The following is a 144,179-nucleotide window of genomic DNA, read 5'->3' as shown; positions in this document are numbered from 1 at the left end:
GCGGCAGCGGCGGTGGTGGTGGTGGTGATGGGGGGGGTCTCATTGGTGAGATGAGAGAGGAGACGTGGCCCTGACAAAGCATGAATACCTTGTTCTCACTAGCTGACAGCCACAATAGAGCAATCATCACCAATCTGCCTTGTCGGCCGATACACATCACAAAGCGCCTCTTGAAAAAGCTCATTTCAGCGACAGGAGTTAAAGTGCTTTATACAGGTGACAGTCAATAGGCCTCGTCATCTGCAATTCAAAGCGCTCCCGTCTCGTCAGCACGAGTACCGACGCTCGGCTCTCAGTGTCTTTGGAGATCGCTGGTGCTGATGAAGCCGGCACAGCTCTCCCCGTCCAAATGTCCTGATTTACATTGTGTTGGTAAATAAATGATTCTCTGCTCTCCACCTTTCCAACCCTGAGGCTTTTTGAGTCACATAAGTTATGAGGTTATGAGCACTAGTATCTGTCAGAGAGTCTGTTTGTCCTTCATTGGGCTCCTCTAGTTTCGATCCACCTGTTTTTTTTTGGGGAGGCTGATTGCAGAGTCTTTTTGAAATGTACTTATTGTCCTCTGCTTTTGTCTAGTTTGTTAAGGGGAGGTGAAGGGGTGACACTTATCACCAACCTGTGGTCCCACGACACACCTGCTGTCAAATGAAAGTATAAAAGACAAGATTAGTGCATTCGCTAACGTTTATTTAATTAGAACTAATTCTATTTATATAATTATTAATTAACTTCAACTTGATCCTACACGAGCAAGTGTTTGCCTCTGTATTGATTTGAAATCAAATATGTCATCTGAAGGGGCTCAACAATTTGCTTTTTTGAAATAAGGACAATTTTATAAATGAAACGAGAGACAGTTCCCCCCAGAAATCTCAGGTAAAATGTTCAAGTAATCAATTATTCATTGATATTGATCAACCCCCCCTTGATATTTTCCGTAATTTGTACAATGAAGCAGTAAAATTCTCCTCTAATCGGCTTTTTCTGGTTGTGTTTTTGGCCGGCTGCCTGCCCCTCTGGTAATAATGCTCAAAGGGAATACCTGCTCAAACAAAGAATTAAAATCTGGCAGTTTTCCCTCTTTCTTGGTGCCGCACATGCTGAGCTGCTCAGATGTGGCACCATAACATAATACAGTGTCTTTCCACAGAGTCTGCTGTGTGATCTGTGTCCCTACTCTGTGAATTCCCTTAAGTTTGACATGTATCCAGACTTATGTAAATATTCATTAAATTTACTTTATTGGGAGCCGTTTTGCTCATGGAATATATTTTTTTGGACAAGCTATCAGCCTGTATAGCCTGTGTTAAATCTAAAGGAGCTTTCTACAGCCAACCCAAACACATTTGGTCATGGCTTTGAAAAACATTACCTCTTACAGATATATAGTATTCCAGACCAGTGGGGAATATGGGTAAATATTAAACTGTGTAGCTCTGAGAAGAGTGCAGCTGTGCCAGCGATGCTCTGGTGGAATTACCCCTGTATCCACGCGACGCTCCTTTGTGGGTCTGGGATGTTGCTCTTGCTCTTTGAAACGCACACAGGTAGTCGTCATGCAGCGTGTGGTGAAATCCAAGCCGCTCGATTGTTAGTATTGCCGTTTAATTCACATGACGTACAGCATGCTGTCATGAAAATTCAAGTTTTATTTCACGTTTTGATTATTTTGGGAGGATTCCACAGGACACAGCGCAGAAAAGTTTAGAAAAAAACTTTGGGTGGAGCCCTATTTTGTTGCCCTCGCTGGAAAACCATGGTGCTTCAAATGTTCAAAATGTATGCATTACTGTTGGCATTCCAGATCATCCCAAAGGTGCTGGATGCAGTTGAGGGCTGGAAACCTACCCTAGCTAGTCACACTGGCCATATAGTGTATCTTATTCTAACAGTAGAAGTTTCAATGAGCAAAATTGCCTGTCTCCATCAATAAAGTGAAAATAAATCAGAAACTTATGAGACATCACCTACACTTTAAATTCCCAAGGAAAAACAAAACATCACATTTTGGCTGACGGCGATGAGCTGGGATTTGTCCAACCGGAAAACACGCCCAACAACCATGTAAACACTCAGTCATACAGCAAACCTGACAGCAATAAAAATAGTGCTTTTGTGAGCCAGCTCACTGCGCGTTGGTTTGAGAGCAAACACGTGTATCAGAAAAAAAAAAAAAGAAAGACAGAAAGAAAGTCATGCTCTTTTTGGTCCCCTGTCCGTTCTCCACCTGGAGCTCACAGCTGTGACATCATGGATTACCTCACCATGAGAGCATGTTCACCAGGGACGTGGCCTACATGCCGACAGCGGACTCCGTCCCGGGTCGCCCTGGATGGATGCAGCTTGTCGCATCTCAATCCCTCCTGCAGGAAGTTTCACTGCGGACATAAATCAGAGGGAGTAAGTGGACTCAGTAACTGACCATCATAAACTGCTTTCACATACTTAAACAAACAGGCAGGATATGCTATCCTCCTGTGCTCTGTTAAGTCACAGCCAGGGGAGCTTTTTACAGCCTCCTTGTAAATGTAGTGAGCTGATGTTTTCAATTAAAGTCGACTCAGAGGTGAGTTTGTACCCTTGATGCGTAAACCAACCTTAATAAGTTTTCATCGAGTCGTATCTCTCGAGCTGTGAAGAAATATGCGCTGTGAGGTGAAGGCACCGAGGTCGGCCACACAAGAACAGGTCCAGCTGTGAGAGGAGGTGAAGGCTTGATGTTAGCTTTGGGAGGATACACTCCTGCACATGTGAACTCCCAAACAGGCTGCTCTTAATCCAATACTCTGCGCTGATCAGGGATTCAGCCGAGGCACATGTACTTTTGTGTTTGTGCAGGATGATCTCTGACAACAGACACAATTTTTACTCAAGTTTGAATTTACTCTGCTGCTTTTTTATGGTGTGATCATTTTCTTTCTTTCTGTCAGTGCACATTTCATGATTATTTATTGTATATCTGTTCCCATGGTGGCAAAATATCAACCTATTAGGTGATATCACCTTTCCTGCAGGTTAGTGCAGTTGCTCTCCAGTCATAAAATATTCTGTATCTGTCTCTAAAAGTTTTAGCTTTAAGTTTACGTTCATGCATTTCACCACTTTCTAACCTCTGGTTCCTTTATGGCTTCCCTGCCTTCCATGTCAGCTCTCAGATAGAGAGCAGGGAGGAGAAACACCCCTGAGTTCCACAGCTCAGGGTTTTCTCTGCAGCTTGTCACTGATTCACATGACCTCAGAGTGGCTGCTACAGCGGGAGTTGTCTTTTGACAGAGCTTGTGTTCGTCTATGAAAAGTTAAACTCACTTCGCAAACACGCAGCTCAACGTTTCATATTTAATGCAGCGGAGGGTAGTGTCCTTAACAGTACAGCACAATACATTCAGAGGGGAATCAATTTGTGATTGTGATCTTTTCTTTTCTCAAGTCGTCCAGCTTCGCTCCACATGCTCAAAATGAATGTTTCCTTTTGCTGAAAGGGATTTAAAATAGTTTTTAAAGTAGTCTTCTGCACAAAAGCTCTCTGAGACGACACACGCTTCATTGTCGTACGACTTTAACACAAAACCTGAACACAAAAGACAGTGAGCATGCAGCACAGGTATATTTACAGGCACATAAGTAAGCATGCACTCAGGTCGATTCAGATTTTAGCAATAAAAGGACGTGAATTTAAATTTCTCAACACGATATTTTTGATAAAACACTAAAAGATGAAACCACATTTGATGTAAATACTAAATTACATTGTTTTTTTATTTAGTCTTTGTCTAAAATATTAAAATATCCATCTTAAACACACACCATGTGTAAGTCATGTGGTATTGAAGGCTGTGACTCCTCCTCAGGTTGCATGAAACTCTAAATTCCCTCAAAGAGCGCTGAGGCCACAACCCTTTGTGCTCAATAGCAGCGACGGCCTGGAATGTGTTTTCATACTTGTCACTCTTTAGCAGTGTGACGCTGACTTGATGCTCCCCAGTGGGTTTAGACATGTTTTAGTCTGTAAAAACTCTATTGGATAAACTCAAATAATGTATGTTACCAACCAGATTTTTAGACTTCTGAAAGCCTGACATTTAATACAAGATTTGTACCTGACAGTGAGGGTGTTTTCACCTTTGATAACCAAACAGGCATCAACACACACAGTCTGCCTGTTTTTGACTGCATTCATCACCCTGAAAGCGTGTCTCCACCATCCTGCAGTCAGCTTTTACCTCTTCAGCCCGAGTCAAGACTGATGTTATTACCTTATCAAAGGTGGAGGTGTCTGCAGCTCCGGGGGAAAACGAAAGGGAGACCAGGAGAGGGGAGGTGGAGGGGTGGACGGTTTCCTTTGACTGGCTGGCAGCCGACGGGACACCAGGCATATTTATCCCTCGCCGCCGGCTTATCAGCGGGGCCTGTAAATCTACCTGACAGGTCTTTACAGGTGCCGTTAATCCCGCTGATTCAATTCATTTTGCTAACTGCTCGGATGCGGCCTCTCTCCACGGGGAAGATCAAACCCTCGCTCCATTCTCGCCGAGTTAGTTTGTGTTGTCCTCGTGATGGAAAGCCAAATCCACTTTCTCTAACGTGGAGATGAAAGGTATAATGCAGCCTCCGTGGCAGCCAGATTATTCCTCCAAACATGTTTGTGGTTCTTTATTTGCTGCACACTGGGTTTCTCTTTCTCTAACTATTATTTACAGAGGAGAGATTTGCTGTGCAGGTATGCAGTTTTTCAGCGAAGCCCTGCTACACTCTCACATTTATTTGGGCCTTGGAGATTTTATTTTAAAGTCCAATCTTTTGCTGCTCAGCTCTACCTGCTGCTGCTGCTGGGAAAAACTTCATTTCTTCTTCTTTCCCTCGACATTTCTGTCATTTTTTAGGGTTGTATTAAGCTGCAAATCACACCAAACAGCCATTCAGTCTTTGTTTGAATGTCCAGTCTATATATTAGCTGTTCTCTGTGTGGGATTGACATGCTGATAGAAGAAAAATACCGAATTAAGAGTTGTTAATTTTATAATTTTGTCCCCGTTGTTGTGGCCATTTCTCTGTCTGTTGTTTTCTGGCTTTGGCACAGGAAAGAAAACATTGAATCCCTCATAGAGTTCTCTGATTAGCTTGGTTGTTGCCAATGAGCTCACAAGATTTTCATATTATAACCTTGAAGCTCAAGATTATTTTAGTTAAAAACTCTGAGATGTGGGTTCCAATTCAGAGACCCAGCCAGGCTCCTGCACCTTCTCTACCCTGAGAAAATGATTGTTCCTACTAAAAGGCTTTTTCCTTTTTTCCTCTTTCACTATCAGTGATCTGTCAGACGGTGCACTGCAGTGTCTCAGTCCGTGGTCACGCTGTGAACGAGTCACTGTCATCAGGAAAACAGGGACTTTTCGCTTTTGCCACCTTTCATCTCTGTCTGTCAAAATGCAAGGTGGATGAGAGGTTAACGCTCGCCGCGAAGCTTGCCAGCTGTCTCTACAGCTTTAATTAGTAGCTACTGTGTCATCAACAGCCAGTCGCAGCTATGAATCCATAAGTCAAACTTTGCAGTCGTTGCAAAAAATCAACTAGAAGACATTTAGTGAGAATCTGAATGATCGCTAGGCAGAGTTTCCCTTCATGTGTCTCCCTCTACGAAAGGACAGAGGTCATGTACAGATGCAGAGCACCAACCTTGCAGCTGTCTTGGTCAAGGACACCACAAAAAGAAAAGAAAAAGAGGGGTTCAAAGGGAAGCTGCACGGACACGTTGCTCCTATGTGTTACCTCGGCTCAGCCTGTGAGGGTTGTTGTGCTGAGCTCAGTCATTTTCCCCAGTCATCCAGTTTTACACTGAAGTAATAACCTTTGTCTGCCCATCGTACTGTACTCTCACTTCCTTCCTAAATGCTTCCAAGCTTCCAGTCAGTGACTCTCCAAGGCCTTTTTTCTGATCTTGAGAAGGCCATTTGTGAGGAAAAACAAGAGTAGATTGAATCTTGGCAGGTTTGCGTGTTTAAACGGAGCGGTCACCTCCGCCTGGCTTCCTGCTGCAAACATTAAGCACCAACCTTATCGTTTCCGCACGGTGATTAGGCCGCTTCCTGGTGACTGCATCACAGGTTCAAGTTCACTTATGGCTGCTGAGCTCTGGACCAGCATTTCTCAACCTTTTGGTGAGTCATGAAGTGATGGCCTCTTTGAGGAGAAAGATCAAAATGATGACTGTTTCAAAGCAAACATGACTTTAATTGGCTCTTTCCCTCGAACAATTAGTAATCTGTTACATCTGTTTGTACAGCAATAAGTAGCAGGACCTATGGATTGGACTTCTTTCTTTTCCATATTTATGTGTTTGATTTTATTATTCTTACATCTAACTTTCTCACTGCTTCGTTCATCTCCTCTGCCTTAAAGAAAACCTGTGCCTGTTATGAGTTGAGGTGTTTTAAAGCTTAAGTTGGACTCATCAGTGCAGGGGCATGTCTGGAATGGCTGACGTTTGGTTTATTGTAGCTGTAATCTAGCCTTTGGGACAGTTGGTAGCATGAATTGGCTGGTTTGTAAAGATGCTTCAGAACTGTCTTTGTAGTTGTTAATAAGGGAGGGAATAGAGTCCAACACGGATTTCAACCAGCAACCTTTCGCTCACAGACCGTTGTGTCTAACTCGCCCGTCGCTGCCCCCTCAGCGAGCTGTTTTTCTGTGCTGTCTCCCCGTCTCTGATGGGACGTCCTCTCGCCGGCTCAGAGCTGCGAGGGGCGTTTATCTCTGACCCGCAGGTTCGGCCCCGCTGTCTCAGCTGCCAAAACAGTCCCATTCAACATTGTGCTGAGTTCATCAATGCTCCGCTGACACACACACACACACACACACACACACACACACACACACACACGGTCACATACACAGGGAAATGTATACACACACATGCACACTGCAAAAAATGTCCAGAAATTGTTTATCTGTGAGATGCTTGTTTTATTTTTTGATAATTTCCTGTTCGCTTCCAAATCAACGTCAGTCACACAGTTCTGAGCAGGATTTGTTGTCTTGCATCTTCGCTTTTCTGCCATCGAAGTTTGAGTTTCTACAGGTGGCGCTCTTTTCTATGTCTGCTCAGTAGTTTGGGCCGACAGTGCTCGTACCAAACAAACCAAAATATTAGACGTGTGATGGACATGTTGCAGGTTCTATCAGCCTTGTACTGTGGAGGAGAGAAAGTGTTTGCATATTTTAATCCCACAGCAATGTTTCACAGAAATTATAAATATAAAATCCTCCATAATGGTTATAACTCCAACTATAATTCAAATGATTCTTAATTTTCTTTATTTACATTATTAGCAAATGTCAAACAATTCAAAGTGTTCAGTGTTCCTTTGTCTGAACTGAATTATCATACAAGTCTTTTTATTTTCTGTTAGTGATCATTAATCCGACATTTCAGGACTAGCTGGGATGTTTTTGTCACTGACTCACTGAGTTTTCAAGGCTTGATATGAAAGATAAAGGACGCGGTAAAGCACATATTTTTTGTAGTGTACCCATAACACACACATACACACCCGTGCATGCAGGAGAGAACCGGACAACCTCAGTCCTTTTGGCTGGATATCTGGGGACCTCCATGACAACTCCCACCCCCTCCATCGCCTCGTGCCTATCAACCTCCGACAGGTCAGGTCCTCACACACATACACAGAGGTCCCCAACCCGCGACCTCTCCCCTGTCACAACTGTCACTTGACTTCAGCGAGCAGAAACCCCTTTTATCAGAAAACCTGAAGCGCTGCTCTGACAAAGCTGAGGAACTGCCAGAGACTGACCCCTGTGTATATTTAGCGGCAGCTTGGCAGTCACCCATCCCAACTGTCGAGGCTGTCAGAGCCCCGCATACACGCCAACCGTCCCTCCTCCCCCCACCTATGTTTGATTATGTAGAAAGGGAGTCACATGGGACGCTTTCAGTGTTCGTTTAATTGGATGCATTCAGGTAAAATCGTGTTTTTGAAACAATTAACACCTCAGCCATGTTTTTCATCAAGATGATGACTGTTTTCAGCTGTAACACCTGACAGCACAGTACTCCTGTCCTCCTGGCTAACACAAATACCCTCACGTGACTAAGTTTGAAAGTCTCAGCTCAAGTTTGAAGCTCCTATATTCTGCTCGTTTTCAGGTTGAAGTTTTCAGGTATATTTGGAGCTCCCACTGAAGCAGGCTAACATGGTTTAGTATTAAAAAAACACATCTTTTCTCCCGTACCAGACGTGGCTGCAGTCGGCCTGCTGAAGGGCAGGAAGAGGTCACAACAGATCCTCTTATGACACCATATGGGGAGAGCGTTTTCAAACTAGCAGCTCTGAGCAGATTCAGGGGTTTTTGTTGCTTTGCCTCGTCTCTCCTCTCCGCGACACCCAGGAAGCAATGATGTTTGATTCCCACAAATATCAAGTGATGGAAATACCTTTTAGAGGAGGACACAGAATGCTTACCATAAAAAGCTTACATCTGAGGGGCATATATCCGTCTATACACACATATTTTAAGTGTATACAGTATTTCTAAGCCCCAAATAAAATTGGTAAATGCTGAAACACAAAGCTCTGTGAATATCTGAGCAGTTCATCTTGTACAACCCCTCATAACCTGATAACCTTTGCAGTGTTTTGATGAAGTATTTTAATCAAATTAGACAATTAGCATCAATGCAAAATGAACACGTATGCACTCTGAAGCATCAACTGACTTGTGGAGATGTGATCTCTGAAAGTTTGCCTGCACTTTGTGCTTCCTGCACTTGTTTCCGGAGCAGAACATGGAGCCATACAATACCGTGGAGGAGTTCTTTGTCTTTTTGATGTTTCAGGCTGCGAGTTACCTCTTTTTCATGTTGATGCGGCCTCATCCACCTGAGGCCTTGAGCTGTTTGAGTCGATGCAAAAATGAGGAAGACCGAAAACTTTCTTAAAGCAAACAGTGAGATTATTTCCACTTCTGAGAAACCTTTGCTTCCCTAAAACCCAAATCACTCCCCTTGTTGCTCAAATTCAGCACCATCCTGCAGCTCTGCGGATGATTCAGGGCCGTGTGTCATCCACCACGCTGGTGAGTCAGAGTGCAGCTTGTTTTGTACAGCAAGGGTGAAAAAGGCCCCGGTGTATTAGCATACGAGCCCACCTTTATTTGCCCTCTTGCATTTTTCTTTGTTAAATCGATGCTATGTGACATGTGATTATTGTAGTGTGAGAAAATGCATGCGGCCTTACCTTCGTCTCTGTAACCTTAATGCAATGAGCAGCAGTGCAGTGGTGCAAACTTTGAGCTTTAGATGATGTTTAAACTCGTAAGCACACTTCCCTCTGCAAGGGGGATGGAGTGAATGATTACACAACCTGAGATGTTGTCGTCTTCTGCTCCCACTTCCTATTTTCTTCTTATTTCTATGCCACCTTTTCCTCTTCTGCATTCTTCATCTTCCTTCTTCTTCCTCCTATTTTTAAATTGTAGCCTAAAATACAATATTAGATCTACGTGAAGTAAAACAAAACATTAATAAGACAGCTGTGTTTTGCTGTGAATTTAGGTTTAGACAATGATGTGTTTAAGGTGCATCAGGTAAATCCTTTTTAGACTGGATCCTCCTTCATTTAATATACTGCACTTACTAATAACTTCTAGGAAATCTTTTTTAATGCATTGGAAGACAGAAGCGTTTCTCATGATTTGGTGCTGTGCTCAGTGTGCTCATGGTCTGGGTGATGAGTTACCTCTCAGGCCTGGGTTAAGTTCACACACACTGAATTTCACTGTATTTCAGCGCTCGCTCTGGCTGAGTGCCATGTCCTGCTTAGCGGGAATCTCAAATTGAACCTAATCGGTTCTCCAGTCACCGTGTTTAAATGGTCTTTTCGCCAGGTTAATGGGATTTCCGCTGAAAGGTCTGCTCTCGACGTCTAAAGTGTTTCAGACAATCGCAATGAGCTCTGAGTCAAGTGTGATTAACCCGCTGACCCGCCTGTAGCCATCGCGCCTCTGCTCCCTCTCAGCTCGACTGGAACTGTGCTCAAGTCCAGTCAGATTTACTTATTAGAATGTAAACAAGGACGAGGTGTAACAAAGAGTCGTGAGGAGGACAATTGAAAGGAAAAGTGCATCCCAGGATTCAGGGAGGAGCATTACAGGTTGGGTTTGTGTGGAAGTCGTTAGACGCTGTTTTTCAGAGACGCTCCACTTCACACGAAGCTGAAATAAAGCAGAATTATCCTTTATCTACCTTGCTCAAAGGCCTGTGGGGGGGGGGGGCATTCTTGCAGGATTTGAACTCCACTGAAGTGAGTTCTTCTTCAGAGACTCTCAGATTTGTATTGAGTTTATTAATGTTTCCGTTTCTTCACTGGCAGCTATGATACCAACTGCTGCAGTCTTGTTACTTAACACAGAGTATGTTGTCTAACTACCCAACCCTGATAATAGAGCGAATCGTTCCGCATCGATCCACACGGCGCTGTCATAGTGGTAATCGTCTGTTTGTGTGGGTCAGTGTCTGTAATGATTTCTCTCGTCTTCTGCCCTCTGACCCTCACGTAGTGTATGAGTCTGTGTGTGTGTAGTGGTGTGTTATTGTTGAGCATTAGCCAATGAACCGTCTTTTCACATGTCATGGAGGCAGAAATGGAGGGTGTTATCACCTCTTGATGGCTTCCTCTGACTGAGTGTTCACTTCTTTGTGATTCAGTGTGTTAGTGAAGCGTTGGTGCCTCTGCGTCTGTGTGTGTGAGCACACTTTTACCTTCATGTGTCGACTGAAGACCCTCAGAACGTGGCAGTGTTGTCTTGTGTTGGCGGCAAAGAGAGGCCTTCAGTACCACTGCTAAAACAGACAAGTCATGTGTCAGGTTTGATGAAGGCCCTTAAAGGGTAACTCAGGTATTTTAGGTTCAGAGCAGGTAGGTAGGGGTTTGTTTGTGCTCAGACTGTTATTCTGAGTGTCTGTCAGCATTATGGAAAGGATCCCCACAGAAATAAACCTATAAGATCCTTTTTGTTTAACCAGAAACAGCCACTGTTTCGCTTGGGGTGTTGTTGGTCTCAATCAGTTTCTATGTGTATGGATCCTTTCCATAATGTTGTGAGACAATTCGAATAACAACCTGAGCCTGTCAGTGGCAGAAACAAGCACTTTTAATGGACTTTGATTGGATGCAAATTGCCCCAAAGGTTTACAAAGCAGCCATTACAGCCTCTTTGCCTCCTGTTCTCAGCTGCTAATTCCAAAAGTTTTTGTACCTGCCAAACATTTTGAACCCAAAATATGTGAAAATAGAGCTGAGTTCATACCTGAGTAACATTGACAGGAGCAAAATACTCATAACAGATGAATATCAGTATCAATCTGACCCCTAAAGAAATTCAGTAATATCAATAATACTATAGAAATGTGCTTCTTGGATGCTTTGCTGTTTTAATCTAACTTTTTTTATGTGTCTGCTTCCACTGAGAATAACTCTGGTTGTTTTATCGACAGTAAGATTACTTTGGTCCATGACTGAGCTCTCACTCACATTTCTTGTCTAATAAGACTTTTAAATAATGACCTGCTTTGCGTACAGCAGGAATTAAAGGTATCAGGTAATATCTCTAATGCCCAAAGGATCTAAAACACGTCAGCCAAAGAGTTAAGACACACCTACTTCCTATGGAAAATTGCCATCATTTGTTTTAATTTAGTACTTTTTGATGTCGCTTCAGTTGTCAGTGGATATCTCGTTTGGGAGGAAATCTTCACATGTTCACTTCAAACGCTCCAGGCAAAGGATTTCTCCTCCCTTTTTGTCAAAAGTAGCTTGCTTTGGAAATTAGGGTTGATTCTGTGACAGCTACAGTACACGTGTGAGAACTAGGTCACATAGTATTTAGAATACTTACTTACCAGTGCTTAAAGAGGTTACTCATGCCCACCTAGTGTGTGAGGAGAGTGTTTTTAATAGCATCTGAGTTATTCCATCAACTACTGTAACTGAAGGGTTTTATTCCGAGTAAGACAGAAAAATAAAACTCACCCTGCTCACACACAATGTGATTTCTACAGTCAAAGTTAATACATTTGTGGGTTTTTTTGGGGGGTAACTGACGCACTTTTCCTTCCAGGAAGAGTAAAAAGTATGTTTTATTCTCAAAAATTGATATTTAATGCAGTTAATCTAACAAGAATTTTTTTGTCTGAGAGCAATTTGACATATTTGGCGAAGAAAATGGATCATGCTTGTGTCTTTTTAGCTCCAGAGCTTCATTGCAGAAGCTGCTGTTAGCTCGTTAGCCGCCTCAATGTCCAAAGCTATAGATTTTGTGTGAAAGAAGTGTTGTTCAAGTGTAAAAAAAAAAAACAACAACACTCTTATCTGAATCCAAAACTGCTTTCCATTATTTGTTTTGAAAGAGGCGATAAGCAAAACTAGCTTTTTCCCAAGGGCAGATGTTGATCGTTGAGAAAAATGAACTACTGAACTATTTCCATGTTTCTAAATGCGAGCATGATACTTCCAAAGGGAAACAGATTTGGCAGAAACGTTGGAGGCACGTGGATCACTGTCTACGTTTTAAGTCTTGGTCCATTTCAACAAATTTCATCAATGGACCTGTAGTTTTCCAGCCACATCATGCTGCGTTCATGTGCCGTTCGGGAAGTCCAGCGTCCAAGACGTCCACGCCGGGGCGTTGGTGGAAGTGTGTGTTGCTGCTGTCTGTAGTTCTGGACTGAATTTGTTTAATTCTCCACAGCTGAAGTCGGTCGAGCAGCTTAAGTATAGAAAAGGATTTCAAATATAACTCCTGAGCCAAGTCTGCTGTATTCAGTTACTAATGTTTGCGTTAACGGTCCAGGCTCGGAGCGGGTGACATAATATTTGACATGAGATGCCAAGTGTGAGAAACTGTGTGTAAGTGTGTGTGTTTTGTTCTCCTCAGGGTGTGAAGGTATTAAACCAACTGGCAAGATCGGTTGAGAGCCCGTCGACTGATGGGCCAGAACAGATGCACAGGTACACACACACACACACACACACACACACACACACTCCCACACACACATTCACAGGAGTGTTCACAGGGATATTATGCCGTATTTTGTTTTATTTTTGTGCTTGATTTCAAAAGGGATTTAGAGGGATTTTGCTTGTTCATTTCACATTATTATGTTGTTTTTCTATTCTAATTTCATGTGGAGATTAGATGTTAAGGATCTGTTGGAAAGACTGACTTGTGCAAGAACTGTTTTTTTTCCTTGTTGTTTCAAAACTAAGTGGTTTTGCTGCCAACTTCGTTATGGATTTTTACATTATTATTACAACCAGGTCGTGTCATGAGGTGAGAATGAGCCAAATTGTCGTCACTTGCAATGACTTTTCTTTAAAATTCCTGTGAGGAAAGTCTGAGGGCACGACAGCAAGGACACACACAGTCTTCCACCCAACACACATTATTTCCCAACAGGTGCAGAAGGAGATCAAGTTGCAACACTTTTCTTCCTCCCCCCCTTCTCTTCTCCTTCCCGCCTCTCTCTTTTCTCAAATTAATGCCAGCGAGAGCAGCTTTAGAGACATTTCTGACGTGTGTGTGTATGTGTGTGAGTGGGTGAGCAGGAAGGGGGAGGGGGGCTCGCTAATAACCAGGCAAGGTACACTAATCTCCGATGGCAACATTTGGTTTACCTTAAGCTGGAGGGACAGCTGTATTAAAAGCAGGAATTATCCTAATCAGTTCAAACTCCATCCTCCTCCCTCCCCTCCTCCCTGCTTCACCTCTTTGCATATAAAACTTCCACATTAGGCTTAAGAGTACAACGGCTTAGCTGCTGTTCGCCCTACATCTGTCTTCTCTCGGCAGCGACCAATCAGAAAGGTGGATGGAGGGATGAAGGGAGGGAGGAGAAAAAAAAAAACAGGAAGGTGCTTCAAGAAGGAAGGGAGATGGGGGAAAAGATGGAAGATGGTGAAAGGGAGAGGAAAGGAAGGAATGGAAATTAAGAGGAAGGAAATAAAAGAACAAAAAAGGTAGGGGAGGCGGGTGAGGTGACAGGAGAGCTGGGAGTGTGGAGAGATGAAAGGAGGAAGGAAGCGAGAGGGGTTAGAGAAGATAAAGAGTGAGGGCTAGTTGAGGAAAGTAACAACCCTGACATGTTATCTGACCGCTATGGTTACGGCACTAGTGATTCAGATGTTACATACCAAACAGTAGGTTGCTGAAGGTTTTGGATCCTGAGATCATTTTAGTTTTGGATTTTAATTCACTTCAAGCAGAGTGTGCATGTGTAATCTATTCACCACATGTAGGTCCAGCATGCTTGTGCACACACTGTATATACAGTGTTAATGCACAGTTCTGGGTGTGATTGATTTCCCAGATCGTAAAAAAAAAAAAAAAGAAAAAGAAAACGTATCTGAAGACTATTTTTTTATGTTTTCATTCACTCATTGCATTTTATTTTTTCAGAAAAACAAGGTTTCCGTGCAAATAAGCTCTCAGACCTGTTTTTCTGTACGTGAGGTATGTGTATTTCAGACCTGTTCCGGCTGCACTGCAAACAGCTTCCATCTAGCTTTTCCTTTTTTTTTTTTCTTTTTTTTTTGCCTCTCTCCGAGGCCCTCGGCACCATAAATCCGACTGATTACTCCGCACCCCTTTTGCTTGACTGAACCTTCACAATCAGCCGTGGCCGCCAACAATGAGGCCCTGATGAATCAAACATCCATGGCATTAGTTTCACCTTGCTGCCCCTTTCCCATGCGCCGCCGCCTCTTTGTCAGGCCCCGGTTTGATGAGAAGGACTACTGACACTGGCTGCACCTATTGATAGACAATTCTGTAAAGACGGACCCCAACAACCCTACCAAACCCCAAACGCTCCTCCCTCTGCTTCCCCCCTTTGCCCCCAAAAATAGGCGAGAAAATTTGATTGGAGCACTGCAATAAAACCCCTGCTGTCTGGCTCGCAGGAGGCTTTGTGTTTAGTTTTTGGATCTAGGGGTGCTTTATAGCAATGCCTCAATATTTGCTAAAGAGACTGTGCTTTTACGAAGTACCCCTTCAACACACACACACACAGGCAGAAAAGTGTCTTTGAGGTACTAAACACATCCAGACAAGAGCTCATAAAATCTTTAACTGAGCACAGTGTTGTAAAATGAAAACATGCATGTGTTCTCATTAGATAGACGACACGTGACAAAAAGCAGGAAGTAGTTTGAGTGTGAAGTTAGGTGGGAGGCACGAGCGTGGATGGACGAAAACATTTACTTTCAGTCCCAGCAGCACAAGTTCCTTTCTGATCAACTCATCTCAGCTGAGACTAAGTTTTCATTTTCAGAAAAAGGCTTCATAATTTAGTTATGAACAAACCATAAGTCTGACTTTGATCTGAACTGAAGTTGTTTTACTTGGCTAATGAGAAGCTGAATATTACTCCACTCAAAGAAAAGGTCCCATGTTCTAAATTTGACCTGAAAGTGTAGAAGAAAATAGAATCAAAGTGTTTTATTATCAAAGGTATAAAGTACTAACAGTGTTTTTTTTCACATTGTTGCATAAGTCACACACATTTGAATGCCCTTTTTAGAACATATTTTATCATCCATCCATCCATCCATCCATATTTTATTGTGTTTTCAAAGTTAAACACATCGTCTGAACATCTTTAAAGACAGAAAGAAACTACATGCACTGCATATTAAATGTACACTTGGACGTACCTTGACGAGTACGTGAACATTGCATTTGATTCAATTCATGCTTTTGTTGCATAATAAACTTTAATAATAGAGGAACACGGTCTCAGTACGATGCTGCTCTCACCTGAGGTTCCTTCTAAGAGAAAATGAGGTCTTGTTTTGGTGTGATTTTGATATCAAAAAGCAGTTCTTTATTGAGCTCTGCAGCCAGCACAGAGGTGAGTTTCTAGGCTGCAGGCAGAAGTGGGCTTCTGTCTGTAACTATGGTTTGCTTATACAGTGTGGAGCAGGCAGCTCGGCCATGCTGCGCCATCGTATCACTAGCAGAAGATCAAACCCTAAATGTAGTGTGAAACTGTTTGGGGCCACTAACAACTAGCACAGAGACTGGCAAACATGAGTGTGTGTGGGGAAGGAGAGAGAGAGAGAGCTGCTATAATGCTCAAGGCTGCTTATAATGAGAGAGAGAGAGAGAGAGAGAGAGAGAGAGAGAGAGAGAGAGACCCAAAACACTGCACACTCTCAGCAGTGAGAGCTCATCCAACGTGCTACCCACAATGTTTTATTCATTGAGATATATTTGATTATATTTGAATTTAATTGACATTTGGAGATAAATGAAGAGTTTCATTCCAAAATGAGACATCCCCTATTTAACAAAATTAACACCTCTTCTTAGAAAGTGATGACTGGCATGAAAGTAAAATTACATTAAAGCTTCTTGTCGGAGGTGGATGTCTTCTTAATATAGTTTATTACCCAAAATGAGCTTTAAGGATAAAATATGTGAGTGTTTGTCGTGGCTGAAGTGATTGTTGGGAGTCGCTCTGTTATTTTCTGTTATTACTTTTGTCCTTTTACGCAAGAATGTTGAAAGCAGGAGTTTTACTTGTGTTTTGACACTGTGGTATTTGTATATTTGGTGAAAACAGAAGAAGAAATGGGAGATGTTTTGTTTACTCGTGTGCAGTGACAGTGTCACCTATAGTAGTGTTCTGCAGGGGTTCCCACTGACAGTGTCAGTCCTGTTTTATGATTGGTCTAATATTTGTGTGGGCTGGCACTAAAGATAGTTTGTTATATCACTTCAGTTCCAACGGACACGCAGGCAGTTAACCAGCTGCCATTACATCGTACCATCTGTGATTTGAGCACTGCCTACGTTACTCTGTGACTCTGAGCACGTTAGCTACTTAATTTGTGATTGGAATCACAGGGTAACATGCAGAGTGAGTTTTTGAGTGTCTGGTTATTTGTCGTCACCGTATCTGGAGACTAGCTGTGTCCACCGTTATGCTAAGCTAGGCTAAACTAGGAGAGTGGTGTCCATCTTCTCGTTCATAAAGAAAACTACTATTTAATACTTGTTTAGCAAAGAATTCTGCTGTCTCTCTTTTAACTTTGCAGGAAATATTTTGTAAAATGTTATTTGTTCCTATATTCTGTCCTTTATAAGAGCATTCAGACTTAAAACTGAAAACAACAAACAGAAAAGTTGGTTAGAAAAATAGGAATTTTGAGTAATTTATCTCTTAGTGAACTTTTAAAACAGGATTCCCATCAGAGTTCTGTTCGTTCTCTGTCAGAAGATTGTTAGAGCACCACCAAGGCTTGGGTGGCAATGAAAGTCTGAACCATCAGTGAAAACTACTACAGCTCCCATGAATCATTTTGGTAAGAAACATCCAATCACAAAGCTTTAAATTCTGCTGTGTGCACTGCTAACAGCGAGAGGAGAACAGTAAAGTTGAGGTATTTTCAAATTAAGGGCATTAAGGGAAGCTTGAGAATTAGAACATGAGAATTAAGACAGAACACACACATCTACGTTAAAGTGCATGTAATTCTTTCTGTGAAAATGACAAACTACTGGATGGTTGCAGTGACAAGGTTCATTATAGCTCCTTAAAGATGTTAACTGGAACTAGCTGATTGTTAGTTGAACCTTTTGCAGAACAAACGTTACCTCCTTCACAAAAACACTTCAACCTTGGTGTTCTGGTGAACCTTTTATTTGTGAAAACACCACAAAATATCCCATGAGGCCTTTTGTCAAATGGTCCTTTGCAGCAGCACATGGATTGTCCAAGCTTACATGCAGTTGAACTGTTTTTGTAGCACATACACAGACATTTGGAGTGTTTCCATGGAATAAAAAATCCCTCTTTGTTCGGGATGATGGCTTCCCTTCAGTCTCAACATGTGTCCAGCCCAGTGAGGTTTAAATCTGCCCACCTGTCCACACACTAATCCTCCCAGCCTTATTACAAAACTGTGCAATTAATTAAGGGCTCAATCGTTGGGATTAGTAACCTACATTCAATTTGATACTCATATCAGTCACTCAAGTATGTACAAAAAGTATGGTTTCCAGGTTTTAGCAAAAGAACACTGGCCCCAAATGCCTCAAATGTCCTAAAACTCTAAAAACACGAGTGTCAACTTTGAATTGTCGCCAGGAAAACGGTGCAAAACAACTAGAGGTGGGTTTTAGTGCAACAGCAGTTTACAGTGGCATTACAGAGATTAAGATTATCTCCGCTGTATGTTTACAGCATAATGAAACAGGCCTGATATAATGACCATCAAATCTGGATTAGGTCATTCACAGCAGAGGAGGGAATTTATTCCGATGATTATTGTGAGCAGGCTGTGCCGCGCCACAATCCCTGTCTTGGCTGACGTATGCCTGAACACCTCTGACACGCACACCTATACACACAACCGCACACGTGGCCGGGCTTGTGTACATTTGTATTGTGTGAAGAGCGAATTTTGTTCCCACCTTCCATCTCTTCCTATTTAATTAGATTCTACACCGTAGAAAACACATGCACACACAGAGAGCAGCAGCACTGCTGTAAAAATAAACTAGCAGGACAAAATGAGTGCTGTCTGAAGATGTGTGTGTTTACGTGTGTGTGTGTATGTGTGTGTGTGTGTGTGTGTGTGTGTGTGTGTGTACAGGGCCGTTACAAAAGCAGGTTACGGCAGCACAGAAATGACACGGTGCAACAGATGATGGGCATTATCCCATCAACCTGCTGTTTCTGTACACACTCTGTCCCCTCTATGTTCTCTTTGAAAGGACAGCAGGAGTGTGTGTGTGAGTGAGATGGGCGAGGGGAGGGGAGGGGAGAGGAGGGGAGAGGGGGGGGTTCCTTTCACACACCCAAACACACACACACACACTTTCATGCACACACACACACACTGCACCTGTCACAAACAGCCTGTCAGGGCAGGAGAAAAGAACCTTCAGCCACGAGGAAGAGCTGAGTGAAGGGGTGTCTGTTGGAGCTGAGCACAGATTTCTGAGGCCATAACTGATTAAACTCAACTGATTTTTTTTTTTTTTTTTTATTATTATTTGATTGTGTGCCAAATGTGTGCTTTTAAAGCTGCGGCAGCCAACTTTCAACACATAATTCTGAGGACTTCACTACCCACAAATCCTGAGCAATGACATCATTGAGTTTCTAATTGCTCATGCGGTGGAGTCGAAGTGCAGACAAAATCTTGTGAGCTCAGTTGTCACTGAGATTTTAGTCTGTTGGAAGTGTAACATGAAGCACACGATGACCTGATTATCACCTCAAATTCAGCAACAAGCGTAAAGTAATAACACAACAAAACAACAAGTAATACTGGCCAAAGATAATAATTCTATCAGTATCCATTTTGACCTGATCATCAGACTAAATTTCCATTTATTTTATTTTTTGTCAGCCATTTTCTGAGGTTATTTTTCCTAATCAATCAGTAGTTATGCACATATCCTTCCTATTAACGCCTTTATTATTTGCTATGAGTTAGTGCTATGAGAGTCACAGTACTCATTCAGCCTCCCAAAGCTGAAGATGAAAATGTGAAGCGTGTTTGATATAAATCAGGACGTCCCACACGAGCAAGCGAGGGCAGTTAAATTCAGGCAGCGTAACACCGTCACAGCAGGAGGGGCGACGAGGCTGCAGAGCGATCCTGCCCCACCTGACTGACAGACATCCAGGTTTGGATCAATATCAGGCCGGAGTATCAGCAAACACAGGCCCACAAATATGCAGGTGTAAGCCTTGTGTGTAATGTACCTCGCCAGAAGGTTAACTTCACTGCCTGTAAATTGCCACCACCACCCCCACCACCACCGGACAATAGGCTCAGCAGTAGCCTGGTGATTGCCTCTTTTCAAATGGAAATGCCGGTTGCCTCTCTTCTGCCAGGTTCCCCTAAGCAGTGTACAAATTACAGTTTACAAGGCATGTAGGAATAAAAAAGAAAGAGCAGATAGACAGAAAAAGGAGACGGTGGGAGGGAGGGCGAGCAAAAGCAGAATATCTTTTCTCTCGCTATTTTTTTTTTTCTTTTTTTAATTCGGCAAAGTGACATGTAAATTAGCCTTTAAGTGCTCCACTCAGGGACAGTGATCGTGCCCTAATTGTCACAGTCAATTGTGGCCAACAGTCTCTTCAATCCAGGCAGCTTTTGACAACAAGCACACCAGGATCAAAAGACGAATCATCGACTCCCCTCCCGGCACACACACACACACACACACACACACACACACACATGTACACTCTCGTGTTCGCTTTCTCCGGCGACTACGAAGAAAAATGGTCGGACGCGAGAGGTGAGAGTGATAGCTTTATTCGGAAAGGATAGAAAGATGGCAGGAAGTGATGAACACAACAGCAATTTGCTTCCTGCACCAGCTTGTATCAACATTCCCCAAAATCTTTTGAGTGTCAAGATAACAAACGCCACGGATGACAATGCAGGAAAGGATGGTACCTCTGAAATGAGCAGTGGAGCTGAGGAGCGCATGCAGCAGACCATGAACTGACTTTCTCCAAGTCCTACAGGGCCATAAACTTTAGCGGAGGATGAAACAGATGTGTTTGTCTGAGGCAGCGCTGAAAAATAATGCAAACATTTGAAACCACAAACAAGCAAACTCTGGAGTCTTATCGAGGAGGTCGAGGGTTCAAAGCTGACTTCTCTGCAAAGTTCTGCCACAGTAGGTAAAAAAACATTAGTTTGCTGCCGTCTAGTTGGATAGTGTGATCTTTTGGTCAGACACACACACACACACACACACACACACACACACTTTCAGCCATGTTTGGAGGCAGTACACTGAGTGATACGAAGTTTGGACAATTGTAGGCAAGGTCCTGGAAGTCAGATTGTTTCACTGTGCTGATCATTTGTATGATTTAATGGGCTTTGTTTTAGATTGTTGAGAGAAGTGGGTGAAAGATTCAAAAGGTCAGGGGCTGAATATGAAGGTAGGACACTACAGAGATCATGTCTGCTTAATTTGTGTTTTCTTATGAACAGCTTTCATTAGAAAAATATGCTATGGAAGGAACATTATGATGCTGCCAGGGTCATTTCTCAAAGGACACATTTATATTAACATCATGTTTTTATGGGTTTATCAACCTTTAGTCTGAGCCTAACAACTGTTGGATCCCAGGTCAACGTCTTGTCACAGTGCAGCTGTTAGATATGCTTTCAAAATGTGTATAACTTATTCTGTTGAATACATAATTCATTTAACTAATAACTTTTTCTGATTTATCTTCAAATTCAAATGATTTTTTCTCGACAACATGGACAGTTAGCGCCCATGCTAACTGTTGTTGCAAACGATGGGTCATTTCTGGCGAGTGAAGTCCTCAAAATTCAGTTTCCTGTTGCTGCCGCCGTTTGTCTGCGACAGTCTGAAGTTGTGAGAATGTCCCTTTAAAGTGAAACACATTAACATGAGTGTAGTTGAAAAGCATAATTGTTCATATATCTCTGTGTGTGGACGCATGTTTTACTGCTACACATGACTGCAGATCTCAAAAAACAGTAAGTTTATAAGCTCTTTTTCTGTCTTCGCAGGGCATCATCACACCAGCTGATGCACGGTTCTCATGTGGAGAGATCAGACTGAGTGGAAAATCTCTGAGAGCCGGACAAGGTTTCTGCAGATGTAAGTTAGATCTTTTAATTCTATCTTTGTGTCCTGAGAGGATGTAAACTCATATACAGTGGCAGATATTAAGAGCACGCCGATATGCAAATGTCTGTCGAGATTAGAGCTACAACAATTATTCAAATTTTTGATTAATTATTCATCGGAGACGCCGTCAATTATTCATTCCAGCGAGCGATAAGTCGTCCTTTTTTCTTCTCAGAGTAAAAAGTTTTCTTGTGGGATCTATCAGAATCCCAATCAAAACCATTTTATTTGTCAAATACAGTAAATGTGCAGGATTTGTTTTGGTGGCGCTGCTACAGAGGCTGCAACTGGATCAGGCAATAGACGGTTAGACTGTGCATATCACATTACGCACACTGTCCCCTCCTGTCTGCTTCCAAGAGCCTTGGACCATTTATACTAGTGATTAGTTGAACCACTGACGATTTTAAAGGCTTTAACTTGTATTGAAGCAGCTGATAAAGAATCTTATCGAGGATCATATAGTGGTTTAACATGCATACCGTGCACTGCAACATCCCGCTAGACTAGACTTGGGATCTTTGTTGAATCAACACAATCTGTGGGATTGACTGCAGGACTTTTGTGTTACGCTGCATGAGCGTCAGCTAGATGCTTAATAAACAGGCAAAACTGCTGAAAATGTATTAGGTAATATTTCAGCCCACAGAATCGGCTCTGTTTTATGGGTAAATGTATTGAAATGACTCCTAACTTTAATAAGAGACATAAGGAGCTTCACTTTCCTGCCAGCAATCAATAAGAGAGAGAGAGAGAGAGAGAGAGAGAGAGAGAGAGAGAGTCCTTTTGTAAACTGATTCCATGCTGAAGTCTTTGATCTGTCATAACTGTGAATACCTAATTGCATCTGCTCAGATGTAATTTACTACACTGCATGTTATACATTCACTTATATGAAGAGCAAGTGATCATAAGAAAGTAGCAACATATTAATGAGCTTTAGTTCATTTTTGCAAAACTGTAGTTTGACCAAAAAAATCTCAACTCGTGGTTAAATTTCTTTTTTTTTTTCTAACTGCATTTTGGCCTCATGAGTGAAGTGGACTTCAGGCCATCAGGTTATCACACACACATATTATTAATCAGCATTTTGGCCATAATAATGACTCTGATGAGTCTTTACGCTGCTTGTTACTGAGAAACACTGATGTCAGGAGGGGATTTACCCCCAAAACATCAAGAAGATCCGAGAATGGAGACAAATGTGCATATAAAGACAGAAATAAAGACGAATAGGAAACTGGAGACCACCCTGTGATATGATCACACCAGCCAGTGTGTGTGGTGCAACAGAGCACATGACATGCTGCAGATGTATTAGACCCTAAGCCTTCATTGTGATCTCAGCTACTCACCTCTAAAGTTTCCTAACAGCGTCTTGTGTGGTTGTGACAGAGGAGATATAAAACACACCCGCAGACTCTCAGGGGTAAAGACAAGATATTAGGTAGAAGAAAAGGTATCGTCTGGGTTTCTGGTGAGACTGAAAACAGGAGAAGTTTGAGTTTTTATCCAGTTGTTTTGTGGAAAGCACAAACTATCTGACCTCTTTCTACAGGAAGAGAAGGAAAAAAGATCCCAGCACATGATGTTTGTCTGTTTCTTCTAAGTGTCTCAGTCGAATAAGTGGTCACTGGTAGAAGCCTCTGCACAGTTTCAGCTAACAAGAACAACATAAAAAATCAATACTTTTTTGGTGTAAGCATTTGTTTCTGCAGCAATCTGCTATGCAGCAATCTTGTTCTCTCTGCTAGCTTCCTTGTCCAACCGAGAGAGATCAGAAATGCTTAGAATAGAGTTTCTTTTTTCCCTCTCTCTCTTGCCCATGGCAAATGTAAACTAAATTCATTTTGCATGTTTGAGGAGTTCTCGCAGATCACACGCTCGAGCCTTCGCCTCTCGGTCTTTAATTGTCCGTCAATCTCTGGAGTTGTTGTGGTGTTGGGGCTCTTGCAGTGGCTATCACAGAGCCAAACCCGTCGAGAGATGTTGAGTTTGATGTTGCAGAGCTGGAAGAGCCACAAACAAGCACAGAGAGGAGCCAGAGACGAGATGTGATCTAGGATGCTACGTCTTCTCTGTCATGCATTCAGAACCTCTGAAAACCAACAACAACCGTTATTTTAATTAAAAAGAGGCAAAACTCGCTTTCAGGGCTAAAGCACAAACTGTATGCTGAGGCTTTAACACTCGAGAGGCCGAGCTGCAGTCACTTGACAGCTGTTTTGAATTGTAGAAGTAAATTTTCAAAATGTCCCTCCTCTTTAGTGAGACCCACTTTCTGGTCAAGCCAGCTTTGTTTGATTTTCTCCATGGCATGAAGTGGTTGTATTCCTATTTACACAAACTCCTTCAGCTGAGGGCTGATCGTAAAAAGCTGTAAAAAGCACCAAAATGTTTTCTCTATACACTTTATACTCATTAGTGAAACATAAGGATGTCATTTTATCAAGTCAATTGGCATCTAGTGCACAAATCCATAGAAAACACTGATAGTATTTTAGTTGGTGATAATTGTGTTTCCACACAATCATCAGTGCTTTGGGCAAATCTGAATCATCATAATGACTCATTTTACTCCAAGAATAAAAAAAAAAAATCCCCTCTTACTTCATGTCTGAGAGATGTCATATGTCAAAAGCATGCATGATGCAACTGCTGAGAAAAGCATCACCACCCAGCACATGAGGACATGAGGACATGGTGCTGGAGCGCTGCTGTGTGTTACTGTCGGGCTCTGTGATGAGCTGAACGTGGAGCGTTTATCTGAGTCTGAATCTCCAACTAACGGGTTGAAACTAAGTAAATGTTGCAGAGTGAGCCTCCCTGTGTCCATGTTTGTCGGAGCACAGATGGGCGGATCTGGAGGGACCGGTGTCTCTTCAGCTCTCCGACCAGGCCTGACATGATACAGTACATTTTACAGCAACGGCATATAGCTGTGACTGAGCCGAGACCACAGCTGCTGGCTATTAGAAAGTCTTAACTGACTTTATATTGATGCGACGTTTTGATCACAATCTATTTAATTCATTACGTTTCTATTATGTTTTAATGAAAACACACTTCCACCTTGAATTACAAGGGATTGTGTTGTTCAGGTTCCCCATGCTGGACAAAAAGCTGATTTTTTTTATCCCATTAAAAAAAACCAAGTCTGGAGGGAAAGCTGAATCACTGTTTTGCTTTGGAAAGTGTCAGATTTGTTTGTGCCAACAATTAAAGTATAAACTGTTGGCACAATATATTAAGCACACTGGCAGTGTTGTTATCATATAAAGTGGAGCTGCATCAGTGTGCTTCTCTGACCTTTGACCCTGAGACACTTCACGAGCCCTTAAACAGTAAAACCTCATCCACAGAGTCCTTGAAAATCCTTGAGGAAAGTGTTTTGTACCACTCTCACACACACTCGTCAGTTTTAGGAAATAGATTCACCTGCACACGTCGGGAGGAAAAAATAAAAAAAGGTTTTAATCACAAGTTGCTGATGAATGTGTTACCCATAAAACAAGTCTGTTTCCTAAAGCGAGGCTTTAAAAGTAATTAAAAGTTACTGTCACGAGTCATTCAGCACAAATTATCGAGATGAGTATTTTCATATTGTAACAGGTTTTCTTCAGCTGCTGGGTGTCTCTTTTTTTTTTTTGAGAGCAAGACTGGGCATAGATTCATCACTGGATGCACCACAATGTCATGTGACTCTCACAGATCTAAATTAGGCCAATAATCAGGGACGCCTGGCGGCTGAGCTGCTGAATGCACAACATATACATGTAACTGTGTTTGAGTCCCGAGGCGTGTTCTGCTGTAGCATCCCTCTCTCTGTGGCTCTCTTGTCTTATGTCACTGTTTACCAGCAAAGGCTGCAAAAACACTTATTATAGATCATTATAGGATGTCTATTATACGGCCTTTCGGTCGGACGGCTGCGTCAGTGGGCCGATGTTCTCTTTATTAGATATCACATATGAGATGGTCAGTGATGTTGACTGCCGACCTGATTTAAGCAGGGATCTTGTTTCACTCTGTAATGAAACCCGCTGCTATTCCAGGTTTCATTTCCAGCTGAGCGTTTAGAGGTCTCATGATGATCTGAGGTCAGTTTTAGTGAAATTTTGCACTTTTACCAGAAAGGAAACACGAAGGTTACAATAAAACTGATTTACTGCATTATTTTTTACGTGTAAATGGTCAAATATGACAAATTCACCCCAAGAATTTGACATGAAACCTGTTCAAACAGATAAAATCATTCTGCAGTGACCTCTGATCTCTTTACTCGTGGCTGCTTGTAGTGAAAATCTTGAATTTAAAGTTTGTACATTACAGAGAATGTGATCAGCCGTGTGGCCGAGGACTTACGTTACTCTGAGGTCCAGTGAGCTAAATGCTGATCTTTGTTGTGGTGTCGCTCCGGCTGCTTGAACTCTGAAGGCTGCTGAGACATTCAGTCGTTTAATGGCAGCTGACAAAGTACATGCAGTTTAGTAGCGAGTGTGTTTGGCTGCTCTGTAACTTGACTACTCTATAGTATGTTCAAACAGAAGTGGTAATTAGACTGACAGATTCTCTAAATACGACGAAACATCGCTACAACCCCACTGCACCACTGTGTTTGTGTTTACGCTGTCAGAAACTAACTCTCTAACTTCTCTCTCTCTCACACACACACACACACACACACACACACACTGAGGCAGACAGGGAGAGAAAATTAGGATTATAATCTTGGTAATCAGCAGTCATGCCTGAGGCAGACAGCTGCAGAACTGCAGAGCTCCAATTTAGGTGTTGGACATTAAAAACCATTAAACCCAAGTGAATTTCCACTTATTGATTTTTCTGGGGCAACATTTCAACTTTCACAAAATAAGCCACAGCAGATAATGTGCTCTGCAAAAGCTTCACATTTTTATTTGGAGAGAAAATACAAACACAGAGGAGAGATCAACATTGAGACATACAGTTAAAAATAACCACAATTCATTAGAAATGATTAGTAAATAATTACAAATCTGTCAGTCTGTTTTAGTTGACAGTTCACCTCATAAATAATAATTTTCCCAAAACACAAACAATCAATTTTTTTCCTCATAATTAATTTAATCACACTGACAACTGTGCATCAACAATTTGCTCTTTTAATTTGAAATTAACAATCAAAAATTATGAATTCATGCATATGTTGTTTTTGGTACCCCTTCCCCCTCATTTAAATAAATATATTCATTAAGCACAAGGTCCCCCTATAGGTCACACACCGACTGTAATCCGTTTTCACGGTGAATATGTGGCCCCACGTAGGAGAGCCTGCGTGCGTAATAAAAGGCGAGAGGTGCCTCTCCAGGCTCGCTTGGATGAATGGGACAGGGCTGAAGACACGGTTCACGCGTGAGTGGGAGAGAGAGAGAGAGAGTGTGTGTGTGTGTGTGTGAGAGAGAGAGAGAGAGAGAGAGAGAGAGAGAGAGAGGGAGCTGGACTGCTTCGTTTACATGCAAACACCGTGGCAGTAAATTACGCATGACAATAATTCACCCAGGACTGGATCCACTTTCGACCCGAGAAAAACGGGAGGCAGAGCCGCTTCACCCCATTGCTGCCCTCCTCCTCTTGTTGTTTGGGAAAGGAGAAGAAAAAAAAGTGATGATGGAAATAATCAAAATAAAACAGAGAATAAGATAAACTTACCAAAAAAAAAAACCCCCACGTGAGTTTGGCTGAATCCTCCGATCCACGCAGACAAGTTGGACTCAAACAAAAGTTGCAGATGTGGATATAATAATAATAGTAATGATAATTCTATTAATGCTAATTATTATAATTGTATTACTGATCATAATTTAACAGAATTAGCTGCAGGACTTCTACTATTAATATAAACAAGTAGTATTCCACAAATACAGCAGAGTAAAAAACTGTTTATATACAAAATTCCGAGCAGAAGCTAAGACCCTGTTGGTCTGTGATTTCTTTTTGCTGCATCTGATTGGTTTTTTGGGATGGGGGTGGAGGGGGTGTGTAAGGGGGGGCATAAACCAGTTCAGCCCCTTGATTGATGATTTAATTAGCCATACAGTGGCGAACTGCAGGAGGACAGGACACAAAATAATACTTTATTTACATAACCAATCACGGCGCTGGAAAGGTGGAGCTTCCTCTCTCCCTCTCTCTCTCCCCCTCTCTCCCTCTCTCTCTCTCCCTCTCTCTGTCAGACATGGCTGAGATGGTTGACTTCTTTAATAAATGCGAGATTCATCCTGTTAAGTGGTGTCCAGAACGAAAAATGGCTGAAATAATCCAGGAACATCCCTCTGATATTCCTCTAATATTCCTGCGGGGACTCGCAGTGTGTCTGCGGCTCTCTGTAGTGACTTTGCACTCACTTTATTGTACTTAGAGGTATTTTTCAGCCCCTTTAGTATCATCAGAATATTTCTACAGAGGCTGCAGTCATCTGTCAGTGCTGGGTTATAGTCTGTTTAACACCCCAAATTTATTTTGGATTCACTTTGGTTCATTTTCGTTAGGGGGTGCAATTGGAAAATGACTTGTGCAAATAAGCAGAAGTAAAAATGCAAATGCATTTGTTCCCCCAGAGTGTAACAGTATGTGGAGTTTACACGGTTTCCTATTGTGCAAACACGGGTAGTGGTGTACCTGCAGCACGCTGCTGCTGCTGCTGCTGCTGCAGGTACCTCACAGGTAATAAAGCAACAATTATTCACGTCTGCTGCAACAACAAATCAATCTCACGCGATTTGCCCAATTTTTAGCCTTTAAATTGTTATTTTTCTCTGGAAATTAAAAGACAAGTTCAAATTAAAAGCGCAGAGGAACTGAACTTGTCTCCAGAACCTTTTTGAATGTGGTCCAATAATTTCCTAAAAACAAGAGAAATCTTACTAAATCAAATGACACCAAGTAAATTACGCTCAACGTTAGAAAACGATAATTTGTGGTGAAAATTAGAGGATCTGTTCGCTCACATTTCGGATTTTTTGGAACAAAAAAACAGTTTTACACCAAGTGACAATGTCCACACGGACATTTTTTGCAGCGTAGATAAAAGCCGAGCATCCCCAAACCTTTTGCAGTCGCAGCCAATTACAATAATGAAGAATATGTGGAATTGCCTCCCCACCCCAACTCCTGCATCCTGCCGTATCAACCCTGCCATTTCTGCAAATTAAACGGAGTGGAAATTGAAATAAAGAAAAAAATCCTTACATGATTGCGGCCGGCGTGGACGCGCTCCAAGTTTCTCCCCCCTGCTACACTAACACACACACACACACACACGCACACACACATTGACACGGAGAAAGGGGAAAAAACACACTGTCGCCTGCTCTTTGCTCCGCGTCGAAGCCCGACATAGTTGGTTTCACTCAAAAAGAGAAGAGATGGAGAAAGAGAGAGGAGAGTGAGGGAAAGAAAAGAGGAGGGAGAGGGGGGAGAAAGGAGAGAGGGAGGAAAAAAAACTTCACGTTCAACCCAGAAGATGCTCACGTTTGGCTCTCCTCAATTATCCCCTCCCGTGAAGATAGGTGGCGTGCGTTTCAGGGGGCTTCTCCTCTGTGTTACACGGCAAAGAAAAGGAGGTGGAAAGAAAAAAAATGTCATTAGAAGAGGCGTAACACGTCAGTCCCTACCCAGGTTTGTTTCCTGGAGTGGGTGTAAGACATCAGTTGTAAACCTGCCCTAGCAGGAATAGCGGTCCCTCCCTCCTCCCAACTATTTCTAAGGCTTTATTTCTAAGGCTTTATTATCACCGGTGGAAAAGGATCCGCTCACCGACGCGCTCCGGTATCATCCTTCCTCGCAACTCTTATCCACAAGACACCTCTTTGCACCCCCTAAAAACAGGTATGTGCCTCCTCACTTCTCATTTCTAGCAGTTTTTCCGAGAAAGGTTGGACAATAAACTTCCTCGCGTCCGCGACAGAGTTGGAGCTCAACTTTGCCGTACCTGCACAGGTGGAAATAGGTGCGTTTGTTTTGATTTTTTTCCTTTTTTCACCTCCGTGGTGTAGAGGCGTCCTGCGGGCTCCTGGCAGCCGGGGAAATGCGCTTTTTTGCGGGGCGTTTGGCGCTGCACAGCACCGCTCTCCTTGGGAGGAAAAGGGCGATATGCATCCCGTGTTCCCTCTGAGTCTCTTCAGCTTGTATTATATTAGTGTCTGTTTGTGTGCCCACAACAAACAGCAGCTCTCGTCATCATTCACTTATCCTAATAACGGTATTTGCGCTGATAAATGAGTTGGCCAGCCGAACACCCCACACAGGCGGCTTGAATCTTATCGCTTTTGTTTATGCGCGATTTGAGCCTTAAAGATTTTTCCTCCAGTCCGGAGTCATTCGGCGCATTTCAACAATTATTCCCCATCTGGTATTTATTATCTGTTGACAAGAGGGGTTGGATTTAGTTTATTAAACCTAGAAGTGCAATTTTCTCAGGCGGACCTAAGTGTTTATTGAAGTTATATGACTTTTAATTAGACCACACAGTGAGGGCTCAGTCCAAGCTGAGGCTCGCTCTCGCTCTCGCCGTCTCGGACGTGTAAGCTCTGGGTCTGACCCTAAAATTAGTCAGAAATTTGATTTATTAACCTGTTTCGCCTTCTGTGCCAAAGCCGGAGTGAACGCGCAAAACGTGGACAAATCCTGCCAGTTTAAATTAAAATAAGTGAGTGTTTTATTTTTCTGCAAAGTGATGAAAAATACAAACGGGATTGTGAAACTTTTCTGAATGAAAAACCAAGTGTAATGTTTTCGCTGCAGTCCTCAGTGGCGCACTGAATTTAGCTTTTTCTATTAAGAGAAATTAGAATTCCCTTCCTCCTGCTGCTGTTTGCTGTTAGTGGCACAAAGCTGAGAGGCGATCAGCTGAAAATCAAAATTAGGTGGACACGGATCCCCTCATCGCTCCTTCTCATACTTTCACCCTCGTCTCTTTTTCTTTTTTACAATCTCTCCCTCCATCCAAGTTACATTTGCAGTTTCTTGCCGCGCGTCCTGCGCAAGTGGATCTCCACGCTAATACCCACATTGTTGGTGCTGCTGTGTGTGTGTGTGTGTGTGTTTCCCGTCAGATATCAGGCTGAAATCAAGGAATCGAGTCCATGCGAGCTGCCATCTGATCCCACACACACTTATCAATGAAGCAAGAGATCATGGCGGATGGCCCGAGGTGTAAGAGGCGAAAACAAGCCAACCCGAGACGGAAAAACGGTAAGAAAATCACGGGGGAGACAAACCAAGCAGTCGGGGGGGATATCTTTGGATGTAAGCCTGGTTTGAAGGTTTCCACTGCGGTTCGGGGGTGTATGAGGGTCCGCGGCTGGTGCGCATTTCTGCCTTCCCCTTTTACGCAGGGATAAAGGGACCGCTATCCGGGAGAGAAACTGTGCGTAAATGCGTCCGTGCTGCAGCCGCTGGGAGCTTCAAAAACAGCGGCTTTAAAATGTGTGTTTTCGGGGGGTTATTGTGGGGAAGGGTGTGAAGAGGGGAGTTGGAAACTTGTGGATGTGGGAAAGTTGGAGGCTAGCGGTGCCGGCTGGTTTCTCGCCGGGACAAAATCCGCCATGGGGGGACTGTGTAACGGTCCCTCAGACCATCGCTGGCTGGGGCAGCCTCATGCTGCTCGGTGTAAAAGTCCAACCTTGTGACTTGAGTTGTGATTTGCTTTAATCCACGCGCTGGCATGCGTTAGCCGGGATGTTTTTGTCGTTCTATGGGCCTTTACATCACCCCCACTAGACACATTTTCAAGTGATTTACCCCCACATTGTCGCTGTTTTCCGGGACAAGAAGAGTGGTGAAATAATTCACAGGAGGTGGCATTTGGCTGGTGCTGTAGTTTTTGAACCTGTGCGTTAATGTTTACCTTTCTCACTAAGTGCAGGAGGTTAAATGTGGGAGAAGGATCTTTTCTAAATAGGATGACATGTCCGATAAATGCTGGACATTAATTGGGTCTGGACTGGAGCGCTGGAGGTGGAGGTTTTGTTGGTTTTCTTTCTCCATTTGACTGCACAGTTTCCCACAAGAGGCAAATCTGCAGTGACATTTCCTGGCCCCGTTATTCCTGATTATTCCATATAGGCTCCAAACACACTGGCGAAGTGAGGCAGCCTGTGTAAAACATCGAGGTTGTGATTCAGCTGCTCAGATGAGGCTTTTATTTGCTGTCTCCACAACAGTTTTTAAATCTCTGCCCCCACAGGTTATTTATCTAGATCAGATTTCATTTATTGATTTCATACAATCGATAGCAGACAAGCATTTTGTTCCCCATTAAATAGCACAAGAGCATAACAGTGGAGCTGGAGATTTCCAATATGTATATGTGCATTTGCAGCATTCATACTTTGAAAGAAAAATAGAATAATAAGACACATTTGGAGATATGACAGCCTGTTTAGCTGTGGCCACCTGTTTTGTAAAGGGGGAGTGAGAGGGAAAAAAACAGTCTTGGCTTTTGTACCAAATGCAGCGTTTGATAAAATAATATTAGCAAAGCAAATATAATTTTCACACCCTTAAACCTGACAAGAGCTGGCATGCTTTGGCAGAGTGTGTAAAGAATATTTTTATCTCCTGTAGAAACGTCTTTCATCGAGGAGAGAGTGCGTTTAAAAAATAGATTTCATATCATTCTAGTTTCAAAATGTGAAATGTGAGTTCCCCCTTTTATTTTTTATTTTTCTTCCATAACAACTAGCTCTGTCTGATGACCCCCCCACCCCACCCCAACACCACCACCACCCCCTCCTCCTCCTTCCCTCCCCTCCTCACCCCCAGTCCTCCCCCCCTGGGAATGCAGAGGCTTATTGAGGCTTGGCCACTCTCCTCTCTGTGTCTCTGTCCTCTTCCTGCCTGGCTCTGTGGAGGGATGGCAGGGCAGGGCGAAGCGTGTGACGGCCGGCAGGACAGACGGACTCCTCCAGCAGTTACTAACAAAACGCCCCGAATGCACCAAAAAAAAAAACCCAGCAGCGTGCACAGACACACACAGAGCGGATTTTTCTAAATTTTTTACCAGATGGAGGACGGATGCTCTCAAATTCCCTCTTTCTTGCCTTAACTAACAAATCAGATGAACGTACACAAATGTGAAATAAGAACAATTACAGCTAATTCCACTGAGAGGCTTGTGGAGGTGCTGACATGTTTAGATGTAAATTATAATTTGTGTGCCACCTGTAAATATTTTAGTTTAAAAAGAAAAAGCTAAATATTTTACATCTGCTTTAGTTTTTCTCTTTTAATTAAGCTTGGCGTTGTTACATTTCATCTGATAGACTTTTTCATCCGAGGCGTCCTCACAGATAGAATAAATGGAATTGTGCGGGTTGTTTTTTTTTTTTTAGCTTTTTCAAAATGGAAGGGGCATTTCAGCATTCTTGCCAATTAGTATTAATGAGGCATTTGCTCACTAAGTTGTCTAACCAATGACATTCTCATCCAGATGACTGTTGGCCTTCAGGGTTGGAGGTGCTACAGTAGCTTTACTCACTCACTGCCCAGCCTGTCATGTGGTATTTAACCACAGTTCATGACTTATCCCCTCCTCATCCAAACCTCCTGCACGCCGCTGTCAAGCCTCTGTCTTACAGCTGATAGACTCTGAAATGGCAGCAATGTTTCGAAGCAACAAAACCTGAGAAATGACATTTTTTTGCCGTCCTGTTCCCCACTGTTACACCGCTCTCCTCTCCTGGTGTGAAACTTGATCTCAGCAGCGTGAAGTGTTTGAGAGTTTGGCCCTCGCCAGGTGTTGCTTGTCACATCCAGCTGTGAGCGCCCAACAGAAAAGCGCTCGCACACCTGTCCTTATTTTCTTATTACTCAACCAGGACAGGCATCAAAAACATGCCTTTCTAGAGAGAAAGAAAAATCCTCTTAGTAATCATGTTGTTTTTGATTTGGATGTTACGCAGATTCTTTGCATCAAACTGTGGCAGAGAAAAAAACATGAAAGAGGAAATACAGATGTTGTGCTATTTTTTTTTCAGGGAGTTTTCGGTAAATGTTTGATTCGGCGTCAGCTAGTTTTTTGATTTTTCTCCGTTCCCCAGATGACATTTCGGTGTCAGGACAAACCCTCGGAAATGCACTGATTACATAATCTGAAGCAGCAGCAGCAAAAGAAGAAGCAGAAAGACGAGGCCGGTCTCCCCCTCTCTCTCTTTCTGCGTCTCTCTCTGGCTGCTGGAGTTTGATATAATAGTCTGAATGTGGTTATTAAGGCTATCACAGATTTACGCTTAAGGTGGAGGAAAATAGGGAAGTGTGTGTGTGTGTGTGTGTGGGAGGGGGGGTAGCCTTGCTTTCAGACCCAGACAATGCCAGATTTCTGCCAGTCTAAACAATTTGTCCATCTCTATTATTCCTCTGCCTTTTTAAAGTTGTGTTCGCAGCTCCCGCTGTAGAAAATAGGAAAGGGGGGGGGGGGTAAGACAAGGTGCTCCCTTTCTTCCTCTTCTTTTTCTCCTTCTTCTCTCACCCCCCTCCTCTGTCCTGCCATGTCCCAAGCACCAACCTCCCCCCTTCACTCCTCCTCCTTCTCCCACATTTTCCCTCCTCAAGGTAGGGGCAGCTTTTTGCCATCGTCACTGAGCGAGGGAGGGGGGGGGTAAGAAGAAGAAGAAAAAAAAAAGAGGGGGAGGAGTGGGGCAGGTTTCGCAGGGTGCTTGCGGACAATTGATTGTCAGTGGTAATGTGTTTCATTTACATGTTTATACCGTCAATAGTGGCGGGGGGTTGTCCACCACGCCATTCACTGCTGCCATTCCCATACGGGTTAGCGATTGTGTGGAGCAGCCAAAGCAGACACCTTCCACTCCTGATGGCTTTTTCCTGTAGGAAGAAGCAGAGAAAAGTGTTTTGCAGTGCATTCATGTTTGGGGAAATACGGGATTATTTTGTTTAAGCAAGTGAAATAATTGCTGTAAGATATTGCAGGGGCCAGCAGGAATCAGTCTGCAGCAAGGGGGGGCCTGTTGTGCTCAGAGTGTCGTGGTGTACAGACCCGCAAATAGCCGGGGATGAATCTCACTGGGGTATTTTTATAACGTCGGCCTTGTGGTTGAATCAAAATAGACACATTCCAATTACCCCATGTAAAACGGCGAGCAGGTTTCCCTCAATGCAGGCTAATAAGGAGGCATATTTGTCCTGTCACAACTACACATTGCACTTTGGCGTCTTGTATGAGGCCTTATTATTTTCCGGAGCGTACGGTAGCTTTTTGCATCACTTGATTTTTTTTTTTTTTCTCCCTCGCTCTCCCTCAGCTGCAGTCGTCACTAGCTAAATATATCCATCTGCTCAAAGTGTGTGAGTCAAGTGTATATAGCCAAGCACATAAAAATGAATGGACTTCCCTTACGAGATCATTGTGATTTGAAGCATAGCGTTGGTATATAGGAGCAAAAGGATGTTCCCTTTGGGTAACAGTGTCACATTTGAAAGGGGAAGGAAACATCTTTTTCACAGGATCAGTTTGTCAAAGTGCCCGCAGTATTTACAGTTAGTGTAAATCACATGATTTTATTTTATTTTATTGTATGTGTGTGTGTGTGTGTGTGTGTGTGTGTCACAGAGATACAGTCGTCGCAGTGTGATATCTTCGGCTTTCAAGCTGATATGTTATTCAACAAATCCTCTAATATGTGCTTTCCACAAGGAATTAAATCAGGAATGTAGCTCAGCAACAGCAGCTCCACACACACACACACACACACACACACACACACACACACACATAACAGCAACACACATGCACAGTTTTTTTTTTTTTTTTTTACGCTTTGATAAGGCAGATAAAAGCAAATAGCATGGCTTGTGGCTGTACACCCCCCCCACCCCCAACACACACACACACACACACACAGATACACACACAAATACACAAAAAAAAAAAAAAAAAGAAAGCTAATGATCATCTCAACTCCATCCTGGACACTGGACAGAAAACTTTCATCCATCCTCCTCCTCTCCCCAAAAAATAGCCAAAAACATTTTTGACACATTTTCTCCTTTTTTTTTTTTTTTTTTATTATTATTATTCCTTTTTCTCATTCTTCCTTCGTCGGCCGCCCTGCTTGTGTGAAGATATTTTTCGCCTGGCGGCCAGAGAACACACACTTGCAGAGGCACCGCGAGCCCAGACCCCTGACACCGCGGGTCTTTGGAATGCCTTAGGTACGATTTCACTTTCGCTCACATCAATGCTGACCTGAATGCCTTTCATATCTGATCCGCCGTGTCTCTCCTGGTAAACATCCCCCGGGGGGAGAACAAAGAAAGGAGCTCCTCTTCTTCTTCTTCTTCTCCCTCTTAATCACAATTCAGCCCCTTTCGCCGCCAGCAGCAGGGCTACACATTTGCATTCAGCATCAGAAAAGGGCCTGAGATGAAAAGGGGGGCGAAAAAAAAAGGAGAGCAAGAGAGGATAGGAGGAAAAAAAGAAGAAGAGGAAAGGAAAAAAATAGGGAGAGAGGCAGAAAAGGGTGGGTGGGTGGTGGAGAGAAATAACTAGGGTGTTTGTGGTTGTTTGTTGGTCGTCCCGTGGTTACAAGCCTTTTATAGCCTCCCTACTCTAGCAGGGACCCAGGCTCCTCCTGACAGACAGATAGTGTTACGAGATGGCATGCCCACACTATTCGTGGCAACTCACACTTAAGAAGAAGAAAAAAAATCCTTGCTGCGACCGATTGGATTGCGCTTAAAGAAGGCGATAAGAGTCGGGAGCAGGTGTCTTTGCGATGCGCTTATTTTTTCTTTTCTTGTCTGTTTGTCAGCAAGATCCCTCCAGAACGCCTCAGTGACTCTGAATGTCAAAAAATAAATTAGCCAGCACACTTTAGTGGTGATCTTCAGGATTTTTTTTAGGGAGGGCCGTTGTTTTTGTGGTCGAAATGAGCCGTTTCTGAATTCCTTAATACGTCGCTATCGTTTTTGAAAATCTATCGAGTGAGAAAAAAAACACATGATGTCTTCTTATGTAAACTCACACAACACAGTCTATCTGTAACTTTACCAGAATGATTAGCAAGATGTCTTTATCGTCCGATTCCCAGGCTGGATATATGCAAATCTTAAGCAAAGATGGGGAGATGGAAGGGAGGGGGGTACCTCAGCTCTTTAAATGGCATCATGTGATATGGATTCCAGTTTTCTTTCTTCCCCCTCTCTTTCTATTCCTTACTCAGAACTTTTTTTTTTCTTTTTGGTTAAGAAGAAGGATTATCGGTACACCTTCCCTCCCTCCTCCTCCTGGCCAAGCTGCGCAGGATTTAGGCAGATTTACTTCAGCAAACACCTTTGGACACTGGGGGAAAGAAGGAGTCTGTTTGCAAAAGGGGCCTTTTGTTCCGAGAGGTTCTGGATAATGCCTTACCAGGCAGCCATGATATTAACCCGTGCTTTGTAGAAATCGGGTGGAGGTTGTGGTGCTGGGGGGGGTTAACTCTTTGTATGACAACTCTCTGCTGTTTGTACATCCCCTATGTGGCCATCCCTCCTTCTCTTCCCTTCATTAAAACAGCTTTAAGCTGCACTGCTTGTGCTTGGTTTGCACTGTTGTTTTGGTAACTCGAAATTCCTGTGATTTTTGTGATGGGACATATTGGTTTGGAAAAGCAAAGCTGCAGAAGTTACAGTGTATTTGGGGTGATGCACACTCACGCACACAAAAACACACACACACACACACACACAGCAGTTGCCACTGCCAAGAACGATGAAAAGCGAGAGCGGTGGCTGGGATCCGTTGCCTGACTAACACCGAGGCATGAATCAGCCAATAGTGAGCCAACTCTGCCCCTGTGACTTCCCTTTATGTTTAAACGGCAATAATGATGTATCGTCCAAAACAATGTGGCGACACAGGCAGCAACGTGGCATTCCCTGCATGCTTGGCCTTAATCTTTTGAATTTTGTTTGTGCATCATAAAAAAGGAGGCAGTGCAGGAGTCAGTTTTTAGTGCATGGCAGCTGAACTGTTGCTGAACTTCTGCTTCTTCCCCAGAAGGAACCGCCTCAGAAAAATCTGGTTCTGCTCGCCTTTTAGCCACTTGAAACTATAGCGAGTGCTCTGCTGTATCCACTTGAGATATTAAAGTTGTGAGTTAGATTATGCTAATTGGGCTGTGCTGTGTAATAGTCACGGCTGAGGGTAGTTTGGGTCTGTTGCTGCGTCATGTGAGCGTGGTGAACACAGGCCGAGAGCTGTCGCTGTGGCACGCCGATTGTCAGAAGTTCGGGTCGCTCGGACATCGACGGCTCAGGATGGTGTGAAAGAAGCAGAGATGGAGAGTGATGGAGCAAAGGTGACAGACTTAAAGGTGTTTGTGGCGGCGGCGTTCTGCCTGTCAAACCCTGACCCACCTCCCTCAATCCTTTCTTTTTCTCTTCCTCGGGATTTGACAGGTCGTATCAACTCCCCCCTTTGCTGTGATGTACGCCTGCTCTGCGACACGCTAGTCTAAGTAAAGTTGCAATGCAGTCAGATGTCTTTTTCCTGCTTCCCTGACTTTATTTCATGCCTTCTTGCTTATTTTCTCTTTTTCTCTCCCTCAGTCTTCCTCCCATCCCTTTGTTTTCTCTGTTTCCTCCTTTCACTTCTTGCGATTTCACAAAAAAGCAAACACAGAAATTGAAACTTCAGTGGTCCAGCAAATAATTGCATGCATTTGGACTTTTCATTTACGTGTGTACACTCTTTACCCTAAGCCGGCATGTTTTATGCATTGCGTAGGAGGAAAATGCATTTTGAAATATCATGCCTCATTTGAGTCTTTCTCAAGTGAAAATGCAAAGTCTTTATTTGGCCCATCCGTTCCGTCTCGTCCTGCTGTTTGCACTTATTCAGTTGTTGCACCGCGTCTCGCCTGTGATTTTTCGACATTTTCCACGCGTCAACTTTTCCCATTTGCGAGGGAGTCTGGGCGCGACAGACGACAGGTTGCTGAGCAGGTGTAAACTAACATTCGGATTTCATAATCAAATGGCAGGGGGGCGAAAAACAACTTTAAAAACACCTTATTTTTCCTAACAATGGTATGTGTGTGCATGTTTATCCCCGTGTGGATGCACAAGGGGAGTTTGAATGGCAACTGTTCCGCCCAATTAAATGTACATTTTAATACAAGCATGCCTCGCTTGTAGATTTGCCTTTTGAAGTTTACAGATTTACTGTGTTTAGTTTCTTCTTAGACATTTATGTCTATCGGATGAATTTCTGTAAAATGATTCACACTTTGTTTTTTGTGTAAATCACATGTTGTTTGTCATGTTCAATAATTCAGTAATATTAGAGCGACCTGTCAAGTCAAATCTGTTTTTTAGTGGTTTAACAGACAGGATTTTGTCTTAATAGAGCAACAAAGGAACAGATATAGATTGAGTGAAAAGAAGAAACACATCACAGCTGGTTCGAGCTTGTGTGTGAATGCAGCTCTGCTCTGTGTGTGTGTGTGTGTGTGTGTGTGACTTATCACTGCTGTCAACCGTAAAACAGGGCACAGCTTCATGACGCTTCTGAGGAAAAGGAGAAAAAAAGTAATCACCTCAATTGCCCATTAAAATGATTTTTCTCCATGTTTTTTTTTTTTTCGGCAGCTGCTTCAGAGATGACACCTTTGTGCAAACAAGTGTTGAAAGCAGCCCCCAGTTTTCTGCTCTGATGTCGGCACCGCTGATCTGCAAGCATCGCTTGCTGCCACATGTGCACACACACACACACATTTAGGGAAAGACACACACACTCTTTGATGTATGTTTGATTGTTGGGTGGAAGAGCTCTTCTGGCAAGGTCACGGCCGCATGGAACAATCAATAACAGATCACCAGATTAAGGCATGGTGACATCTGGAAATCTCGGCCTCTTCCACATACGACTCAACACATTTTGCTGCACACCGTCCCACCTTTAATTCAGTATAATAGAACATGCTATTTGATCAGCGCTCGCTTTCTTACTTTGGTTCATTATTCAGAAGGTGTCCCGCTTCTCTGCCACCTAAGTGCACCCCTCTCGTTACCTTTTTTTTTTTTAACGAGGACTTGTCTGCTTTGGTTTGTGCTCCGGTTTCCCCCCATCTCGCGTGGAAGTAAATTCAGATGCGTTATCTCAATTTAATTGCAGCCGATTGCCGAGCGAGATTAGGACGAAATTAGGTCATTTTGCGGTTGCACAAATTTCACTCACTTCCACGCTTTCATCTCGCCGTTGATCAAGCACCTTCTTAACCGGAGGTTGCAGCGAAAAGAGGAAATGGTCAGAAATTACACTCCGGCCTCCTTGTTATTCAAACATACATTTAACCTTTGGCAAGAGTGAGTCAAGGAGAGCTGAAACATGGAGGTGGCGGTGGGAGGGGGGGGAGCGCATCTTCCCCTTTAAATGTCATCTGTGGTGCAGTCAGTGGACATGTGTAGCAAAGTCGACCCTGTTAAAAACTCTGTGAGGTGAATTCACGTGTTAATGAGTTCTGACTGGAGAGGGAGCCCCCTCTCCTGAGCGCCTCGTGTCCCGTCGCTGTCAAACGCGAATGTCAAACAAACACCTCCTCAGGTAGCGGGGGGATAATCACACCGACAGGCCTGTCCTCAGCCTTTCTGACACGCAGGACAAACAGGGGCTGAGGCTGCAACAGAGACAAGCTCTTCGAGGTTTCTGGCTACAGCTAGCGGCTGGATTTTGGGGCGAGGTGGTCAAGCAGGAGGTCAGAGATTTTTTGTTTAATATGTGACAGTAAATTAAACATTGCGAGGTTGGAGTCTGACAGGGTTGAGCTCTTTGGGGTTGTGGTTGTAGTTTTGGTTTGAGTGACAAAGCAAGAATCCAGGATTTGGTTTTGGTTTGGACAAGGCACTGAATCAGAATTTAAGGGCTAGATGCTGTGTGATTATTATCATTATCTAGTTTTTAAAGTCATGATGAAGTGATAAAACGGAGGTTTGTGTGGTCGTGGCTGTAGCTTGCCATTGACGCCTCATTTTTTTGGCCTAAAGATAACGGATGTGAGTTATGGCTGACTTTGGTTGCACCGTCTTTTCAAGCTGGATTGCTGGAGCAAAAGTGTTGCTGCGGAGGGTTGGATGGGTATTTCCTGACCTAGAAACCTTGTGGGAGATTGGGTCAGATATGGAGACTCAAGCTCAGATTTGGCCTTGTGACTCAGCCTGAGACAGAGCCTGATCTTTGGTTTAGGTCAAGGCTTTATGACTCGTCGGCCTGAGGTTGTTTTTAACATCACTGAGGTTGAAATGTTTAGTATATTCTTAGTGATTTTGGTTGTGGCCTTTTCAGTTCCTGTGGGGATTAGTTTTAAAGTCAAGGATGCAGCTTTTTCTGTCCTCCTTTCTCGTATTTCTGTCTTCTAAAAGTTGCACCATTAAGCTATTAGTTAGATGCCTAAAATGTAAATGTGAATAACCAGAGGGGGATGTTGACACTGACATATTTTAGCAAATCTTGACAAATTTAGCTTATCATAACAGTCAAGTTTTCCTTTCTGCCTTGAAACTTAGCCTTTGGTGTGCCCCTCCAGTCCATTTCCCCTACCTCTTCTTCCATCCATCCCAGTCATCTAACCAGTCAGCCCACTCTAATTACTTCTCCCCCACCCAAGGGAAGCTACTTCCTTATCGCCAGGCCGTCTTGCTCCGGCATTCCTGAGATAAATTCCCCACCACTTCGTTATTCTTACTACTTAGGGGTATTGGAATTAGCATGTCCATCAAAGCAGACCTTGTACTCTGCCTTTTTTCTCACACCCCTCCTTACGACCTTATCAGTGGTCATACATTACAGCCGGGCACGGGACGTGTCCACAGGCTGCAGAGGTGAATAACGGACAAAGGTATCGAGCTATGCGTCTGACATCAAAGACTGAGAGATGATGAAGTGGTGCAGATACGCAGCTTGTGGCGCTTTGCTGTGGCCTTTTGGAAGCACAGGTACTTCAGGGCTGCGTGCTAATGGATTCATCAGACTGCATGTTGTCCAGGTGGCTGGAGCACGTGACCGCTCATATTCTGTAGTCGCCGAAAACTGTGTATTAAAGAGCTCCCGTTGTTGCCGAGAAGCTGTCATTCACACACCGAGCGACTTTCACAACCTCTTTAGTCGCTTCATACCTGTTAAAACCTCCTCTTAGCAATTTGAAACACGCACAAGCATCCCTGGGTAAATAATCAGAGCTCCATTCATGCCTGCGAACCCCACTTTTTTTTGCAGATGTGTGGGTTTGATGGAGACCGAGCCCTCGCCTCCTTCCTTCCTTCCTTCCGCTACTCGCCGTATGTTTCCCAACATGGTTTATACCTCAACAGCAAGCAGACGCCGCCTTATAAACTGGCAATCACAGTATCACTAATGTTATTACTTTTCATAATTAGTTACAGCAACACTCATTCCACGACTGGCGGAAAGGAGTATTCCTTAGTAATTAAGGTAATGAAATATTCATTTATGCTACCTTTTCAGCAGTCTCACAAATGAGCCAGCCATGCTTAATGTCCGCCCTGCCTCTGATTTTATTATGATGGCAGACTGGCACATCTGCAATTAGTACTCGCACTGACAGTTAGTGTTTTGCGCGGGGCGGTAAGCAGAGGGAGGTGAGGTGAAGCAGCGGAGGGTGGGTGCACCCTGGTGCGATTACACTCCCCCCTAGACCCTCCCCTCCTCCTCCAGCACCCTCCACTCCACTAACCTTGACTTTTTTTTGCCGTTTTTTTGTGTTACCTTTATCTCCTCCTCCCCTGCCGTCTCCTCCCCGACGGAGAGGTTACCTTTTCCCAACGGTGCAAAATCGACTTGACATAACTGTTCATCAGTTTCGGTCCCTCTTCTACCCCCCACCCCCCTCTTTTCTCCCTCCGACTCCCCACCTCACCCCGAGGTAGTTTGCATCAAATCAGGCCCAGTCAAGCTTCAAGTGGAAATTGGCAGGCCAGAACCTGACAGTGGAGGAGAGAAAGAGGGAGGGGGAAGTCAACTAAAGCAGGGAAGCCTGAACTACATCCAAGATGGTGATCGTGAGGTCAAGTTCTGGGGTTAAGTGCTGATAAGTCGGTTTAACATCAGGCTTAATTGAACTGGAGAAGACACCAATTTCTTTTTCTTCCCAGGTAGACTGCATCATATTAGTGATAATACACCGCCAACATCTGTGGATTCCTTGACCATGTTTGCAATTTCGAGGGCCAAATCACAAGCTGCCAAACATTCCCACATTTTCTTTCTGCTCATCATAATCACCAGGAGACTGACGTGAGCAGTTTCCCTCAGTAGCAACGTGTGCAGCATTAGTGAGACAAAGATTTTTAAAGATGTTGTAAAGAGATGTTGACCAGTCAAAGTTATTAGAAAATTGCAGTGAATATTGATTAAAGGGAGCTAAAGGACTGTTTTTTTAGAGGGCACTGGGTGGATGCACCATGGGTTTGAAAATGGCTGACACTTGCAAACATTCACACATGTTCACCAGGCAAGTGCACATCTGCACACACACACACACGATGTCACACACAAACACATGCCTTTACGCAAACACACACACACACACTTGCATCCAGATTTACATATTTGGACACAAACACACTCAGTGTCAGTCAGTCATACACACATTTGCACACATGCAGAAACACACACACACACAGAGCCCTATATATATCACACACTGATGTACACACACACACACACACACACACACACACACACATGCTAATTGGCACACAGACAGGTCACAGCAGACGCAGATGTGCCGTTTCTTTCATTTTTCTTTTTCTTTTTTTTTCCACCGAACCTCACTGTGGCCCTTAGAGGGAAGCAGATAAGGACTTTGTGATGAAACTTTTAGTGAATCTCGCTGCTCCAGTTCTGTCGCAGCCACGTCACAAAGCTCAAAACGCTGCGCCCCCCCCCATCTCTCCTCACAGCTGCCATATATTCTTATTAAGGTTGAGTGGGAGAGGTGAGTATTATTGTGTTTTTATTCATTTCTTCTTCCCTCCTGACTGTCCGCAAGCGCATATTTCAATAGTTTTTGGCCTTTTGACTCTCAGGTCTGTTTTCTTCACCTCAGTATCTCTTTTTTTCTCCCTGTCGCACCTTTTCTCTACTTTTCTTTCTGTGTTTCCATCGTCTGCCTTCTCTCCTTTTACCTTTTACTCCTTGGCACTTTCTTTGCCATCCTCTTCTTTTTCCCCTCCTTCTGTCTTAATCTTTCTTCTCCCCCTCCCACCCCTCCCCACCCTCATATTTTCCTCCCTTTCCCCCTGTGTTATTCCTCTTCTTCTCCCTCTCCTCCCTCCCTGCCTGTCCTGAGCTTTGCATGTGCTCTGATGGGCTGATGGCCGTTTCGACAGGGCAGCATTGAGGTAAAACGGTGTGACGGCAGAGTTTTGTTAAGCCGAGAACAAAGGCTCAGAGATGCCGGGCCAAGCCATTGTCCCGCGCCCATATTGGCCTTGCCACAGTTTTGCAGGATTTAATGCTCTGTTTACCTCCAGCCAATCGCCACTAATATTCAAAGAGGAGCTTCTTCCTTTTAGACGCATCTCAGGATGATTTAAGATAGATCCATAAAAAAAAACCTGCAGCTTTGCTGGTAGAGGATTGATTCAGACAGAGTGAGAGTGACATGGCTGCACTTTTTGAAAACACACTCGCTGGTTTTCTTTCTGTGCCATTTATCTATTTTGAGAAAAAAAAATAATTCTCAGCTTCTAGTTCAGTATCTTTTAAATAAAATGTCAAATAAGATTTGCATGTAACCCATGTAGCATACGTATCTGAAGCTCCCATTTATTTACTGATGCCACTTTTAACGTTTTCTTTTCAAACGATGCAGCTCGTCTGGACCAAAATCAATAGATTCAAAACTGCAAAGAGTTTAGCAAAACCTCTCCAGCACACTTGATGACTGGACCAATTTTAGACTGCAGAGCCCCCTCACCAAGTGTCTGTCACTGTGACTGGGAGAGAGATATGAAGCAGAGTGTGTGTGTGTGTGTGTGTGTGTGTGTGTGTGTGTGTGTAACACAGACAGAGAGGGAGAGCGTGGATGTGTGTGAGTGTGTGTGTCTGGTCCGTTGGAGTTCCCCTGCATGGTCTTTGGGCAAACTGAAAGCAGCGCTCAGTGGGATTAGAGAATGAGTGTTGCTGGGGGGGGCTGAGGGCGGTGGACAGAGCACAAGAGGATTCTGGGAGTTTTTCCTGCCCCATAGCAGGCCCTTTGCAGTGATCTCCACACTGTAGGTCCTCTACAGAAGAAGCCCACTCAAAACAACACTGACTGTTTTACTTTGCACGTGTACATGTAGAATCCTCAACACTGAATGATACGGATAGAAAAAAATAATCTTGACGTGAAAAAAATGTGCGAAACTGGAAATTTCACAACATTTTAACCTCAAAGTTTTATAATAATATTGCCCACATGTCCAACGTGTTCACTGCTGAAAATTTCCCTTAAAAAACGAACTTTTATTTGAATGAAATCAGCTTCAGCTTTTTACCCACTGAGTCTGATAAATGAGCGTCAGGATGGATCATTCTGCCAAATTCAGACAGTCCACATTGATAGTCCTGCACTCTGAGTAAAAGTTGCGACTCAAAGCTAACATAAGCTCTTTACGGAGAAACATCCCCTTTTAACAGCTGAAGACGATTTTAAGGAAATGCGCCACAGCGGTGTGTTTTTGTTTTTACTACAACAGTCGCTCTGACATTACCATAAAAGCGAAGTTTCAGAGAACAAGGGGCAATAAACACAGTCGAAAGCACCGTCATCGAACCCAATGATATTTTCACGAGCACATAAAGATTATGAGTCCATTCCAGTAGCACCCATCTGTGCTTTCATTTGCGACTATATGCTCAGTAGTTAAAGGGGAAGCTGAGGAAAGAGTGGGGATGACTTTCATTTGGTTGAATAGTTTGTTAAGGTCAAAAGAACGAGGATGTGTAATCCCCTCCCGACGGCAGGCCCTGAAACCTGAGGATGACTGACAGGCGAGGAGGTTGACGGCAGTTGTTTTGGGGGAAAGAAGGCAAATAAGACGCTTCCTGACAAATCCTCTGCACGCTGCTCTGGCGATTAACGGGTTAACTAAATGAAACAATTTGTCAGCAGACAAACTCCGTCTATCCAAACCCTTTCTGCTGCTTTTTTTTTTTTTTGCAAAACAATTACAAAATTACAGTAGATAAAAATTGAACGGCGCCAGTATTTATGCAATCAACATAACGAAGAAACAAAACAATTTAATGTGGAAAAATCATCATTCATCTGCATTATAATTGCTTCTCTTTCACATCTACGGGAATGGTTAATTAAAATTGTGATTAAATGCGCCTGCACTGCCTAAGATGTCTTCCCCCTAAACAGGTGCTACAGAATTTAAAAGTAAAGAGAAAAAGCTAATTAGCATTGGAAATTGAGAAATTGCCTGCAAGAATCAGTGTTAATTTCAGTCACTGATGAGGTAATTTATAAAGGGGGAGTCTGTGCAACACGAGAGATTGCAACACCGACTCCCCCCTCTCCACCTCCCCCCTCCGCATCCCTGCTTTCCCAGCATGCAGGTGAAGCTGTTTGGAAAATATTGAAGCTATTTGGTATTCTGTCTTCGTTAGTGTCGCTTTCGGAGTTCATCTGAGCCTCCAGAGCAGCTCGGATAAACACCCAAGACTAAATAATGATATATAAGGGCATCACACACACAAACACACACACACACACACACACCTTTCGCTTCGCAGAGATAAAACCAGAGTCAGGAAAAGCACTCGCCAAGATGAGGAACAGGGAAATGCATGTTAGTTATAAGGAAGTGGAGGTTTTTCCAGGTGTAAAAACACACATGATGCATCTTCTGCTGTTCTTGGAGAAAAGCCACAAATGTCTCTTAAAAAAAATAATACAAAAAGGATGAACTTCCTCTCTGACAGCCTTGTAGTTTTGGTTTTAGCAGCTTTCAGGGTCAAGTTGCTCACTGGGCACACAGACGGCAGCTGTAAACTTTTCATTTCAAGTTAGGGAAAACACAACATCAAAATTGCGGTGGCGTGGTTTTTTCCTATTGGACTCAGATCGGAGCAGAACCCGCTGCTCAGGATGTTGGCCGCTGTCCTGCGTCCCGCTCAGAGTTTCCAAAAACTTCACAGATACTGCTGATCTCCAGCTCTCATGTACGCTCTCCATAGTAATTACCTGTCATTGTCCATCATTATAGTTGGCCTTGGAGAAATGTCAGGCGTGGAACACAACAGACCCAAACTGTTCCATCATGTTCTGAACTTGGCCGCAACCGGGTCGCAACTCTCTCAGAATTCCTCCAGCGGTCTATCTATTTATACGTCTTGTTTACCTGCCTATCTTGGAATATGTCAAAGTTTGCATATGTTTACGTGTCAGCGGTTCAGCTGTGGAAGGATAAAGTTAAGTTGTGTGCAGGGACAAGAATGTGTGAAGAAAGGCCCAGACGTTCGACCTGACTGACCTGATTTGCCACCTTGATTTTGCAAAAAGCTTTAGAGGACACGACGCCGACACTCGCAGCCAAAGTAAATCAGTGTTCTTGAACCGCGGGGGGGCTGGACAGGTGGGAGAAGGGCTTGAGCTCCAGGCCGGAGGTCATTAGGCTCCACAGCAGTGGAGCTGAGGCATCAGCCATCACAAGGTTAAAAAAAAAGGAAAGCCAATTTGCTGAGACATACTCTGTCGACCTTTCATCATAACTGGGGCCTTTTTCTTTTAGATTAAGTCCAGTGAGCAGAACTCAGCCGCCTGTCAGCCCCTTAAGCCCACCCCACCCCCCCCCCCCCCCCCCGTCATCTTCACTTTTTAACAATTGCTCTCACTCAGCCTCAAAGCTCCCCCAACTTTCTACGGCTTCTATGTGACAAATTATATACTTTACACCCCTCCTACGTCCTGCTTCTTGACATCCAAGCTGCTTGTTGCGATGCTGCATTTGTTGGAGGTTTTTTGGTTTCTTTTGCAAAGTCAAGCATAGTTTACGTGCACAAGTTTAGCTTTAAAGCGTCTTTGTGGTTTTAGTTTGGTCGGTTTGAGGTTTGGAAGGGACATCACCCCCCACAATCCTACGTGGATTTAGATGAAAAAAAAAACAAAAAACAAGCATCCAAAGAAATCAGGTTGCTTTTGACACTAAGTGTACTAGACTTCACTCAACATGCCATAACTTTATGAGACCCAGTGACCTGCCAATGGGTCAGTCATTATGAACCCGTGCTGCAAAGCCAAACATTGTTCAAACCCACAAAACTGTATTTTAAATTCTAGTGGAGAGTCCAAACTGTCCAAAGATACCAAATGAGTCAGAAGGAATTTGAGGTAAATTTGTAGAAACTGGTGCACAAGACATGTAGAATATTTCAGTTAGATAGCACACACATAAAAAAGTATAATGAATATTTCAGTTCAAACAAGGTGATACAGAATATTTATCATTTCTCTTTACTGGAGCAAATGTGTCTCCTGTTTACAGCAACAAGTAAGAAAAAATAAGAACTTCAAGGAACTCAGCTCCTTCATGATTATTTTATTTTATGATTTCTCCCTTCTCTCCTCTACATCCTTTTTCTCCTCCTTCTCCTCCTCCTCCTCCTCTTCTTCCTCCTCCGAGTCACTCCGCTGAACAGGTCAGGCAGTAAGTGACAAGGTATTTCGTCGTTTTGTGAACCTTTGCCAGACTGATTGTTCGGTGCAAGTGTAGTGTAACTGAGCCGCTTGTAGCTCGCCGGAGTGTGGAAAATAAGATCGAGGACTGATTTTTTTTTCTTTCTCCCACCCCCTCCCCTCCCTTTTCCCTCCCTCTCTGTCTCTCACTTGGTTTTACAACAATGTGAGATAGTAAAATAGATATCTAGTAGCTCAGTGAGGGCTCCCGTGCGCCGGTGTTGCTGTCGCTCTTCATACATTTCCGTTCCACCTGACAGCCCGCTGTATTGCTCCAACATTTACACTCGCACCAGTTTGACCCGTGACCACTTGTATGCTATTACCGCCCAGGCACTAGCCATACTGACTCCTCTGTTTTCACCCAGGTTATGAATGTAAGCCATCCCCCATACTGCCAGCTCCGCTCAGAGACTCCTTAAGTTGTCGACACATTTCTGCATCAGTGAAACCAAGACAAATTCTGGTTCTGTTTCTGGTTATTCCTTCAAACCAACTGGTGATTCTGGCCATTTTATAGACTCCAGTAAATCAAGCGTGCATGCTGAGCAAATCCCTGTAGATAAAGAAGAGCTGTAAGTAAATAAAATAATTTTAAAAAAAAGAATATTTCTGACTTTTTCCAATAATAAAATCTACTTGTTTCAAGTATTTTCTAAAATATATCTTGTTTTGATCCTAGTTCACTCTAACACACACGCTCCTTCTGGGAAATTCATTTTTCCGAGATTTATTTCTGGTTTTAAAGTTCCTGATAAAATGGTGTTTTTCATGCAGTGTGTTTTTTTTACCCAAAGCTGTGCTCCAGTTCTCCAGAAGTGCCTGAGCTTATACCATAGGTGACCTTTAGGAAGTGAAGCCTCACCAATAGCAGAGTAAGGGTCTACTCACAGCCACAATACAGTATTTATCTTGTGTGTAGCACAGCATAGGCTGCATTGTGTATTACTTACAACATAGTTGGGAGATGAGAGTGTATTTATTTATTAAAGAAAATCATCCTGGAGCCTGGAAGTGGCTCTCTTTGTGTTTTAAGAGGTAAAGAGGAACCAACATGTCCTTTTTTTCCGCTGGATGCTTATAAGGCTTTTAACGGGGATGTGATGTGATGTTTATGTTGATGTGGTGCTGGTGCAGTTGTGGTTTAGAAGGCTAAAAGGGATTTCTACAACTTCAAAAACAAGCCAGAGAGAAACAGAGGAAAGACCTCTCTAAAACCCTCCGGGAGAGACTCGTACGACGACACCGGGGGGAGAAAACAATCGCTAATATTAGGAGGAGGGGATGGGAGGGGAGGGGAGGGGAGGGGAGGGGGAGAAGACACACACACGCTCACCCACAAACAAAAAAAAAAATCCTTGAGTTTGTTTATGTGCACATAATGCGAGTCTGTGCGCCCGGTGAAGCGCCGCAAATGGGAGAAGTATGCGTGGGTTTCTCAGGTAACAGGATTACGTGGGCACATAATTGATCCATTTGGGGGAAAAATGACAGGGCTCTAAAGAGGCCTCGGCTTTGGAAATGGAGTTTATGAAACAGGCATTCGTAAATTCAAAGGAATCAATATGTCAATTTTATTACATCTCCGGGCCAGATGGGCATTAAAGGCACAGCTCATCCCTCTGCTTCTCAACCCCTCTCTCTCTGCTCTGTCACCTCGTTCTCAGGGTCTCTCTATCACTGCCTTTCTGTCTCTTCTCCATTTTTTCCTGCATCTTTCTCTTCCTTATTCTCTCTATTGTTCTTTTTCTCTTACAATTTGCTGAATGTTTGATGACAAAGGTATGCTGCCCTCCCTCTCTCTCTCTTTTCCTCTCCTCTCTGGGTGTCTTAGACTCCATCCATTCCTAAGTGCATCCACCCTGTCAAACATGAGAACTGGTCATCAGCCCACATGTGCTCATCAGTGGGACAGGCAGACCGTGGAGTCCTCCATCCTCTAATACATGCTACCTGTAATCCAGGTGAATTCCTAAACTTGCTGCCCTGATCAGATGAGTTAGCAGAGGGTTCTTTACTCGACTGCCACGCCACTGCCTCTCACCAGGCTTACATCACCGTTCTCCAGATGCTCGCTTTTCCCAATCCATACTAAAACAAGAGGTCAGCGTTCAGGGATTAATCGGATCTGCGGGCAGTTTTTTCATTAAGCTCTGGTTTCTGGTGTCGTTAGCGTGGACGCAGGGCCACATCAGAGAGGAAGTAGTCCTGCTTACCTTTCTTCTCTATCTGGTCTTCACTTCTTATGCTCCTCTCTCTCACTTTCCCTTTCTCTCTAATTATCTACAAATGTATTTTTAACATAAGTCCCTCCCCACCCCCACTGTCTTCTTTACTCTGTCCCTCTGTTATTTTTTCCTTCTTTTTATCTTTCTCTCTTCCTCCCTAATTCCTTGTCTCTCCTCCTTCCTCTCTCTTATACTGTCTCTCACTACTCTGTACATTACCATGCTCTCTCTCTCTCTCTCTCTCTCTCTCTCTCTCTCTCAAAGGTCCTCAGTGGCCATTTTGTCTGTGTGATTTAGCTCTGTGTGTCTTTGCATCCACACATGTGCATGTCTGTGCACATTTATGTCTGTGTGTGTGTGTGTGTGTGTGTGTGTGTGTGTGGAAGAGGAAGCTATAAGTGTGTGAGTGTGTGTGTGTGTGTGTGTGGGTCTCAGAGGTATCAAATATCCCTGTCCAGGCAAATGCATCAGCTGAAATATGTTTGTCAATGCAGCTGTTGACTCAACACTATTATTCTTAAGAAGAAGCCGTTTAGAACGAGCAGCGAGCACAATAAAGTGTTTCAAAGCTCGGCCAATAGTCGGGCTTTATAAAAGGCAAAAACAGGGAGAAGGAGTGGGTGGGTGGGTGGGGGGGGGCAGATTAAGCATTCTGCATTTCCCTCACTAAAATATTCACGTTTCATTTAAATACAACGGCATCCCAGGCAAGATTTAATTACCATCCAGTGCTATAATGCAAATGAATAATGCAGCAAGGACTGATGCAAACGGATAGAAATATAAGAATCCAGAGATTCGTCCAGGGGAATAAGAGAGGAGAAAAAAAAGGGGGGAAAAGGGAGGCGAAAAGGTTAAGAAATACCTTTTGATGCTCACTACTTAGTTGGGTTTGTGAAAGAGAGAAAGAGATGGACAGGAAGGAGGAGGGAAGAAGAGGAAGTAAAGGGGTGAGGGAGGGAGGCAGCAGCACAATTACGAGGCCCAGCTTCCCCGGCGTTTGCCAGGATTTTCCGTCTCCCATTCGAGTAGTTCATTTTTGGAGTAAGTAAATAATAAGAAGTTGGTGATGCTTGCATTTTTAATTCCACCCCCTCCCCTCCCTGCACTTTTTTTGTTCAGTTCACTGACTGACATCTGCTATCAATGCTAAGCAGGTGTTCCCGTGCAAACAGACGTGCCCCTGTTTGTGTTTCGCCATCCCCGCCACCGTGCACCCAAATGAGCAACGTGATTAAGAATCCTGTAAATTTTTGAAAGGAAACGGATGGCTGCCCGGCTAGAACGTAATTACACCGCCGCCGACATCCGCAGCTCACCGCTGCAGCAGCCAGAGCCAAAGCAACAGCAGAGAATTAATAATATATAATGGCATCTTTCCTTGTAATTCATAAATGAAATAAAATGAAGGAGGAGTAACAGCCGATAAGTTTTTTTCTTTCTTTCTTTCTTTACCCTCTCTCTCTCTCTTGGGGGGGGAGGGGGTCGAGGGGGGGGGGGGGGGGGGTTGCTGCAGCAGTGGTAATTTTCAGAAATTGAGTCTAGACGATCATCTTCCGCGATGCGTTAACTCAACTCAGGGTGTGTGTCAGGGGAGCAGGGAAGACCGATCTCTTTCTTTCTTTCTTTGACTTTCTTCTGGCTCTTTTTTGTTCCTTTTTAGCTCATTTATTTACTAAATGAGGCCTCAGCGTATGTTCCCTCACTCTTTCACTCTCCCTGTTTTGTCATTATCCGCTTTCACTTTGCTGTATGATCATACATGCCTTCGCAATGGACAATTAGCTGTGATATCTCAAGTGGCAGCAAACTTCCTTCCCTTGAACTTCAAAGGCAGCCGACACATTAAGTTTGCAGTTTCTTCATTTTTTTATTTTTTTTTTTTGCGTTGGAAAACGGGCACAGTGTGTGTCTTTTTCCTTCTCTGGCATTTTCAGAAAGTTGGAAGTCGTGGTACATTTCATCAAAATGTGATTAGAAAATTAGTGAAGAAATGTCAAAACGCAGTGAGTGAACACAGGAAAGTAGAAAATACAAGATGAGGCTGAAATGTGCTGAGGAGGGAGGAGGGGGGGTGCAGATGGTAACCTCTGGGGAGGAGAAATGAGGGGAAGGGAGTGAAGCAGGGGGAGGAAAAGAGGAAGGTAGCGTGACACACAGGCCAACTAAAAACCTCTGACAAGACCAATTTTGACAGAAAGCGTTCTGCTTTCCTCATGTGAGAGAAAGATGATTATTTTCCTGTTACATCCATCTGAAGATTGTAATCACGAGAGCCGCCAGATACAACATAATCTGGCTTTAGACCGTCTGACGCGCTCATACATGATAGAAACCTGGTGTAAGTGCAAACTGACGTTGTCAGACATGTTCTGGGACGGTGGCTGCTACGCTCCACCTCCACACGGGGATTTGTGGAGTTACCAGAGCCTTGTAATGCACTTTTCACCCAATTTATATCCATTTCTCAGCCTGTATCGCGGTCCAGGCACCTTGGCTACTGTTTCCTCCCACGGCAGCTATTGATAGCAGCTGACGGACATTGTTTGGACAGTGAAAGGTGCGCCTCCCTGTAAACGCTGGCTAGCAGAAGGGAGGCGACACTCCTCTCCTGTCCCCTCTAATCAGAGCCAGAGATGGTTGCATCCTCCCTTTCGGATACACGATAATTACCCTTCTCTGTGAACGCTGGGGCTTCACTCTGAGACGGGGAGGGACAGACTCTGACAATTATATTAGGGATGTGTGTGTTTGTTTCTCTGTGTGTAAATCCTGTACGCTGCCTTGTAGCTATCTTTCCCCTTGCCACAGCTGAAAGAGTTAGTCCAGAGCTCATGATATGAAATAATAAGGTGTAGTTATGTGTGCGGCTCCCGACTGTAGCAGGACAAACATTGTTTTTGTCTGTTTGCTATCTCTATAAAGAACTGCTGTGGCAGAGATCAGTGGGTTTACTGTATGTGTTACTCAGTGGGAAGAACAAGGCACTGACACAGCTGGGGTGAGAGAGTTCAGGTCTATTTGGGAGAACAATTCTAAAGATGTGAACATTTTTACATAAATTGTCAATAATAACAACAATATCTGTCCTTTAGAAGTGAATCCCTCTGTCCTCTTATTGTGTAGTAGTTCCATATAATCGTGTATTATCACTTTGACCACGTAGCCAAAGAAAGTTTGTGTGCAGCCTCACCAGTCACACTTACTTTGTACCATATCATGAATAGCACGTTGAATTAGAATTCATTCTGTGGCCATCGTCTTGGCTCGTTTGGCAAAACAATACGCCCACTTATTAGCTTTTTTCCAGAGCTTTCAGTCACATCTCACAATCTTCCTCAGTAGACGTAGTTTGTTCTGCAGACTCTAAGTAAAGCGTTTTTTCTTACAACTACGTCTGAGGTCAAGAATGAACTATTCTGATGAAGTCATAATATGGCATGGTAAATATTACTATAGCACAGTACACTGTAGTGCATTACAGCAGAGCATAGTGTGCCTTTAGTATGATTTATATAAAGGATAGCATGGTATTATAGTGCACGGTGGGTAGCTCACCACAGTATAATACTAGCATAGTATAGTACAGTGTATTATCATATATCAAAGCCTCTACAATATAATTGTAAAGCTTTATCAACCAATTTACTAACATCAATATTAAGCGCTCTGATGTGAGCTCTTAGCAGATCTTGCAGTGACCATTAGTGCAGTAAATTCCCTGTGCTGTAGCCTTTAGTGTTGATATGTAACAGTTGACTGGTGAATGTGGTTAATGTGTGACAGCAGTGTTAATGGGGGAGCAGGACAGCAGTGCTGCTTCACTCCTGCAGTGCCGAGATGATGCCGAGGCACACAGAGCGCTGTTGTAACCTATAGAAAGGCTGCATAATAGTAGTGACAGGCTGAGCTGTGTCAGAGCAATGTTAGTGAGGGAGGAAGACAGCACAACTCTGTCTCAACTATGTCTCTCTGTGCTTGTCATCGTGTGCAGATGATGTTTTCCTCCTCCAGCTGCTGGGAGATGATTCGGGTCACTGCGGGCTGCCGAGGGAGGGGGGGCAAACTGATGAATCAAGGGGGCAATTGTGTCTGGTGCCAGTCAGTCGTAATTAAGAGCAGGATCAGGGGGTGGACGCACACGTACACACCGACACACATTCACACTGACAGACCTCGGGACATAAACACACACATGCACAGAGACGTATACACGGACGCTCACACACATACTTAAGCCGGGCCGTCTATACAGAGCAGCTCACCTGAAAATAATCGCTACGAGGGGCAGCAGGGGATGCAAATGAGGCCGGAGGTTAGCGTGGGAAAAGTAGAGCAGCGTAGCCTGGGACTAGGTGATCCTCCGGGCAGGGGGCCGGCCTCAGGAGGGGCCTTTGTTTCCAGCCTCCGTTTAAAAATGCCCAGCGTGCACCTCCTCCTCCTCCTCCTCCTTTTTCTCCTCATCCCCCACTCCTCTATCACCTCCTCTGCCCTCCCAATCCGGGCCAAGCAGATAGTGAAAAGCAGTGATATATGGTTTGTTTAACAAAGGGAGAGGTGTGTGTGTGTGTGTGGGGGGTGTGTGCGTGTGTGTGTGTGTGTTGGTGTGTGTGCTGGTTTAACTCGACATTCATTCAGGTTACTTTCATCTGAAGTGACAGATTTGTTTTATCAGTCAGATGTGGAATCATGGAGACACACACTCACATGTTCACACTAGATATTTTGTGTGTGTGTGTTTTAATCACTATTTCCCTTCTCTGAAGTGAATTTTGGTTCATTTGGAAGCTCTTTAAAACACAGTCTTGAGGACGATGGACTCGGGCTGAGTACCATCCTCATATATCAGTCAATTGGAGGTTTCCAAACTGGAGTTATGGATCCTCCGAGGGCTGTTATTTGTGGTACATGATGAATATTACATTTATTTTTCAGATTTTTCTCGAATGTTTGCTGTTTTTCTTGTAAAAATGTTTTTTAGTCAGAAAGGCTGACAGCTCATAGATGCCTGAGAGCTTGGAAGATGGGTTGTGAGTAGGTGTTTTGGCTTTAAAGGATGAAAAGTCAAGAAGCTTTTGAGTCTCTGGTCTAAATCAAACTGTTCCAATTATTAATCAGTTTCTCTTTTCTCTTTCTCTTTTCGGTGCCAATCCATCTCCACCTGTTCCGCTTCACTCCAAAGCAGGTAAGCACTTAAACTCCAGCTCCTCATGCATGCCACACTAGATAAACAGCACCTGTATTACCTCCTTACATGCCGCAATCATCGCAAAACCCATCATTTCAGAAAATACTCACACGGATGGCGGCGTACATTCAAAGCTGGCCATGGAGCCTGAGCCCCGATGAATTCCTAAGCTATAACGAAGAGGGAAATATTGCTTTGTGAACAGCACATTCTCATAAATATTCAAAGAGTTGAATACGAGTAGAGCTGTAAAAACGTGTGTATGAGCAAAGAAAAAACTCTCCAAACAAGATGCTCGGTGGCGGCGTAAATGTAAGAGCGCGGCTGCAACCTGTTTGACAGCGCCGCAGTGGCTGCTGTTCACACCGGCCTCCAGACGCCCAGCCGCTGTAATACCCCTCTCTCTTAATTATTATTTATTGGCACTACCTCTGGTTCTCCTCGCCTCTCCTCTCGCCTCCTCTGTCCCCTTTATCGCCTTTCTAAATAATTTCTACAAATGAGGAGGTTTTCTCTGCTGCAAGCATGCACGCCCACACGCATGCATGTACGCAGCGCTCAGCTTTCACTCATCAAAGTTTAATCGAAGCCTGCGTTTTAGTTTTTTCGAATAAAGCACACTTAAAAAATTTAGATGCAAATTATTTTGCATTATTCATGCATTCTCCCAGTCCTTGTAGATTTAAACATTTCCGAGGCCACCTTGATTCAAGTAATTACCTATGCCTCGGCAGGCTCCATCATGAATAAGGTATTTCCTACAAGCAGACTATGCGCCTGATGAGCTTTTAAAGTGGCTGTACACCGAACTTGTGTATTGCTTCTCCTGCATGACTGACTAGAACATGCATCGCAATCGCTCTCAGGTGGGGTGTGGTGGCAGGGAGGGTGGGGGGCAGGGCGGGCAGGGGCAGCAGAGAGTGACAGCGCTCTCACTTTCATGCACTGGGGTCCTTCAAGTCTCTATCTGTCGTCTCCTTTGTCTCTGAGTCCTCCTCAAACCCTCCCATTGGCTTTTCCTCGTGTCACTGCCCTCCTGGTCTCTGGTTGCATGCACACAAAGAAAACAAATCTCCATCTTAGCATTTCTTTCTGCAGATGAGCACTGAAGACCTTTTTTAGCCAGTTTCTAGTAGAAATCTGCTTATTTTAAGAGGAAAATAGTTCATGCACCTTAAAACAAGAACATTTTTCTGCAATGAAATCAAGATGCAATGAAGATAATGACTTAAATCCACTGACAGTTCACTTGTGCTATCAGATCCTAATGACGGGATCAGTTTTTTCTCGCTGCTTGTGGCTCAGATCAGGACCAAACACCTGCACCCTGATGCACCTTGGCGTTATTCACACTGGTTGGAGAACAATCAGATTTGCGACACATGAGCTGCAGCGTGAATGCAGCCTCTCTTTCTGTCTTCGCCTCCATCTCTATCCTTTTCTCTTACTCTCCACCCTTCTCCGCCCCTTCTCCCCTCCCTCCTCTCCCTGCCCTCAGCTCTTTGTATCTTTATCCATTTCAGTCTGAAGGATCCCAAAGTGTTTCAGATCTGAGCAGCTTAATACCCACCTTTAAGCCGGCGGCTTTGAAATCTCTTTTTGACATTACAAGGGAACTTAGCTTTTCCCCAATTTACCTGAGTGCTGGTGAAGATCCTCCTAAATCACACCTGGCTTTGTTGGGCAAACACTCCCCCTGCTCTCTCCTCCGTAACACCCTGTAAGCACTTCATGATGTATGAGGAGAGTCATTTCAGAATGAGATCTCTTTTATTGCAAATTGCTGCATGGAAGTAGAAGTTATCAGCAATCTTGAACCATTTACATAAGACATATTAACATTTTTCTGAATGTTATCTCAAGAGCTAAAAATGTAAAAATGAGCATCAGGTGATAATTAATGTCTGAAATTTACACCTCCTCTTGTCTGCTTTTAGAAATGACAGTCACCTTAACTTAAAAAGCCCCTTTTAGCCTTAATGTTGTGTTTTACTGCATCTCAATGGGAGGCTTTTACATCAAGTGCATGTTATTATACCTTTGACTGTCAACCGCTCACAGCACTTGAAATCTGACCTCACCTTCAGTCAAGACAAAGACGGGGAGTATTGATTCTCAGATCAAAGCTGGTCAGATGACACATTATACCCTGCGGATCCTTCCTGTAATATCACATGCGGCACAACATTTTGTTTAAACATCAAAAATTAACATGTTAAACTGTAACCAGAATCCAACGAGTGACCCTGAGTGCAGAGAAGAAAGTGTGGTTTTTTTTTGCAGGAGTAGAGAACAAAGTGAGGTTTGATGGGAAAAATAATGCAGCTGTGGCCTACAAGCAGGGGGAGGAAAAACAAAGTAGTTGACTCCGCGACTCCATCATCTTTACTACCCGGCAGAAGAATTAATATTTAAACATTCTAATAATGTAGCTCGCCTTGCATGCACTTTTAAGCAAAGCAACAATATTTTTCACCTGGGGTAACACAATGATTTTTCCTCCCGCTGTGCACAATTTCCCTTTCTGATGATCTCCTCCAAGCTTCCCACCTCCACGCTGCAGCCAGGCACACATCCCCCAAACCCGTTTTGTGATTTCCATGTTTTTTTTTCACCCCACAAAAAAGAAAAATATTCATGGAGATAAATATTGAAATGAATTTTCCCTGTATATGAGCAGAGACGGTCGAGGCCGTGGCTCTAGGAATGCACAATGCGTTCCCTTGAGGAGCAAGCAGTGATTCATAAAATCGAACCTGTTTGAAGGAGGAACTCGGCGTGAGGAGAGAATAGAGAAACAGCAGCATAATGGAGGACAAACTTGTGGTTTCCAAATGTTTTGTTTTGTTTTGTTTTACCTCTGCTGTTGAGTTTGCCCTTTCGTACTAGAAACATAAGCTTTTTGTTACGGTAAGCTTCAGTTAATTTAACTCCAAGTATTTATCTGCCATAAATTGCAAATGTGTCCTCCGTCTTTAAGAAGTGTTCAGGCCGTCATCGGGCACCAAACATCACTAAAGCCAAGACACAAGCAGGTCTGCATCTCTGTAAGGCAGCGGTGGTGGAAGTGATTCATTTAGAAAAGCAGATTTTAATGATTCAAGAAACTACAAGACAGTTTTTCTGCAGCTGCATCTGAGGAGCAGAGATCGGAGGCGGATGAGCGACTACCTGATATTTGATATTTAATAAATTAGATAAGATGTCAGTGAGGGCTTAATATATCAGCTTGTGTGCCAGATCAAACAAAAAAAGGTCAAAGTGAGGTCGAAAGGTGAAATGTCAGGATTTGGAAAAGCCATTAAATCTGACACCAACAGAGAAAGACGTTTACTTTTTTTCATCCAGGCTGTTTTGTCATTGATTGTTGGGCTTATTCATTTGTAGGGCTGTTTTTAGTCCAATTGTCATACTGGCTTTCATTATTTCATCACCCGTTGCTGGTTATCAGGCCATTAAAGCTTATTTTTTAGCCCTTTAGCTTAAATCAAAGTTGAAATCTTCTATTTAAAATCACAATTCACTTCCCAAATACAACCAAATGCCCAAAAAGCGATAAGTATGACGTGCTGGCAAACCCTTTGTTCAGCGTGTTTGTTTCTTTGTTGCATCTCCATCTCTTCACCACACAAATTACCTCTTTGCAGCCTGTTTCTCGTCTTGTTTAACATCAGTGCAGTCAGCTGCAGACACACCTCACACAACTGTGCGAGTTCGACACAGCACAAAGCTGCTATTAGCATCAAAGGTGTAGGTAACTGTTGACTCCCGGGGGATAAATACAAACAAATACACGCTGAAAAGGGGAAAATTAGCCAATTCAACGTATTCTCAAAGGCGCCGGGGTTGAATATTTTACAGCAGTGTGTATGAGCGAGCATCTGTGAACACGCACTGTCAAGCCAAATGCATTATACATGCCTTAAGGTTTTGTAATTGATCATGAAAATGAATTGCCAAGCGGCCGGGGCTAAATTGAATGACATAAATAAGAGTTATGCATTAAGCCTCACTCCCTGGATTTATTTATGTGTATCTGAGTGATAACAGCTTGTGATTGGGAGATGAGGAGCATGTTCATCTTTTCATAGATCACAATGGTATTCATTCTATTCCTGCACATCTCACAGTGCACACACCTTGTCTGAAACCTGCACACAAGAGCGAGCTTTCTTAAAAGATCATGTCGTAAGCTGATTTCAACATCTTATGCAAGGTGCCTCGCCAAGGAAAGAATAGTTTGTCTGGCGCCTCGGGGCAGAGATTAAAGTCGATGCTAAGGTGTAGAAGCACCTTTGTGTTGGTAAAGACTCTTTCCTTTTGATACATGGTGTAACCGAGTGAAATCCAACAAGCTTTCCGCTAAACGGTGCAGAACGAGGCTAAAACCCTTCCCACCCTTTCACACAGGTTTGGAAGTTTTGGTGGCGACTGATAGAGTGATATCAGATGCGTGCTTTAATGAACGTAACGCAGTCAGAAGAGGGCCAGAGGGCAATTTGGAAAGCGGGTAGTGGTTTTAAATGGAGGGTGACAGGGTGAACCGGAGTTCATCAGGAATCAGAGTGGAAGAAGTGAGTAGAAAATAGTCGTTTTCGCACCAGAAACAGACGAACCAACTCAACTCGGCTGTTTTGAATCTTAGATCTGAATTACCTCGGCTTTCAAAAAGGGCCCATGTCTTCTCCTAGAGCCACTTTCTGTTCAAAGTAGCGGTGTCAGAAGTTCAGAATCACGCAGGAAAGTCGTCGTCATATTTTTAGGCAGCATGTTTTGCTCACATGTTTGGCCATCGATGCAAAAATCCCCCAAACTGCTGCGGAGAGAGAGCTTCAAAACATCAAGGAAACTGTGTTGAAGGAGGTAGGAGAGGCAAGAGAGAACAGACAGATGAGATGGAGGAGGAGGAGGAGGAGAAGGTGGAGGGAGAGAAATTATACTTTCAACAGGTTTTAAGGGTCCAAGAGTCAATCGACACTAAAACAACCATGTAAACTTTCAAATCAGGCAAGACTGCACTGCCAAATTCGCAGTTATGTGGTTTTCTTACGACAATGGTGCCATTGAGGTGTGTGATTATGTGAGAGTGTGTGTGGTTTCTATTTAACCCCCGTGGGACCCCCTCCCTCCCTCCTTACCTCCCACTCTCCCTCCCTCCACCTCCAGCCTCCCTCTTCTCCTCTTCCCTCCCAGGAATAAAGCCAGACACTGCGTCCAGGAATCACCTTTTTAAACCTTAATTGATTCCCTTAAAAAAAAGGCCTGTGCTGCCACCCCACATTAAAGCCCGAGAGACGGGCCTCATGTCAGATTGGCCTGCCGCTCTGCATTTGTCCCACCGCCACTGCTGCCGCCGCCGGCCCGGGACATTAGCGCAGGACCGTCAAGAATTCAGTCTAGACGTGAGAGCAGGGGGATTTAGCACGGTGAAGGTTGGAGCAGATGACTTTCACCAATTAGATTAAATCTCAGGCTAATTTAAGGTACCTCTCTGGCCATCTCAACTCCCACAGTGTTAAGTAATTTGTTATTTTGGTGCACATGCTCAGTGGAACTTGCTTGGAACAACAGTTAGGTGTTGAGGTTCCCAATCATCGGCGCTTATTTGCCTCTGAAGAGTAACAAAAAAAAAATCACATTTCACAATCAACACTTTTTGAAGAAATGATGCTGTTGTCTGAAATCATCAGAACTTTTCCATTGTTTTTATGGGTTATTTCTAGTGACAATGGGTTATTGTAGTGGTGTTTGTCCACTCATACAGCTGGCATGGCTATAGGCAGGCAATAAATTACCCCTGATGGGTGTTGAATTAAAGATTTTTGATTTATAGACTATCTGGAATTAAACCTCCTCCTCTAATTTATGTTGATCTAAGCGTCTGACTTCTTGTCCAACTGATAAGCCAACAATGTGAATATGAAACGCAGGATTTAAGGTCTTTCTCACGGGGAACTTGTAGATCTTCCGTCTCTGCCATGAAGTGTACAATGTGTTCCTGAGGAATGCAGCGAGATGGCGTGGAGCTATTTCGGTCGCGGTGCAGCAACGTGTTGGGACGCCCATCTGGTCTGAATCAATCAGACTCGTCCCCACGCCTGCGTCTCACCGGGTCTCCCAGCTGTAATAATATGTCCCAGCTTCATCGAGAGCCCGCCTCGGACAAGGGTCAGTCCCGCGCAGATGACCCAACACCTGAAGAGAAGTATGCCGACGAGTTCATCTCTCTTCTGGTGGTCAAAATCTCTCGAATCTCAAAGTCTCTCAAAGATAAAAAATCAAAGTTTAGAGCAACTTTGAACTTAAACTATACCCTTTGGTGAATACCGGACTCATGACTCATGACAGAGTCAGTCAAAATAGCAAACCGTGACGGCGATTTGAGAATGAAATGAGAGCATCCAGTCTCACCCCGTTTACCAACAAGCTAAAAATAAATCCTGTTTGATGTTGAAACTAGATCAATGCATCAGCTGGCCTCACCCAGCCTTAAAGAGCTGCTAACTTCTCTTTAGTCTGGCTTTCAGATGAGGCTCTTAATGGGTTTTTCACCTGGACAAGAATAAAACAGTCCAGAACTTTTGGGGTTCTTTTTTTTTTTTAGAGCATGAAAAGCCAAAATCAGTCAGACTTTTAGTTTTTCTGAGACGGCCTTCACCTCTGTGCGTCTCAATCAACCCGGCCTGCCTCTGTCGAGCTGCACAGACGTGACCAGAGAGCCGACCCGCTCGCTGACCGTCACGCCGCCATCTCCGAGTTTCAGCTGCACAACTTGGGGGCAGTGACTCGGTCGGTGTTTTTCAGAGGTGTTCGAGGCCGAGGCACAGGGGCAGGTTGTTTTTTTTCTCCTCTCTCAGTGGAGGAGGGAGGGAGGGAGAGAGGGAGGGAGGGAAGGAGGGAGGGAGGGAGGGAACACTCTGCATTACAATACCTACATCTGTCTGCCGTTTTGTTCTTTGTCATATCAGGGGCTGTCTTTGTGGCAGAGCGCTGTCGTGGTAACAGGAGGTTAGAGGTACGGGGTGGCGGGGGAAGAGGTGGGTGGCAGAGGAGGGGTTGTCGAAGGGAGACTTGTGACTCAAACGCCCCTGTGACACAGCTTTTGTTGTGCTTCGATATTTGATCCTCTTAGCAGTTTGCTATGCCTCCGCCCCTTTACTACCCTCCACCACTATTACTACTAGCATTAACACACACATACACACACATTCTCCAACACTTTCGTTTGCTGTTTGTCCACCTCTGTCCCTCCACTTTAATCTCTTTTGTTGAGCATTTTTTCACTTTCTCTTGTCAGCTGTTACCAAATAATTCAGGGGGTTTGTTTTGAGCTCTGATAGCTGCCAGATGGGTGGGGTTTCCTACATCAGCGCAACAATGACATCCAAATGTTTTTTCTCAGATTGTCTAAACTTAAAATCTGCTTTTGCAATGCGATAAGCACCTTTCTTCACTATCTTTTATCCCATAAATCTTTCTTTTTCCTTCCTTGGTGGGACTCGTATTGCCATCAATTTGCACAGTCGGTTAAAGAGCAGGAAAACTTTATAACTAGAGCTTTTTTTTCTGCCTTCCTCTCCTCTTCTCACACATTCAGGAGAAACAAAGTTGAGGCAGCAGGCCTCTGGAGAGACCATTACAGGCCTTTTATTGTTTCAAAGCTGAGGTCATCCTTCTGCTCAGTGTAGTCGAAACAAAGGCCAAGGGTTTATTGCAGGCTCAACTGTGTGAAAGGAAACGCACTACAACATTGTTTGATTCTCAGAGATAGTAGACAGGCATCCCTGCTGTTTCCTTTGGATGGTATATAACCATATTATTACCATCAAGCAGGCTGGTTTGCATCTGAATTGAAGGATGGAGGTTTTTTTTTTTTTTTTACATGTTCACATATTTTGCCAGATTCTCGTTCAAACCACTTCATGCCCGCGAGTGTCCCAGCCGAGGTGTTGTGTGTGACAGTTTGCTCATGTTGGGTTGTCATCCTCGTTTTTCCTGACATGTTGACGGGCATTAAAGGCAGCGAGGGGAAAAAAAGGGTGGGTGAAGGGCAGCAGAAGTCAAAATCATACAGCAGTAGGTGTCATATGGTCTTTGTTCGTACTTTTATCCCCTAAATGGAGCCGGGATTTTGAGCTCTGCTGTCATCTTATGTGTATTATTTGATGTGTGACATGGAAATTAGTGACCTCCATCAAATCAGTTAAGGAACATCTGGTTAATTGAATGATTTTTAGGAAATATGCAACATGGCTGATGAGAAATTCATGAGACAAAAGTGACAAAAGGAATTACTAACATGTCAGACACCAAACGCTCTTAAATCATTTAAAGATTGAGCTTTTATCTGCATTTATCACTGTAATATTTAACAGTATGATCAGACTACGACCAGGCTAAATAATAAAGGCTCATCAGACTCCATTGCTGTGGTCACAATGTCAGCCCCTTTGTTTTTGATGCGGTGACCTTGATAATTGTGATGGTAATTACAATAAGTGGCCATTATATTTCAAGGTGCAGCGACCTTCATTATCCAAATCAATTTGAGTCACTATCAATTTGATAATACCCTAAATGCGTGGCTGCATGGAAGATGCACACTCGGCACGGCTGTCGTCTGCCATATAATGGAATGCTGTTATTGAGATTGAGCCGCCCCTCTCTCATCCGCGGTGGCAATCAATATTAACAGCTTGTATAAAGTACGGCAGCGGATTAGCCTCCCCAACAAATGGAAAGAGATACTTAAACAAAGTGCAGCGGATCGGGCCCTCAGATAGAAACTCACGGTTCCAGTCCACAATGTTTGTCTCCTGCGAAGGTTGCCCTGGTGATTTGTGGGTTTCAGGAAGCAATGCTGAAACTGATATGTTTGTATGGAGGCTGCAGATGGATGTTTCTGCATGAAAGGGGGCACTGATATCAACCTTTTGTCCAAAACCACGTTTTGTTTCTTCATTCTATTGTCTTATTCGTTGTTAATTTTCCAAGATAAATGCTCGATTTCTACAAAAACTACAAAAAAAGAGTCAGTTCTAGAGAGGAGCTACTTGCTAAGATGGAGATTCTGGCGAAGGCCCATCCCCTGTCTCTGTAGATCGGAGCCTCAGCACGGCCTGACAGATTAGGACATTTTACAAGCCTCTTTATGCTACAGGAAAATACACCCAACCGAGTACAGGGTTGTTAAATTCTGCACCTGTATTGTGTTGCAGAAAAAAGTGCAAGCCAGGCACTTCTCTTGGCCTTGTCCAGCAGCAATATTCAGAGCTTATTAATAAAAAACAGACAATTGTTTGGCAGTTCTTTTGATGTATGTGCCTATTCGCTGGGTAACCCCCCCTATCTGACAATGCAGGAGAGAGATTGTTTTTCTGAAACGGACCTCCCCCGCCATCTTCCAGCTGAAGCAACTCAGCCGGCCTAAGGCTTGATTTGCGAGGTACCTGACATAATTTACTGTCCGGGCCACTCATATTTCAAAAAATGAGGACAAACAGTATTGAATGAACTGCCAATATAATTAATGGCAATCATGTTCATTGGGAAACTGTTTTCCCCCTTACCCCATTCATACATTTAGCAGATGTAGAGTAGAGATCTGCTTCTGTGTTCAAGGGAGCAAAACATGGTGCATGGCAACCTTGCAAAATCTCATGTGAAAAATCTAAAATGAAGTAATCTGTCAGCGCAGTAGGAAAAAGTTATTTCAACATGTTTCCAATAGAAAGCAACTTAAAATAAGTATTTTAGGGCTCAGTTTGAGACTGAGAGTGTTTGCAGAGCAAAAAGGTCCAACAGGGTGTAAATAGTTCTGCTACTCCTTGAGAAGAGTTGACAAAACTTGAAAAAGAAATGTCAGGATGCAACAGTCAGGAGCAGGGAAAGCATCTTGTTCTTTAACAGTGAAGCTTTGTACATTCAGAGATACTAGATTATTTTGGATAAATGTTCAGATAGACACCGCAGCAGAGCAGCATCCCTAAGCCTGTTTTTCCCACTTCCAGTACAGTGTGGAGTCAAAAAAGAAAAAAGAAAAAAAAAAAAACAGCAATTATTTCAGTGACCTCATTGTCATCTGCTGGAAAATGTGTAATTAGCGCATGTTTACAAGTCTGGCACACCTGCAGCTCATCTTTTGCTGTAATGTTTGCCTTCAAGAAGCCAGGCGGCTGCCAGCCACTGTCACTGGCTGTCACCGAGACGAGAAAAAAACAGAGAGAAAGAGAGAAAAGAAAGACACGAGGCAGAGAGAGGGGTGAAGTAGAAAAAAGAGCGCCACTGTGTGTGCCATTCTTCCAGAAATCTCTGACTGGCTTAATGCCGTCGTTGCTGTGCATGTGAAGAAATGGGCATTTACATGGGTATACAATAGAGACTACATTACTTACACAGTAGCCTCATTATATCCCCGACGCCTACCTTCTGCCCCGCACTGGTTTACTCACTCCTAGCTCTTATTGTTGGGGTATAATGGCGCTTGGGCATTTCTGAAATTCCCTCATTATTCAGCTTATTAAGGCTGCACCAACTCGATAATCGTGCCGCATTTCGTGTCAAAGGGGGCGACTGTGCTGATTTGCCACATTTGAAGGCTAGACAAGGCTCCGAGCTCAATCCTCCACGCATGCAGGCGGGATGAAATTGCTCTGTAAATACAGGCGACGTGTAATGCTTTTTGCCCCGCCTGACACAATGCACGTTCCTCCCGGGAGTCAAACCCAAGGCGAAGTGCACCTGACAGATAACCCTGCCGATTTGGATGTCATTACAACGGGCCGGGAACACACGGTGCAATCCGTCAGTACGAAGAGAAAAAAAAAACAAACCCACCACACAAACACAACAGGCAGCTGTTAGGGAATGCAACAGAAAACTAACAGCATCTGATGAGCGAGAGGGGAAAGTGACACGGCCTTGCCATTTGCGTCCCTTTTCTGACACCAAATGTTCCATAGTTTCCAGGCTCAAACCTGAGGGGTTGAGAGGCAGGCTGACAGAAAACGCTGAATGTCTACAGAAGAGATTTGAGTGGACGTCTGTCGAGCTGTCATTGTAATGTTGCCGCCACACTTGTTTTTTTTTTTTTATGGGAATTTCACTTTGTTGCGATCAGGGACGATTGTCCTACATTTACTTTGAGGTAAAATAGGTGTGTCACTTTTGCTAATGGCACTGACAGTGACTGTGAGCAGCAAACAGGCATGTTGGTGGAAAATACACAGATGACTAGTCACTGTATACATTCAAAGGAGCATACAGTCTCAGAGCTTTGTGGCCTCTGAAACAGAAAATGGGTCACAAAGAAACAATTGCCAGTCATCGCACAAAGACTCTCTCTTCTTTCTGTCTTCACATGTATTGAGTTTAATTATTGTGTGAGGCGCTAAATCTCTCTTTTGGTTGAAGCATCCTGTCTCTTTTTGAAGAATATTCAGCAGCGGTTCAGGATGCCAAGAATATGTGGCTGCCTAGGGCTGACCGAGGCTGCATTTTGCTATGTGACATGTTGTCATATACAGGGGGGAGAAAAATCAATTGGCAATTAAATGATACACCTTGTGAAGATGACAAGAGGCATTTGGTTGCACAGGAAGAAGTGGGTAGTGAGGGGCTTTGTAATGAAGGCCTAATGACTATTCATAAGCGATTTTCAGTCCGCTGATCCACTCGACTGGGAAGCTCTGCCCTGGAGAATCGGCGCTGTCACTTTCCCTCACCTCAAAAAGGCGCCGCAATCGACGGTGTAGAATGTGAGCGAGAAATTACCCAGAATTCTGCCCCGGGCCTGTCTCAGGTCACTTGCAGGAGGATGGGGGGAACACACATCTGGCACACTATAGGTGCCACCGGGGGACAAAAAACTCCAAATCAGGAAGCTGCGAATACACAGGATTGACAGCAGCGGATACCTTTTCACACGAGAGCGAGTTCGGGGCTTTGTTCTTCTTCTCTGCCCGTATCCTGTTCATATTATCGAGCTGACAGAGCTCTGAGGTGGCCATCTGTGGGGGCTAGAGCATGGATTTATGACCTTGCCATGAACTATGGTCAATAGGTGATAAATTTGAGAGGCCCTCTTTGCAATAGAGCAGCGCTTTAAATGTGAGATCTCCAGGGAGGGAGGGATGCAGCCGGCCAGCCGAAGTAAAAAGACTCACCGATGACCTTTTACCCCAAACGTCAGATCATCAGGTCTCTTCCTGCCAAAGTGCCTGATAGCCTCCCTGCCCCCATCCTGCTTGCTGCATCGCCTTCACTGGAAATATCATTTGGCAATTAGTATGTCGAGGCAAACTCTGCCCACTGACCCTTGCTCTGATTACTGACACTTAGTTTTTCCCAGATTTCCATCAGTTTCTCTGATTTGTGGCTGGAACTGTTAGCAGTGCTCCTATCTGATCCTCTGGTATCATATTCCTCCTTCAACCAGCTGCCGTGTTTTGATTCAACTGACAAATACCAAAAGACCCACTGTATGTTTACATCCACTGTTCAAACATGGCATTATCTGGCTTTTATCGCCTCATGCCGCTCACCTTATCTAAGGTAAATACAATAATGTGGTCATTAGGCTCTGCTTCATGGCTACTTGGCAGGCATGTTTGCTCAGTAATAAGAGCTTGTCAGAAGCAGGCCAGGTCAGCGGAGTGGGGGAGTGTGTGTGTAAATGGAGGAGGCTAAAACCCAGAAATTATGCTTCCAGTGCAGCTCTGCGGCGTAGTAATTGAATAAGTCCTGAGTACCTGAGCAAGTCCGCGAGCCTCGTGGCTTTTACCCCCGTCTTCAAGCCAAGAGTCTATAGCCTCTTTTCTTTTTTTCCTCTGCTGTACATGGCGCACCGCCAAAACGACTATTACATAATTAATCTGCATTGATCATCTGGTTTGCACATGAATCAAATGGCGGAATAATTGAGTCATGAAGTTTTGAGGTCCCAGCTCGCTCGTGTGCCACTCTCGGTCGTTAAATGTGGAGCTGCAGCAGCACAAGTTCACCAGACAATGGTGTAACATTTTGAACTCGAGGTGAGAAGTCAGTCTCGGGCTTTAACAAGGTTACAAGCCGACTCTTTAAATTAAGGGAAGCTCAGAAGAATCAGATTGGTCCAAATTAGATTGCTCCCCAGAGCGCCATAAAGATTTACCATTTCTGCGTTTATTTTCTTGCTGTAAATTGTCTCAAGACCCCGTGCAAAAACTAGGCCAGGTTTCCTCTCTTTATTTTGATTGTTAGGAGCTTTCACCATCTACAGTAACAGTCATACAGTTTAAAAATAGTAACATATATTGTCTCATTACCTTTTATCACCCTTTTATTAGAATAACTTACTGGTGGAACATTAGGTCAAAAGTGAGAAATTTCCCCTTTGTGTCACCCGGGTTGAAACAGGGACCTGGGTAGCATGTTACTGAGTGAATCACAGCTCAAATAGTGCTTGGCAAAGCAAGTCCTGCGTGGCGAATGGACCTCATCAGCAGAAAAACTAGAGCTGCGTTCACTGCTGCAAAATTTAGCAGGAAATTTACAAATAGGTGCAGTGGAGTACAGGCGTTAACGGCAGGAAAAGGTAGTTCACTGTTATCGAGGGGAGAGAGGAGGGAGTGAAACTGAGACGTGTAAATCAATGCCTGGTCTATCTCATCCAGATAGGGCCTGTGTGTGTGTGTGTGTGTGTGAGAGAGAGAAACACAGGCAGAAGCAGAAAGTCAGACAGACAGACAGACAGAGAGAGAGAGCTCTGCAAACAATGTCCATCTAATCACATCTATTCTGCCTGTTTTGGGACTTCAACCTGTATTCCAGTGTTGATTCTCTCCTTTTCAAGATACTGATGCTCATTTTCAGAAAAGCGTTTAAACCCTATCCCCAGCTGTAGAACTGCTGGTATCTTGAAAGCAGAAGCTGGTTTTAAGAAAATGAGACTTTTAGGACTCAATAATAGACAAGAATCACCTGATAAAAGGAGGATTTTTACAGTGCGAGAGAGAAACAGAGCAGCAGCTTACCTCTGCGCTCTCGCCGGCTCAGTCAGGGTCAGTGCAGCGGCAGCAGCTGTAGTAGCTAAGTAGTTTTAATTGAAGTAGCAGTGCCATCATTAACATTGCTATCATTATTACAAAGCGAGCGGTTCGGATGATACTTCTGTCCCCAGCCGCCGCCGCCACCGCCGCCGCCGCTCCTGCCTCCCATCCCCACCCCCAGACACTCGCACATCATTATGCAGTGGCATCTATCAGATACTGGCTTAATTAGGGCCTGTACAGCACATTAAGCAAGGGGAGTAGCCAAGCTCAAATATTTATAAGGTTGAGTATATTTATGATCTGTGTCATAATCCCTTATTGGAAGATTTCAGTGGAGGTTTTACAAAGCAGACCCCCACTCTCCTCTTTCCTGACAGCGACTCTCTCCTTCCCTCCTCTTCCTCCTCCAGTCTCCTCTCCCTCTTACAGTCAACGTGATGAACCGATGCTTTTATCCACAGCAGTTTAGGGCACAGGCACGTGCACGATAGGCTTCATTTCCTCAACCAGGTTTCCTCTTGAAGCTGCTGGTTGTAAGGGAAAGCCTCTTTTGTTTAAGAAAGTAATTTTAAGTATTTTAGTGACTTGCGTTCACAAGTCAGAGGCCAATAACTGCAACAAATGTCCCTGAAAACAAGATTAGATTATCAAGCTTATCAGCAAAGATACAGAAAGTACAGAAAGAACTTTTACCTGTTGAGCTCTTATTGTTATTTTGTCTGTCTGCAGGCACACTGTGCTCTTTGCTACGTGTGCAGTTCAGGCGTTTGGCTTATAATCTTAAATACAGGAAAGGTTATGAGCAACCAAACGCATGATAATCTACAGCAAAACAGTCCAGAGTAGAGTAGAGTGGAGGAGAAGGCTTTTATTTTCTTAATTTCTCATCTACAAAGCGTCATGAGATTATCTTCTGTCTATTTTTAGTTCACACAGAGTGCAGGTCTAAGTGAATGGCACTTCTGCCTCGCTGAGAGCCCCCACCATCACCCCTCCAACCTCCTCTGCGATAACTCCTCTTGTCTCTTTTTGTTCAGGCGAAGGTATCGTTGTTGTTAAGAGCCCTTCCCTTTCTCTTTCGCTCAGGCATCTCTTTTTTTATGCCTCGCCTTGGGAGAAACCACAAGGGTCATGTTTATTTAAAATACAAAAACACACGTCTGTCCTTGTCCTCAACAACCCCCCCCCCCTCCTCTCTCCCTCGTCTGTGCAAAGGGGAGGCAGGTAAGAGTGGAGGGAGGCTGCAATTAGGCGCTGTGTAAAAAAAAACAGTCTGTAAAGGGCTTCTCTTCTTCAAAATAAAGCAGGAATTTATGAGAAAAGACTCCACATTTTCAGTTAACATTTCCTGAGAGGATAAAAAAAACAACCAAATTGTTGAAAATACAATTTACACAATGCAAAGGTGGGGTAATGGCTCAACCCAGACCATGAAACCAAACACACCATAATCTCCTCAGTCTTCCTCTCTCCTCACAAGAGCCAGGAAAGTATCACGTAGAGGTCTCCAGCGTAACCTCCACCTACATCCTTCCAACTACCCCCCAATGCCGGGGCGAGGTCGAGGGCAGTAGCTGTGACCCCTATACCAGCCAGTTGTGATGAGTTCTCAGTGTGGGCGGCCCGCTGCTGTAACAGGCCAGCATCCAAGGGATTCTCTCATTGCTGGCATAGCACATCCAGAGCCAAAACCTGTGGGGAGAAAGGAAAGGAAGGGAAAATACTCCCCGGTCACTAAAGCCCTTCCTTTAAGACGCTTTAATACAGATTGCGAGACAGGAATGAACCGCGAGGCTTCAGCCGCAGTTTCTGCTGACCTCACCCGCAATACTCTTTCCTCTCTGCGGGTAAGTGGAGTCGAGGAGTGCAGAATAGCACTGCTCTTAAGGGTTTAGCTCGCCGTTGTTCGCCAATCAGTCAGGTGGGGAAGTGAAACGGTGTTCACCTCTGGGTGTAATTGAGATTAAGTCACCCTCATATTGTGTGGGAGGAAACAAGTGCTCTCTTTACAGGGTGCAGCAGCGTTTTAAGGCGAGCCACAGTTGGAGTGCGTTAGGGGTTTTATGCTGTTTTACCATATGTTGCCAGGACAGTGTGTCAGAGTGTGTGTCATACTTTCATCTGAAAACCTCCTAAACCTCCTAAATGATGTCAGAGAGGAAGACATTGAAATAGCGGGACAGGATTTCCAACTATCCCGCTATGACTGTGCAATACGAGGTGAAGAAATAAGAGCCAGAGGTAGAAGAGTGCAATGAAAAAGGAAAGGAGGAGAAATCTTCCAGTGGGGTGAGCAGAGAAACTTGTGAAATGGTCAGATTTCTAGAAGTTGGCAGGACGGTGCAAGAATTTCTCAATGAAATTCAGTGAAAAAGTTTGTGTTATCTGGTGTTTGACAGACCTCAAAAGGTTTGTTACAGCAGTGCTCCACTTAAAAAGCTTATGTTTGGTTTTGATATTTGAGTAAACTCCCCTAAACTCTCAGTCGCTTCACCCACCTTTCTTTTCACATAGTACCACCCACACAATTAGACTGCCAAGTGATCTCAGGGAAATGTAGAATTGCTGTAAATACCTCAGCGATGATGGAAACAAACAGGATTTAGACTTTACAATGACTACTTTAAATACTTTCACTTGAACAGTGGGAAGTAGCTGTGGTGGTAATAGTGGCCAACTGCTCTGTGGCCTCTGTGCCCTCCTGCCCCAACACCTGAGCAGCACAGCCAGCCCACGGGTAACTGTAGGACGAGCCAAGCTGCTCCTCGGGCCTCCTGCGTGGCCCCCCCAGCCTCCTCCTCCCCGCTCCTCTCCGCTCAGGCTAGCGTAGGAAGGAAAAACCTAGGAGGGAAAGGAGCTGCACTCATAACAGCGTGTATGAAAACGGCGAGCCTTTGGCCAGGTGGTTGGTGGTCGGGTCTTGCTTTTATTGATTTTCGTTACTTTTCTGACAAACATCCTCCTCTTTGTTTGGCCACCGAGGGCAGCGAGAGGAGCGAGCAGCGTGGGGTGTTGGGAGTTTGAGAGAAAGACGAGAAACCGACAGCGTTGCCTGGCCTGGGAAACCTTTGCCTCTTTATCCTCCTCTCTCCGTTTTCTGCGCTCCCACCGGAGAGCAAGCACATTATTATGCATTTTGCTTTATTTTACTACATCGATTTAAAGTAATTTGAAGGTTCTGCAGGGACTAGTACCTGGGTTTTTCTCAGATAGCTCAGTGTGTGCCTGTGTGTTAAAACAGCAGGGCCTCTGCTAGAAACACTGTCTATTTATCCCAGAGGGAAATTTAAGTGTCAGCAAGAAGCAGCAAGAAGGTGGGACACAATAAATACATGTTCTATCTCTGAAATACAGAACATCCAGGCAGTACGAGTGCGACTTTCTACCCTCGTTTTTGCAGTAGTTTAGTATTTCTACAAATTCTGAACCCTGCAATGTTCCTCATATCATACATTCCCCTTTCGTATATGCTCTGGAGCCACCGCTGCACGAAAGCCACCAAGGTGTCCGTTTGCTCACGGTTCCAGCCCTTCAACTTGTCAGACACACTTTTATGACGCCAAATCCCTTTATTCATTTTTCTCCTCTTCGGCACAAATACATTTTCCTTTTTTTCTCCTCTTTTATCAAGGGCAAACCTGAATTCCATGGAAAACACACACACACACACACACACACACACACACACACATCCAGGGCAGGAAGATCTCCAGGGCCTGTCATTTTACATTTACATTTTAGCCATTTAGCTGACGCTCTTATCCAGAGTGACTTGCAAAGAGTGCAACGGCAGACTGAACCTGAATGTTCAGATGTAGGTGAAAACGTGCACGCTGAGGAGAAAAGGTCAGAGTTTGTATGTAGTTATTACGACCGGAGGAGCGTGACCTGTGACCTCTTGATCCCTGACAGATTTTACAAACTTTCAAATTAAAATTTCATCTGGACGTTAGAAAGGATGCATCATTTTGGACAACCCATGCTTTGTTTACGCAGCCCAACATCTCTCTTGGCATTTAGCCCCCTATCTTAACACCTATTTTAATCTTTAATGAAGCCATTTTGAATAAGAACCCAGCTCCTTTACTTTCCGGAAAAAAGATAGCGAGTATTCTGAGACTCTCCACCTGGCCGTCTGAATTATTCAAACATGCAGGAAGTGAAGCCACCCCTGCTCTCGCAGGTTGTAAAGGCCAAAATTGCTTCATCATGCCCAAGTGAAAGTATGCATACATTATTCAGTTAAACCTGAGAAAAATCAGATGTCTCCCTTGGTATTTGCACCGGTGCAGAAAAAAAAAAAAAGCCAGCTCTTGAATTTCAGTGGTGAAGATTTTCTTCCCCCAACCGTCTTCTTCTTCTTCTTCTTCTTCTTCTTCCACAATTGTTACATCCATTTATTGATAAAACATTTTCTGAATACTACCTTGAAAATGAAAAAAAAAGAAGAAGCTTGAAACGATCAATTTTCCACATATCCTCTTCAAAGTCAAAGCTTAAGCAATCATTCGCAGCTCGTCTCTTTGATATAAACTGTAACCTGGTTTTATGGCCTACAGTTTTCCCCTCCCCATTTCTATCACACATGCATACACACCTAAAGCTGCACCTCAGCAGTTTAGACTTAGTCCTGGGTGCTTTTCTCTAATTGTTTCCCTCCTCTATCGACCGTCTTATTCATCCACTGTTCCCCCATAATGAGAGATAAGTCACTTCACAACATCAGGAACCTTTCTCATTTGTCTTGCATGCTAACACACAAGCACTCATATATATCTGTGTACAAACACACATCCTCCCCCCACTCTCTGACACATAATACACATCCACACACACACACACACACACACACACACCATTGGGCCTAGGGCCTACTGTATGGCACTCTTATCTTCAACGCACAGACTTAGCATTATGCCATCAACAAGCTAGTGTCTCCCAGACGTCACCGTCACACTGATCTCCTCTCAGGTTGGACTTCTTTTCCTCTTTCTAAATTGTTGTTAATTTAGCATTGCTAATCTAATAGGATGGTGCCTTTTTTAAATACATCACCAAATTCGTTCAATGTCAGAGGTCCTTTTCCACACTGGCAATATTGTCTCTCTTTCCTTTTAATTCGCTATTCATGTATGTTATGAATATCCCCACGCCGTGCATAATTTAATTAAGTATGGCCAATGCAGTGCGGGCAGCCGTCCCAGAGCCAGTCAGTTCACTAACTCAGAATATGAAACCTTTAACTGCCACTGCTTTGTCGTCATTCAGCTCTTGTGGCAGCAATGCAGCGAGCAACACTGTGCTAAGTTGCTTCTCCTGGAGCGAGCAGCTGCAGCTGTTGCATGCTGCTTCCATCTTTTGATTAGAAAAGACATTTCGTATGAATCTCACTTGTCTTATGTTACTTTTAAGAGGGCATGGGTATGGACTTCAGGATTTTTGACCTGTGTTTGGTCAGTTTTAGTGTAGTTCACACAATAAAAAACCCAGATCTTATATGACATTAGGTAGAAACCTTTGAAAGAAAGGAAAAAGAGAAGTCCTGGATTTTTATTAAAAGCCTCACAAGGTTGAAGGTTCAACTGGCAAGCTGCCATGTTAGCCCAAGTTGGCTAATACATAGAAAACATAGATCAACATTTTTGCTGATGAAATACCTCTTCTTGCTCAAGGACAAAGGAATGGGTACACATTTCAAAACAGAGAACAAAGCTAAAGTTCACTTGCAAACTGTAAGACACTTATTTCTGTCCAGGGAAAACTGAAGTTGAGAAATCTGCAACTGCTTGCTGAAACAAAAAAGAAGGGTTCAGATATATATACGGGTCCACAGCCTCATCTGGAAGCTTCCTGTTCAGTGTTGCCCACAAAGTTTTGTCGTGTATTCCAGCTGAGAAAGCTTTGTTGGTAGAGTATTCCCTAAACGTCTTAAGATGTCACATTTGCAAATTATTTCCAAATTTGTGTTGATGAACATGTTGAGGCCCCTGCAGACGATGTAACTCTGCAGCTTTGGGGTCCGGCTGTTAGACGCTGCTCCATCCAAATGATTGTCTAACTGAGAAAGCAGAGAGTGTCACAGTGTAACAACTCAAGGAATCCCAAAAGGAAACAGCTGCATGGACAGGCTACAGCGTGTGTGTGTGTGTGTGTGTGTGTCTCTGTGTGTGTGTATGTATGCATGCATGTATTTGCCAGCATGTGTTTTCCCAGAGATTTCCAAAGCTCCTATGTGATTATGTATTCTTATATTTCTGGATCACATGTTCTCACAAACATTCCTCTATACAGTTTAGCTGATTTTGCCTTTTTCACGTCCAGATTTGGGGTTAAAAGTGACAGTAGAGTTGTTTTTTGGTTAGAGAGAAGGAACATCCTCACAGGTATAGTACCAGACACATGCATTGTTGTACGTGTACATCTGTGTTTGGGGCTGGAAAGACATTTCCAGTCTTGTCAGCTGTTGTTCTGTTGTTCCAAACGGAGCTCAGGAGAGATTTGGGGGTGGGGAGTTGAGGGGGGAAGCCATGGCCGAATGTAATTTCTTGCCATCCTGACAGCGCCGTGGAATAAAGTGGCGCTCTCTTCCCGGGTGATTGGAGGGAATTGCTTCTCGGGGTGACAAATGATTAGCTGTTATCTCAGACAGGATTTGATACCCACAAGCAGACGGCAAGTCAGCCGACCGACCAGCCAGTCAGCCACCCGGCCAACCGACTGCGCTGAGTCAGGTAACTCCATGGGAGGATACAAGGGCGTATTCACAGGAAATTAAGTCACCACCGCCTCCTTCCTCCTCCTTGGTTCCCCTATGAGGCTCCCACCAGGACAAAGCCTAATCCGCTCTGTCAGGGGCAGATTACGACTTTGTTTAATTGGAGATGGGCTTCGCTGACAATCTGGCCTGTTGTTGTCCAGTGGTGCAGGTGTTTTGATGTGTTTTGTGTTTTTCATCATGATGATGCATCCACTAATATATCAGCGGCTTTTCTGGTTGCTCAGACTCTTTGAATGGTTCACTGAGTGACTGTATTTTCTAACTTTCTAGCTCTATATGTTATGACAGTCTTTATAGCCTGTGAAAACTACATTAAACAGGTAATGTCAAACAAGGGCCATTAAAGCCTCAGTCAACAGCTGCAGTGGTCAGTAGGACTGCTGCTTTGGCAGCACAGTGTGGAAAACACATTATTTACTATAGGTTTCTATTAAAAGCTAGAGAAATATTGATGATCCACATATTTATGGAGAGCCTGCTATAGGCTCACGCTTAACACAAGGATCAGTTAAATTAGAGCCCATAGTAAAAAGGGCTCAATTTATCTTTACAAGAGGAAGAAGAGCAGAGTGCACACTGAGATGAGCTGAGGTTTGCTGTCTGGTTTCTTAGCAAGTCCTAATGAAGAGGGTTGATTCCTGTGTATTACACGAGGATTCTGACACATTAATCCCTGGGTAGACTTCAAGCTTTTGTCCGTCTAATGGCTCTTTGGCACCTTGGATTCATGTTGGAAGCCAATTTATAGTCCTGACATCGAGGCGGGTGAGGCAGCTCAGCAGCGGTGGCCACATTCGGAGAGAAGAGTCAAGGTGTTAAAGCCTGATTGGTTCCTCTCTGCGGTGTAACGGGCAGCTGGTTGTCACCCCACGAACACATGCTTCTCAAATGGGAAAATGTGTAGACATTGGCCCCCTTTGCACCTTACTGTGCCCTGTATAGATAAGAGAATTTGAGAGTTATAGTCACATTAGAGGAAGGTTTGAGAGGAGGGAGAAAAATGTCTGAGCTGAAATACCCCTCTGTCGCAAGAGTAAATAAGTTCTCCCCATGCCAGCGAAACCCCATGGGATCAATTAGCTGCCCATTACCATAGATACAGAGAGTTTCTTACGCAACAGCTTGCTTCGAAATTTGAGTGTAGGGAGGGAGAAGAAGAGGGGGAGAATGTTTAAGGATCTTGTCAGACTTCACCTCTTGCTTGAACAAGCGTTGCGGGAGGCTCTGGCATGTCGTCCGGGTCACGAAAACAACATGAAAACGTCTCTGTCAGCCGCTCTGTTTTCATTACCTGAAACAACAAACAGCCGAGAAAAAAAAGGAGACGAGGAAGGAAAGAGTGAGTCCTCCCCTGGGGCGCCATTTACTTCCTGTGCAGATGAGAAGATAGGTGAAATAGGACTACTTGGCTCCTGAGATTGAGTTAAGATTTTCTTTCTTCTCTCTCTACGCTCTTTCCCTCAGTATACTTGTCACCACTTAAGTGATGTGTTACAATTTGGGAATGTGAGACAGCATGTTTGGTTCCTTAACCCCAATGTTAATGATTAATTTGGACGCACAAACTGTCAGGGTTTGGTGTTTAGTGTTGGCGCTCAAGTGCTCAACTCTGCCTGAGTAAAAGGTTCAATTTCCCATGAGCAAATCGCAAACACTGCCAGGCTGGGAGTTCAAATCCCACTGGGATCACCCGTGCTAAAAATGTAGGCTGCATAGGCAATTCGGATAAAAATGTCCACCAACTGGCTCAAGCTATGTTAACTACACTTGAGGGAATTGTCCTGCAATAACAACCACCCACTGGAGGTTCTGCATGAATCCCTCTCTTCTCCGACCACAGGGAAGAGGCCATTGTTTGGCAGTCCCGCCCTTACTGGCCTGAGGTTGCTGATATTTTAACTAAGGTGATGATAGCCTCGTTGTTTTCCTCTGAGGGGCGTCTCCCCCTCCGTCTGCTACCTCTCTCCCTCCGTGGGAGCTCGACTTTTTCAACTTCTTCTCTGTGATTTATGACCTCTCCATCAGATACATCCCATGGGCCCTCCCCCCGGCGCACACACACAGCCCTGCCACAGCGACTCCTGACTAAAATGGATTAGGTGCAGTTATCCGCAAATGGATCCTCGACTACCTCTGTCCTGTTAACTCGCAAGCTAAGACATCGCCTGGTTTGATTGCAAAGGTGGAGTGGGCCTGAGCAGCTCACTCTGATCCGTGGCGTCTCTGTTTGCCTGCCGTAATTACCTGTTTTGAATGAGTTAATAGCCATAGGAAACCCGCTTGCCAGGGATAAAAGGGACAGTATCTGGCGTTCAAAGCGATGAGAGGGTTTTAACTGCACTGGGATGTGTGTATATGTGTGTGGGAGGGGGATACTTTTCCTTTATGCACTCTCGAAAGGGAAGAAAAAAAGTTTCCTTATCAGGTATGTACTTAAAAGGATCCCACTGCTGGAAGCACACTGTCTTGGGGGAAAGCGGAGAGAAAGATGAAAGGCTTTTGTTAAAAGTGACGCTTGGCCCAGGTTTCCTGTGCCTTGCCTAGACTCCCCTGTCCCTCCCCGCCTGAGTGCTCAGCTCTCTTCCTCCCACTTTTGCCTTCTCCGCCTTGCAAAGCTGTCTTTGAGGGGGAAAAGTAAACCCTTCTTGCCGCCTGCCGGTGTTAGATTAAATACCGAGATGGCGACAGGAAAAAGGCAGGGAGGAAAAACAAAAAAAAGTGCCTGCCTGCCTAGCTGGCTGGCTCGCTGGCTGGACTGGGGTGAGGGATGTTGGAGGAGAGTTATCAGGTTGGCGACGGAAACTGCCAGTTAGTCAGCAAGACTCCCAATCTGGTGTAGTCCAAACATGCCGCCCTGGGTTTTCTATGACACGGTAATCTGTCCCAGGGAGTTCAGGGTTGATCTAAAAAGAGAACTCATCTTTTTTCTCCCTTATCATACCGACATAGCAAAGTCGAGGTGCCTAAGGCCACTAACACAATAACAAGAAAATAAAATGATCTTCTTGAGGGAGGCTGTATTGAGTGCATTTTTCATGGCTGAACTACGTCCTGGTGGGCTTTAATTCATCGGTAAACACAGAGTTAACTGCATTATTGGACATCTTACAGAACACATTTCCTTTCATTTACACACCGCACGCAAATTATTTGCCCCTTACTTGGGAAAACAGCAGTGATATGACTTCTGGCTGCTGTGAAAATTGGAGACCTGTGAAGCTATTTGGGGACTAGTAGAGCCGCTGAGACAAGGTATCTGAGGGATGTGAAGGAAGTATCAAGAAACAATGAGTGTAAGACTTTGTGTCTTGGCTTAGTTCTCCTATCTCTCCCTTTTTCTGCTCTCTCTCTGCCCCGCCTGCCCGACTAATCAGGACTGCTAAGAAAAATGGTAATAGCTTGCATGCAGTGACAGTGGCCCTGGCAGGTTTGCAAGCGCTTCACCAGCAAAGGAAAAAAAAAAAAAGCTCGCAGTGCTATGCATCCTAGAAATGAGACTCAATAAGCACTATAATGTGTTTAACTTGTAAACTAGTGTGGGTGACAGATTACGGGCGGTCCAGCAGTGTGGCAAGGAGCCGACGTCTCAGCCGTTCACCTTTTGCCTCTACATCTGTCCTGCTAATGGGCTCCACTTCCACTTCTCTGCCAGCACGATAGAAACACAGCTCCTAAAATCCTCAGGCGAAGCTCTCATTCCTCCCCTCATTCTATTTCCCAATTAGACGAGAGGGCATGATTAGTTTATTAGCAGTAGCAAAAGCTCCGGCGAATGTGTTTGCGGATTCTTAGCCGTTAATGAGCAAATTCAAACCCTATTGAACGGACGCCGGTGGGAGGGGGAGGTTATTCGCGTGCGCGCTCGGCTAATAATAGCGTCCCAAAGACAAAAGATGGAGGAAATAGCATTATAGGAAGGGGGGGCAGAACAATGGAAGCCTACCGGCGCTCTTAATGGCATGCTCTTTCATTTTTTAAATTGTTTCCCTTTTGGAATTATGTATGCTCGCCATCCTCTCCTTCAGGGTTTGGCAAAGTGTATACACACACACTCTTCTTCCACAGCCAGCCTCGCTAGCACCAGGGAATAGAGGCAGGTCTTGAAGCACAGGAGACAGTAGTTCCACCTGTGGGAAATGAACTCCAGCGCAACCCACTCTTTGTTTTCCCTCTGTCTTGGCAGGCTTAACCACCTCCTTTACAAGCCAGGTAAATTGTTCATTAGGGCTGAGGTAAAAGGGGGGTGGGAGGTGCTGCGGAGAGGGATTTTTTTTTTTTTCCTTGCGCTGAGGCTGAGAAGTGCGAAGAACAAACAAGTCAGAGCATTTGTTCAACGGTGTAATCTACACATCAATTATCCTGCCGAGCTAATTAGCACCTCAGCATACCCCAGGTACCTGAGCACTCACACATGCTCGACTCTTTTAAGCCACTGATCAAAAAAAGAAGAGGATTGACAGAAACATGGGGAGGCAGAACCCAAGGGTAGGTGGGGGGAAAAAGCCTTAGATCAAAATTTCCTTTTTACTTACAGTATATGGAAACTACAGTGTGCGAATCTCTCAGTGTGTGTGTGTGTGTGTGTGTGTGCATGTATTGCAGCCATTCACATCATGCCAATGGAGCTGCTCAATTATGTAAGCCGTATATATACATAGACACATATGACTGAGTATATGCCATCGAGGCTGTTTAAATTTTCATCTAAAGGTAACCTTTCTTTTTACTTTTCTGTGCATGGAGTCATTATCATATTAAAACTAATGTGACGCTGATGTGACAAATCACCCCTTAATATGATAAGGCCAAATAAATATGCACAACAAGGCATCTGAAGATAAATTGTGAGAGTTAGTCACATTAATGCACTCTTAATTCCAATCTTACTGGTTGCTTGCAGTTTTTCGTGATCTAGGACTTTATGGTTTATGTCACTCTGGATAAAAACTGCAGTTTATTGTATAAACATAATTAAAAATTGACCCAAAACAGACACAGTTTTTTTAATTCCTTGATTTAATTTAAGCAAGTTTTTGTTAAACATCATCATTAGATTATTTTATATAATATCTTTTGGGGAATTTAAGACAGTTATCTTATACTGTGAGGTGATTTAAGAGAGTTAATCTTGCAGTTAAGGACAAAACAAATCAGATAAATGGACGTATAAAAGGTTGCACCTGTGAATGTGAAGATGGTTGCTGTTTTGAACTTTCCAGTTAAGGTCTTAGCTTTCTTATTGGGGTGTAGCTCAGTCCGTGAAAGAGCCCTAGGTATCCACAATCCCCACTGTCCTCCTCCCGCTTCCACCCTCAACTCCCACCATGTAATTAAAAGTGTAGTTTTCGCCCTCCTGCGGCTAGATAAGAAAGACAGGTAGAACATGAAAAAATGCATTTGGCAAAAGGGAAAAAAGGAAACAAAATGCCTCGGTCTGCTCCTGTTTACTCCCACCCACGTCATGTATAAGTCATGGGCTCTGGGGCCTCCAACTGTAGGGCTGCCTGTTTGTGCCGTTTACCGAGATCGAGAGAGAGGTTAAGTTGTGTCATCTCGCTGCTGTCTTACACCTGGCGTACCTTGCCGCTAGCAACACACACATCCACACACACACACACACACACACATAGATGTTGTGGTAAATAGGAAGGTGTGCAAATCTCCCGTCCAGTCTGTTTTAGTGTGTATTTACATCCTTAAAATTCGCTGTGTGTGTGTACGGTGACGGTGAACATGCGTATCTGAAAAGGGGTCGAGATCTGACTGGAAAATCATGTCCGCTGTGAAAAAAGAGCTTCCAGGAGACGGTTTTGATCACTTGGTTCGTTGCTGTGACAATAAGCTGTGCCCCCTATCTGTCCAGACTCCACCCCCCCCTCCTCCCCCATATGCCCTCCCCCCTCTGGCTGACTGGTAGCTAATTGGGAAGTTGGTAACAGTGTCAGAGAGAGTCGCCTTTCTCCAGAGGGCTCTCCCTCTCTGCAAGGGCCCAGGCCACCTCTCCAGCATGTGTGTGTGTGTGTGTGTGTGTGTGTGTGTGTGTGTCATTTACTGATTGGAGAGCCCAGTTTGCCGGTTGCCTGCTGGGGACGAGGCACACACACACACACACACTCATGCACACACACACTCCCCATTTCCTGGTGCTTGTTTGATACCTGGTGGGGATGCTATTCAGGTGACAAAGATCTGCTTAGTGTGTGTGTGTGTGTGTGTGTGTGTGTGTGTGTTTATGTGTGTGTGTGTGTGTGTGTGTGTGTGTGTGCTGGTGAGGGTAACAGATGTGATTTTACACTCTCATTACCATGTGAATGAGGCCCCGGGCCCCCAGATTGGCTTGGACCAGAGAGGAAGAAGAGGACTCAACCCTCCTCATCCCCCCTCCTCATCCTCCTGTGGCCCCTCACCTGGACCCCCCACCCCCCGGTTCATCCTGTCTGATCTCTTTAGTCCATCTGAGGTCCCTGCTTGACTCCCCCTCCATCCCCCCTGAACACACACACACACTCACACACACACACACTGATCGACCTTTAAACAGCTGGTGACTGGCAGAGTTTTATGACGGCAAGAGGTCTCACTCTCCCCTGTTTTCTCTTGTCATTGTGACTCAGTTCAAGACGTTTTACTACTCTTATGTTAAAGACGGACAAAAAAAGACAGCCAAACGGTCACCCCCTTATCATAAAGGAACATAATAACCTGACATTTCATTAGGAATATTTCCAAAGTCACACAAACTCTCCTTTGTTGCTTTTGAGGAGCGTTGAGGTCGCAGTGCCGCGGTGAGAAATGGTTGTTTTAGCTCTCAGGTGCTGTTTTGCTGAGATAAACGCGGCCATGGCCCCGTCGCTGTGGACAAGAATGCAAAACAACCTTGGCCAGATCAAACCGGTTGTTTTCGCTGCTATCTGGCGGCCTGCTCGACAGTTTTGGTGTCTGAGGAAGAAAAAAAACGAGAGGCGAAAGAGTCTGGGATACATGTTTGTAACCTCTCTGATGTCTCCGTAACAGCTGCCAGTTTGCTTTGAAAGAAAAGATGATTTCAGCTACTTTTAGAAAAGAGAGATGAACCTGGCATTGATCGTAAATTGTTTTGGGAATCGTGGAGGGGGTGGTGGGGGGTGGGGGGTTGGTCTTGGGCTGCTCAAGTGGGAATTCAACCCCTAACCCTGCAGTGTTGATTGCTTCCTCAACTCACAGACCAAATGAGGATACTTTTTAATTTGTGTCCTCCATTTCCAAAATGAAATCTTCCAGCCTGGATAAAAGATGAACTTCAAGCAGTGATTAATTCTCTTTTTCCAAAATAGATGCATTGCATTTGAGAAAAAGAAGCCTTCATTTGTTTCTTTTTACCGGCTGGATCTCATTCTCCCTCCTCTTGGTGAAGGAAATAAGCATCAAAAGCTTCTCTTAGCCGGTAATTACAGCTCAGGTTCTGCTTAACTGTTATTAACAAAAAAGTACAGTAATCTGGCCTGGCAGTGCAATATGTTACCGTAGCTTTCTAATTAATCTTACAGGGAGCGTAATAAATTTACAATATCAGATTGGCGCAATACTGTATATAGATTTATTAAAGCTTTTAATCAGTTCTGGCAAAATTAATTTTGCAATGATTGCTTACATTTGAATTTGCATATACTTAGTGCAAGTAATTTATTTTTATAGATTCTTTTTTATTAAAACGAGGCACGTGGGGGCCGTCAGGGATGAAGAATTGCTGGATTTTGCCTCTCTGTGTTGCAAGGAACAGAGATTCGTCATAGGTGCAGAGGAAGGTGGCACACCACCTGTCCTGATAAGCTGTGACCTGTTGTTCTCCCTCCTGGCTTTTCTCTCCACCATCCACAAGTGCTCTTACGCCACAGGAAGGGTTTGATACTCTGATACTTTCCTGAGCTCTTCATCGCTCTCCTCCTCTCCGTCTCCCTGTTTTTCCTGTCTTGTAAATACTCACAATGACACAAGCCCACAGAGAAACACACACACTGAGGAACACAGATGTACACTCCCACACACACTCACACTTACACACATAAACACACACGCGAGCACACACGGGAACGGTGTAGCACTTCCAGGGCAGATAAGAGTGATTCATAAACAGATGAACCCAAAGCAGATGTGTTATCATGGTGGCGCTGCGCACAAAGTACTGCAAGGCCACACCGGCTCTCATGGGGCAAACACACACACACACACACACACAAAGCCAGGTTCCAATATAAAACAGTCAGACCTGATAACAAAAGGCTGTGACTATCAATTTGGCGCCTCCACCTCCCTCCACCTCAAAGTCTAACCAGATAGGAGGCCATGTCAGCAAATTCCACCACCTGAGTGTGTGTGAACATGGTGTGTGTTTGTGTTTCTGCTCAGAAGAGAGTGCGTGAAAGCCTGTTCCTATTTATAAAAATGTTCCGCATGCTGTTTCGTCATGTGTGTTTGTGCATCTATTTTTATGAATGCATGTTGCCGCCGCGGCCTACATGTAGGTGTGTGTACGTGTGTGTTGTCGTTTGTGTTTGTAGGCCGGGGCGTGGACGCGTGGCATTGAGCCACGGTGTCCCTTTGAGACTGGGCAAGAGGAGGAGGAGTGGAAACGAAGAGAGAGAAAGAGGGAGAGGGAGACTCTGGGCCGTAGAGAAAGAGGAACGATTTAGATAACAGTCTCAGCTTTTGGCACGCACGCATACACACACACACACACACACACACACACACTCACTGCTATCGGAAACACATTATTATTGGAGAGAGCTGACCACAGGAGAACCTTGGCAAGCACCCTGAGATAGGCGCTTATATTTTTCTCCCTCCCCAGGGAAGAATTCATGAATTAAATCTTTCTATTAAAGGTAACCCTTCCCTCCTCCCACAAGAATACAAACCAGGGGAGAGAAACTCTTCATTTTAGAGCTGCTTATGGTCATTACTGATGAATATCTGTACTTAAATGATCTGCAGTTTGTGTTTAATATGTCAGAAAATAGTCCCAGAGCTCAAAGTGACAGCCTTAATTTCCAAAATAAATTCAAAGATATTCAATTTAGAATCTCACATTTGAGAAACTGGTGAATGTTTGAAGCTTTTGAATATTTGACCCGTTTTCTCAAAAGTCATATATTGTCTGTTGATCAGCTGATGAAGTGAAATAAATTATAAAATAGAATAGTACACATTATGCTAAATAACTAATAACTAAAATGTGTTTTATTTTTATCTTTTTACTAAATTCCCAACATTTTATTTGGGAAATATTTGATTTTCAGTTCAACTATTGCTATTTATTCCCTTTGTCTTAATATATTCATGTTTATGGCATTAGTAGTTCAGCTGCAAACACACGTAAACAAGTGTCCGTCCCTTTATTATGGCGAGACAAGATTCCACACATCTGCGTTATTAGCTGTGTTTTCTCCTCGATATTATCGTGCAGGTGCTCTTGTCACACTAGTCGCCGCTCCTACTGCTGCTGCTTCTTCTTTACAATTTACGTTTACACACTGGCACACACTGAAAGCCCCGCAAATTTCAAATAGTTTAAACTACTCGCTGCATTCATTCAGCTCGGAGCATAAAAAGGGCCTTTATAGTGGAGGGGAAATTAGCGATGGTCTCTCTTATGTATGTGAGAAGCACCGCTTTGCCTGCGACGACTCCAAAACTGGAAGCAGTTCACCCAGCAAACGTTTTCTTTTTTTCCCCTCAGTGTGTGTGTGTGTATTTGGTTAGTTACAGTAATTACGGCCCAATAACTGACAGCCAAAACCAGGCAGGAGAAAGTAGAAGGGGGCTGTTTTTCCTCAGCCGCGCGCAGCCTTGCTGCCGAACATCTGCTGAGAGATTTGCATATTAATTAACCCATATTAACTCTAATTATTCTGGGAAATTATCAAATAAATTAAATTTTCTAATTTTAACCGTTTTTTCCCCCCTCTTCCCGTAGCTTGACGTGTGTCAGGGTAACATCAGGAGGCGAAGGGAAGCTCACCTGAGCCGGAATAAAAAATATATAATCTCTAAACCCCCTCCCCACGCACAGTTCCTCCCCCTCGCCTACCAACATTTCCCTCCTCTGTTCTTCTTCTCTGAATTCTCCCTCCCGTTCCCCTGGCCTGGGAGTCCTGAGGGCAGCCAGGGGAAGCTTTTGTGTGTCTTTTTTATTCTTCTTCTTTGGCTTGTGTGACGAGGAGGAGGAGGGAGGGAGGGAGGGAGGGAGAGAGAGAGAGGGAGGGAGGGGGGAGGTTTACTTCGAACATTTGTTGGAGGCAGGAACATGTGTGAACTGGGGGAGGAGGAGGAGGAGTGTGTGGGTGTGGGGGGGGGGGGGCACAGATGGTGAATCCATGCAGGACCCAGCAAAGGTGGGACCTCTGAGCTGTTGAGCAAACCTTCAAGCTTTCTGTGCCTCCCTCTCCCTCCCCAGCCTGTTGCTCGGGCCTCCTCGGCAAATAAATGGGACTTTAATTGAATTAGAGTCAGTGCGGCTGCGAGGGTCTCCTCACGGACAAAACCCAGCAGCGATTTGACGGATACGTGGCGGCGTGCTGGAAGTTTCCGCATCACAAAATGCTTCTGAATCTGATATTTTTACATTCATCTGCTTTAAACATCTACAGATATTTAGGCCCTGATTTATCTGCATTTGTCTTTAAAGACTAAAAAACACATTTCTCCCAGTTGAATATCACCACAGAATGGTTACGGTGTGTTATTGGGGATTTGTTTAGGCTTAAAATGGGAGTTTTAGTGTCATAACAGGAAATAGAAATTTGCAGTTTTGTTTAATCTGACTGAAACGACATTCTTGTAAAGTTTATTGAGCTTTAAAATAGTTTGGTTTTGATTTACTGTTTTCTTTGTAAATGTTGGTTTTGGTTACAAGACACTTCATGTTAATTATCGGTCTTATCTGGTTAAAGGGATCTCTTTAAAAGCATCTCTTAAACCCCGAAATAGTAAAACAGCGTCGTCCTCTGCAACTCATATCAGTCAAACACACTCTCACTTCACTTGTCAGCGACACCCCTCCCCCTCTCTATAGACACACACACACACACACACACACACCGCCCAGACAGACACACACACATACACTCCCAGGTTGCGTTTACACTTCACTGAGTTTTCACCATTCATCGTCTCTCCCGAGTCGCCCCCTCCCCTCGCTGGCCCTCACCCCTCACTCTCTCTCTGTCTCTTTTCAGAGCTTTTGTTTGCCCTCTGCCACTGTCCTTTCACCGACTTGGCCCTGATTTGCCCCTTGTGCTCGATTGCACCATTATACTGAGACAAGATAGCACAAAATATCCAAACATGTCTGCTATTCTTTTGTCTGGCATGACTTGGGTTTGAATTTAGCCCTAAATGACACTAGTGCACTCTGTTTGAGGGAAAATCATTACTTGAGGATACATTACTTTGAATGTAGAAGTCAATCAAACAAAAGTTTACCTTTAAAAAGAAGCTTTATCTGAATTTTAGCTTAATAGCTTTAAACTAGTTAGATTTTTGTTTGCCAATCACTACTTCCAGTCACCAACCAGCATTTTTAAATGGTTTCATTTCTTGACAGCGATGTTTTGGATGAGCATCTGTTAACTTTCTGTATTTGAGTGCCTTAGTTTGGAGGCAAATACAAGAGCATATCAAGAAAAAGGGCATTTTGATTTGGAGGAAATAGTAACTGAAAGCAAAAGAGGAAAAGAAGCAAATCAAAACTCCCTCCAAACATGTAAAAGAATTAGTTGTTAATGGAAATCTGAGGCAACTGTACTGGAAAACTGTCTTCCTGTAGGTGTGAGGTTTCAGACAGGAGTAAGACTTACCCGGGGAAGTGCTTAAACTGTTGCAGACAGGAACAATGGCAGACAAAAGGTCATCATGAGAATCCGCTACCGCTGGCCATAGCCACAAGGCAGCGACCTCGCTTCCACCTTAATGCCCTCCCACACACACAAACACACACACGGACACACTGACTAACAGTGTACTCCTGCTTCCCCATCTCCCTCGCAGCCATCCAGGTGATCCGCTTGGCTCACATTCATGAGACAAGGAGCGAGCGTGAGCAGTTATCGTCCAATAGGGAGAATGTCCTGGCTCATTATCGGCGTAGGAGGCCGAGCGTGTCACCTGGAGCTAAGCCTCGACACTCGACTAAAAAGTCAGCCGGGGTTAGCATGAGAGCGCGAATGTGGGTGTTAGTCATTCTCCCCGCAGCGATCACCTCTACCGTTGGCCTGCTCAACAGAAAGAGCTCTCTTTCTCTCTGGCTCTGAGACTGGAGCAGGAAGGGCTTTTAGTGCAGCCTCCTCTGGGCACTGGACGACTACTTTGGGATCGTTAAATAAATGTGATTATACTTGTTAGCATTGTGAAATGGTTTTCTTCGGCAGAGTGCAGGTGTAGTATCTCTGTACTTTCACGGCCATAGAGGGTGAGATTTTTTAGTTAAAATATGTTGCAAGAAGCAGAAAAGTTCCCTCAGATTTTGAGAAGTAATTCACCTAACTTGCTCAAATCAATTTTATGTATTAGACAAAAATCTTCTCCTTTACCTAACAACTGGACATTTAGTTTAATGATGCTGCCTCAGCCACCCGTCGCTCAGCTCCGTGCATCCTTGCAAATTGCAGCTTTATTTTACTTGACATAAAGTCAGGATGTTTTTGGCCGGTCACACACGACCACATTTCTGCAATTATGGAGGTTCAAACCAGCCTTGGATGTTTCGAAAAAAGAATCGATGTGGGTTTGCGTAACACTGAACTTCTAACCAGGCACCTCTGGAAGACCCCAAAGTAAAATGTGAGCACAAGCTCATTTTCTGACATTTTATTTTGTGTCACGGACTCTCAGCTTGAAAGAGAATTCCATGCACACATACCATAGAGTTTCTTGACAAACAGATGCATGGGGTCACCATCAAAGGCTCAAGTTGGTGGCCGCATATTCCACCGAGTGACTTTCGGGTGTCTTTGAATGCACCATGTGGTCAGACAGCTGTTGTCAAAAGTGCACACCAAGTGAGTTATCTCGGCGTTTTGCAGGAGTCGATTATGACTCGAACATTAAAGGCGTTTTTGATCACTGGAGCCATTTGTTCACTGTCAAACCTGCCGCTTTGTAAATATAATCATTTTAGATTTGGAGTTTGTTTCCCGGCACTAAATTAATTCCACTGGCTTCTCAGTATCTGCAGAATACAACTGTCACAGCTGAAGTATTGCCTGTGCCATTGTTTTTTTTTTCTTCTTTATTTATCTTCATCAAAGAAATGATGAGATTTTAATAAGACCTACTCCCTTGCTCTCTGGTTCTCTCGGGCTGTCACTGCTGATGCTTCTAGCCATCCTAATCAATATACAATATTCCTCTCCTCTCTGTACTTTTTTGTGAGTGACAGAATAATGCCAGGCCTGTGAAAGGGTTATGTCAGATAGTTTAAAACCCGATATTAAACAAGAATTGCGCTGTTACATGTGTCATTTTAATTATCTGAAAAACTCAAGTCAAAGAGGCTCCCTTTATTTACCTTAAATGGTGGGAGAAATAAAAAAATAAAAAAAAAGAAGGGAGAAGAAAGCAATATCAAACAGGTAGCAGGAGTTTGTAAAACGTCAGCTGTAATTGCTTTTGTCAAGGATGACACTTAAGGTAAGAAAAGGAGAGGAGAGGCTTTTGAGGAGTAAACATTATCTGTTCTTTGTCTTTCTCTCTCCTCAGCAGCACAAAAGGCTGATTAAGAGTGAGGTTCTGGAAAGGGGTGGGGGGGCGAAATAACTGCCTGCAAAATATTAGTAGGTTAGAATTACTTTGTTGCGTGACACAATACCAATACATGCTTCGTGCTCGGAGAGGGAGAGGCTCTTGTCAGCGGTGGCACCTAAACAATGGCGGCTTTCTTGACGTTAATACTACGCGTTTGACTTGACGAGCACCCCACTGTCATTTTGCCTTCTTGGAGGTATACGTTGAATGCGGAGGAGACAGCTGATGTTTGGAGAAGATTGCGTCTACTGTAGCTTTCAGAGACAGTTCGCCGCCCCCGCGCTTGAATTTGTTCAAAAAGTTGAGAACAAGACGTCACGAGAGATAAGAAAAAACAGCAGGAGACAGAAAAGGCTTCAAAAAAAACTGGTGACAAAAATAAAAGGAGGGCTTCACTTGCCTTCTCTTCTCAGCCATGCCTTGCAAAGTTTGTAGCGCAGAAAGTCCACAATGCTGCGTTCCCTATATGGGAGTATTTAAGTCAGAACGGTGTGCGTTGCTGCGGTGGATGTGTTGCTAAACAAAAAGAAGCTCCCTCGCTTCTTTTATTGGGGAAGAATGGGCCCTTTAAAACCTGTCCAGCCTTAGATAATTTCATTCAGCTGGCCCCTGCTCCGCCGTCATTGAATCTGCATCCAGAGATCAGGTTCACAGCGACGGGTTGATAGCTTCCCAAGCCTCTTGGCCTTTTGTTCTACCAGCCCTGTGCGGCTGCCCCCTCCTCTAGAAATTGGGGGACACAGAGCTGATGGGACATTGCTGGGAAAAGTTCAAAACCTCAAGGGGTGACGGGGCACAGAGAGGTGAATTCCAAAATGATCGCTTTGTTGTTTTTAAAGGACATCGAGTTGAGAGATTCCTTTTTTTTTTTTTAGAAGAGATTCGACAAACTCTTAAGTGATTGGATCATCTAGATGTTAAGTTAAACAGGTAAAGGCTTTTCTCTTTTAAAATGAGTGTAAAACTTTTCAAATAAAGACACAATATCAATTGTACCAAGGTAGATGTGGACCACCCAGGAATTCCTAACGTCTTTCTCCACTCTTGGGTCTCCAGCCTCGGTTGCCTTTTTTGTCATCTCCAAGGAGCATTACTGAGTCTGAACTTGCCTAAACCCTTGTGATCACACCTCTTGAAAAGGTTTTGTTTCTTCCGTCGATTGGTATTCGAGGCAGGTCACCGCACTCCCACCCTCCTCCTCCTCCCCCGGCCTGCCTGCCTGCCACCCTCCTCCCACTGCCTCCCCTCCCACGTTTGAAAGCCCTGTTTTCATTTTAATTTGCACCTGTTGTGCAGTTGTTCGCTGAAGGCAAGTGCAGACCAGTCAATCGTACGGAGACGTGTTAAGAGGAGATGTGGGGAGGCTTATCTTTTGATATGTATAACGTCTGCAGAAATGTCATGCGTGAACCTTCATCTGGTTTGTGCTCTTGATTCTGGGAAAGTTCAAGAAGCAGGGACACTGTCAGGCCTCAGCAGGAAAAATATGGCACATAAAATACCGTAATTAAGCTTGTCGACCCTTATACGGCCACAGTGAGAGGCCTTCTGCATGTTTTGTGTTCAAAATTATATGAAGGCATCTCAAAGCGATTTTCACCAGGATCTTTTCAGTTTGCTGCTTTTTTTTTTTATTACTCAAAGACATAAATTCAACTAAAGTGCGTTAAAAAAAGCCTCCACCTCTTCACTATGGTGGCTCAAACTGCGGCCCTCCCATGATTGGCTCTTACCACAGAACATTCTTGTACAAGCTGCCAATGAGGTGTGTCCCCATGTGATGCCATGCTACTGGCTCGCCTAGCGCTCCATCTGCACTCCTCCAACAAGTCTTCTGATGTCCTTTCCTGCCACGGTTTATGCTGCGGTGAGCGTGCGCTGAGAACCTGCCGATGGTGGTGACTAATTTGCACACGAGTCACCTTTGATTGAGTTCACAGCCCTTATTTACAGGCCGTCTATTTTAAGAAAAGCAGGCATATGTCTGGGACCTGGGTGTTGTGGATCCGGGAGGGCCCTGCTGATGCTGTTCAAGAGTATATATGTGTGTCTGAGGGTGTGTGTGTGTGTTAGGGTGTGTGTGTGGAATGTATATTCCCTGAATATGTGCACTCAGTCGGCCTCAAGGCCCTGTCGTGTCTCTATATTTTCATATGTTAGGAAACATTTATATTTATGTTCATGCTTCGCTGGCAATGTAAATGTGAAGACATCCGAAAGGGGTACACGTGATGAATAATCTAAATTACTATAAGTTAAGCCTTTTGTATGCATGGCAACGACATTCGTAATATTGTATGTGCTATGTGGAGCATCTCAAACGTGACAGCTATGCTCCGGAGCTGAGCTGTCCTGAAAGGTGCAGCTCGTTGGCATCCGAGGCATGTGAGCAGGACTGAAAATTAGTGGCTATTTTGGCTCACATCTCCTCGACAGCTGTCTGCCCACCGCTGTGGTTCAGTCACAGATTCCAGTCGCGGATGCTGTAATTGGGGTGTAACCCACAAAAGCAAAAAAATAAAAAATAAAGCGCCTACGCCTTGGACGGAGCAGTGATGTGGGGTGACCTTTTTAATCTGGGAATAAACCTCAATTTCCAAAACAAGTTGAAATCCCTTTTCAGATCCGTCTGTCATTTATGTTTACAGTATTCTCACTTAGCTGACACTTGCATGCAAGTTCCAAAGTAGTGTACGCCTACATTCCTTGATCAATAACGCTGCCAGCTGCCAGTAATGACTGCTATGAACAAAACTTTTAGAAATATGAAAAATGTGAAACTTCTTTCAAGCCGACTCATTCCTCGCTCATATTTAGCCCCAAACTGACCAGACCTCTCCTCCCATTCTCTCTCTGTCTGTCACAGCTCTGAACTACGAGAATGTGGTGGAGACGGGCTCAGAGACGGAGGAGGAGGACAAGCTGCCGGTGTCTGAGGAAGACCCCCTGATCAACGGCACGGGCAGCCCGGCCAGCCTCACCAACCCGGAGGCTTCGCCACGCGCCGAGAGCCACAGCCTGCTGACCAAGGAGGAGGAAGACGACGAGATGCGGGACAGCGGCGTGGAGCACATCTGGCCCGACAATGACATGCTGAGTGCCTCGGTCGACGGTACTGGTGAGTGTCTCGGATCAGAGATGGACTTAATCTCATTGGTCGAGGTGAACCTCAGTGGGAGGAGTTAGCGATGAGCAGCAGTTGGCTCACTAAATGTGGCTTTTCCACTGGGTCTCACTGTACGTTTTTGAGAGTTGTGGCTCTGCCCAATGAGGTTCTCAACCAGTCAGATCATTTTTGCGTCCATCAAATATCTTTGAAACCAAATCGGCATCTGTTGTCCAGATTTGTTCCAAAATGAGATATCTGTTATCTGAGAAACATGACCTGCTTTCTTGGAAAGCAAAGCACAAAATTAAGGGATGAATGGTGAATCATTGCATGATAAGAATAAATATTCTAAATGATAAAGTGTTCCAAATAACCTTATTTTTTAAATATTTCTCACAAATCTGGCTCAAGAAATATGTTAAAAAACGACTTTCCTGTGTCTGCTTCACCAGATGTGTGTGGGTCAGGTGAGCCTGTCAATCAGAAACACTACCACTAAGCTGACTTTCAGATACTTTATAGTGAATGTGTGCACATCCTGCCACTCGTGGTATCTTCTTATGCCATAAACCCCACCCATCTGGTGCCCGAGTAGACTTAAACAAACCCCACGAAGCGTTTTGCAAACACTGCTTGAGCCAGGTCTGACGGTGAAGCCCCAGTGATGCTCCCTCAGCAGACAGACGTGATAAACAGTTTCTTTGTGAGCGACAGAGACCATTTGGTTCATGCTTAGAGAAAAGTCCTGCTCTGAGCCAAACAACAAAAAATATTTACAGTAATGTATAAAACTTACAAAAAAAAAAAGCCTGTGAGCTGCAGAAAATGAAAAGCACTGGGAGGTGAGAATGTGGTTGATATCCTTCAGTGTTTCAGTCTGCAGACTCTGCAGGAGATGATGGAGGAGAAGCAAGGCGTGTGAGGTTACTCTTACTCAAACTGTATCAGTGTTTATGGTATTTCAGCAATGTCCAACAGTGGCTGATGCCACGTAATGCCGCCTCCCTAACACTGTTTAATCCCAGGTAGGTGATACCTCCCCAAACTTGACTGACTTAATCATCTTTTGTTAAGCAACTCAGATTGCAGGGGCCCCAGTCACGGATGCTTGAAAGATAAATACTTTTAATTAGGGGGCATGGTATAATCATTAAAGGAAGCCAGACTGCTGCAAAAAGTCATTAACAATCTTAAATGAAATTTTTATTTTTATGATAGCCATTTACATGTATAATAAGAGTCAATGATTCTTGGAAGCATGTGACAGGAACAGAGTATGGCGAGAAGTCATGTAAGACAGCCAATTTAAATGAGCTGGGCTTCGCTATTCATTTCTGCTAATGAACTAGCTGTGCACACTGCCGAAAAACGGAGGAACATTCAGCAGTCTTAAATTTTAATATGGGGGAAAATTGCACATTTATTAGGGATGAAAAAAACTTAGCGGGTATCAACATTTGCTGCTCCTAAATAACAGTTCATAGTGGCTTCTTGGGGGGGGGGGGAGACAGTTTGGTAAATAAATCAAGATAAAGGATAAACAAGCTGTCGTTGCATACGGTAATTGTTTATTTGATAAAGACCTGCGGTGCCATAATGTCTGTAATTCAACTATGTTGCAATTCCCAGATAATATGCTTCTTGTGTGATAAAGTGTCTGACATATTTCAGAGAGCAAGTCAAGTTCATTAGAGCGTTTGGGAGTCTCTTTCCCAATCTTGCGGGTGCTGTGTTTCCCAGCCTGTTTTTTTTTTTCTCCCTCGGTGCCTAAGTGTCTACAGTGATACCTCAGCACATAACTTAGGCCTGAGATAAGTTAGCACCCCCCCCTCCTTCCTACATGGACTGATTTGGTCGTCACTCCCCTATCAAGAGTTTTTACACAGGTCTTAGAAGTGTGAGTGAATGTAAGCGATTGTAAAAGCTGGAAAAAGAAAATGTGGATGCATGTCGCCCCAAAAGCTCCGACAGTGTAAAGACTCATTTCAAACAGTCTTTAGCTATAGAGCCGCACGGCCTGGACGATTCTCTCGGAGACTTTACTACCGCATGTAAGACAGAAAGAAAAAAAGTTTATCGCAGAGCCTCTTCTGATTCCAGGGCACAATCAGAGTCTTGTGTCTGGCGTTGTCCTTGACATTCCTTCATCCCACAGTGAGGCTGGACGCAATGTGCTGGAAAGCATGACATCATTATCACTGACAGACATTTTCAAATAAATCACCTGCGTTCTCCCTTCGCCCTTTTTAAACTCTTCACTAGGGCGTCAGAAGGATTTCTGACTTAACATTGCAGCAATCGCAGGCTGAAGAAATCCCACTTTTTTCCTCGTCTTTGCTGGATTTTATAGACGCTTTCGCTCCATCCTCCAGACACACGATTTGTAAATATGGCATATTTGCCAGATTTGCCCTTCTGTTTTTGATAAAACAGTGGTTGTTGTCTTTGCACATTTATCAAGTTTTGGAGTTATTAATTTGTCATTTAAACACCTACTGCATCCAGGAGTTCCTCATGTTTTTCAGTAAGTGCAGTGTTTCAGATGCTTTTCCACCCTGCCAAGAATAAAATTCAGGCGAACGCTGTATTCTTTGGCTGTAAAACACTTGAATATGAAGGGATGGAACATCGACACAAAATATCTGCTATTGACAACTTCAGTCTAAAAATATCAGAGATGGCATCAGCTTTCAAAAACCTGTTTTAATATTTCTTTTTGTGTCTGACACGCTGAGGCTATTGTGTGCATACGAGGCAGATTCAGGATAAATGAAAGGCACAAAGGCAGAGCTTTAAAGTGGCTGGGACTGCGGTGACGGGCCATAAAAATAGGAATGTTTTCAAAATAAACAGCATCAGCGCTGCTATGAAAATAGGTGGAATCACGGTCAGGCCAAGGTATTCTGGACTCCTCCTGAGTCCAGCGTTGGCTCTCAAACCTCAGCATTGCCCTTCAAGGAGGTGTGTACCTTACCGCCTCAAGTCTTCTGTGATTTACTACTATCAAAACACACTTTTCCAGCATTTAGTGGACAGTTTCATCCAAAATGCTTTCCACTACCAAAATAGCCACATATTTGTGGCATAGATGACTCCAGAAGAAATCAAATCTCACTTTTCCCCCTTGTGTCTCTACATTGCTTGTGACATTTTATACACGTTATAGAAATGGGAGATGAAGCCTTGAACAGTGTGTGGACGCTGTGCAGCAGCAACAGTAGTGCCCCTTCTTACTACAGAACAATCAGGCACCCAAGTCACCACAATGACACTTTGTCCCATTTAAATGTAGCTCAGGACTGGCATGGATTTATGCATGTATGTGTGCCAGAGGCCGTAGCTGCGAGGTGTTCGTGGTATTAGCCTACCTCCTACTGGAAGCAGCCGTCGCTCCCCTCAGACCACAGATAACAAAAGTTTTCCAAGGTAAATAGGGGCGAGTGGAGGGCCAGTAAATCCCACTGGTCATCCCCTTGCGTCAGACCAAAAGTATGCAGCCAAATTTGATTACCCAAAGCAAACACGGTGCCTACGAGGACACAGAAATGTGAGGGAGTTTTGACCATGTTCAGCGTGAAAGAGGGGGGAGGTTTTCATACGTGCTGATATCTGATACGTGTGGGTATATTTTAATCTGCGGTGGAGTTTTTTTTTTTTTTTTTAATCTGTTTTGTTTTGTCACAGCTTAATTTATGTTGTTTAAAACCCATTTACTTTCTCATACTGCAACTGTGGTTTTGATGCTATTTGGCAGACGTGCAATCAAATGTACAGAAAAAAAAGAAGAGGGAAAAAAAAAGTCCTTGCAAAGGGGAAAGTTAAACTAGGACATACCCATCCAGAGGAGTCTGTCATTACTCTCTGAAGCCATTGACAGGGGTATTTATCATTTCACCGCAGAAGTCAAATCTTTAATTTCAAGAAAACCCTGAGCTGTGAGCCTAGGAAAGAATTCCACAACTATTAAGCCCATTGTTTTAAACTAAAAATAAAAAATCGTTTTGCTTCTGGCTTTTGTGCAGTGTAATGTAAGCAGGATAACATTATTATCAACAACACACCCACCACCTTCCCTGGAATATCTCAGCCAGGTTTTTTTTCTAGCGTTCGTCCTGGTTTGGGGAGAGTCCGATACATCAGATCCTGCTGTGGAATTGTAAATGAAAAAAGATCTTCACAATGCAACACTTGTAACGTCCTTGCAGGAGCAACAGAGCAAGAACAGATGCGTGTAAAGCACACAATGCAGGTTTTTTGTTCCTTTGTTTTTGAAACTAGAAAGCCCCCGTGTTCTCGGAAGCACCTTGATTTAATTTTTACCAACGAGGCAGGAAGGAGGGACCGGGGACTCCTTAAGTTGATTGTCCAGTCAGTGTCCTCCTGCCGACCGTGGAGGAATTAATTTGTCAGAAGAGGGTTTGTTTACGAGCCTGTCAATCCGTCGGTTATTTACTGCCGCCTCACCTGTGCCAGGACAATATCTGCCCGTCTGCACAGACTGGTTGCCATTATCCTGATGGGCAGTAAGAACCTGTTCTGTTTAAACCAGTGCTCCAGGAGGGTTCCTAACTCAAACATGTCTTGAAGCCAGGGCTTCTCTGAGAGGCAGAAATTACTTGATTGGTTGATTGATGTAAATCTCAGTGGGTGGAACCAAAAAGCCAGAGATTTTCAAAGCCCAGAAACCAAAATTAAACAGTTTAGATTTACCCAGCAAGTGTTGATTTGTTCATTTAAAAGACGCCCAGGCATCTAGATTGGTGGTTCCAACTTCCATGTTCAGAACAGTGGTTGGTAAGGAATGCCTAAATGTCTTTTGACCTGCAAATTACCAAATCAGTGCCTACTGCGTAATGGCAATTTTAATATTGGAAGTTCAAACAAGCAATTTCAACTCATTACTGCCCAAATGCTCTCTTCTCGTGCGTGTATTTGAAATAATAGCTGCCTCCTGTTTCATTGTTGTTTCATTGGGCTTCAGTCTAACATACTTTACCAGGAACATTAATTCTTTGTCTCCACCCACCTGAGGTTTACCCCAACCAATGAGGTTATTTCTGCCTCTGAGAAATGTTTGTGCAACTACAACTGTTAATTTGTGGTTAAGGGTTGTATTCTTTTTAGTTAGTAGCGAGGCACTAACTCTCTGCTAGGGGTTGTGGCAAAATCAAAAAAATGTGTGCACTGACAATACTCCAAGCAGCTCTGGATAAAAGCATCCACCAAATGACATATGATAAAACAAGCGTGATCCTGCATGCAGAGGATTGCAGCGGCGTCACAGCCAGGGAGTAATAAGCTCAGCCTGCATGTTGGCTGGAGCTCTATGATTGCTCAGGTGGATGTGCTCCGTGTTGTATTTAATCGCTCTGTTTGGCGATTGAAGCTTTCTTCGCCTCCCCCACCGCTTGTTGTCATGTTAAAGGTAAATAAGTCACTGTCTGGCCCAGATGATAGCATTCATTAAGCATGCCGAACAAAGCCGCGGCGCACTGCGATGCACAGCGGTGCCTTTATTGCTGTCTCTATACCTTCTTCTTTAAAGGCCTCATTGTCAATGTGTTGTTGGTTTGGATGGTACACTGAGGTACTCACCCCCTCCCTTTGCTTTTCTCTTCTTCTCTGTTCCTGTGCAGATGAAATAAAGGATGATTTTGACACCCTGGGGCCTGATGCCACTATGCAGGCGGTTGGAAACGGTACAGGTGAGCTGATTGTGTTGACTTCAGTGTGTTTTCTGTACTTGTGTGTTAATCCGTTCCCTCGCTGTGTGTTTGACCTTCTGTCCCCGTTAACTTTGTTGCCACATGCTCTAAAACAGTCTGTCCCAATCTGTTTATCTTTGGACCCATTGAAATGAAGCAATGTTAACTTGCAGCCTCTCATAACAGGTTGCTTGCTTTATTTCGTGGCGTTCTGACCCTACGTTGGCAACTGCTGCTTCAAAATAACAACAAATCAGTTGCATACACAAACTGTGGGCTGTAATTAAAGGGGGATGTTGTCCTGCTGAATGAATGACCACTAAGACAAATCCCTACATGCTTACAGGCAGCTACAGTGCTTCTAATTTTTAGAGCCTTTGATATGACATGCTGTTTTCCCTGGTTAGCAAAGTGAGTCTTAGTGTGTGTTTGTTTCCCGTTGCCTACTCCTGGTGGAACCGAACCCTACCTGCCATTTTTCATTAAGCCACCAAAGCTGACTTGCAGCCACACACCCCTCCCTTCCATGATATCATCCTGGCCACCCTGACAATTGGCCCTGGACGCTGTTATGGTAAACCAAACTCACCCCACAGAACGCCACGCAGCCCTGCCTCAAAACCTTCCCTTCAGCTTTAATTACTATTACTTTCTGCTTGTCGTGGGGTTTTCTTCTTCACTTTTTTCTCCCTCTCTGTTCTGAAGATTCAAGCGCAGCAAATGTTTTCCATTTTGACTGCTTAAAGAGGTTTTGGAAACAATACTGTGGCACCGCTGTGGAAGCTCCCCGCCACTAGATCACATGTGATTTCATTTAAAGGCATGAGCATTTCGATCACGTCCCGGTGCCAAAGCACACTTTGATCCAGGTGATTTCCTCCCTCGCTGGAAGGAAAGTCAGTCGTTTCTCCTGAAAGAGACATCTTACATTTATATTTTTCATCCAGAATGACTGAAAAACAAGCAAACATGAAGAAAAAGCTCTCATTTTCTTCAGCTGAATGACAGAGAAGCTTGCTAGGTTGCATTGACTGACTGTAAAACATAAAATAAACAACATATCATTACCCAGAGGGCTTTTGGGTTTCAGGTCCAGAAAGTGATTGCACCAAGCCGCACCCTGGTCAATCATCAGTCAGTCTTCAATAACAGCTTAAAAACACTATTATCACAGCACCCGGTCTCTCACAATTAGCTTAGCTGTCTTCAAAAACCACAAAGAATCACCTAATGAGAATGCTGTATATTATGCTATCACGGTTATCAAAAGCGATCCATTGGCATCGATGACATTTCGGTGCCATTTTTGACAACCAAATATCTACTACCTTGACCTTTCGCAAATTGGACTGCAAAGTCATCACAGCCTAACAAATGGCTCTTTAAACCTCACCTTGGCTCTCAGTCTAAAAGCCTAATTAACAGGGGATGAAGTCTGATGAGACGTCACTCATTTTTTTTTTTTGGTTCGACGTAGCCAAACAGCCTCCAGAATTTCTTCAGGTTGTAAACAGTGTGTGTGTGAGTGTGTGTGTGTGTGTGAGTGTGAGGTATGTGCATGCGTTTTTTGAAAGTCGGCCATCCCCTTGACTAATGAAGGCTGCTGATTTCTTTTAGCTCCGGTTTGTTTTTGGAGGCAGCTATCTCCACACTGCAGCTTAAGAGTTTCCCTGAAGAGAAGGGACTGGGAAATAATTTGAGAAAACGCATTGTGTGGCCTCAGCACTTTGGCTGGCTTAAGATACATTCTGCTCAGCTATGGCAAAGCATGTCTCTTTTTTTTCTCTTCTTTTTTGTTGCGCTGGTTTGTGGTTTGGCCCCGGTAATCTGTTCAACACAGAATCAACAAAAGCCACAGTCTCTTGATTGACCTTATATGTGAAAGTCGATACAAAGAAACGTGGCTCTGTTGCTGATTAAGCCCGGCTCGTGTGTGTGTGTGTGTGTGTGTATGTATGTATGTATGTATATGTGAATGGGTGTGTTTTCCTCTTTTATTTTACAGTCCTAAACTCCAAATCTGATTTTCTGACATGAGTAAATTAGGTCAGTGAAGTTTTTTTGCACGTTGTTCCTCAGCAGCTCATGGTAGCGCGTTTATCTGTGACTTTTGGCCGGATTAAGTTACAATTCTTATTTTAGCCAGCATGGCGTGACAAGCAAACCCAGTAATTTAGATGTATTCTCCCCAAAGCACGGCTGTAATGTTTTAGGGTGGCTGTCCTCATCACATTTCCACCAAGATTTTCCCAATATCCTCCTGTAAGACATTTCTCAGGGGATGAAATGAATCCAATTTATTCCTTCCACTCTCTCTCTCTATTGGTCTCCTCCTTCACATTCTCTCTTCCTCTCTCTCTCTCTCTCTCTCTTCCCCCCCTTCAGTCAAGAGCGTGGATTGCACTTCAGAGTTCGAGGACTTCTTCGCCAAGCGGAAGCTGGACGATGGCGACAGTCATGTGGTGAGCATCGCCGAGTACCTGCAGAGAGGCGACACTGCCATCATCTACCCAGAAGCCCCAGAGGAGCTGTCCCGCCTGGGCACGCCTGAGGCCACCGGTCCAGAGGAGAATGGTATGAATCCCGTCAGGGGTCTGTGGGCGGGGTCAGAGGTGAAAGTTATTTTGGCTGGTATCAGAGATACCAAAGATACTCGCCAAACTTTAAGGTGTTAGCAGCATCGGGCTCAGGATGATGGTGGATGGTTGAATGTTGTATTACAGGTGAGTCAGAAAGTTAACAAACTGACTCACCTAAAGTTAGCTAGCATTAGCTAACATTAGCCACCATAAGAAGATACCAGCGTTACACCTCCGCTGAACTGAGGCAGGTCACATTTTATTTCTTATTAATGAAGCTGGTCATTTATAACACGAAAAAAGTGTTATTACCTGTTTACAACTATTTAAACTACAATGCTAAAAACTGTGCTGATGCACGTACTGACAGTTGTAAAGCTACAGGAAGATGTTGTACTATGCCTATAATATTGAATTGTAAAGATCTGGGTCAAAATAAGATTTGGCCTCCTTGCGTAGAGTGACTGTTGCAGCAACAGAGCACGCTTGCTGAGCGAACCTCCCTTGTACCAGCAAAGGTTAAAAAAAAAAGAAACAGAAGGAGTCTGGACGGAGCAGCAGCTCTTCCCGCTGACACGGCCGGGCAGCTGTTGGTCCCACAGATTCACCGGATGCCTTGGTGTTTACCTACAGTCTTAAGCAACAGCTGGGCAGGGGCTTGAAATCAGATAGCGCACCTCTGAAGCCCTCCGGAGGGAAAGAACTGGGTGGGGTGATGGGGGGGGTTGAATTGGAATGGGCTCATGATTCATGCTCCAGACATGACGAACGTGTCAGCGGGAATGGCATTAAGAAGTGGGGGCTGTTTAGAGCAATTAGGAAGGTACAGGGAATTATGTGTGTGTGTCAGTGGGTTTGTCGACTTGTGATTTTGTATATGCATCTGTGTGTTTGTGTACATGCTGTACCATGTGCCTGGCTGTTACTACGTCAAGGGAACTGAGAGGGAGTAGAAGTGCAGTGTGTAAAACAGCACAAGTGTGTGTGTGTGAGGCGTCGGGAGGAGGTCGTAGTGCAGCGGATGCCAGGCTGACACTGTGGCTCTCATGTGGAGCAGATTGCAGAGATAACTCCCATACCACTCTGGGCAGCCCGCCCGTTAGCTGCCATTGATTCGCTGACCTTTTGGCCCGCTTTCCCTTCCCCTTCCTCCTCCTCCTCCTCCTCCTCCCCCTTCTCCCCCCTACTCCCGCTGTCTCCCGTGCAGACCTGCCACCTGGAACGCCAGATGCCTTCGCCCAACTGTTGACCTGCCCCTACTGCGACCGGGGCTACAAGCGTTTGACATCGCTGAAGGAGCACATCAAGTACCGCCATGAGAAGAACGAGGAGAACTTCGCCTGCCCCCTGTGCAACTACACGTTTGCTTACCGCACTCAGCTTGAGCGGCATATGGCCACACACAAGCCTGCAAGGGATCAGGTTAGGGGGATTTTAATTTTTTCTCTTCTTCATCCTTCCCTTCTCTCTCTGTTTTCTCTCTCCTCCCGTCACTGTCGCCTATCTCATTCCTAATGTGCTCTGATCCCTCGGAGAAGAGAGATCATTTTTTCTGATTGGCAATCATTATTAATTTTTCATGGCATTTTGAAGATGCAGATCCTTTAATGGTAATAACTTTAATTGAGGCCCTAAATGGTTTTTTGATGGCCCTCCCTGATATGATTTTCCAGTCTCGTGTTCACGATCGAATGATTGTGTGAATTTCCAATTTGGAAATTTTTATCAGCTCCTTAACTTCACTTCACTTCTGGCCTTTAATGTTCTTCTGGTGCAGCCTGCAGTTGTAGTGCTCCATCAAACCCCACCCCTCCCCCACTTCTAATTTCATGCACTGCATAAACATCTGTGTATACTTGAATTTTCTCAAGCGATTTATATCCTATATGTCTGAAATATAATGTGAATCTGCTGGCAGTTAGCATGAATCACCTTAAAGTCCTGTGAGGTGAAAACACATCTAGCAGTCACGGGTGTTTAACTCGCTTGTCAGCTTTAAGTTGAAGATGTGGGGTGAGATAGATTGTGGCAAAAAAAAAACTGCACGCTTTCAGAGTTTTTGCACATCGGGGGATAATTATAACTTCTCAGTGAACTAAAATTGGAGCAGTAAATTTTAAAGTAGATGGAGTCTGTGTTTGTGCTTCGAAGGATGATTATAAGTGAAGAATTTGTTTTTTTAAAACACCAAATTTTTAAGACCTCGAGTTAATCTCTAAAATGTGATATTCTCTTGTTTAGTACATTTCTGCTTATACACCCTAAAAGCAAAATGAGGGGAAAATTAGGTTTAGAAATGTGAAAAGAATTAATTGAAATCCTCCTGGCAAAAGGTCAAAAAGTGATTGAACTGAGCTCTTTTGTGGTCTGTTATGTATTAGATTACATTATGACTACAGTTTCTTACTTACAGATTAACTACAGCAATAATACATCAGCTGCATATTCTCCCTTTTAAAAAGTGTAGTGGAAAATCGCTATTTGAAATAAAATCAAGCTCGGTACAATGTCAAACAAACTGAACCCTTTATTATCTTGCGCAAGAGAGTCAAGTCATCCACACCACAGGAGAGTGAAGGAGTTGACTGGCACAAAGAGATATCAGACAGAATATTATAGGCAATTGGGCGTATCATAAGCACAAATGGTTTTCTTCCTTATAAGGTAAGAATCTAAGTAAAACATAGCATTATAAATCACAGACACAAAGAGCGACAATAGCCGAGGTAACTCCCTAATTTCTGGTCATCCTCCCCAACGCTAAAATCAAGGTGGTTTCCTGTTTTCTGATCAAATGCCCTCAAACTCAACTCCAGGTGTTTTCCTGTTTTCGCCATGTCCTTTTCTTAGGATCAGTTGCAGGGCAGATATATACATTTGGCATGTTTCAGTGTTGTTACACTTGTGCTTTCAAAGGTCATCAACAACTAATTGTCATTTCAGTATTTTTCCATCACAAAAGTGAGAAAAAGAAATGATGCCACATTTTGATATCTAATTTTCCTCATGAACTTCCCTCCACCAGAAATACCTCGTAATGTACAAAAAAAAAAAAAAAAAAAGAAAGAAAATAAGCCGTTCAGCCAATAACAGATGAGATCATGTACCCTGATGCTCTGCCGTGTTCAGTCCCAGGTCGTGGGTGTTGTGTTGTGCTCTCTGAAGCGAGAACGACAGGCTCAAACTGTGGCTGATTTGATCAGATGTCAGCAGCCAGCACTTTCACCTGATCTACCAGCTGGGTGTAAACGTGAGCAGATGGGCTGGCCGAGTGAGCCGCTGTCCCAATCCTCATATTACAATGCTGTTGCTGCTCCCCTCTAGAGTCGAGTCAATGGCCAAAGACTCCTATTCAAGCACTGCAGGTCCTTCCACAAAGCCGGTTATCTTGATTTGTAAATTAGCTGGATTGTTTAAGTGGTAATCCTCGAGACGCGGTCGAGGTGATGTCTCAGTTGTTTGATTTTTTTTTTTTGTAGATGCAATTAGATTTTCTGTTGGTGGCGCTCTTTGCTCGGCACCAAGCTCCTCTTTTCCTGTTTATTCAACAACAAAAAAACACGTGAAATATATCACTTTGAGTGATGTGTTTAAAAATCAAAATGAACATGTATTCATGTGAAAATGTACATTTGGCAATTAACAACTCAGGAGGACTCAGGAGCAATCAGATTAACATAAAGAATAATGTCCTGATAGGTAAACATGTGCTCTGCTGTTCTGTCTCGTATGTTTACAAGCCTTAATACTCCTCCTCCTCTTAACCAATTAGCTGAAATATGACTAATTAGAGGTTATACATATGCAAACATCCAGTCGGGTCCCCGCCCACAACCAGCAGTGGTGGTGTTCACACCGACAACGAGCCATGGAGGAGAGATGGAGCATTTTGCTGGTGCCATTCACAATTAAGAGTGCGGAGCGATTGTGCCTTATTAGCAGTGGTGGCGAGGCTAAACTTTACCGGGCAGGGGTCCTCAAGGGGGAAGTAAGGGGATGGTGGTGGTGGAGGTGGGGGCGGAGGCACCGAAGCAGCTGTTGCTGTTTGTTTATGCAACTCAGCAACATACGAGCGGTGGGGTCCCTCTCCGGCGCTTGGCGGGGCCCCCGACTCTCTCTGCTTGATCTTTGAAGGTTGGGGCTGTTTGAACAATTCCTCCCAGTCCTCCCAGTGTCCTGCGCGCCACCATCTGTCTCCCCAGGAATGTGGGTAGAGTCAGCACACACCCCAGCATTTGTCAAGGCTGAAATGGGAGGAGGGAGTCGCTGTGTTTTTCACCCTAGTGAGCTCAGAGAAAACGTGTCTTTTTTAATTTACTAACCGTTTAACGTCCTCGACTCCCACTTGGAATTAATTGTTTCATAAGTGACAAGCCAGGTTTACAAACCCGGTGTTGTTGTTGTCGCTGGGTATTATATTTTGATTTTTTTTTTTTTTTTTTTTCTATTCAGAGAACAGGCCTTGTTTGAATTGCAAATTTGATGGATTGCAACTGATGTTTACCTTTGAACAGCAAATCAAGGCCGGGCGTATACACTCTGTTCTGTATCCTAAGATTATTAGAGAGACATTCAAAACCCAATTACTATAAGACATTTGAAACTGTTCTGAAAAAGTACAAAGTCTAATTCAAATGGAGTGAATACAGGTATGCAGGGTGAAAGAGCTCACAAATGATTGTGAATACCTTTCAGACTGATTAGGCCCAAATTAATGAAAAGTAGATCAGATTGGGAGTTCTAATGAAGGGGAAACGCTCTAAAAAAAGACTCTTTTCATTTATTCTATTTTCTGGGCTGCCAAATTCTAAAGGCAGTCCTCCTTTGGCTGAAGAGCCAGGAAATTAAAAGGTATGTGATTCTCTCTGTTATCGCCGCCGCTGCCTGTAGTCGCTCAACGGAGGTGGGAGTAGAAAGCCAAGATGCTTCGTTGGCCACAGGAGTTGTTTGGCTTGTTGCTTGTTGTCATGCCGACCGATTGTGATTATTTACTGAACTCTCACCCCCATGATGTTTGTGCATTTTTTCAACATGAATCTCTCTTTCTTTCTCTCTCTCTCTCTCTCTCACACAGCACCAACTGCTCAACCAAGCAGCCGGTAACCGCAAGTTCAAATGCACCGAGTGTGGCAAGGCCTTCAAATACAAGCACCATCTGAAGGAACACCTCCGGATTCATAGTGGTGAGTAGCGCGAGGAATGTTGCCCTGCTCTTTGAATATTCACAACCATGATTTAAGAACACCGTGAATTCGGAGAAATTCCTTTTGGTTTATTTTGGACCCTCCCTGCTCTTGATGGACACTGAACTCTACTGTGTTGCTAATCAGCACACTTGCCAAAAACAATATTTGCGTAGAAATGCGTACGTGTGTGAAACATATCTGTGAATTTCAGTTCATTTGTTAGTTTATTTGTTGGGGACAATGTCCATTGATCAGCAGAAAAACTAAGGCAGAGTTAGCTCAAAAGGTTAATTTTCATCTGTTGCTGTTGGCCAGATGCTGAAATACCACATAGACATGAATGAAATTTATATTGTTATGAAATTAAGGATTACAAAAACACAGATGAGGACGGTACAACACACAAATAATGTACTTAGTGACCTTTTTTTTTTTTCAGTTTCACTTGATTGACCTTTTTGTATCACTACGACATCTACTAAATGTTTTCTTGTACCATTGATTGCTTATTTGACTCCACCAAACCTTAATTTCCTTTAATTAATTTGGGCCAATTTATGACTGCACTACATTCCTTGTATATTATTTTCCATCTCATTTACTTTCATTGTATTTTTGAAAACATTTGCTATACAAATCATCTTTTGCAAATGAGCAAATTAGATGTTGACCTTACGCTAGGGCATTGATGGCTGTGCAGTGTCCCCTATAAATAAACAAATTAACTTAAAAACAGTTTGATCAGCCTTTCATTCTTGTGTCAGACATCTCACACTATATGTATTTTGTTTCAGGTGAGAAACCGTATGAGTGCCCCAACTGCAAGAAGCGCTTCTCCCACTCTGGCTCCTACAGTTCCCACATAAGCAGCAAAAAGTGCATTGGCCTGATAGCTGTCAATGGCAGGATGCGCAGTAACATGAAGACAGGCTCCTCCCCAACCTCTGCCTCCTCCTCACCCACCAACTCCGCCATCACCCAGCTGCGTCAGAAGCTGGAGAACGGCAAGCCACTCGGCCTCCCCGAGCACAACAACCACCTGAACATCAAGACAGAGCCGCTTGACTTCAATGACTACAAGCTGATGATGGCATCTCATGGATTCGGTGCTCCTGGACCATTCATGAATGGAGGCATGGGTGGGAACAGCCCACTGGGAGTCCACCACAACTCCACCGCCCAGAGCCCCTTGCAGCACCTTGGGATGGCCGGGCTTGAGTCGCAGCTCCTGTGCTACCCAGGGCCACTGGGAAACAACCTGAGCGAGGTGCAGAAGGTTCTTCAGATCGTGGACAACACTGTGTGCAGGCAGAAAATGGACTGCAAGCCAGAAGAGCTCTCCAAGCTCAAGGCCTACATGAAGGAACTGGGGTCCCAGGTTGAAGAGCAGAAACAGGTGCTGACACAAGCGGGGGCTCAGGTTGGCCTTCCACTCGTCAATCACAATGGCGCCACCAAAAGCATCATCGACTATACATTAGAAAAAGTGAACGAAGCCAAAGCCTGCCTCCAGAGCTTGACAACAGACTCAAAGAGACAGATTAGCAATATCAAACGAGAGAAATCCAACCACATGCTTGAAGGAGGTGTGGATGAGAAGGTGCAGGAAAATAACATGTTTACACCTTATGCTTGCCAATATTGCAAGGAAACCTTCCCCGGGCCAATACCTTTGCATCAGCATGAACGCTACCTGTGTAAAATGAATGAAGAGATCAAAGCCGTGCTGCAGCCCAGTGAGAACTTGATGCCCAACAAACCAGGGATATTCATGGAGAAGAACACCCACTTATCCTCCTCCATGATGTCTGAGAAGGGACTCATTGGGCCCCTTAACCCTTACAGGGACCACATGTCTGTGCTGAAGGCATACTTTGCCATGAACATGGAGCCCAACTCGGAGGAGCTGCTCAAGATTTCCATAGCAGTCGGCCTTCCTCAGGAATTTGTCAAGGAGTGGTTCGAGCAGCGAAAGATGTACCAGTACGGCACTAACAGAACCCCACCACTAGAGCACAGGAACAACATGGATATGGTTGTCGGAACAAATAACCACCACACTCCACCAAAAGACTCTTTGGCAGCTAGGTCACCTGTGTCTCTACTCAAAGCTACTGACCGCATCACATCGCCCTCCATAGCAGAGCTCCATAACAACATTAACAACTGTGACAACTCGCTCAGACATTTGAAAAACCACCAGTTCAGCGGCAACGCCAAACCCACAGGTGAAAAGTTGGACCACTCCCGCAGCAACACCCCCTCCCCGCTAAATCTGTCGTCCACATCTTCCAAAAACTCTCACAGCAGCTCCTACACTCCAAACAGCTTGACTTCAGAAGACCTGCAGGCTGAGCCGCTGGACCTCTCTCTGCCGAGACTAATGAAGGAACCCAAGCATGCACTGACTGTCAAAAGTAGACCTAAAGTCAACAGCATTACCATTGACCATAACAGCGTCCCCTCTCCACGAGAGCACTTCGAAGAGCCTTTGAACTTAGCCTATCTCAAGAAAGATTTCTCAGGCTCTGTGAACAACGGAAACCTTGAAAAAAGCACTAGCCCCATCTTCGGCATTAACCCGTTTGCTGCCAAACCCCTGTACACATCACTTCCACCTCAGAGCGCTTTTCCACCTGCCACATTCATGCCCCCCATGCAGGCCAGCATACCGGGTCTCAGGCCCTATCCGGGCATGGATCAAATGGGCTTCCTACCACACATGGCCTACACTTACGCAGCAGGGGCAGCTACCTTTGCCGAGATGCAGCAGAGGAGAAAGTACCAGCGGAAACCAGGTTTCCAGGTAAATAAGCCACCTGTGGTTTCGTAAGCCCCAGGCTCACTCAGATTCCCTAAAATGATCTGAACTAATTCCTGTACTAATTAAAGACGACTCCAGAGTCAGGAGAGAGAAACGCTCACCTGAGGTAGACTGAACTGGCAAAGGCGACGGAGATAAACAGCTGTGACATGAGCCTGGGGTGGGACAAAAAGTCAGGCGTAGTTGTCATGGAGGAAAGGAGCATTTTAAAGTTTCAGATGTTTTCAGAGCAAGATATATTGGTGATGATAATTAAACTCATATCAGTCAATAAAAGGAGGGGATGAGCCAATTTTACTTGACAGCTTTAGTTTTGGGGTTTTTGTGGGGGGGCGGGAGGTGTTGTGCCTAAAGTTAGTGAACAATTTTGATAATTTAACAATCATATTAGTAATTTATCCAGCAAAAAATGTGAAATATTTGCTGCTTCCAGCATCTCAAATCAGAGGATTTGTTACTTGTCTGGCTTATGATATTATAAATGAAATATCTCTGGGTTTTGGACTGCTGGTTGGAAAAATAAATAGGTAATTTGAAGATGCAGTATTGGACTCTGGAAGCTATTTTCTGACATTTCATTAACTAAACAATTGATTATTCCAAAATATTATCTACTGATTAATCAAGGATAAAAATAATCGTTAGTTGGAGTCCTATTTGTATAATTTTTACAGCCTGTAATTAAGCATGTCTCCTATCTTAGTCAGCCTTAATGGAGTTTAATTTGTAGATTTTTGGTAATTGTGCAGTAACAATCTGTTTTACAGGGTCTTCCCCCCCCCCCGAACTTTAAGGGTGAATATCTGTATGTTTAACTTTTTACCCTCAACAAAGTCCAGTTTAAGCATTAAAAACATAAAACAGCATCAGCTTCAAATAAATAACAGGAACGATATTGGCCCTAAAATCTCAGCAAAGCCGTAATTGTTACCACTCTGCACTGTAAATTTTACCCTCTGCTGTGTGTGGAATACATTAACGCCCCTGACTCCAGTCCTCTTTGAGCGCTGGCCTGAACTCAGATATTTTGTTATTAAATATGGGTGAAAGGCCTTTGTAAAAATGACAAAGGTGAGCCCCGGAGCTGTGCACTTCTCTGAAATTTCCCATCGCAACTTAGCTGCATTTTAAAGAGAGCCACAGCCAAAATGAGCTTCTACATGTGGATTAATAATGCACAGTCTCCATGTTCATTACCACTGAATGCTGAAGGCTGTTTAACATAGAGGGAACCATTTTGATGAAAAAAAGTATTAATAATGTTTCCTATTCTAAGTTATTAAATTAGATTTTAAAAATACAGCTACAGGCGTTTAGTTCAAATTGATTGCAGAGTGATAGTGGTCCCTTCTTAAAACACAGCGCAGAGCTGTCCTCACATTATCACACGTATATTCATTAAAGAAAGCTTTGGTAGCTCAATATTGGCCATTAAGGTACACCTTCTGATTTTAATCATTATGAGTTTGCAATTTCAAGAATGGCTCACTGTGCCTCCTCTAATGTTGTAATATTGTTCCCCATCTATTCATGTTTAAGACTAATCTTCATCATAAAAGAGAATTTTAAAGGAACGTGCAGAATTAACACTCCTGTACAAAATTAGACCACACTGAATACACCATTATGGCTGAGTTTCATAATGGGGAGCATGTCAGTTATAGATGGGTGATATTACTCCAGAGCTGAAAATTTTATAAGAAATCAACGCTGCTATGTGCTGCTAATTAAAGATGCATGAGAACATGTAGCATAGTGTGGTTGTTTGGGAGGTACAGTTCAGTTTACTGCTTCATCCGCTGACATAAAGAGCCACAGAAGACACTTTCTTTTAGCTTTAAGTGGCTTTTATTCAAACAAAAACAGTATTTGCACTCTCACACATCATGTACGTGCAGTGTTGTGACATTTATTCCTAAAATACTTTAATTTTTTTTACAATTAGCACATGAGCACAGATAGACAGAAGTCCCATCAAGGGATTATTTAGTTTTCTAGACATTCATAATGACGTCAACCCACTGTTGCACACACCAAATTCATTTTTCTTTCTTTGTTTTGTTTTCTCTTCTTTTTTTTTTGTTTTGTTTGTGTTTTTTAAAGGGGGACCTGCTCGACGGTACACCAGATTACATGTCAGGGCTGGACGACATGACAGACCCCGACTCCTGTCTGTCGCGGAAGAAGATTAAGAAGACCGAAAGTGGTATGTACGCGTGTGACTTGTGCGACAAAACATTCCAGAAGAGCAGTTCCCTTCTAAGACACAAATATGAACACACAGGTATATACTGTTCTAGACCCTTATTTTAAACCCCATGCTTTTTTATGTTTTAAATGTTTGTGTTTCCAAATCTTATCAGTCTGAATATATATATTTTATGTAACCCCTTTTTCTCTTTCTTTCCTTCTCTGTTTAACCCCTAAGTTGTATATGTAAACCAACACCTAACGTTTTTCTTCATTAACAGGGTTGAGATGCCAACGAATGAGTTGATTTCATATAAGTTTGACTTTGGCAGCATGTGATGTGTTTAAATCTTTGTGTGTTCTTTCCTAAAATGTTAAGAGATGTTTGTGATTTTGAAATGTGTAATCTGTAATTAATGCAGGTAGGCAAGCAAAGGGAGACTTCAGCTAGCTTTTCAAGTGATTGTGCTCTTTATTTTCTAATCATATCCTGCTGTATTAAGCATTTTGCTATCTTAAAAGACACACATCAATTCACCTAGATATATGAAGCCAGCAAAAGGCCCCTAATGCCTTTATCGGCCCCATTATTGGCGATAGATCACATCAGCGGAGTAGTGCTCAGAAGCTTCAGAGCATGATAACAAGTCTTTCATTATAGTTATTATACAGAGATCCCCTTTCACTAGGTTGCATCATTTATTTTATCCACTATCTGTAGCAGAGCGCTCAGTGCTTTATGCAGCCTTCATGTTATCTGGTCGGACATAAAAGGGAGGGAGGGTGCACCGTCAGAACAGTGCGCTGAACTCTTTAAAAAAGGGTGCGTTATCTCCTGAACGCCCCTGCATCTTGCTCAGAACGCAGCGCTTTCATGTTCGTGTCGCTGTGTGTTGTTTTTAACAATATTATGAAGCTCAGAAGCGCAAAGAAGTGCAGTCGAAACCGGCCAGATGTCGGACAGACGTGCAGTTTGAAAGCCCGTTGGCCTCAGTGTCAGAGGAGAGTCGTGATTTGCAGCCATATTTCCACACGTGTTGAACAGCAGTGACAGTGTTTCAAGCCATAATCAGATCTTTGGTTATTAGTAGTCGTTTTAGAAAAGTTTCAGGTAACTTTGGCTCTTAGAGGAGATCCAGGGTGAGGAGGTTTAGCTTGGTGAGCAGTGAGTGTTTTGGAGTAACGTCTAAGTGTAACAGCAGCCGTGTGGCCACAGTACAAGCTGGAGGACATTTATTTAGCCCGACAGTTTATGGCCCCGCGTCATAAAACTATCTCACCCTGCCCTTGCGGCCAGCTTGGGTTTCTCATTTCTGCCTTGGCATCCAAAGCGTCCCGTCATACTTGCTAGACGGAGGAGCCCCAGCCCAAAACCTAATGGAGGGCCAGGCGTTACCATGAACTTGAATTGTGTTCGGAGATAAGCAGAACAGCCCCTCGGAGCCTCCCTCCTCCGACCCGGCCCATCTCAGATTTATTTACCCCTTTGTCGCGCCTTCTCTGTTTGTTTGCTTTGCAGTAGTTTATTTATGTTGCATTCATCAGTGTGGCACGCAGGCCTAAAATAAGTAGTTGAGGTTGAGTTTCTCCATGCTTTAACCACGGGAGGGAATTTCCATAATGTAGGCCCGCGAATGCGAGCACACTTTCTCATCGTGCTCGCAATTTGAATAAACAAATAACCCTAAGTCGTGAGTCAAAGTTGGATTTAATGCTCCGTGATGTCATTTTACTCCATGCCATTCAATTCATCAGAGTCTTTCCTCAACGTTTTGCTTTTATTCTGACTTGTGTGATTTGTTGTAGCAGCCAGACAAGTAAGGCAGGCGACTCACGTCCCCGTTCTGTGTTTTGTGTCTCCGCAGGCAAGAGGCCACACCAGTGCCAGATCTGCAAGAAAGCCTTCAAACACAAGCACCATCTCATCGAGCACTCCAGACTGCACTCAGGGGAGAAGCCTTACCAGTGCGACAAGTGCGGGAAGAGATTCTCCCACTCGGGCTCCTACTCGCAGCACATGAACCACCGCTACTCCTACTGCAAGCGGGAGGCCGAGGAGCGGGAGGCGGCCGAGAGGGAGGCCCGTGAGAAGGGCCACCTGGAGCCCACTGAGCTGCTGATGAGCCGGGCGTACTTGCAGGGCATGACTCCTCAGGGTTACCCGGAGCTGGCGGAGCGCGAGGCCATCCTGAGGCACGATGCCGTGAACGGAGGGATCAGAGAGGGACGGAAGGAAGTGGACGGAACGTATGCGAAGATCGGACGGAGGGAAGATGAGTTTGAGGAGGAGGAGGAGGAAAGCAAGAGCATGGACACAGACCCGGACACGTTGAGGGACGAGGAGGAGAACGGAGAGCACTCGATGGACGATAGCTCGCTGGACGGCAAAACGGAAACCAAATCGGATCACGAGGACACGATGGAGGACGGCATGTAATCGGCTACGACGTTTGAAAAGCTTCCCATCTTAAGAGTTTTATGTTTCTCTTTCGGTTCAGTATTCTTACCTGCTCGGGTTAAAACGCAGTGTTTTAAGCCGTAAGTGCACGTGCCTGAAGCTTCCGGGAAGCTTTCTCTGACAGACTCCTCGGGGGGGGTAAGATGTCTGCCGAACAAGACATGGACTCAAAAATCAATCTGGAGGAGGCTTTGAGGGAAGGGAGGCATGGGTTTGTGAAATAAGCTGCATTATGCAAACCGAACAATGAATAAATGAATACATTTCAAAAAATGTACAGTACTAAGGCCTAAAAATATGTGTGGTGCTAACCTCCTCAAATAAACCCCCTTGTGTTCCATAGTATTTATAGCACAACTAGTGACTTGTACAAATTGCACTCCGCTTCTATAATCATGAACAAAAATAATAAAAAGTATTGCCTATGTATATATTTATACAGTGTTGGAAAAAGAGCAGTAGTGTCTGCACTACAGTCCTTCGATATTACCTTTGTTATCACCTACCTACCTACGGTGTCGTCTTTAGTTTTGCCATGTTGCCCGGCCACAAAACATCTCCAGCCACACTATTTTAGGCCTCTTGAATCAACTTCAAATGAAGGAATTTAAACAAAAGACTGTATGAAGGAGCTTAGAGGATTTTTTAAGAGGATGAAGTTTTAAAGAGACCTTCATTTTAAGGGAAATTACAGTTTATGGACAGATGGTATGGGGGAAAAAATGAAGGACAAAGCCTTTGTAAGGTGTTTTTGATAAGAAAAAAGAAGCCTTATATGCAAACCTTTTAACCTGTGTGTTTTCTGCAAGTGCCACCCTCGTATTGTGTAAAAGGAAGGTTAATTTTTTTCACCAGCTTCAGTATTATGAAATGGTTCACCGTTGTTCTTTGAAGCACCCGTGTCAGTATTAAGACTTATAGGCAGCAGTTTCTTAGTTTACATTATGTTGTGCAATGTTTTCTCAGTTTCTTTTCTTTTAACTTTGTCAGTATTACACCAAACCATTTTTGGAAACAACAAATTGCATTCATTTTATTTGTAGGTTGAAAAAAAAAAAAAACATTATTTATGTGGCCCATTTTATATTTCCTAATTTTATTTATTTCATACTGTTGTGTACAGTACTATAGTTCTTCAATATATAGATATATTTTAGTAAAAAGGAACATGGTGTCGATCATAGGGGCAAATTTTACGTAAAGAGAGCATTTATTGTGTTTTGAAACATTGTGAAATGCGAAGTTTAATCTTATTTTATTTTATTTCCTTTATTTTCCAGTTACTGGAAAATTCCAAATTTGGGAACTTTTATACAATTGTGAAAACACTGTATTTTCGACTGAAAAATTCCACTTTCTTCATCTTTGTTTCTTTTTTTAAGCTAAAAAAATGAAGAGGGACTGTTAAATACTATGTATGATATCATGACTGAAGAAGAATCTTTCCTGAAATGTCTTTGTAAAAGTATTATTGAATTCTTAATTTGTAATTTCTCTTGAAAATGACCCTGCTCGAATAAAAGTAGCCAAATTACAGAGTACCAAACCCTCAGCGCTTCATGTTTATTCGGAGAGAAGAAACGGTGAGGTTCGCTCGGCAGCGCCAGGCGAGACTCACTTTAGATTTTCTCCAAAGTGAGAAAAACCGGAGATCTTTCTCATCTCATATCCAGTTCCTCCAAACACCACTGCTCTCATTATTATGTTAATTGCATACAGTTTCTTTTTATTTTTTCAAATGGATCAAAGTGAGCTGACCCTGGCCCTGCTGCTTATTACGTCTCATTCAGATGATGAAGTAAAACCAAACATATATTCTTCATCTTTCCACCTGGATTTGATCTACACTTTTTAACCCATCACACCACAATGAATAACAGCAAGTATTTAAAGAACAGAGATATTTTTCTTATTGCCAACCAATCCATTAAAAGACCAAAACCAACAAAGCATTATTAAGAAGTTTCGTACCAGCTGATTTGGAGTCAGTCCCACATACGCCATCCTGCCACCATTAATACTGATTAAAGCGCCAAATGTGTATTAATCCGCCATTGGAAATAGTCCCCAACAAACACACCCTCCTGTTTTCAGTTATTTTTGCTAAAAGCTACAGTGGTCAGATGTTTAAGGAGATCACTGAGTCTGTTTTAAAACTAAACTTATAAATTTGTGACCCATTTTGGATGATTTATGTTTAGTATTTTTATGGGATTTGTTCATAATAAGAAAAGTACAGACATATATCAGCCGTGTCCTCTGAACATGCAGTGAAACAAAAACAGAGATGTTGAAAGAGTTTCAGTTTAATGGGTTTTAGCGATAAAATACTGATGACAACATTGTTTGACTTCATGGAATATATCTCAGAAATGTGTTTTTATTCACATCAAGCAGCTGCTGACCTCAGTTTTGACAGCATAAGGCATCCTGTAGAGGGTTTTATCAAGAGGCACCTTGAGCTGATGTGTGTATATCATAGTGGGAATGCAGCCGACTCGTTTAAATTTGGATTCAAATAGCAGAATAATTTACAGACGAATCAATAATAAGAACAAATTCACCTGCACCCACTAGAATACCAGTTCTTTTGTGCTCTGCTGACTGAAAGATCCAGGATCTCTCGGCCATTTCTCCTTTTCCTAATCTCATTTGGAAACTTTATTCAGCCCTGACAGGTGGACTCCAGCAGCGTAGTCCTCTCCACTGAAGGAGACGCTCGACTCCATTAGCCACTCACACTGCGTTATGCAGATTAAAAGCAACATCAAAAGGCCGAGATGAAAGCGCTAAAGGTTGAGCGATGCCAAACATCAGAACACGCTTTGCATATTCCGATTTTCCTATCGATCGGCGTGCCATCGGATCATTTGCAGACCATCTCGCAGATAAAAGCGGGGTCTTAAATGATTAGCTGATGAATTTGATAATGTGCTGTGAACCGCCTCAACAAATACACATGTGAAAAATGAGCGCGCGTGTCAAGACGAGCAGGGAGGGAACCCTCTGGAGAGTATTGCGATCACGAGGAGAGAAATTTCAACCTTCCTCTACTTTTGCATTTTACATCTATTAGACTTGCATAAAAGCTTGAATTCACCGGGCTACGACTTCACAGGCAACTAGCAGGAAGGTCAAAGGTCGAGATGGATGTGATGAAATATTCCTGCAACCCAAAAGTAGATAGAAGAAGCAGAGAGGAAACTGCTGAATGAGGATACAGAGGGAGAAATGACACTTATTAGGTCACGTAGAGGGAAAAAGTGGAAGGAGGTGTGAGAGAGGAATGACTAAGACTATCGGAACATTTCTCAAATGTTTTATTCATGCAAATGTGATGAAAACTAACTCTGCTGAAATGTTATTTACCTCTCATGACCCACTTTGACTCCTCTCAGCTCAGGATGAGTCAGAGAACAACGCTGCCGTCGTCCTTCTCTTCTTTGTTATTGAATATTGGCTGATGTTGATCCAATCGAGTCTCACATTAATGATCAATACTGTCTCAGACTATTAGCCTGGGCTCGAAGGAGGACGGCTTTTAATTGCAATCAGAGCGCATGATGGTCCCCTGCATTGATTTGTTTGTGTATTTTATTATTCACATACGGTTAAATGTATTTCTTCATCAGAAATCAACTGTCAGATACTGAAAACTGATTCTATTGCTCTACTGATTTGGTCCTTTGGGCCAAACTCAAGAACCTGCAACAGCCATCTCCAGGTTCAGTCACTTAAAGGCACACAGACATTAAAAAATCTATATATTCTATGACTTTAGTTACTAATTATTGAGGCCTGAGACCTGAACATTTCACCGTTAAACACAGTAAGGGAATCAGAATCAGACACCTGATCACACCTCTTTACTGCGTCAAACTGTTTGAAATGCAGACCTGTTTGTTTCCCTTCTCATCAGTTCGATCTGCTCTGATGTGAGACGGTGTTGGGAGTGTTGCCCGGCTCATCGAACATTTAAAAGGGAGGAAAAACAACAACATGAGCGTGTAGTAGTAATTCATACGAGTGTCATGCAGCCATATGCCTGGGCCAGATTGGTGGTGTATTTTGGACAGCTGAGCTCTAATGATTCACTGCTGGGTCTTGTATAGACCAAAGCTAAGTGTACATTTAGCCTGAGGCTACTCTGCTGCCTCCTCACATACACTTAGTAGTAAAATCGACTCGTTTGCATTGAAAACACTCGGCTGTCTTCTTTAATTCGTCCTCTTCTTCAGTCGCACTCCTTTACCTGCCCTCCTCATCTGTGCAGAGACAGAAAAGCCATCTGTCACATACTGTATGTGGTAAAGGCACAAGTCAACTTTATTTATACGCCGCTTTAAAAATACAAAACCGGCACGTGGATGTGCTTTAAGAAACGGGAGGGTTACAATATGGAAAAAGGGAGGCAGAGCATGGAACATCAGCAGCGTAAGGGAAAAAAAGATCATGCTTTAATGCACAAAATAAGAGCGATAGAGCATGACAGAACACGTCGGAGGCCAGTGAATGAAATTAGGTCTGAGGTTTGGTTGCGACTGAGGATTTGAAGTTTATTTTTTCCGTGTTGAAGTCAGTTGGAGCAGCACTGGAGAACACATCAGTCCCCGAAATATAAAAAAAAACAGTGGGAGACTCAGTGGAAGTTTTACCTTTACAACTCTGGATCCAGCTACAGCTTAAATATGGTGTCCATTTCACTGTCATCACAAACTGATGAGGTCACCTCACAGGAATTCTGGGAAATTTCAGGAGTTACCTCACAACGCCATTCTGGGTTTTTACTGAACTACTCGTTTATTTATTTGGATCCCCAGAACTACAAGTTGCATGGTGCCTCTCATGGCCTCTTTCATCACATTATCCAAGAGGATTCTGGGAGTAAAACATCAGATGGGGAGAAGAGAAAAGGAAAAAAACCCCCAAAAACAGCCCTAACCGCTGTCCAGTGTACTGATCCTGGAGCTGTCCAGGGTCCCAGCACTCCTTTACCACTTTGTTTGTCGTTTGACCAAAACCAGGACCTTTCCAGCGCCGCCCGCTGCATTTCCTCAGATGGAGTTTGCTCGTTGTCATGGAAACAAATAAAACCACTCGCTAACACACGACCGACCTCAGTAATTGTATTCATGTGATGACAACCGAGCTAACTTCATGTCAGCTACTTGTCGACTGATTCGCTCACTTTCTAGTTGCCGTTAGTTGGTGCCAGTTGTTTTCCTCTCCTGTTGGCCTCCTGCTGAGTCTTCATAACAAGCCTCCATCGAGCTTTTCTGTCTTCAGAGCTTTATAAATTACTTTTACAGACCAAATCAAAGTGCACAAACAAGGGCAGTATTTCCAAACATTTCCACCCTGAAGATCCAGGTACTTGTTTGTTTAATGGGACCCCAGAAGCCACTTCATCACTTCATCCCAGCACTAACAGTGGAGTGAATACAGAGCGCTCGCCGGCGCTGGAGATGCGAGATGCAGCGGACGAGCACAGGTTTTGGTTTTAGCCTCTGAATGGAACCAAATGGCAAATCTTCAGGCTGCTGCACACTGTCACTACACCCGGCTGTTGTTTTCCAAGAATAGTTCATTATGCAAAACAGCCCCTGAAACCACAAATTGTCATTCTTACATTTCTCTTTGTTCTCTCGTAAGGCACATCTCTGAGAAGCGAACCCCCACAAAGTCTCCAGCCTTTAAACTAAGCTAAGATAATTACAACCTAACTCTAGCTTGACCTTCTCATCTCACAAAGACAAGATAATAATTTCCCCTTGTGTTAGTTATTTATGATTACCTATTCATTTAAATCATTTAAACTCAAATGTTGTTACCGTGAACGTCTTTCAGAGGTTTTGATCAGGAAGAAGCACTATGAGCACTGGACCTGTATGTTATGTACTAGTATGGACGTTCTTTATTGTCCACTGGTGCCACTGAAGGAGGGTTTGGATGAAGCAAAAGTAGAGGAGACTCTCACACTTTTGACCTCATTAAATTATTTACATATCCCCATATGCCACCCAGACCATTCGCAGGGCACATGAAGGACGGGCCTGGGCAAAGACGAGAGAGGGAGAGAGAGCACTCCTCGGACCTGGCATTCGGCGAGAGAAAGTTCAATGACATGCAGGGAGGAAAAGCGCAAGTGACCAGCAGGGATTAGCCAATCAGAGCGTCAGAAGAGCAGCCAGCTGTTCATTCTGGCCGCAGCGAAAAGAGCCCTGGAGCAGGTGGTGCAGCCCGGTGCCAGCGGTGCTACAGAGGAGGAAAAAAAAGGAGAGGAAGAAGAAGAAGATAACGATAAAAGAAACTCATCCTTGCCTAATATGTGGACGTTACTGCATTAGTTTTGGACTCCCTGCCTGGTGTTATTATCCGAAAAATATTCCAGGGACACAAGAATATGGATGTTTTCTCTGAAATGAAAGACAAATCTCAGTCTTTCTATATGTGCAGATCCAAAATGCTTCACAAAACACTCACAAAAAGGAATTAAGTGAAGGTAGGAGAGGTAGAAGGGAAGCAGGATCCAACAAAGAAGGTCCGAAATGAAATAAAAGGTCATTATTGAAATGGAAGTTAATGCATTTATGCACTTATTCTCTGATAAAATGCTTTGACTGGTGTCTCCTCTCACTGTGTTTCAGCCTCAGTTAGTCGTTTCCTACATTTCCCAGAATGCAGCTCTCTAATGATATACTGTGCATTGAGGCCATGTGAATTGTCATGTGAACCCTACACAGGCACCGTAAACTTTATGCATTTTTGACCTATCAGCTATTGTTCAGGCTGGCATGTGAACTGGAGGTGACAGTGTGAGTCTGAGGGGACCGAGTGCCATCGCCGCCTCCTCCAGTGAATACAGCAGCTGCAGAGCGTCACAAAGACAACAATGCTCTCACCATCGGAGGGGGTTTGGTACACCGTGGTGATGTTGGACAGCTCTGCAAAGACCCCTGCGTGGAATTTTATTAATTTGCATTTATCGTTTTTATGCTCTCACTCCCACCGAAACACCAGGTTTGGCACAGCAGAGTCATGGTATGGTGGTGGTGAAGCAGGCGTAGACAGAGCGCTGCACAGCCACTCTGCTGCTGGGAACGTTTATTCAAATGACCTCCTGATAGTTCAACACAACATAAAGTGGCACAGACACAAAAGCTCTGATTTAGTTTTAGTAAAAAAACAAAAGTCAGCTGTTTAAACTCTGATGACTGATATTTTTATTGTGTTGAAGTTTCGGCCACACAACACGCCCCCTGTTGGCTGCCGGTGGTTGGCTCAGTTTGTAGCAAGTGATCGTCTCAATAAAGTTTTCATCAATGGACTCCAGTCCTGTTTGATCACATGATCACCTGGGGAAACATGCACTGACATCCTGGTTGAACAATCTGGTGGAAAGCTCGACTTGTGTGAGTATAAAGAAGACAAGATCAGTAAGAAGAAGAGGTTAGCGTTGTCTGTGCCGTGATAGATGTTTGCTCACAGGGAACATTTGGCAGATTTAGCTTCCAGGGCAAGAAGCTGCTGCAGGTCTGTCTGAGGGTGTGTCACAGGTCTGAGATCACTAAATGAGTTTTGTGAAGATTGTCGTGTGTTTTTCAGATTCCTTCTTCGCTCCTGCATTTAAAAAAAGCTTTCAAACTTAAAACCAGAGCAGCTGTGATACTGTGATACTGTGATACTGTGTCAGATCACCATGTTCTGTGTTCACACACCTCCATTCAAGGTGCTTAAGTTCGTTTTCCTTTCTTCTTGCTTCCATGACTTTTCTTTGATAATCCCTTAATTTCTCATAAAATCATGTTTGGAACCTACAAAATACCTCCTCAGGCTTTAATTACCTCTAATTTCCACATGTTTCCCCTCCTCTCTCTCTCTCTCTGCTCTCGCTCGCTGCCATCAGGTGGAAACTGTGTCTTTTATCTGTTTTTAGGAACTAGGACCAAACACACTGCAGCTCTGGTCTCATTAATGAGAAGTCCAGAACTCAATAAGCCCAGTGGTCATTTTTTGTGTTGTGTTCTGCGCCCAGAGGTAGAGAGGAGGAACATCACAGCCCAAACTTGATGTTTTTAATATCTGTTTTGATCATGCTTGTGTCCGTGAGCCCGACTGTCCTCCTGCTCGGCTCACACAGCCCTTCAATTAAACACAGGCCGCTCACGTGACCGCCCTGATTTCCTTCAACACTCAAACGAAATGATCTCTGTCAGTCTGTCCGTCGTTCCTCCAGCCTCCCCCCTCTCTCCATCTGAGGGGTAAGTGATTATGTGTTTTGCCAGTGTGTTTGTGGAAATCTTTTGATATGCACAAACACAGATTCTAATGCGCCGGCAACAGCGGCTTTTTTGGCTGAAGGCTGATTAGGATGCCTGCTCATGGCTGAGTCCGCAGGGCCCCAGCTGGGTGCAGGGAACATCGCTCATTACACATTTTCCAGAGAGGGGGGGGGGGAGGCCAATTCACACCACAGCACAGCATGCCGGTGTAGGTGTAATCATATCATTCTAAATCACCGGTCAGTTAGGCCTGGCGAAGCCTCGGCTCGTGCCAGAGGGCCGGCTGGAGCCTGATTAAAGCTCGGCCAAAGACAAAGTGACACGTCCTTAACCTCATCAGAGGAGACGTTAAGCAAACCATCACTTACCCGTCAAGGTGCGAAGGTTCACCCCGCCGAGACCCTCAGCCCCGAACGAATTTTCTTCCTTTCCTCTTTTGTAAATTAGAGCTTTCTTCTCGGGGAGCAGCATGCATTTTTTATGAAGGCATCATGGCCGATGGTGGATGGCTGCCTGGGCGTTCCCATCCCTAATACGCCACTGTCCTCTTGATTTAATTAGACGTTGGCCCCCACTATTTTCGACAAGGAAATATCTGCTCTAATTAAGCGGTATACTTCACCAGAGAATGAGCAGACAGTGCAATTCAATGCAGGGTTAATGTGGTCATAAAAAATCCATGATTTCTTGCCCTTTGCCCTCCTTTTTTGGGCATTTTTCCCTAAATTCTCAAGAAAATGAACTTCAAATTGTCCTTTGTCTCTGTGTATTTTTGTCTTCTGAACAGGCCAATTACTTTTTTTGGTTGGTTTATGATTATTCATGCTAGAGAGACTCCCAGCCGTTAATGGACTTAGCACTGTTTTGTACTCTCTCTCTGGAAATAGATAATTACTCCATTGAGAAGGCGAACCTTTGCAGTCCAACCTTCCTGTTGAAAAGGAATGAATGTAGCGTTACATGTATGTAATTTCTTAAAGGAAGCATTGCCTCTGTAGCCTGCAGGGATTAGGCCTAATGACAGAAGTTAATTATATTAAGAGTAATTTTCAAAAACAGTTCATGAACTGCAAATTATACTTAAAATTGCTCCTTAATGCTCTTAACTGTAATTAAATTGCCTAATATCTTAAGAAAATGAACATGTGGGACAGGAGTGATGGGTTAAGGGAACTTTTAGGGGTTCAACGGTTAATGGTCCATGGATGAAATCAGTAATGTGATATTCAAATGGTGTGTTTTTTTTTTTTTTTTTAAGAATTCAGGAACATTTGCAGTGGTTTTGTTTGACCGTCTTTATTTTAAAGATCTCACGTTCAGTCATTTAGCTGGAAATGCTACTACAGCTCCTTCCTCAGACTTTGGGAGAGGTCTGCCCTCACCCTGGAGGTCAGCCAGTGGATGCCCAGATAAGAGCTGCATCACTCTGCTACCACTAAAGTACATTTACGTTTACTTTCACTGCAAAACTGGGAAAAATCTGCAAAGACGAAAGCAGTTGAAGAGCAGCAGAGGAGCAGACCCCCGTCCAGGACGGACGGACACGCTGGAGATGTTGAATTACAGAATGGCAGTCAGGATGACAAAATTATAGTCTGTCAGCACACATCACATGTAGAATCTGGATCCAGGAGGACGTCAAGCAACTTCTAGGTGCCACCAACACAAGAGTTCCTCTTCACCATGGAGACCTGGAAAAACAGAGTACACAAACACCTCATTCAGGGGACTACCTCATGCCCGTGGACCCTGCTCTCTCCCGACTCTCTGTGACAGCATGTACCCATAATGACACGCCAGTAGTAAATTCATAAATGCATGAGGGGATGAGTCGGCCATACCGCTCTGCAGCGAGGCTCGCCGTCTGGGCTGCAAAGACTCGGGCTGTGCCACTCTTCCGAACGCCTCCACGCACTCGACGGCTGCTCCCGTAGAATTACTTTAGGTTTTTCTTTCCTCTTCCATTCGGTGGAACCTCGACACGTGAAGTGAAAAGTGCTTGAGCTGTTGTATGTTTTAATCCGCCAAATGGTTGACGACGTGCATTTTTAAGCATTTCTTAGCTCTACAGGAGGAGGGGGGGGGAAACAGGAGAATTATGTGCATTTGTCTGCCCGTAATTAGGTGTATTTCTTCCCTGAGTTTTTATTTAATGATTGGCTTTTACAGCGAGAGCCAGGACTTTTGAAGTGTAATGATTCTCCTCTCAGGCGACTTAAAAGTTGGAGAGGAAAAGGGGGGATGAAAAAAAAAAGAAACTGCCGTCATTCTGCAGCTTTGAACAACCCTTAATCTGTACAAAATTTAGGTTGGCCTTGCTTTTTTTGAGATCAAAGACTCACGAGAAAGTATTATTCAATCATTACTGGTATGTTAAACCAGCAAAATGCCATTGTTAAAGTACTTACAGGAGGTTTTTCACCTCAAAAAGAGGGATGGAAGCTTTCCGAGTCATGCCATTTGTGCAACTGCGCATATTAAATCTACTTGGAATTGCATGTTGCTGGGACTGTATGTTCTGTGTGGCTGAAGTGCATGTGTGTGTGCGCGCAGGGGTCTTTTTCTCCCTCTCACACACTCGCATGCAAAACTATGCATGCACAAAAATACACACTCGCGGTGTCTTCCATCTCCGCTGTGAAGCCAGACCCCCCTCGGCTTTTCTCACTTGTAATCATGTCCAAATTTGCACAGGAAGGCAGGGGGAAGGGGAGAGCCATGTGAACTTGTGTGGGTGTTTTCTCTTTCTTTTTTTTTGTGTGTGTGAGTGTGTGTGTGTTTTTTTTTTTTTTTTCCTCGCAAAACCCACTTCTGATTACCGCTGATCTCCGATGCCCGAGATCCAAATCACCTTCTGAAGCTTTTCAAACACTGAGCATGAAAACATTTTCCTCTCTGTCCTTTTTTCGGCTAAAAGTGAAATTTGGCTCGGGGAGGGAGAAACACTATATCTGCCAAGTAACAAGTACATAAAATATAAATGTAAAGAATGTAGAGAGAAGTCCTCGCCACTAGGAAGCCTCAAAGGTAATTGGTAAACATCAAGTTGAACAACTTACAGGAAGTTGTGGTCACAGAAAAGCTCCCGAAATATCTGAATGAATCCAGAAGCTGTAGATCCTTTTCTTCAAACCATTTCTTCCACTTCCACACTTGTGTTTTTTTTTTTTTCTTGGAGTCGATGCCTGACGCTGTGTGAATCAAACACTCAGCATTTGTGATGTTAAAGCACTCAACGAGGCAGATTGATGATCAGTTTGTCTCTACTTCAAATTTAAATAGTTATATAGTTTGACGTTTTCAGTTTGCACCACTTTACCTCCTTTATTCTCCGTTTTATCTTCATCTCCTCGTCTACATCTCATCTCTGTGGACCAATTACGATGCTATGTTCTTTCTAAAAGATTAATTACTTTGTATTGAGTTGCTTTGGCAGTATTTGTTCTTTTACATCCGCGCCCGTAAAGCTTATCAGACCTGAGCTCATAATTGAAATGTGTTCTTTCTTTCCTTAAACCTCGAAAACCTGCAGAAATTTGGCACCGAAAATCATGAATGTGCGAGAGCTGCTTCAATACCTGCATGCTCTTGTCAAATCAGATTAGCAGTCATGGATCATTTGTCAAAAATAATTTCTAATTTTTATCTAAATATTGCATTTGAGCATGACATGACATCAGATTGTAAAAGCTGTGTTCTCGTTAGGGTCGACATGTACTTGGCTTCCTCCTGCACATCTCCATTCAGTCCTCCTGTGCTCTCGAGCAGCTTGGAGGAGTTTGTGGCACTCTGTAAGTGTGTGTTAGTGTGCATGTGTGTTCCGGCCCACCTTGGCAGTGGCACTAGCTATCAGCAGGGCCCAGCCGGCGTGCTAGCAGTGAGACCGTAGTGTTTGTAACAAAGCCGGTCTGACTGTAACGATTCACATTTGTCCCCTGGGCGAAGCGAGGTGGAACCTTCCAGGAAAGAGGCTCTGAGCGGATCTGTGGAGGGCTGTGGCGAGGGGTGAGGGTGGCAGCGATGCTGCGCAGCCCGCCGCCATGTGTGCTGAGGAAGTCTGCGCGCCACTCGGACCCTGCTCACGACACGCAGCCAGGACGTCTGGCCAACGTGTCACACAAGACACGACAATGAGATGGAAGACTTCATCCGGAGCGCTGCCTTTCTCTCCTTCTCGTCAGGGTTTCTTTCTCTCAGTTTCTTTTGCTTTCTTGACGATCACCCTTCTCGAGCCTCGTTCGTAACGGTACAAACAGAAAAGATGAATATTCTGGTCTGTCTGGTACCTTGGTTCCTTCCTTTTTCCACTGAATATGCAGTTTTGTTCCTGATCCTGATATGTGTCCACTGTCTCTCTCTGTCTTTATGTAATTAAACAATTAAACAAGCATACAAGAGCAGACATTAATCACAGCTGATGCCCGTTGCCGGCCATCTTGCCCAAAACACATGGCCATTCTCCACCGAGAAGTTTGTCAGAGAAGTTTTCTTCATTATAATGATCTGTTTCTCATAAACACCCCGCCGCCCTCATTTGCGAGATCTCGCCGAGCATCAATCTGCTGTCGGTGACGATGTCGGTTAAAGGGCTGCTGCCTCTGATCGAGTATGAAGGCTTTAAATAGCTGCGTGGCTCAGATTGCAGGGTGTCAGGGGCTATTGGCTGAGGCGGGGAGGATGATGATGATGATGATGGTGGTGGTGGTGGTGGTGTAGTGGTTGGATTGGGTGAAGTGGGTCAGGTCCGAAGTGAGTGGACATGCGAGTGACACCGGCGTGTGATGTGACCCGTTAGCGGTGGGGTGGATGGACTCGGGGCAGCTCTCGTCCTGTCTGTCTCGGCCAATGCAGGACGCTGGTAGCCACGGGGCAAACAAATCAGAGGAAGTCAAAGTGACGCTGGCTGAGAAGTTTACTGCTCCGCACTTCACTGCACTTCATGTCCACTCTCTGAGCTGCAGCTCCGCTTCCAGCACTTTCTATCAAAAACCACAGCATTTCTTCACCTGATCAGCCGTCTTTTAGATTTTTATGTTCTATTTGACGTCAACAAACGTAGATTCAGGACTTTATCCATTAATCTATGATTCTTCCTTGAAGTTTCTTTCATTAAGACTTCTTTCTTTCTTCCTTTTTGAATAGAAAACCTCAGCTCTCGTTCAGCTCTCCTGTTTTTTCAGAGCTTTCTGCTGCATCTGACAGCTGTAATTCTTCATTCAGTCCACTATATCTATGATTTCCTGTTATTCTTTTCTCCATCTTTGGTTTATTCTTTTCATCAAATCAGTATTTCTATGCGATCCTTTATTCTGATACTCGCTCCTCCTCCTCCTCTGCAGCAGTACAGCAGAGCCCCCTTGCATCTTAATCCACTTCACCTTCTTTTACACACACAAAACAAAATGTAAGAAAATGTTAAACTTGCATCTGCGTCAGCTCAGGATCGATTTATTCTGAATCTGAATAGCGTGGTGGGTTTACCAAAGGACTGCAGAGCTGGAAGTCTTTGACCATGATATTAGCTGGTGTCTTCTTGTCTCTGCCTAAACAGGGCATGTGTAGCCACGGGGCAGCAGCGTATCAGAGGTGATCAGCATGATGCAGGCTGAGAGGACTCACGTACACACTCACAGCTCCACTGTTGTTTGTTGCAGGGTTGGAGTCAAATCCTGTTAAAATTCCTTCAAAAATCCACAACCTCGGGAAACGGTAACAGCACCTCCGTCGAATGTCTCATTTAAAAAACATGTTGAGGATGAATCCCCCACCGGCAGGACACAAACTGCTGTTTAGATTTCAGCTCATTAGCAAATACATCAGGTGAAAATGTTAAGAAAAAATCCTCAAATTCAAAATGCACCTTGTAGCTGGACTGAATAAACCTTCTTCCCAGTCGACATTTTGACTTAATGGACTGGTTATTATGATAGATAATGTTATTAATTGCACTGGTGCGTTCCGGCATGTCGTCCTCCGTCTTCTTTGTAAGAGGAAATGAAGGCAAACAGTAAAATTATTGTCAAACTGTTCCACCACAGGCCCTTCACCCTCAGCCTGCCGTACCCACCACGGCTGTGCACACACAGATTTTCTAGAGAAATGAGCGATTGTTAGCGACAATCCGGATGCATTCACTTTCAGTTTTATTCATTATTTCCTGCTATGTTGGAATTTTTAAAAAATAATCTCAGCATGCTGCCAAATCTCACCACTTACTTTTGTAATCTAGTAAAGCAAAATTCCATCAGGGGAAAATAATTCAGAAAGAATTTCTCTAAGCAGATTCGACTGATTCGACAGATCTTTGCAGCCCCCCAATGTGTGTCTGCAGCTCGTGAAGGAATTGAGTCGTCAGAAACAGTGTGGAACACAAAGAAAGCAGGGCCCGACGGTGGCCCATGGCTCCCAGGAACAACCAGGCAAGCTCCAGCAAAACCCAACAATAATAACTTGAACAGATTCTTGCTAATTTGTGAACGTTTTCTTCGCTGCTGTTGCATCTCTGAAGGCCAAACCCAAAAGACTTTGGGATTCCAGTCAGAGTTGAGCAATGATTAGATTGCTTCACCCAATTCTTCTATCATCTGTCTCCCGGTGCCTTTAATATGCAAATTGTAGGTATGCAAAGCTCTGATGCTTTTATTTAAAAGACATGTCCTCAGGCGATAGCAGTGGGCTTCCAGGGAGAGCTCTGTTTTAGCATGAAATAAATAGTTGTTAAAGGGATCACACAAGTTCGCATCTTGGAAGATGAAAAGCTAATTGACATGAATAATTTATTTGTAGTGCAGTATCTTAAAGATATCAAATAGCGGTGGATAAATAAAAGTTGAGTTCAAACATAATATCGAGCGTTGACGGGGCCTTCCGAATATTCAGAGGGAATTACATCTTTCAGATTAGTCGTCATCCTTTAAACTCATAATGGCATTTGTCCTAAGGTCACTCCACTGCAATTATCAAATATTACCAGAATACTCAGAGGTACGAGGAATAATGATCTGCATATGAATCATTATGTTGCCGCTGCCATTCAGGATGGTTTTTGGAGGAGCAGAGGGAGGAGATTCAAACTCGTCATCAGGTGTCGGAGGAGACCGAACACAGCGTTTGACTTTTGCTTCTCATCGTGTTGTCAAACCTTTACCCTCTAAGTTTATTATCTAAGTGTAATCAGAAAAGTCAGAGGTCAACATCAGATCCATAACAGCACTCTGGACACTTTGGCTTCTTTAAATCTTAGTTTAATTGGCTAATTGTTTTCTTTCTTGTCGCCCTTTACACTTTGAAATTATTATTAATCTCTTCGATAATGTGCCACTTTCCTCTTTTTTGAAGGTCTTGTCTTGCTGACTGAGCTGCTGCCGGAGAAGCAGCATCACCGTTTGACACCGTTTGCGTTATTCCAGCTGTGAAAAGCGTCTGTTTTAGAAATGGAGCTGATGTGGTGGTTGAGCTCTCCACAGAGGCCTGATTAGTCTGTGCTCGTGTCTGAAAATAAAGATGGTGATTTATTGGTGTCAAAGCGACGCATGAAGCACATTCTTGCAGCTTTGAGTTTTGGCTTCAGGAGGAAGTTGCTTATTCGAGATGAGCAACTTTCTCCTGAATGTTGAATGATGGCAGAAACGTGTGCTTGTTCCCCCTGAGTTCAGTCTGAGAGCCAATCAAATCGCTCCCTGTGACCGACTGACATTTTCCCAAAATGACGCAGCCCGCCCACCAGGCCCTCCACCCAGCCTACAAGTGAGAGCTCAAAGTGTTTTTAATATTGCAGTTTGACCCCGGCATAGAGGAGGTCCACACACTCCGAGTTTAATCCTACTCCATATCTCTGTTGGCATAGTTAGAATTCAGAAGTGCTCTGCTCTAACTGGAAGGCCCTTCTGATTAGAGAGAACCCACAATGCCCTCTATTGTTGTTGTGAACTTTTGACTGCGTGGGCCGGGCCTCGACAGCAGCGAGCTGCGCTGAGGAGTCGGCAGCGGGGCGGAATATTTGACATTTCTCTGTGATGACAGCCTTGTTACTACTCTCGTTTCATACTGTATGCATCCTCTCTGTGTGGACCCACGTCTCCCGTGGCAACACAAAATCTGATTTGGATGACAAATACTTTCCGGCTCTGGAGTGTGGAGTGTTTTGGCAAACTCCACCCAGCTTGTACTCAAATTAAGGCCTGAGCAGTTATTTTCAAGGACTGTTTGACATACGCTGGGCGTAAATTTATTCCTCGGGGACTCGGTGAACATGGTTAGGATGAAGTATCAGAAGCTGTTTTCTAGTGACCACAAGTGGTGCAAGAACAACAGGGCCTCAGAGAATAAATGTCATGTATGACCCGTTATTTCACTGCCGTTATGTGAGTGCCTCACTCCAGTTTTAGACGTTTGAAACCCTTCATATCATCTTAGACGGCGGAACAACAAGGCTGTAAAATATGTGAAGTTGTTGTGTGACAGTGAAACTCTGGTAGCACGTGGTATAAATACTCCTGTTACTATTGGTGCCACCAGTGATACTGTCATCACTCAGTGTGTGCACACACACATGTATAGCATCTATTGATTTCTATATATAAAAGGATATATTTCTTTTTTGAGGAGGGAGGGGGGGCTTTTATTTTGTGTTGCTGTTATGTGACCTTTGACCCCGTGATGTCACTTCCTCCATGCAGAGGGGAGGTGAGCGCTCTGGTCCATTAATGTTGCTGTCTGTACTAGTTGATCCTGGAAAGGTGCTGCTGTTACAGCACTTATACCAGTTTACTGATGTTTAGTTTCAGCATGCAGGTGCTTTTCCAGTTTAACCGCCCCCCCCCTCTCTCTCTCTTTTACAGGTGTGCTTGTATAGTAGAAGCTCACACATGTGAAGCGACTGTGACTTTATTTTATTCAAGTATGTGAGGAGTTGTTGCACAATGCTCCTGTGGAATGTTCCTCAGAATCAGAATCAGAATCAGAATCAGAATTCTTTTATTGTCATTGTGCAAAATTGAAACTCATTCATTTAAAGGAATATTTAAAGTGACTGAAGGCAGAGTCTTGTTGTTGAGCTGTAATCAGTGAGGACACATGTTCATTTGATAGATTTCTGTACATCACTGATGTATAATAGCACACAGACATATATATATTTTAGAGGATTGGTGTGAAGTTCATGCTCTGACTTTATTTTATTTTCCTCCAGAGGAGAGAAGAACCCCCCCGGTGGCCTGACAGCAGAGGTCCTCCTCCTCCTCAGCTTCAGGTAGGAGGATCTAGATGTTTGAATGTGTTTCTGATCCGGTCCAGTGTTTGCTGCTGCCAGGCCGTCAGCACCAGAGTACTTTGTGTGTGTTTTACTTCTTCTTTAAAAACATTTGGATACTAATACTTCTGGAGTACAAATTAAACGCAGGGTTTGTACCTGTGACAGTATTTCTACACTGTGTACAATTGAGACTGTCATTGAAGTAAAAGTATTGAGTACTTAGTACTAATACATCCGCTCCTTATTACTTGAAGCAGTTCTTCTAGAGCCTGTTAGATTAGAAATATCCACTTTGTTTAACATCACAGCTCCATTTCTACATCAGCGCTGACCCAGAGGGCCGACACACTGATGCATGAGTGTCGGTAGGAGCTCCATACGGCTTTTTACTTCAAAACAAGTGCGATCATACAACTCCTCTGCTGTTAAATCACACTCAGAGCCCTAAAATATCCTCTATTTTGATGTCACACGGTGCACAAATGAAACCCAGCGTGGTAATATGAAGCAGGATATGTAACCTCACAGCTCCTCTGGACCGAATAGCAAGTGTTAAATGAGAGAAGAGTGGAGTCTTTGAATAAAGAAATACATTCTTATTGGGGAGGTGAGGGGCTGACAATGAACCCCCTCGCTCCTAGTTGAGCCTGCGAGAGGCCGACTTGTTCATCCCTTGTTATGCCGCTAATGTGTATGATTTAAGGGGGAATTATGCACATCTCAATGTGCCTATAAATGACATTATTCATGCACAGGTGCTGCACTAAGCAGCTCCTGAATGATAATTAAGATAATCTTTCTTTTTTTTTTCCTCCCTTCACGCTCGCTCCCTCCCTTTTCTCACGGATCCACTTTGTTCAGGCAATATCTCCTGTGTCAATACCTCACTAGACTGCAGCCCCTCTCCCCTCAGCCATTGTCTGATCCTTATTCAGCACTAAAACCCGCACTAACAAGTGAGACCACGTCTATGTTTCTCCCCCGAGCCTGACGGTATTTCTGAGAAATAACGTGCCAAGTTGAATTAAAGTGAGAGAATTAAAAAAAAAAAAAAAAAAAAACTTTTGCAAGGCAGAAACTTGGCTGCGGCGTTCCCGGGGGAATTCACCGCGCTATGAATTTCTCAAACGAGAATATGAAGACATTGATGTCGAGCACTTTGCATATGATAAGCTCTTTTTCCATAAAGAGAAATGATTAGTTTTGGAATGGTTAGGAAATGTTGCAGGGGAAAAAGTGTTCCAGGCTCTCAGATATTAAGGACATTTAGAATACATTAAAAAAAGAGAGAAATTTTGTCATAGTTAGGAGGTAAGTTATGCTAAAATAATAGTTTAAACTCAGGTTTTCTGATGAAAATGCAGTAAAATTCAACTTTCTGCCTGCACAGAGAGGACACATGAATTCCATTTTTCTGGATCTGTTTGGACAGTAGCAGGATGCACGGTGCCAAATCTTGGTGTAGGAATGCATCATCACAGAGGCAGAGTTAGTGAATCCAGCTTCATTTGTGTTATTGGGGGAACCAGAGGCTTTCGGGGCTGGAACCCCTCTCCACTGTGGTAAACAGTGAGCGATGATTATCGTCGCTTACCGAGAGGAAATCCAGCTGTATTGTTTTAGCACGGCCACTTGTTTACAAGAACCTCGCTCCAGTGGATGGGCTGCGCTTGATTCAGTTTTCTTTTGTGTGCAAATCACTCGTTTTGTTTGTATTTTTTCGATTTTCTTGTTGTGTTATGCTCGGAGTCGGCCCTGTCTCCGGCCCACGTTGTGAGGGAAGCCATCCAGTGTCTTTGTGGCCTGCAGCTGGGTTTCATTACCCGGCTTTTGCCACACCCTTTGATTCCAAATAAACACACTGGGTATGTGTACCAGAGTGGGGACAAATAGGAGCTACGAATAATTCAGAGCATTTGTTTTAAAGTGCTGCGGTTGCCAGGTGGGTGGATAAGGTGCCAGTGGCAGGAAAGGTTATCAGACATGGAAAGTAACTAAGTACATTTAGTGACGACCCCACAGGGATCATCGCCAACTCTGCAGTATCCCAGCTTTCAGCAGACACGCTCTAATAAACCCATCTTAAGCTGTCTGCCTGCACAAAATGGCAGACAAAGTTAGCTGCTGGACATTTCAGAGCATTTACCAGGTGAAAGTCTAGATTTCTATCAAAACGGAGCTAAAATGAGTGAATACTGGAGTTAAAATCAGTTTGAAAATGACTTCAAATGTCTGTTTGTGTGTGATTATTATGTTCGTCATAAGTACTTTTTGCTACTTCTGTATATTTTGCAAACAAATCCATGGTGTTGCACAGTTACTGTTCCTTAGAATAAGCTTTGAACACTTCTCCCACCACTGCAAAATATGGATTTGATACAGTATTTTAGGACGGTGACACATTTTCAGAGTGATTATATGTGGAAAATATGCTGTTACAGTAGTCAACAAGTCCTCCAGAAGTAAAGGAAGCTCTAGATTGTTTTTGTCTTTCAGTTTGTGATCTGATTTTGGGAGGGAAACACCAGAGTGGTGATGAAAACATGGTCTATATGTTGTCTGACAGGATCCTCCGCTGGTTTGCTTTGTGCAGGTTCAGGCACAAAAACAACTTGGTTAAGGTTAAGCCCCTCTCCAACAGTGCGTTTCCAAAGCTAAGTTAGGATTAAACCGTAATATGAAAATGTAAATGATGTGATACGAGTGCAGTTACACAGCAATTAGTGGCACTTAACATGCTCAACAGCAGCTCTTCCAGTCCTGTTAAAGAAAAATCTTGGACCACAGACGACATTTGTCATCGCTGCAGTTGCAAAAGGCAGAATTAACTTCCTCTAAAACCCAGATTTCCTCTGCAAATGACATTGAATCATATATATTTGAACCGTGCCTCCTGGCTACAGCGTGTCCTGAAATGTCTTTAATAAGGATGAGGATGTTAAGGTGCTGGTATAGCTCCAGTTTTAAATTAGAAATAACCCAGCAGAGCGCTTGACTTACAGAAAAGGTTAGGTTTAAACACAACACATTAATCTCTGCTTCTCGTTTGCACATTTATGGATCTGAGTAAGTGTGTGTGTGCTTCTGTGTGTGTGTTTTCTGAGCAGAAACACCCACTGCCATTAACCAAAATATGAAAAAGCAATTACAGAAATGAGCGTGTGCAGGGAGAAGTGTCCACTGATATCCTGACTAAAATATGAAAAAGCACATTTTTAAATCCGTGTTGCTGTGGAAGGAGGTTTGTCCGCGCTATCGGCTTAATCTAAATATGATAAGGCAGATATGAAAATCAATAATTATTTGGAACATAATATACTCGGAGGATGTCGCTCTGTGCAGCCCTGCTGTGTCTCGGCAGCAGAAATGTGCTTCACAAATTCCACCTGATTACAACGATGGAGGCACGTATCTGTTTTCACCGGCTGTGTGTCTTTATTCCTTTTTTGTGGCAGAAATTGCAGCTTTTACTGATGACGGGCAATTTGAAAGTGCCCTTGTTGAATAGTCACAGGTGCCGTGTAGTTTGAACCAAGCAGACTAGCTGCAAATAGCTGAAGTGGTTTTAATTTTTTCTAGTGTGCAGGAGCAGAGCACACAAACGTCTATTCAGAATAAAACGCTCTTTTATGTGGCCATTAGCAGATTGGAGTTTTAGTTACACAAAGATTTTACAGCGGCAGCAGCAGTCTTATTGGCTGAGTTAAACCACATGGGACAGAAGCAAAGAACCACACTTTCTTTTCCTGGCATGCAGCTTAAAGGTGTCCTGTGGAGTTTTTGACCACTAGTGGCACCATGGAACAATGACTTTATGAGCACGCCCCTGTTTTGTTAGTTGCATGCAGCCAAACAGCATATCTACTGATGACTTTAGGCTAAACCAACGCGATTACAGCTGTACGGAGAGCTTAGGAGCTTCAAAGCTTCACGCATCAACATCTGAATGCTTTAACATGAACATTACCTGTAACATTAGAGGTGTTGTTGGGGATGGAGTCTAAATTTAATGTCCTAGCCTACATAGCCTTGCCTCTTTGCCCTCTCAGCTCCTTGCAGACTTTTTTGAACTTTTTAAAATTGTGCTTTCAATGGTGAAGTTGCAGGTTAACTGAATGGCAAACAAGGATGTTTGACAGTCACGTAAATAAACATGTCAGACTCGTGTTTTTGAGCTTTAACTGTCGTTGCCAGTCTGCCCCTGTTGTTGCACAAGTCCGGCGAGATCATATCTGTCTGCAACACTGACACGGCATCTGGAATCAGGTGTTTAGCAACAAATTTATAGCATTTATGCGTTTTGTCATCTTGAAGTGCTTAGTTGAAGTCATCTACATCTGTGCAAGATGCCTGTGTGTCCTGTGCTCGGCTCTATCCCCCAAGATCTGTATGCATATGCGAGTGTGTGTTTGTGTCATATCATTTTCAATATCCCCATCTCTAAGATCATACACAACAGAATCAAGCAAACATTGGAAGGAGAGATGTGTGCGGGGGGGTGAAACATCTTTGTTCCCTCTCCTCTTTAGAAAGCTTTAGCGGGCCCGTCTTCACTGAAGCGTACAGGATGTGCCTGATGTTTCCTTGGCAAAGGAAAAGGTAAAAATAGAGAAGATTCATCTGGTTTGAGTTCTGCTCCACCACATTACTTTAGGGGTGATTTTTTTCCCCTGCTCCTTTTTTTTTGTTCAGCGGTCCTGGGCCCTTTTGTGTGATTGAAGCTCAAACAGACCAGGAAATGCAAATAATCCTGGTTCTGAAGACGTCCAGTGACGTGATGGTTGGGACGGTACGCGGAGGCTGGCCGGCTTGCCACATTAAAGGCAGAGTTTGAGCGAGAGATGAGTGGAGACTGGGTTAAGTTAAGCGAGAGGAGAGGACTTCAAAGCGTGCTAGGTTCGCCTGCCATATTGAGAGTGACGAGATGTGTCTTTTATTAATAGCATTCACCAGAGTTTCTCGTTTCTGCTCTCAACTTGTTCCATTGTTCTACAATCACGGCAATGTGGGGACAGAATGAAAGGAGTCGTTTCACAGATGCAGAGCAAATTACACCTTGATTAAATGTGAGGGCGGGAGTTGAAGGATTTACTGTTTGCGATTGTTTGACATGTCTTGTTTTTATCAGACTTTGGGCCTTTTATCACCATTTTTAACTCGACTCCAGAATTATCCTAATTGCAGGGGCTCACGGCAGATATCGTATCTGTTTGTTGCCTTAAGTTTAACTCTTTTTTTTTTTTAGGATTTAATAAATTGAAAGCTTTGAGTTGGTTATTCCCTATTAGTGGACATTCTTGTGGACAATAAATGCTGCAAAAGAAAAAAAGAGTAAATTGAGGGAGATGCAGCAAAAATAAAAATAAGAGAGAGAAGAGATAGAAGGTGGAAGATGAATCTGAGGGGCCCTAAATTAATTAATTGGATAGAAAAGAAGGAGAAACAAAGTGTAACTCTGCTACACATGCTTGCATTGTCTAATTAAACCTTCTGTGACTCTTCTGGGCTCCGTAGTTATTCAGATGAAACAATCTGAATAGTCTTTCCAGGAGAAATGGTGCTGTTGCTCACACTTCAGTTGGTCAAACACCAGAAATGTTGGGAATCACTGACAAACACTATACATTACTTGCAATTTGAGGCTCGTACTTGTTAAAACTTGCTGTCTGAATTTCCTGGCTGATATACTGAAACTGCTCCCAAAAATAATTGAGGTTTATTTGAGGAAGTGGGTTTTGACATTGTCAAAGTTTGGCCACTGTTGTTTGGGCGATGCAGAGTTAATGTGATCAGCATGTTCTGATACGTCCTGCTGTGTCTCTGAGTGAATGTCACACACATTTAATGTACTTTGGGTTCACAGTGACTCTACTGCATCCTGCCAGTCCTAAAAAAGAAGTAGAAAGATGTAATCTTTGTCAGGGCGAGAGGATCACTATGGAGATCCACAGATAGCAAAAATGTTTGGGTGTCACTTCATTTATATTTTCCTACCAACACAAGTTTCGCTCTGCTTCCAGAAACTCCTCAATTATCATAATAATTTAGCAGCGGTGGTCTTCATTCATATCCGCTGCTGTACAGAAGCGCATCAGACACTATTTCAGAGCTAATTTGCATATTATGATGCGAGCACTGCCCATCATCCCTTCCCCTCATTAAACATCCTGTATCTCGCCTTCTTTTCGTCTGTTTTTAGAAAAAGGAAAAAAAAAAAAATCTTGATTCAGCCGCTTTAATTCTCCTCAGCGGACTTGTAATTGGTGTTTACGTGATTGGCTTTTACTCCGTTCGCTGCTTTCCCATAAATCCTTGTCAATCTAAAGTCAGTCTAGCATGTTATCAAGCGAACAGAAACAAATAACGGCACAAAACACCACAGTAAACATTCCATAATTGACTGTTTAGGAGCGCGATCATCAGTTAGGGTTTGATTTGAGGATGTAATCTGCTTTTGCGTATGCCAGGCCATCCAACCAAAATGGACACGAGAGTTAATGCAGCTCTAACCTCTGAGCCATTTATGCTCATTGAATGTACTTGTAATGATTAAGTTTGAAAGAGCCATGTTTTATCATTGGCCAACACAAGAGTTGACAATCTTAAGACCTTCAACTAGAAATAATTAGGATCTATTTGAGTGCTGAGTGTGGTGCACAGTGCTGAGACAAGAGCTAAGCTTGTTAACGAATGTGGTGGCAATTAAATGGCTCACCCCCCCCTACTGTTTATGTTTTTTATCACCTGAAAATTGATTATAATTCTCAGCATTGCTTGACCATAAAGTTTCAAAATCTTTGCCAGCATAATTGAAAATGCCTGCTCTAATGCTGCGACTGAGCATTGTTTTTGTGAGGTTTTAAATTGTTTCCCCACAAAAGACCAAAAGTATTTTTAGTACCCGCAGATCCCACATGAAACCTGAGCTGGCGACATGGTTGAAATTAGTCCGTGCTGCTTATTTGAATGTTTTCCCCCCTTCCTCCTCCTTTTTAATTTCTCCACATAGTTTAACATTAAAAATCAGGTCAACCTTTAAGATTTATGAGCAGAGAGGAGAAAAAAAGAATTAATGGTATGCTATTTTTATTCAGTCAGTCGTCTGTTAATTTGGTATGACCTTAGTCAAAGGCGGTGAAATAACAAACTCTACTTACTTCTTCTTAAGACCAAACCCCTGGTCTCCCATGTTGCTTTGCTGAGGATGTTGGGAGAGAGGGGCCCGCTGCCGGCCTGTTTCTTTAACTCTTATCTGCAAAACTCAACACACAGGATTTTCAGGACATCAGTAGCACTCAGAAACTAATACTCTTTCATCTAGTTTCACAGCGTATTGTTTCAAGCATCAAGAATTTTTTATTACTTGATTGAAAATCAGTTTTTGAAACAGCAAAGTCTCCTCAAATGGTATTTTGGCATATTTAGAAAATATACCCTGGCAGCCAAATGAGGCCGCTCATCGTCCGATGATGTGACGAGAAAGGGTGACCATAAAGGTTGCCGCGTCGTCTCTGAGCGTCTTTGTCCGTGAGCCCAAAGCAGAGGTGCGTCACCTCCTTTATTTCCCACCTTTTTCTCGCTGATGAGTTCCCAGTGTGACTCTCCTCATGACAGCATCCAAATTTTGCTGCCGCAGAGGACTGAGTGCTCCAAGCCCCCCATTGAAGCATCCCTGCAGGGGTTTTCTTCACACAGAGGCTAGAGGGGAGGGGGTGAAGGTGAAAGTTTGGCACTGAGCGACGGATCTCCAACAGCAGAGGCCTTTGTTGCCAGGTTGCTCACACTCGGCATCGTGGTCGAGCCAGGTGGCCTCTGACCTGACCTCTACTCTGAGAGAACCGGTGGGCAGTGAGACTGGAATAAAAAATGAAAGGAACAAGCAAACTTGGCTGGAAGAAAGGCTCAGAATGGAGGAAGGGGAGATTGTGGGGGGACGGCATGAAACAAAGTGTTCAGAAATAGGTCAACCAGTATCTCATTTTTCTTGCTAAGCTTGTAATCACCCTTGACAGGCACACTGTGGAACAGGCTATTCAGTCAGAATTCAGGGCTCATCGTTGAATTACGGACCCTAACCATCCGTCTCATGATGTAAGGGAACATTTAGAAGATGGAAGTTCTTTGTTCTTTCTTTATTTTGCTGACGAGGACGAGTTGCCTGTGTTAATCTGAGCTACTTGTGATTATCTTTTGGTTGAGCCAACGTGATGTTTGTGGTGTCTCCACAGAAGAGAAAAGGTGATTGTGTTGATGTTGGGCTCAAGGGCATCTTAAGGGGAAACAAAGGCTTTTTTATTCACTTCCCCGCAACTGTCCAGCCATCTGTCACCTTCTTTACTTCACCCAGTTCACAAGAAAAACATCTTTTCAAAAAGATGCAGATAGTTTTGCCCAGGTTTTCAGATTTCCTTGGTTTCATTGAAAATTGTTCACATCAGGCGTGTTGGATTATCCAGAGTAAGTAGGACAATGTTTCTGGAAAGACACACTGCTATTGAATTTTATAATTGTCATTTTTCAATGAAATTTCAATCCCCTCACTTGAATGCAGAATTCTCAAAGCCTGGAATCACAAAACCTGGACAAATAAAAGCAGAACTACTTGTCTGCCTCTCTGCCACTAAACATAGTTGAGAAAATGTTTATTTGCACTTTGATTGAACGGCCCCTTAAACATTTTTATACATGTTTTCACCGTAAAATCAATATGGTCTTTATGAATTCCTCACAAAACAAGATCAGAAATTGAAGCAGCCTGGAAATAATCGTGTCCCGCTGATTAATGTTCATCAGGAAACGATTCCCCATCTCGCCGTGGATTTAAATGTGATCTTTTTAAGCCACCAAGGGACTGAAACTCGCCCATGGGTGGCCAAAGGATACTCTGTCGCTAATGAGGTGTGCACAGGCCCCGTGGGTAATGGCAGTGTCACGCCAAAGCTTTTTGACACCTCGGGGCAGCCGTACAGTATGGCCCAGGCCTCGGCTGTCGGCTGGCATTCATTTGACGCTGAAACAATGAAACACGTCGACCATAAAACTAGGTTTTCATTGGTAGTTTTGATCCCTTCCACTCTAAATACCCATTTTAATATGCACTTTACCCATTATGTCTGTGTTAATAAGAAGTCTCTTTGAGAATGTGCCCATTGTTGAGTGAGTCTGTTAATTATGACAGCGCAAAGTGCTGCTGTATTCTACTGACTCTTCCTCATAAGAAGCATGATTATTCATCACCACGATAAGAATTAATATGCAGCAAGGCATGCTCCCCGAGAAATATTGTTTTGTTTTTTTTCTCTTCCACCAAATTTGAATGCTCCAAATTACACATTCAATCCATCTTTGTTTGTGTATTTAACCCTGTTAAACATGGCAGCACTTTGTGACTTTTAAAGACCCGTGGCTTATTGGACTTGCAGCTTGCATCACTAAGTGACAATTTGGATTGTGTTTGCTATCAAATAAACACTTAATGTATCTGGGGATGTAAACAAATGTTCGTTCTCTGCCATGCATCTGCTGGAAAAAAAAAGCCGAGCTTCAGAAAGGCATTAAAGTACTTTTAACTAAACTGACACCCGGTTTGATGAAGTATTCAGGCCTGCTGTATTTCTGATTAGAACAACACACCGTGGTCACTTTCTGATGATATAATAGATCGGCCTCAGCTGAGGAAGGTCAGAAAGGGAGCAGCACAATGAGGGAAGATCTGTAAGCCCTGAAAACTATAATGGTGAAGGGATCAGAAACCCCTGCTGTTTGTATCCAGAGCATTTAATCAAACTGGCATTAGTTCAGCACTGTAGCTAAAACTTTGCTTACCTCCCAATCCCGGCCGGGGACTTCATATTGTTGACAGTAGCTCTGAATTCAACCATAGACTCAGCAACTAAAAGGATAAGATGGGCTTAAAGGGCTTTTTATAACCTGGCTATTCACTGGGATCCACTGTCAGGCCAAAGGACACACCAAGGCTCCAACACCTGTCTGAACGTCCAGGAAGCTTCCAGCCAGGACAAAGGAGACATTTCAGATCCAACAACATGCGGATTTGTTGATTGCCGTTTTATTTTGCACCATCATGTGACCAATGAAGGTGTATTCTTAGTCTTACTCTCGGTCTGTCTGCCTGTCTCGGCTGTCAGGTGGTGAAAAGGCTTAATAAACGGGCAACACACGCCTCAACTTACACTTTCCAGTGTTTTTTGATAAAGCAGCAGGCGTCTGCGGCGCAGATGTGGAAGTAAATGGTGTTTGTTTGTGTGTTTGTAGTCCTTATTGTGACGTGGCGACACATTTCTTTGGCCAGTCATGATTGACTGATTGTATTTAGTGTCACCTCCTCAGCAGTATTGACACCTCTGTTACTTTAGGATCCATTAAGTTCCTGTAGTGTTAAAGGGGCACTTGTGTAAACACAACAGCGAAGGTTTGAGTCATCGTCACTCTATCCAATTTACCCTGTCAACATCCACCATTTTTAACTGGTGTATAATGTAGCAGAAATTCCTTCAAATAATCACATTAGCAAGCAGAAAAAAAAAGCAGAAGCAGCATCTGACTGGCTGAAAACCAATTTCAGCTAGATGCAGCAATAAGACAAACCTTCTATCAGATCAGAGCATTCATATGATATCCCTGCAGCCAGTTCAGAGGCTGAACAGAGCAGTGGGTTTATGCATGTTTGTCAGCATTTGTGTGTATGTATGAGTAGTTACATATCTGCAATAATATAACTGAGAATCATGATGCAAGCTTTTCGCCCAGAGTGTTTTTGAGCTCATTTTCAAATGGTAATTTGCCTTATCCGAAGCAAACTCACTGAGTGTAAGTAAGTGATTATTTGCATGGCTGACAATCATTCAGCACGCCTGCGGTCTTTTTCCAAACTGCTCCAGTTTGTCCAGTCTTTGAAAGAAAAACTACTCAGGGAGGGCCAGTTCACTTTGAAATATCCTTTCATTTACCTTATCATTAGACACAAATGTGGCATAGTTAACAATGATTGAAAAAAAGAAAAAACAAAAAGACAAAAACAAGCCAGTACTTCTTCATAAGGCTGATGAAGGCTTTGCAGCCAAAAAATCTTCTTTGTGACTGTTGAATAAAGACGCTGTTAATCACTTTCAACAGCTACTTTTCCACTTTTTGACACTCTTTTTGCTTTAACTTTCTTAGGTTTTTGGTTTCAGCACCTCAGGATTTGGGTTTTGTCAAAGCACCTAGTTTCTGTGCTCCTGTTTAATTGGTTATTATCCCATTAGATGCATCATGTTGGTCCATAAAGTGCAGGAACGACAGGGCGCACCGACAGCAGAACAATGCAGTGATTTAGTATCCGCACTCCCCCTCAATCACACTCAAATGTCAGCCACAGACTCATCAATGCCCCTAACCCTGAGCACACCCCTGAGACACACACACACACACTCCCACACACAGCCCACATGACTACACACCAGCCCAACATCAGGGCGAGCAGGAAACAAGGCATGAGGGTACCGCTGGAGATGGATTTTCCAGAACTCCCTCCGTCTATTCTGGTCAAAATCAAACACATTGCAGTCAGTATGATTCGTTAACTTAAGACCTGAATAGTGTCATTTTTTCCAATTTGCACTCAAGCAGCCATCCACAAGTTTACAAAATGTGGATGCTATATGATAGAAGAACTGGAGTGCTGCACATGCTGTTAACGTTGATCTGTACTTGTACCTTTGCTGCTCATACAGGAAACCAGTAGTACCCCTAAGACACTGCAGAGCAACAAGCCTTAAAGTGACAAAAGCTTTTTACTTTGGGAAAAATGTGGAATTTCACTGTCTGTGTAGTTTTTGTGGGAACATTTATTACAATTACACATCAGGAAACAAGCATTTTGCTCAACATTTGAATATAACTCTTGTACTATTTGGCATTTATTCATATTCTGTGTTGCTTGTATTTCTAAAGGAACAATTAGATTCCTTGAGTGACAAGGGGCTGCAGTGCTTTGAAAGGGGACTGACTGGTAGGTAGTGGTTCTTTGTGCATGAGACTGTAGCTTTGTGCTGTAAAATAGTAAAAAAAAAAAACGGGGGCATTTAAGTCCAAAGCAGAAGAATCTGCACCTCTTGCCATGTGTAGTTTTGA

General features: G+C 43.7%; 1 protein-coding gene across 2 annotated transcripts; it reads left to right on the top strand.

Moving 5' to 3' along the window:
- The first annotated feature begins 30,821 nt into the window (after window positions 1-30,821).
- Window positions 30,822-116,057, top strand: zeb2b (zinc finger E-box binding homeobox 2b). Of its 2 annotated transcripts, none has more exons than XM_070855518.1 (9): window positions 30,822-30,957; window positions 93,325-93,576; window positions 99,204-99,272; window positions 101,658-101,846; window positions 103,059-103,273; window positions 106,926-107,034; window positions 107,832-109,843; window positions 111,965-112,067; window positions 113,917-116,057. In XM_070855518.1, exons 1-9 carry the CDS (start codon window positions 30,885-30,887, stop codon window positions 114,486-114,488), a joined length of 3,594 nt encoding a protein of 1,197 aa, XP_070711619.1. In that variant the 5' UTR covers window positions 30,822-30,884; the 3' UTR covers window positions 114,489-116,057. The 2 variants fall into 2 exon arrangements, with proteins under 2 accessions (XP_070711619.1, XP_070711618.1); XM_070855517.1 differs by having other exon boundaries at window positions 111,965-112,145.
- Window positions 116,058-144,179: the final 28,122 nt, after the last annotated feature.

This window comes from Pempheris klunzingeri, chromosome 24 (assembly GCF_042242105.1).
Source record: "Pempheris klunzingeri isolate RE-2024b chromosome 24, fPemKlu1.hap1, whole genome shotgun sequence".
NCBI classification, from domain to species: domain Eukaryota; kingdom Metazoa; phylum Chordata; class Actinopteri; order Acropomatiformes; family Pempheridae; genus Pempheris; species Pempheris klunzingeri.
Note: the sequence above shows the minus strand (reverse complement) of the source record. Positions and strands in the feature narration are given on the sequence as shown.

Bases quoted from the DNA above. Each gene is read 5' to 3' on its own strand.
- zeb2b (XM_070855517.1), top strand. From the start codon at position 30,885: ATGAAGCAAGAGATCATGGCGGATGGCCCGAGGTGTAAGAGGCGAAAA. The intron at 93,577-99,203 runs GTGAGTGTCTCG...GTTCCTGTGCAG, and splicing joins TGCCTCGGTCGACGGTACTG to ATGAAATAAAGGATGATTTT. The intron at 101,847-103,058 runs GTATGAATCCCG...TCTCCCGTGCAG, and splicing joins CACCGGTCCAGAGGAGAATG to ACCTGCCACCTGGAACGCCA.